General features: G+C 41.4%; 8 protein-coding genes across 14 annotated transcripts; 4 read left to right on the top strand and 4 right to left on the bottom strand.

The window, feature by feature from the left end:
* Positions 1-14217: 14217 nt before the first annotated feature.
* LOC311255531 (uncharacterized protein) lies at positions 14218-17156 on the top strand. The gene is made up of 2 exons (XM_084350101.1): positions 14218-14400; positions 15636-17156. Exons 1-2 carry the CDS (start codon positions 14244-14246, stop codon positions 16565-16567), a joined length of 1089 nt encoding a protein of 362 aa, XP_084206227.1. The 5' UTR covers positions 14218-14243; the 3' UTR covers positions 16568-17156.
* A 672-nt stretch (positions 17157-17828) lies between these two features.
* dna2 (DNA replication helicase/nuclease 2) lies at positions 17829-29137 on the top strand. Its single transcript, XM_084363411.1, has 25 exons — positions 17829-18201; positions 18648-18704; positions 19176-20046; positions 20375-20483; positions 20715-20864; positions 21316-21499; positions 21704-21852; positions 22055-22177; positions 22423-22666; positions 22769-22883; positions 23089-23245; positions 23444-23635; positions 23779-24021; positions 24151-24264; positions 24411-24520; positions 24761-24870; positions 25047-25175; positions 25515-25607; positions 25816-26009; positions 26104-26193; positions 26406-26619; positions 26885-26974; positions 27145-27330; positions 27427-27573; positions 27700-29137. Exons 1-25 carry the CDS (start codon positions 18172-18174, stop codon positions 27751-27753), a joined length of 4155 nt encoding a protein of 1384 aa, XP_084219537.1. The 5' UTR covers positions 17829-18171; the 3' UTR covers positions 27754-29137.
* Positions 29138-29290: 153 nt separating this feature from the next.
* LOC311262093 (phenazine biosynthesis-like domain-containing protein 1) lies at positions 29291-33447 on the bottom strand. The gene is made up of 10 exons (XM_084361267.1): positions 33329-33447; positions 32987-33086; positions 31372-31470; positions 31082-31191; positions 30723-30752; positions 30513-30601; positions 30229-30320; positions 29891-29974; positions 29580-29642; positions 29291-29459 (listed from the first exon to the last, which is right to left on the bottom strand). The coding sequence occupies exons 1-10, from the start codon at positions 33410-33412 to the stop codon at positions 29347-29349; spliced, it is 864 nt and encodes a 287-aa protein (XP_084217393.1). The 5' UTR covers positions 33413-33447; the 3' UTR covers positions 29291-29346.
* A 583-nt stretch (positions 33448-34030) lies between these two features.
* On the top strand, positions 34031-43091 carry hnrnph3 (heterogeneous nuclear ribonucleoprotein H3 (2H9)). Of its 3 annotated transcripts, none has more exons than XM_084361236.1 (11): positions 34031-34113; positions 35178-35270; positions 35549-35704; positions 36068-36211; positions 37600-37738; positions 38581-38780; positions 39632-39727; positions 40079-40194; positions 41239-41374; positions 41833-41889; positions 42062-43091. In XM_084361236.1, exons 2-11 carry the CDS (start codon positions 35183-35185, stop codon positions 42145-42147), a joined length of 1218 nt encoding a protein of 405 aa, XP_084217362.1. In that variant the 5' UTR covers positions 34031-34113; positions 35178-35182; the 3' UTR covers positions 42148-43091. The 3 variants fall into 3 exon arrangements, with proteins under 3 accessions (XP_084217362.1, XP_084217363.1, XP_084217364.1); XM_084361237.1 differs by having other exon boundaries at positions 34049-34113; positions 35174-35270; XM_084361238.1 differs by lacking the exon at positions 34031-34113 and adding an exon at positions 34153-34461 and having other exon boundaries at positions 35174-35270.
* Positions 43092-43298: 207 nt separating this feature from the next.
* Positions 43299-67870, bottom strand: rufy2 (RUN and FYVE domain containing 2). 4 transcript variants are annotated; one of them, XM_084348845.1, is made up of 20 exons: positions 67681-67870; positions 64362-64677; positions 58269-58442; positions 57951-58068; positions 57022-57123; positions 56680-56803; positions 55433-55497; positions 55265-55330; positions 54322-54391; positions 53999-54100; positions 53645-53761; positions 53437-53529; positions 52583-52657; positions 52378-52475; positions 47015-47134; positions 46525-46654; positions 46327-46421; positions 46193-46241; positions 45903-45983; positions 43299-45810 (listed from the first exon to the last, which is right to left on the bottom strand). In XM_084348845.1, the coding sequence occupies exons 2-20, from the start codon at positions 64435-64437 to the stop codon at positions 45667-45669; spliced, it is 1899 nt and encodes a 632-aa protein (XP_084204971.1). In that variant the 5' UTR covers positions 64438-64677; positions 67681-67870; the 3' UTR covers positions 43299-45666. The 4 variants fall into 4 exon arrangements, with proteins under 4 accessions (XP_084204971.1, XP_084204972.1, XP_084204970.1 ...); XM_084348846.1 differs by lacking the exon at positions 67681-67870 and adding an exon at positions 67118-67233; XM_084348844.1 differs by lacking the exons at positions 64362-64677; positions 67681-67870 and adding an exon at positions 60382-61177.
* Positions 67871-68765: 895 nt separating this feature from the next.
* Positions 68766-71752, bottom strand: LOC311270977 (uncharacterized protein). Its single transcript, XM_084376273.1, has 2 exons — positions 71329-71752; positions 68766-69992 (listed from the first exon to the last, which is right to left on the bottom strand). Exons 1-2 carry the CDS (start codon positions 71668-71670, stop codon positions 69672-69674), a joined length of 663 nt encoding a protein of 220 aa, XP_084232399.1. The 5' UTR covers positions 71671-71752; the 3' UTR covers positions 68766-69671.
* An 18495-nt stretch (positions 71753-90247) lies between these two features.
* fam120b (family with sequence similarity 120 member B) lies at positions 90248-108722 on the bottom strand. Its single transcript, XM_084361532.1, has 15 exons — positions 108658-108722; positions 108136-108273; positions 107441-107631; positions 107101-107234; positions 106768-106890; positions 106386-106577; positions 105977-106247; positions 105704-105887; positions 105211-105312; positions 104797-104969; positions 102730-102822; positions 98041-98247; positions 96975-97122; positions 92745-93021; positions 90248-92626 (listed from the first exon to the last, which is right to left on the bottom strand). The coding sequence occupies exons 2-15, from the start codon at positions 108269-108271 to the stop codon at positions 92596-92598; spliced, it is 2262 nt and encodes a 753-aa protein (XP_084217658.1). The 5' UTR covers positions 108272-108273; positions 108658-108722; the 3' UTR covers positions 90248-92595.
* A 10586-nt stretch (positions 108723-119308) lies between these two features.
* Positions 119309-127455, top strand: dldh (dihydrolipoamide dehydrogenase; the record flags this gene model as incomplete). Of its 2 annotated transcripts, XM_084356469.1 has the most annotated exons (12): positions 119309-119756; positions 119914-120237; positions 120920-120980; positions 121697-121954; positions 123308-123368; positions 123494-123624; positions 123730-123899; positions 123994-124210; positions 124317-124490; positions 124582-125311; positions 125444-125723; positions 125836-127455. In XM_084356469.1, exons 1-12 carry the CDS (start codon positions 119703-119705, stop codon positions 125839-125841), a joined length of 2466 nt encoding a protein of 821 aa, XP_084212595.1. In that variant the 5' UTR covers positions 119309-119702. The 2 variants fall into 2 exon arrangements, with proteins under 2 accessions (XP_084212595.1, XP_084212594.1); XM_084356468.1 differs by lacking the exon at positions 125836-127455 and having other exon boundaries at positions 125444-125732.
* Positions 127456-143832: the final 16377 nt, after the last annotated feature.

Genomic DNA, 143832 nt, shown 5'->3' on the forward strand with positions numbered 1-143832 from the left:
AATCCTACAGTGAAATGTACTCACTCATGTTATTCACTTAACAGGGCCTCCATATCACACTGACACTGATCCAACAGCATCAATGTGTATTTGTGTGCTGGCTTGTCACGGCCAGTTTGCAAGATTTCACACCCACTGTTTACTGACTACAAATTACATTTTTATCTGTAGTCTGTTGGTTTTATCTTGGGCACCTTCCTGAGTCAAAGGTGTGTGTTTCTTTCTTTTGAAACTGGAGGGTAGTTTAAATAGTCCCAGATGCAGCTAGAGCTTGTGTTGTGTTATAAATCCAGAGATTAGTGGCTGATTTCATTTGCTTAGACCTTATCTCAAATTGAATAAGTGATGAATGAGTGAAAAGTATCGAAAGCAGAAAAAAGAACATTAAACAGACTAATCTTACGTTAGAGAAGATTTAAACTCTTACAGAAAAGATAGTAGAGAGGGAGAGAGTGTGTGTGTGTGTGTGTGTGTGTGTGTGTGTGTGTGTGTGTGTGTGTGTGTGTGTGTGTGCGCGCGCGCGCGTGCGTGCGTGCGTGCGTGCGTGTGTGTGCGCGTGTGTGTGTGCGTGCGTGTGTGTGTGTGTGTCTGGAGAGGAGATTGCTGGTCTTACCAATGGTCCATTGATGCAGCTGCTGCAGTGTTATTAATCATCACTGTCAAACTTTAACCCAACGTACAGAAACCAGATCTACATGGTTTCTGCTCTTCCGACAGTTGGACCCACCAATCTGGCAAACACACACACACACACACACACACACACAGACACACACACACACACACAACGCTGTCTCCTCCCGCCCATTTAACCTCTACTAATGAACTACTACTATGAAGTTAATGGTCCTGGCACAATTTAATGTGGCAATTCCAATAAGCTCAATTCAAATCAAAGCCAGTGGACACATCAAATCAAGAATTAGCTCAGTAGTTATCAATACACATGGTGAAATGGGCCAAAAGCACATAGCTCAAAACATTTCAATAACTGCATCATGATGTGAAGCAGAAAAATCGTGACTGCAAAAGTTTTGGTAAAATGTTTGAAATGAGCTTTGAGTCAAGAAACAGATTATCTTTTTTTTTTTCTCTAATCATTATCATTTGATGTAATTATACAAACTATTGACTCATTCACAATGTTGACAGTTTATTGCTTATAAAGTAAACAAAGCAAAATCTATGAAAATTCTGCCATATATATCAATATGACTCAAACAAAACTGGGGCAAAACACAAAATAATGTAACACATCTTTACTTGCAAGCACTTTAAAATCACCATAATTAATAATGGTATATGTATAGTTAATTAAACTGAAGTTAATAGTTATTTCACTGTTAGCATTCAATGAAATGCTTTATAAAACAATTTTCAAGGTTCACACACAACAGCTGCAACTTTATAATGGCTGTCCAAATAATGTTTATAGATTAACTACACAGTATTTAATAACCATTTACAAAGAATTGTAAACATTAATTGTAACTTTACAATAAACAACTGCTTAAATGGTTCATAAAGTGTTTCACTGTTAAAGCAACATTATGTAACTTTCTAATAACAGCTTCAAATTCGATTGATGGCACAGTGTCTTGTAATAGAGTGACATACAACATACAAGTTTTCAACACATAACATTGTTATGACGTAATGAGTAATGAGGTAATGTTTTGCATGATGTAGATCACAAACCAAAAAAGTGCAACTGCTCCCTGAAAACACGACATGACCGCACGTTCACTCCCCTCAAATCTAAATCAGACTTTGTCCAAAGAGACATTTGGCTGCCTCCCTGCCAACAACACTCACCGCCTCTTGAATCTGAAGTGCATCTTAATTCCATTAAACTGTTTTAAGAAACGTAACGTAGGTAATGGGTTGTTTGCTATTAGCTTTTGCTTAATAAGTTCAATCAGAGGGCTAATGAGGACATAAAAGAACAATTGGCGGTAATTTAGCTGACAGGAAAGGCTTTTTTTTTTACATACAGTATATCCAAGGACACATTTTTAAATATTAAGACACTGCACCAGTTTTCTGCACTCTAACTATAATATTTATTTTGTTTTGAATCAGTGGTCATGGATCATTTGGCTAATTAACATTTAGTCTGCACAGATTCCACTCTCCTTTTCCCTCATTTCTCCTGCACACACACTATCTCACCCACACACACTGACTGTGTCACTGAGTCCAATAATGTATGGGAGTGGCGGTCATTTATTAGTCTGGCAAATAGCCTGGTGTCTGGTCTGGAGCTGACATTTAGCCCTGTTCGTGTGGAAAGCAGCAGGGACACAGAAGTAGAGTCAAATGGCTTTTCAGAGACTTACACAGTTGAGCTATAATTGGTTCGTGATGCGATTTAAGCAGATGTGAATAATATCAGTCAGCTACATGACATGCATGTATACATACCACATCAGAAACACGTAAAGTGGACTGCACATACTCCTCTCACATTTATTCTTCAGAGCAGACCAAGCAGACACAATGTTTTGAATGAATCACCGCAGCGACAACCAATATTATGTGAGACTCATTTATTAGTCTGGTAATCAGTCTGATCTGATACTGGCATTTAACACTGATGAAAACACTCAATAAACTAACAACAGGAATAGATTGAGTCTGAAATTTAGATTCTCACAGACATGAAATTGAGATCTAATCAAGGGTGTAATCATGCAGATGGCATGAAACTAATTATATTTTGGATATTGTTCTGACATAGTAATAGCTGCTTTTACTTATGAGGGTAAATATGTGGTCAATCTTTAATGTCTGTGCACCATCTCTCCGTTTCTATGTACGCACAGTAATTGAAATGGTCGCGCAGTAAAGGGGAACTGAAAATTAGCTGTTTATACGTCTGGATTCAGGCGATTTTCTGGTGAGTCTCCAAATGAAAATGTGTTTTTTTGGAATGAAACTGGGCCCCAGGTGACAGGGTGTATTTATTCTGTTTGAGTTTCAAGTCGTAAAAGATCATGAGCCGATGAGCTCTGAAATTAAAAGGTCAGATTGTCGAAGGTGGTGATGGACTGGAATCTAGAAGAACAAACGGACATCGATTATATGTAACCCAGATCGTTAATTTCCTTTTCTGTGTCAAATAGGGCGCCATTAAAGGTATGTACGGTCGATCGGATAAACTGCATGGATAAAGCAGTCGTTCTCTTCAAGGTGGCCTGTCGGTTAATCACTTTATCAATAAACTACGGTGGCTCTGAAGTACAATACAGAGCATTCCATCAAATAAAAACAGAAGACATCGACTTTGTGAGGTCCAAGTGTAAGGCGCTATATAAGTACAGTCCATTTACCATTACTTACTAACTTACTTACAGGCTAAAGTAGGTATGGTCGTTATTTAGCTGGTGCCAATGTTATGATTTTTTTCCCTGCAGATTGTTGTATAAAGCACCTTTAACATGTTGACAGGTATAATGCTTACCATATTTATCATCTTAGTTGAGCATGCTATCAGTTGCATCCAATGAGCACAGTTTCAGGAATTGTTCATAAATCAAAGTGTTCGATGAATTAAACTTGATGATGATGGCCAGAGGAAATGTTTGAGGATCACCAAAGTCTTTACAATTTACATAAAGGAGACGTGAGTACCAAATTCACTCAAAGCCAGATGGTGGCAATTAAACAAAAGTCGGAGGATCACCAAAGCCATAGCCAATAGCTTTTTCCTCTGGGTACCATCAATGTCTGTACAGGATGTACACTGTGATATAACTCTGGATTGAAAAAGTGTAATAGGACATTAGATACTTTTAATCGACTATGAATGTTTGGGGGGTCTTGAACATGCAGTTTTAGCTTCTTCCCCACCAGCAGAGCTCCTGTTGTCAAATGTTCTACAAGGAAAGAGGAAGTTTAGGAAGTCAGAAGGGTGATGGGTAACAGTGCAGATTAAAAGATCTTGGCAGGTTTGATCTATAAATAAAAGATGTGAAATTTAAAATGATAGTGTGAGGTCCTGCTTCTGCACTTATTGCCAATGACAACAATATTTAAAACACAGAAATATACAAAATAATATAGGGAAACATTGTGTTGCCACGACTGCAAAGGCAAAATTGTTATATGTAAGGTCACAGTAAACCATTACTCAGAGATGCCGTGACAACCGCTTTCATCCAATACATTTGCAAATTTTCCAGTTGAGCGAGCCTCTCCCTGTGCTCCAGGAGCTATCAAACGCAGTGTTTTGTTATTGACAAATTAAACACACTGAAATAAAAAACGAGAACGTGCTCTGAAATCACAAACACCGTTGCACAGTTTGTTATACGAATTCCTGCTGCATATTGCCGTGTAGCCTTCAATGTGTCATGTGGCTGTATGTCATTAGGTGTCAGGTAACTCAAGTGTTATGGGTTTCATGTGTGACTCTTGGGCTCTCGAAGCTGATTTAATAGGTGGAATTATTACTGGATTGCACGGTGTAGATTTCCTTTAAAATGTTATCACTGAATTGTAATCACACAACAGTTTTATGAATCGGGTCCCATTTTCAGCTTCACATTGCTCGATGCAGTAACTGTGAAACAGTGCAATGATTAATGGGTCTGATGCATGGCAAAGATCATAAAGATCGTGTTACACAGCAGCAGTTCAAGCATTACATTACAGGAACATGTTTGGAGATAATGGTGGTGAAGCAGTAACGCAGGCTTGTGACCTCAGAGTTGCCGAGTTAAAAGGCTTGAAGACTTTGATGGATGAACAGACAAACACAATTCCCTCCTTTAATAACTTTGCAGCCTTTAAATGCCGCCTTCCACCTGCTCCCACCGACCTGCTCAGTGGCCAAGAATCCAAGGTTGTGGTTGTACTGCATGAATGTGACGAGGTAGGTCAGGGTCATTCATTATAACAATATAAATACAGTTTTAGATGAAAAGAGCCATGAAATATCAAGCTTTTTAGAAAAACATGGGCTTGAGAGAGAGGAGACATGCAGCAAAAAGGACGAGGGCCACAATAAAACCAAGGCCACAGCTAGGTACTCAGCCTTCGTACATGAGGCACAAACCCTACTAAGTGAGCTATTAAAGCAATTAAATATACGGTATATATATAAAAAATCACTAGTTATAAGCTGAGTGCACAACATGGCCTCCCACCAGCCTGACTTCTTGCTCCAAGAGATGGAAACAGCACAGTTAAAGGGTAACTCCGCCTCCACTTAACGTGTGAAAGGTGACCTTTGATGTCTGCAGATAACTCATATATATATACTGTATGTGTTACCTTTCTACTGTTGTGTCATGTTGCAAACTGCAACTCTTACTTTGGTATGTTTCATCTTTTAATGTCTTCAAATTCGTTTGCTTCTCTGAAATTTAAGGACATCCTCTGATACTTCAGGTTTATAAATCTAGGATGGTAGCAAAAACAAGGTGATTTATCTTTGACCTTTGGTAATTTGAAGTCTTCAAGCTCTCCCCACAACAGAGGAAAATCACAGTAAGAGCTATTAGGAGACCAATTGAGTGAAACGTCTTACAGCCTCCTCTGAGTGGTTTTGTTACATGTCACAATCAGCAACGCTGCACTGAAAGAAAAGCTGTTTTTCGACTCATAAACTGTCATTCAAGCAGCTCCAGAAACCATTGTGCGAGTGAAGGCAGTGTGTTGTTGTGCTGTACGTGTGCACTGTTTGTCCTGTGTGTGCATGTGTGTGTCAGTGTGTGCGTGTAATTTGAAACTATGCGTTGACATTCTAATGAGCTCATTAATTATAATTAATTCCTACCACCTGCCCTGCATCCCAGCGTCCCTCTGTCACATGGTTGGGTAGGTGTCAGTGTGTAGGAGGGCCCCCTCACGCTGCTCTGCACTGAGCCTGTTTTCACTCCACTTTATGGCTGATTAAACTTAAATCTGCATATATTAGGTGTTTTCACCTGTGTTTAAGCGTGTTTAATGGAATTTGTTCTTATCTTGAGGTGGTGTGAGGGTCATCTCCCAGTTCCTCATATAATTAGATTTCATACGCCAGAGATTTCATTTACACTTCTCCCGCACTACAGGCCTCCTTCACTGAAGACATTTTGACATGTCACAGTAGGAAAAGCACCGAGGTAAATAATAAAATCAATGACAACTGAATTCCATTATGCATGCTGGCTCACTGTCACAGCTTACAAGGACACTACATCATTAATGTTATTACTTAGACCTGTGCTTTTCTTACAATGACAAGTCATAATGTCTGCTGTGAAAAAGGCCTATTACTATATATTTTTCAATTAGCAACACACATTTCTTAAAAAAATGAGGTCACACTTTCAAAACTCTTCACACAGTCAGCACAGCAGAAGTCAGTGTGGACTAAACTGTGGATTTATGACCACCAGCCACATGACAAGTTGTCCCTGCAGGAAATTGTGTCTTATCTGTGCATTTATATGGTATCAGAATAATCGGGAAAACTTTTTTTTTTGGTAAATTATGGTACACGAGTTGCAGAGTTAACATCATATGGTGCTGAAACATGGCCTACAAACGTAAACAATGGGTTGATAGTAAGAAACTTTTATCAAATTTTGTGTTGTTTTGTTTTCGCTCTGAGCGATAAAATGCAAATCAACTTCTATTCAGCGTCCATGTTGCTGCCACATCCTGACTTGTGCACACGAACGCACCAAAGTCGAAAAGAACAAAGAAGTGGGACCATTCGAGGAGCCCATGAATGCAGCATCCGATACATACATGCACGTGATGTCAAGGACAAAAACAGAGGACAGGGTTGAGTAGCATTGTTGTATTTCTGTATCTGTGCTATACAATTATGAACGGTGAATATGTTTGGATTTGAAAACAAAGCCTATTCTGATTCATTTGTGTGACGTGGCCTGTAAGACCGGCCTTCTCAACCATTATCTAGTAGTGCATTCTCTCATATCTGACCTGTAAAGCTAGGAATTTAAATGTGTTGAAACAATGCACCTTTTTATTTTTTTCTCCACTTTGTTAGTTTGCACAGTCGAAACAACTGACACACTGAAGCCGGCAGTTTCAAAAAGTCAAGCTTTGATTAAATAAAGTCCAGAATAATAAAAGACTGGCAATAAAAATCTGGCAACAAAACAGTAATAAACTAAACAAACCAGGGAGACAGGAGGAGCACCAGTAGCAACGCAGGTAAAACACGAAACAGGACTGAGGCACAGACACAGGAAATACAAACAAATCGACAAAGAGTGATGGAAAACACAGACATAAATAATAAAGAAGGACTATTTAACTAATGAAACACAGGTAAACAGGAAGAAGGTCAGGGCGCCATGAAAGGTGTGAAAGGTGTATTATTTATCACTGGTCGGAGTTAATGAAATTACAACGCAATTGCATTATGTGAATTGAACAGTTGAATTCCTTTAATGCTTTTTAGCATATACACTGCGAATAATTATACCAATCTATATGGTGAGCTTTGGATTGGTTGAAAAGACAAGAGAAGTAGAACAAAAGACGACAGAAAAACACAGGAAATAGGAAGGTAAGACCACGAGAATGTCAAAGAGAAAAGAAGAATGGAAAAGGAAATTAGAGGACGGGAATATAAGAGATTGAAAATTCAATGAAAGAGGAGAATAGATTAGTGAGGAAAGAAGGAGGAGGAGGGTTAACATGGCTAATGTTTCATAATGTGTCGACGTAGTGATGCCCATGAAATTGGTCTGACCTTTTTTCTCCAACCAGATTACTGCTTCCTGGATGGCATTTGTGTAATGAGGTTTTGTTGCTTTGGCTCTAACCACAGAGGAGAGTTGTGATTGTTCCCTATAGTTACACTGTTAAATACAGCAATGCTTCCACACATATACTGTACATATCTACAGATAGACAGAGACATATATATACAGAAATATCTGCTCCTGCATGCATGTACACACACATAAAATCCCTTTTGAATTGTTTCTTGTGAATGTATGTGTTTTGTTGGTCATAAATCAAGACTGAAACCAGGCAGGACTGGCTTTAAATTTCAAAGGTGTATCTGTCATGTGATTGGAGGGGTTGACCGGGTCAATACAAAAGCTATGAATACACTTTACTGGACTTAAATGTATATATACTCTATTCTCATGAGTTTGTGATACATCAATAAAAAGAAAGTGCGGAATAATTTACAGAAAGAGAGAAACATGGGATTATGTCTAAATATCCATATCCAGTCATGTGTATTTACACCCAGACTTTCATTAAACATTTAATACAGTTTAAACCTCTCTTGACAAAACACACACGTGTTGTTGAGAGCCAATTTTTACACCGTGTGACCATCATACATGACAATGAAACTACATGACGAGCTTCTCACTGAGGCTCTACCTTATTTGGGTTCAATACCCTTTCTTGCAAGTCAATGTTAGCAACGTGTACCCTAAAAAAATATGTATTCTACCAAAATGTACCTAAAATAATCCGTACTAAGAATATCCAGAGTATACTGCTTTTGTGCCTGGCTGAGGACAGCAATCTGCCTCCTCCATTTCATATGCAGTCACCAGCTGCCTCTTTTCACCTGCCAGCAAGGAGCTTTACCAGCAGGGTGTAAAATGTGCTCATACTAAACCTCAATATGTGCCATTACCAAGAAAGCACTTCTTCCTCAGCCACAACTGATTCCTCCTCTCCTGGAGGTAATCGTATACAGGAGCTTCTATCAGTCATTCTGATTCAGCTGAATCCTCCCGGTCTCAGGTGAATTTTGTGCAAGTGTGGCCATCATTTTTTTCCACTTGGTTCTACAGATCATCTAAAGTGCAGTGGCTCAGTTCACCATGGCTGCCTATTAAATAAGATGGATGAGTTTTCATGGGAAAAGGAGCTCTGCCCACTATCGCTTTGGATCAGTTCGGTGTTGTCTTTACACTCCCAACGAATGGAGACCTGTCACATCCAGCACATAACACACCAGCTGTCTACTGTTATTCAAATTTAAGATCAAAGCACAAACTAAAAAGACAAGATTGAAAAAGTAAAACTGGTGCTGCACAAGCATCAGCCACCACAGTACAACATCATGTTTAAACAAACCTGTTGTCTCACTACTGACGTGTTCTGAAGTATTTCATTCAATCACAAATATCGTAAGTGTACATACATGGTGTTTACAGTAAAATCGTGTATCGACCTTTCTGGCTTTGTTAACAGAGAGAGTTCTGATTGTTCCGATTTTCTCCGCTGGCATCACAATCCAGTTGCCAGAATAAATGCTGGCAGTCTACATTTCTGCAAACCATGAAGGGGTTGAAACTTTACATTTCTTAATGTTGCAACTTTATGCAACTTATGCTCTGGTTGGTTCAGGCCCAAGGTTAGGGTTAGGAAAACATCATGGTTTGACTTAAAATATCCGTTTTGGTCGCTACAAACACAGCTGGGGATGTGGCAACTTCTCATCAACGTTATCTTGGATCTCCTTTGAAATATCCAGTGTTTATTCGCAGTCTCAAACTGTGGTCACTCGTCTCCTGTAACTCTACCAGTGAAAGTCAGATCATAAACATGTACTGTGAATGTTACGTGACACGTTTTGTGAAAATGTCAACATGAATGTATCTGAGGTTTGCAGAAACGTTCGCCTTTTACCCTGGCGAGCGGGCATCAAGGTAGCAAATGGTGATGCTGAGAACTTCATATAAAAATAAATGGGCAAGAATTAATGGAACAACAGTCTTCTTTTGTTGGTGGGTGTAACATCTGTTGGGAGCCATCTCGCATTTACTTGGTGATATTAGGGCAACATAGCACTGGTGAGAAGACAGATGGGATGTAATCAGCTGAAAGCACAGCCTTACACTCCCCTTCTGTGGCTCCTTTACTTTGTTCACTCTCTTCTTTTAATCTCCACCTCTCTCTCAAATTCTTGATAAAGCTACAAACGCATGAGGCTACTTTCCAGATTAAAAGGCGGACATGCACCAAAGTGTGCTCCCCAGGAGTTTATGTTGCTTTTTCATTACTTAATTGATATTACATACAGAAAAACTGAATCAGATGTTCAGAGATGTGAAGGGCAGCAGGACCCTGCAGGCAAATATCATGATTGCTGGTATTAAAGGGAGTGCTGCTAATCCTCTGATAAACTTCTGCACTGTTTGTTTGGAAACTATTCATCTGTTGTGATTTTAGTTACTTAAAAACAATATTTCAGGGTTTGACCAAAAAAATCTTGACTCTGAGTCCAATGTCTAGCTTTGTTCTTGTTGTTGTTTGTTAGACTATTATTTATAAGGTCAAAACTGAACATTTTCTGCCAGTGTTTGGACTGAATTCATGTGAGTTGTACATCAGTGAAATTAAGAAAGATAGCCTGACCTATATCTGTATTTTATCTATCATTTTTGGGAGTTTAGTTCACATGGAGATGAATGAAATGTTCAGAAAGAGAAATAACATTTTTGTTTCCCTTGTAATCTGAATATTATGTTTAAAGTGTTGCCCTGTGGAGTTAAAGATGTGCCCATGAAAATGCAGTCTTTGATAAACTACAAGGGCTTAATGAGCTGCACATGACTGTGCGTATTAAAGAGCTCCATCATTAATATGAAGAAAGAGATCGAAAGGTCATTTAATCGGCTATTCAAATGTATACTGCTAATGAGTCTACCAAAGAGCAATTACCTCTATGTCTATTTCTCTCTTCCAAATGTGTGTCTCTCTTCTTTCTTTCTCTAAATTTGGCTGTGACCTTTGTGAGAAGGGCTGGTGATGCAGTAAAACATCTAGGGCCTGTCACAAAGACAAAATGAAACCGTGCAAAGACGGGAAATGACTGAGTGAATGGATGAGCATTGTGCTTGGATCAGAATGTGTTAATATGCCGTAAACGCCAGAGTTTACTGAACATGATGGCTGTAACACTGTAATAACAGCATCGGAGAGGTTCACAGCCAGCTTGTGGTATGGACTCAACCCTAATGCGAGATGACAGTTTCATCAGCAGAGACATGACAGCTCTGCAGCAAATTCATGTTGATGTATGTCAAATGCACAACAAGTGTCACCTAAAAGTCACACTACATTTGTGCTAGAGTTTTTCCAATTTCTTACCCGGCTAAAACGGCTTTTTTCTTATCCCAGAAATCTATTGACCGCTCTGAAACAGTAGCCTCGGCGGTAGTGTAACATTAGCCTGAGCTAGCAAATATAAAATCCTACCAGTAAAACAGCAAAGAGTACAGTATGCATGGCAAAAACATTTAAAAAATAACACGCAAAAGATCACAATAAGTTCACCGAGGGAAAGCGGGAAAACTGTACTGACTGATTGACACTAAGAGAAAGTTCTGGGGCATTTATTCCCCCTGTGTATTTGTTCATGTTTCGCAAAGGGTTTTGCATCGTATATATATATATATAGCCTGTCCCATTGTGGTTCGCCTCAGTCAGAGAGGATACAGCTGTATCAAGTCATGATTATTTTTATTGTCACATTATATTCTCTCTTTGTATTACACTGAAATATCTCAAAAGCATGATTGTTTCCAGTGTGTGCTGTGAACCGTGAAAAAGAAACAGACAATGAGCATTTCTTAATTGGATCATTTGAGAAAGACAGAACAATCCGATCGTTAGTGTTTGCATGATATCCATGTTTGCACCATTATCTTATGCCACTGTTGTCAACAAGTCACTCTCTGATGCCAGCTGAGGCATCTCATCAGAGAACAGATACACATCTGCAGCTGAGATTAAAGCTGGTTAAGTATTATATCGTACAGTACACACTATATACACTATTATTATTACAGGAAGTGACGACAGATGTGATATCAATCGAACGTTTTGCTGTCTCATTGACACGTGATCAGGTTTAATGTTTCCCAGCTGTAAGATGCTCCTACGTTGTCTCTGTGCATGGCATCATGGGACAAAAGTGTCCATCGAGAGCCCACCCAAACATCAGAGCTAAACAGCGCTCAGTTTTGTGATAGTGTAATAACTATATTACAGCTTTTTGGCAAACATCAAACATAGCTGTCTGAAAGAAAATGACTATGGTTGAATCACATTTCAGGAGTGTGTCAGCTGCTATCAGAGTAGAATAATTGAGGGAGCTGAATATGAATTGAAAATTGAACTGAACTAAAAGGATCTAATAGACCGGGTCTAGAATCATAATTTCATGAGTGCAGAGAGATGAAGATTAAACATTTGAAATGAAAACCTTTATGCACTATATGTTCGACTGTGTTTTATAATTGCAGACGCCGTGCAAACTGCTATATTTCATATATGAAAGACTTCCATCAGATCTACTTTACTTATACTATTCATTGTATATGATTATTATATGTCTCTAGTTACATATATTAGCGAATTAACGAGAATGCAACATTGAAGTACCTCTTTCAGTTTAAGTCTTTCTTTCTGAGACCTCTTTTGCAAGCGTTTACATTACACCAGTTCACAGCTGGGTCTAAACACACAGGACACCGTCACACGTCGACACATACCACAATTATTCACAAGAATGCCACCTGTGAGCAAATCCACTTTACTTTAAAAGCTGTGTTTATCTCATCATGTAGCCCTTTTTACATTTGAATAACAGCTGAAGACACAGACCAGATGTGAAACTCTATACTGCTGTGGAGAAAAAAAACATTTTGATTTCAGCTGGATTTTACGAATAAATGTGGGGTCTGTGCAGAATGAGCAGTGTGGATGAGTCTGTCACGTTGGCATGTAAAGTTTACGTGACGGCTGACCTGATCTCTGTTCTGTGTGTGTGTGTGTGTGTGTGTGTGTGTGTGTGTGTGTGTGTGTGTGTGTGTGGGCCCCTCACTGGTATGTTATTGTCTGACCATACTGACACATTGGTCTTTAATCCTCACGTCTAAACTAACAATACCATGAATGGTACTTCTGGTATTTTTCAAAAGCCTGACAGGGTTTACAAAGGAACAAGTTTTAAAAAATGTTCTTTTACATACATTTGAAATAATGGAAATCATTTTTATTATTGAATGACAATTTTTTCGTGGTTAAAAAGCAAATACATCAGTATAACTTGTTGCATATTTTAGGTTAGAGAACAATCATCAAAACTGCATGAGAATGAAGCTAAATGATACAGAATAAGTTGATGACTCGGGCTGTTTGGATCAGATTTGAGAGCAGCATTTGCTTTGTTAAGACTGGTTGATCACCAAACCAAATGAAAGTGATGCAATCATTAATATCATAGAGACAGTCAAAAAACTCTAAACTTTTCTTCTATGTTGTGTGAGTCTCGCTCATAGACAGTTGGTTTCACCAGGATATCTGCTGTCATCTCCTGGTCAGCAGCTGCAACTGCAAACTGCACATCTGCTTTATTCTAACCAAGACAGTCAGGTCGACAGGAAGGTAGAGGTGAGTAGAGGCCATTTAACAAATATCTCTTTTTTTTCCCCCTGTTCCAGTCTTTTAAAATGTCTACATGAAGCCGAGACTGCAAAGTGATAAACCACATAACCTGCTATAAACGGGCAAAACCAGTTACAGATGTTATATCAGATAACGTTCATGCCTCTGCTCTTGCCGTTTTGTTTCATGGCCAGTGGGTGGCAGCAAAGCTCCATCATGCAGAGAGACTGGCTCCATTGTGTGCCTCAGTTTCTGTTGGCAGCCTGGGTTGCCATGTCTGATTAGTATAAGGGACTTTGACTCTGTATATAGTGCTCTTTGATATTCCTTAGGCATGGTTATCGCACTTTTGTTTTCTTTAGGCTACATCATCTGTGTCTGCTTAACAAAGCACAAAGTCATCAAAGATAAATAATAATAATAACAATAATAATAATAATAATGTGTACTCCACTGACTGTTTCTTTCCTCCTGCATAAAGCACAGAAACTGGCCCGTTCTATCAACTATAAATTAAGGGATTTGAATAGTTGTCAAATTAAAAACACTCATGTTGTATTTATTATGTGCCCTAAAACATACACATTGTTAATTAAGAATCTATCAAATAAAATAAATACATCTTGTCCCAGCTTTAACATATAAATAGATATAAAATCTTGATTCATGTATGTGCTGTTTCAAATCTGTTTTAGTCTTTCTCGCTGACACATAAATAACCATGTTGAGAAAATGATTTTGAAGTTGAGATTGCTGGTTTCTCTCGCGATATCTGGCAACCCAGCGAGCAGCCAGTCTGCTGTCAGCCCGTCAGGAAACACACCGGAGGTCCTCTGTCAGCCGCGGAAATGTTCAAAACAGACAAACTAAAAGCTTTGGTTAATGAGAGGCTGTCAGCAGCTGCCGAGGAAATATTCAGCCTCTTTGAACAAACTATTAAAGAATATGCGGTGTTTCGTTCAAAGCAGGAGGTCGACCGACAGCGGAGGGAGGCCGGGTGGAGAGGTAACATTAACTTTCACCTCAGGGCAGCTCTGAAGATGAGGGTCCGCTGCACTCCTCATGTAATCAGCGTTTATTAGGACGAGCTGGAGTCTGCAGTAGTCCGGGGGCCACTCCCTAAATACACACAGGAGACAGCAAGTAGCGCCATTTTGCATCCCTACAGGGAGGAGGGGGATGCAAAATGGCTGTCTCTTGCACACAGCGGTCGTCAGGGATACTTTCTAACTGCTGGATGAACTGCACGGACCGTAGGCAACATGATATCTCGTGATACAGCGGTCCTGAAAGGTGAAGTTAGCTGTAGGGTGGGTATTGGACAGGACCAGCGGTGTCTCTCAGTTTCACCCGGTGTTGGCAGCAGGAGGACGGTTAGTTTGCCTCCCTGCTGGAGGCTGACCTAGAGACCATCAATAAATTACCCTGTTGTTTGTTTGATTTACACAAAAACAATCTTTTTTTTATGCTGACTTGATGATATTAGTGAAAATTATGATTTCAAATAATAATACTAAACTGATTTCATGTAACACACTTATTTTGATTGCTAATGTGTTAGGTATTTATTTGGCAACAATATTTTTTATAAGACAGTGCCTTTTTTTTCAATAGCTTCCATGTCATGTGACCCAGTGATTTCAAACTAATGCCGAATTGTATTACTAACGGGGACAAATAAGACACACTTGTTTTCATTACATTTTACTACTTCCTCTATTTTATATGAATATTTATTATGAAAATTCAGCTTTTTTTTCATTAGATTCCATGTCATGAGACCCAGTGACTCCAAACCAATGCCGAATTGTATCACTACACAGGTCACATAAGACACACTTGTTTTTATTACATTTTACTGCTTCTTCTATTTTATATGAATATTTTGAATAACTCTCCTGACAATAAACAAAAATACCCCATATTGTGCTTCTCAAAACTGTAAAAACATGTTCAGTTTGCTACAACCCCTTTGCTATGTTGGTGTTTCCTATGTGGCCTTTGAAGTGATAATAGTGTAGTGATAATAAAAAAAAATAAGAGTGATAAAAATATAGATAATATAAAATAGCTGTCAGTTGTAAACCTTTAACAAGAGCATCCATGTTGGCCTGGCTTACTTAATGTAGTGGTGGCCAATAACCAGATGCAAATTTACAGTTTGTTATTTTACCCTATATTGATTTTGAAGTCCATCAAACTAAAGCCTTTTTTTTCTTCTCATGTGTGTTACTGTCCAGCCCCCCTGCAGCTCAGTGTTCAGGAAGACGACGCTCCCCCTGAGCAGGATCAGAGTGAGAAGAAGACCGACCTGTGTGATGATGACCAGGAGCACCTGCAGATTAAAGAGGAACAGGAGGAGGAGCTGTGGACCTCTCAGACAGCTGAACAGCAGGAGGAGGCTGATACCAAGGACTCTATGTTCAATATAATTTATGTGCAAAGAAGTGAGGAAGATGGAAGTCAGCTCCCTCATCCAAACCAAGAAGGTGAAAGCTTGCCCAGCTGCTCATCTGAACAGTTGAAATCAGAGCCTCAAAAAGAAGATGCATCAGAGCCGACCAGTGACTGTCAGATGAGTGAAGTCAGTGACGATGAATGGAGAGACAGTGGAGGATTTCAGAAACCACAGCAAGCTGGTGAGACAGCGGACAGGCCGTACACCTGCAGCGTCTGCAACAAGAACTTCAGGATTAAATCCATCCTGACTCGCCACATGAAGACGCACACAGGAGAGAAACCTTACAGCTGCAGTGTTTGTGGAAAAAGCTTCATCCAGCGCTCCTATCTGCAGACTCACATGAACTCTCACTCCGGGCAGAAGCCGTACACGTGTAGCTTCTGTGGCAGAGGGTTCACGCAGGTTGGAAACATGAACGCGCACATTCGAATCCACACGGGAGAGAAACCTCACAGCTGTAGCGACTGTGGAAAAAGCTTTAGAGAGAAGGCAGATCTCATCAAGCACACAATCATTCACACCGGCGAGAAGCCCTACGTTTGCTCTGTATGTAATATGAAATTCAGCGCTCAGTCCAATCTGACGCGCCACATGAAGACTCATTCAGGGGAGCGGCCGTATAGCTGCACTGCTTGCGGGAAAAGATTCATTCGGCGCTCCCATTTAATCATGCATACAAAGACTCATGCAGGAGAGAACCTCGAGACCTGAGAAATTATTATATTTGCTTCATGGCATTTATTTGATCATTTCACTGTAGATTTAAGTACTCAACAAGTTGTTACACTGTGTGTTTCTCCAAGTGATAAAAATGTGTGTAGATTGCAATCATCAGATGTAATTTCTGTCTAACTTTTTAAACATGCTGTAAAGAAATGAAATGAGGAGGCATTTTTACCTCCTACAAAGTCATCATCATCATCAGTTTGTCAGTGATGCCTGTTATGGAAAAACTGAGTTTAGTATTAGTTGAATGTAAATAAATCAAACTCCATTCATATAATTGTGCCTTAAGCTTTATGCTGGAGAACTACTGTGATGAACCATGCTGCATTCACATACAAGGACATGTTTTCTTTGTCTTGTAGCGACTTTAATGTGACGCATCTTTCTCTACTTGCTTCAGCTCAGTAGATGAAACTAGCTCAGTAGTTTCTTATCATTCACCCCTTTTTTCTCTGACCCTGGAAACTACTGTGTGATTAAAAACATGAAGAGTATATAATGTGCTGAAAATGTTGACTCATTCCTTTTGCAAAGGTGAACCCACATGCATATGTTTTTGAGAATAAAGTTTAGTTTCATTTTTCACCTTGTTGTTGGGTAAAGAAATTGCCATAACAATGCCCTGTCCAGCATTCATGGATGGTGTATGAAGAATCGAAAGACAATAGGCTTAAGTTTTCTGCATGATTTTTGTTCGTCATGTCAGACGCTGAGAAAAGCGTTGTAGATTTCTTGAGAGAGGGAGTCACCACCTAGAGATGCAGAAGTGGGCACCTCAAAACTAAGAACCCCTGTCCGAGGTTCATGTGACAATATGAAATAAAAGTCCCCTAAAATAAATAAATGTAGCATTATGGAATAAAAGTCCACTAAAATAAATAAAAGTTGGAAAAAAATGTGGGAAAATGATTTTTTTTTTAAATAAAAACCTGAACTGAATTGACTCATTTATATATTTACATTTATTTAAAATGTATTGCCGCATTTATATATTTTGTAAATGTACTTTATAGGCACATTTATTTCATATGAATATTTATTATATAGGCATTTGTTTATTAACACGTACATATTGAGACACTACTATAAGGTCAAAACTTATTATAAAATATACAGAACTTTTTTTTAAAGTTCGTTTTATTTTGCAATGTATTTGAATTTCTTTATTAAGCATTACTGATGCGCGGAGCGTTCACTTAGTTTTGTCCCTGCTGGGGCTCCGTACAAAACAAAAACTTAGCGGAAGTGCGGTGATGTCATTTCCGTTGCGCGAAACTGAAAACTTTGGCGCCGCAGAGCATCAGGAAGATGGCTCCAAACATTGAATTAGCACCGTAGTTTTCACGGAGAACTTACAGTAGATACCTCTGCAGGTTGTGGAGATGCGCAGTCGTTCAAAATGAAGCAGAATAAGCTCGGTTCGGGTAGCTGATTAGCTTTCCTTCCGTTGTCAACGTCGTCGTTCCGTTAGCTAAAAAGAAAAGGCTAAAATAAACAACTCTTTCACCTCCAGTGGACGAGCTGGCTGTGGGGAACAGGGAGCAAAGGGACTTAAATTCACACCAGTCTGTGGTTCAATCAGAGTCACCATGAACAGGACCAAACTGAAGAAGCCCAAGGTGAGTTCAGAAGGTTTAGCTAGCTCTGAAAGTAACGAACCAGCCTCTGATGAGACCGTTAATTGTGTCACCTGTCAGTGTTTATCATGCAGCCTGTAATTAACTCAGCTGTGTGTCTGTCTGCTTTGATTGATTCCTCCACTGCCGTCGACATCTTTAGTTTCTTGGCCAACAGAGCAGGATTTCAGAAGCAGAAAGACACGTAATTCATACATTTCTGTAAAATTAACACCACGTTTCACACAACTGAGGGTTCAAAGAGATGTAAACATATCATCTACATTTTGGTCAGGTGTTGTCTGAATGAACACGAACAATGATTTCTTAGAATTAATAACTGACAAATGTTTGAAGTGCCCTTTGTACAGTCTGACCTGACAAATGAGTAACATGCTCTCTGACACCACTGAAGTGCTTTTTAATGTTTGCTTTGCTGTTTCTGTCAGGCACCAGGAGGGCAGAAGAACATCTCCTCCTTCTTTTCCTCTCAAAACCACAAGCAGGTAAATTATTATGGATTATATTTGCTTTCGGTTAGTCGTTTCTCTCTTCACAGCTTTGCTTTTTGTCTTTTTTCACTCATTACTACCTCGTCTTCACTCGAAATTCAATATTGATATGATTGCTTAGGTGCATATTAGTGTTGGCACGATGCTGGAATTTCTATGTTCGATAGAGTACCATGAAAATGTAAGTTTCGATACCGTGGGGAGGAATTGAAACAATATGAACGTTAGATTTTTAGTTAAAGATAAATCTTAATGCAAGGATATAGCATGACAGCCAGATACAACTTTTTTTCAGCTAATAGCAAAGAAGAGCAGAGTAACTGTAGTAAACATTAACTTGTTAAACAGCTCCTGAAGTTGCTTTTGCCAAGGATGTTATTGTTTAACTCATTTAATGTTTTGTCTTCTGTTATTTCCTTCCTTATGTGTTAAATTTCACATTTGACCCACATGTGTTGCTTCTAGGACTCATCTTCCACAAAATTATCTGTCACTGGCGCAGTACTCCCAAAGACTGAACCTCAGGTCAAATATGGCGAAACCTCAACATTCAAACCACATTCCCCCTTAAAGAGGAGTATCCTCGGGGACCTTGATAACTTCCTGCCCTCGTCGCCGGATCTTCTCCTCGCTGTGCCCGAGACCCCCAAGAGTCAAATCAGGCATGCTTCGTCTCCTTCCTCCAGCCTGGAGAAGCTCAACCAGCTCTCCCCCATCTGCCGTAGCCCCCGATCCAAAGGGCAGAGTGTGCGGAGAGGTATGATCAAAGATGGAGGAAAAACCAAGAGGGAAGAAGGATGTTCTGGCTCCATAAAAAGACTCATCAGCCCTCCTCAAGAGTCGCACAATGCCAAGAAACAAAGAACTATCAGTTCACCGACACGAAGAATAGCACTCAGCCCCACGAGTGTCAACCTGAAAGTGACGAGACCTATGATTGGCCCACTGAAGACACCTCATTTCTCCAGTCACCAGCCAGAGGGTCACAGCAAAGGTACTAAAGTTGTCTCTAATGACAACAAAAACAAAACGACGTCACTGAAGTCTGTTTGGAAGAGAGACGTGGAAGAGAGAGATACAAATGAGAAAGATTCTGGTTTTACTGTGATAACAGAGCAGAAGGCAAATGAGGTTAAAGCCAGTGGAAACCCACACACTCGCCCAGATAACACTCTAACTGCGCACATGCACAAACCTGTTGCACAAACTACCACACCTGCAATGCAGACAAGTGCAGAGATGGACCTTAACGAGAGAGCAGCTACAAGAACAACAGTGACATCATCAAATGGAGACGGAGACAATGTGACATCATCAGATCACGGGCAAGCTGGAGGTACACTGATACATTTTGATTATAGCCAACTTAATGTTTTATAACAAAAGTATTTCCCTCGAACAAAGACAAGATTTCAGCCATTGAGTAATATTAGTCAAAGAAATGGTCAGTTTACCTTTTTGTATAGCCTGATAAATGCACCTGAACGTCCTCTAACACATGTAATATTTGAATTTTCAGATTAGTTTTTACGTATGTAAATGAGTCGTCTATGTTCTTCAATTTGCACGCTCATTTGCCTTGAATTGCCCCTCAAGGGACGAATTAACAATGGAAGTTATTCACATCCCTATACTTGTTACTTTTTCACACACAAAAACTACAGGAATGACGTCAGCGTGTCCTGCGGAGGAGGGGCTGGATGAGAGCTGGTTTACGGACCAGATGGATCACGACGGAGGTCTTGTCACAGAGGAGAAACCCAAAAAACCTCGGTGAGAAATGCGTGAACACTCTGACTTGGACAATGTTGGTGGAGTTAGATTTGGTTAGGTGACCAATAAATTAGCTCATGTCAGTAAAAGAGGGAGCAAATGAAGAAGAAGTGAGAGTACATGACACATTGGGAGAATACGTAGGTGGGTTTTTTAAAAAAGTTTTTAAAAATGATACTTGGCAGATGATTGAAAAAACATATCTGATATAAGTCCTCTCTGTCCCAACAGGAAGGTGCCAGATAATGTAATCCTTTCTGGAGGCAGAAACAACCGCTACTGGGTGTTAGACGTGGAGGAGAGGCCTGGACACAAAACTCTGACGCTCACATGCTCCAAGTCTCTACATCCAACTGAGACGTGTCTGCTGAAGGATGGATGGTAATGCTGTGTGTTCGGATCGGCTGCTGTTCATTTCCTCATTTTCACTATAACCTTACATCACATTTTCCCCTTCAGTACCCAGCTGCAGCACGGATTTGTGAATGTAACACTGACTTTTTGACTTCAGGAGGGCTGCAACTAACGATTATTTTAATTTTTGACTAATCTATTGATTATTTACTCGGTTAATTTTTCTGATAAGCAACACCCAACATCAACTACTAAAATAGTTTGTCGTTTCCTTCTCTTAATAATAAAACATTTTACTTGAAGGCTTAGGTGTTAATTAGCCACACAAAATCCAGTATTTTAAATTAAGGTTTTTTATCACAGCGTTAGGAGAAGCACATTATGAATGAGCTGCCGTCCATTTTTTGGTGTGTCTTTGCTTCAGGTCCCCATTATGCATGTGTGTGCCTCTCTAAAACAGTCTTCCTTTCCTTTGTAGGGAGATGACGCCTGTTCGTCGAGGTGATGTGGTGCATCTGGAGGGCCACTCTGAAGGTGCATCCTGGGTAGTGGACAGGGAGCATGGCTTTCTGGTTTTACTACCCGACAGCCTCATCTCTGGTACCAGCATCTCGAGCTCCATCCGCTGCATGAGGCGTGCAGTACTGGGAGATATGTTTAAGGTAAAAGGCTTCACTAATACCATTATTATCACTACCTGTCCTTTTATGTTTGTCGCTTTCATTGATCTTTTAGGCCATAGTTTGATGTTGGCGCCTTCAGTTACATTATATTATGCAGCTTTCATCTTATTTGAAATACACATACTTCAATAACACAGTGCTACTTTCTTTATCTTCTTATTCGTTCTGTTTGCTGTGATGCAGAGTTTTGACGGTGGCTCCAAGCAAATGCTGAACGGCACCATGGTCCATGAAGTCTTCCAGAGGGCTGCTACAGCTAAAGACTTTTCTTTGGCGACGCTGTCTAAGCTGGCTGACCAGGCCCTGCACAGTCCTCAGTACCTGGGGGACATGTAAGTGGTTAGATTATACTCTGCTGGTTGCTGCAGACCTTATCCTTTCTGTAATGATTGAATTCACGGTTGTTCAGAACAGAGCAAATGAATCAAATCATAAAGAAACAGCCGGGAAGTGCTGAACAGTTTTTCACTTGATATTTGTGTGCGTATTGTTTGTCTTGGTCATTATGTTTGTGTTTTGTTCATGTGTCTCTAGGTACAGTTTGGGTGTAACCCAGGAAGAGATGAAGCAGGAACTACATGATTATCTGCCCTCGCTGGAACATTGGGCAAAAGAATACCTGAACTCCCCAACACCGAAAGCCATCAGCCTCAAAATGTACATTCACACACACACACACACACACACACACACACACACAGAGCGCTATGGATTTTTTAACAAAACTTTATTAGCTCTGCAGGAGTCTACCTGATTGATTTGTGCCTATTTATCAGTGTAATCAATGTCACAAGTGTCAAAAGTAATACTTGTGATACTGAGGATGTTCCTACAAAGTTTAATCAGTGTAAAATGTTATTGTTATTGATTATATGTTATCTGCGTCTGTCTCCACGACTCAGCCCTAACAGCAGAGCTCCGAGCAGGTGTCAGGACTCGGCAACTGTTGTCACGGTTACAGAGCTGGCAGACATAGAAGAGAACGTGTGGTCACCGAGATTTGGTCTGAAAGGGAAAATCGATGTGACGGCGCGTATTCGAATCCAAAGACCACGAAACGGAAGTCACAGAACCTCGGAGGAGAAAACCGTCCCCCTGGAGCTGAAAACTGGAAAGGAGTCGAACTCTATAGAGCATCGCAGTCAGGTAGGTGGACCACAGGATGGTCAACTAGGTAGATTATCGGCACATTTAGTCACACAGCTATGGTTTCAAGATGTCTGTATACATGTGATTTTCTGTGTATAGGTGATTCTTTACACTCTGATGAGCCTGGAGAGATACAACCCAGAAGCTGGCTTGTTGCTTTACCTCAAGACTGGCAACTTGCACCCTGTAGTGGCCAGCCACATGGACCGCAGAGGTACAGTTTACCTACAACAACTGTGATTAATCATATAAAAATAATGCTTTTTTTTAATCATAAGATTTAAATGGGTTTATAAAGAACTTGGTGATCCCACTGTACTTGCATTGTGCAGTGAAACGTTAGAAGAAGAGTCTTCCAGGCCTTCCACAGCAGCCTCACCTCCATCACCTTTTTTTGCTAACCTCTATGTTTATCTCAGAGCTGCTGAAGCTGAGGAACACCCTGGTTCATCACATTCACAACTGTGTGGAGAAAGAGGCAGAGCGGAGCCGTTTGTCTCGACTTCCTGACATCCTGACCGACAGACAAACGTGCCAGTATTGTCCTCAGAGAAGAAACTGTGCTTTATATGAAAGGTAAACTTTTAGAACTAATTTTGCAGCCATGGAAATCTTGAGCATTAGTATTTTTCAACAATTGTAACAGCAAGAATATCCAAGTTTATACAAATTTATACAATTTAGACCATTCACTACTTTACTAGTTAATGGTTGTTGTGTCTATCTTGTCCTCTTGTCTTACTACTTCCTGCTTATTGTCCCTTTTTCCTCCAGGGCTGTGGATGGCAGCGCTGAGAATGTCTCCGAGGATGTTGTGCGTGACTTCCTGCAGCAGGAAACGGGTCACCTGCTCCCGCCACACCTGAGCTATTTTTCCCATTGGCTGCTGCTCTGCTTCCTTGAGGCGTCCACCATGGAGGCCAAGAATGGTCGAAAGCGTGTGTGGCTTCAGACGGCAGAGGAGAGGTACGACGTGTAAACACCCCACTTCACTTCACTGAATGTTCCATTGAGAGCCACTATGAAACAATCAATGAAGTCAGATCCATAATGGGATATAAAAACTGTATGAAACACTTAGCTGACTGAACTCTGACCTGTGTTCCTAGTGAGAAGAATGGCAGCTGTGTGGGGAATGTGCAGCTCAGTGGCCCAGTGATGGTGCAGTCTGAAGGGGTTTTCCTCCATCGTTTCCAGCGAAACAGTGCAGTGCCACAGAAGGGTTTGGCCACCAGCGGTTTGGCCAGCAGGGATCGCATCGTTGTTAGTGACCAGGAAGGTCGTCTGGTTGGTTTGGCAACCGGTTACCTGTGTGAGGTCAGCAGGACATCGATCAGCTGCACTCTGGACAGGTGAGAAGGAGCTTATGTACACGTGCTGTCTGAAGCGTTTTAACCAAAGGACAACTGAAGGACAGCTGCTGCTCAGCTGAAGTCACTAACCTGATTTACAGCTGTTTTGTTGTTTTATGTGTTTTACAGAGACCTGTCCAAGTTCAGTGGTGTGCTGTTTCGATTGGACGGTGATGAAGGTGTGGTGGGCCTCAGCACCCACCTCACCAATCTCTCCAGACTGATGGAGAACCATCAGGGCAGGTAGGTGCAGGGAATTATTATTCTATGTGACAGTTTAAACAATACCCTCACTACCCTTTCTCTGTTTGTGAAATAACACATCTAACTTTTTCCTTGAAATCTTGGGTGTTAAATGTGTTAATTAATAAAAATGTCTGTCCGTGCAGTGATCGTCTGAGGGAGCTGGTTGTTGACCTTCGTCCGCCAGAGTTTATTTTTAACCTCAGTTCTGTTCTGCCAAGAGAGGCCAAGGACACAGTGGCCAACATCCTCAAAGGTGACAAAGCCGCTCCGCTCTGGTCTTCTTGTTTACTTTCTGTTGTCCTCTTTTATTGATTTAAGCATGAAACCTGTTGTTGTTGTTGTTGTTGCTCATTTGTGACACCATTCCCCGCAGTAATAGAAAGGAGAACTATTTGAATATAGAGAACCCTTCACAACTTTTTTTTTCCTACATGGAGACCTCATCACAGAATTCCTGTTTGGTCAGTTCAAGCATGTGTGTCGGTGTGTGCAGGTCTCAACAAACCCCAGAAGCAGGCCATGAAGAAGGTGTTGTTATCTAAAGACTACACACTGATTGTTGGCATGCCGGGCACAGGCAAAACTACAACCATCTGCACCCTGGTAAACTCCTCACCATCATCTATAAACATTATCTGAACCGTAAATCGACATCCTCTACTCCACATAGAAACCAGAGCTCTAACCCTCTCCTTCACCTTCCTCTTATTTCCCCCATATGGCACCCTCTACCTCTTCTCTCCTTTTCGTCTTTGTCTCTACCTCACTTTTTCTTCCAGGTTCGCATCCTTCATGCTTGTGGGTTCAGTGTGTTGCTGACCAGCTATACCCACTCTGCTGTTGACAACATCCTGCTGAAGCTGAAGCGTTTCCGGGTCGGGTTTCTGCGTCTCGGGCAGGGACAGAAGGTCTGTAGTCTGTTAGTCAATGTGGAAAAACACAGTAAAGTCATTAAGTCTTTACTACCCAATTTTCTTCCATGAAAAAAAAATATAAATTGTCTTTTTGTAGATGTATCGGTATTCACTATTGGATATGATTAAAGTTATCCAGTATTGTCAATACAGTATTGTCAAACGATGAACATTTGGGGAATGGAATAATCTGTGTTTGTGAATTACTGAAAGGAACAGTTCACCAAAAAATGAACATTTTTAAAAACCCAAAAGTCTAGACGTTTTGTTTTAACCCATTACAGTGTCCCCCGTCTGACATGCTCTGAGTTCTGTCATGTTTTCTCCCTCCAGGTTCATCCAGACATCCTGCCTTACACAGAGGAAAGCATGAGGAAGAAGGGAGTTCAAACGCTGTCAGAGCTGGAACAACTTTACAATAAGGAGGTTAGATTGACTAATATTAAAATCCCAACAACTTCCAACTTTGGGTTATAGACAACTGGCATTGGTTTTTTTTTTGGGGGGGGGTGAGAATATGTAACATCTGTTCTCAATATTTTCCTGCTTCTATTCATTTCACTTGTAGATATTGAAACTAAAGTAAATGAGAAAACGTCTTACCATTTAATATCGATCCTCTGTCTCTGTCTAGCTGGTAGTGGCAACCACCTGTATGGGCATCAAGCATCCCATTTTCACACGTCGCCGGTTCAATTTCTGCATCGTGGACGAAGCTTCACAGATCAGCCAGCCTATCTGTATGGGACCACTGTTCTATGCCAATAAATTTGTCCTGGTTGGAGATCACCAACAACTGCCACCAATAGTACAAAACCAGGAAGCTAGGTAAAGCACAAAATGGCTTCAACAACACTTATTATAGCTAATCATCTTCATGAGAGTAAAACAGTTTTTAATGTCTTTCTCTTTTTTTCTCCAGGTCACTTGGAATGGACGAAAGTCTATTTAAGAGATTGGAGCTCCACAGTGAAGCAGTGGTCCAACTCAATGTACAGTACAGGATGAATAGGTAAACCTAGTCAGATCAAGATCTTTGGTCACAAGGCGAAGGTGCTCAAACTGTTTTTGTCCACAGGGGCCGCCAAAACTAACACAAATTGAAAGTTCCTTGTAGCAGCTTTAAGAGAACATTGACAACTCCATAACAGCGTGGTGAAAGTCATTTGGACATTCAAAAGGTTTCTCACTCCATAACAAATTGTGTGTGCTGTGTGTTTTCAGGCAGATAATGTCTCTCAGTAACTCCCTGATGTACGAGGGCCGGCTGGAGTGCGGATCAGAGAGGACGGCCACAGCCCTGCTCAGCCTGCCCTTTCTGACTTCTGTGCAGTCGGAGCTCAGTTCCTACTCCAAGACTGAACCGCAGCACGACTTGGCTTGGATACAGGCCACATTGTTGCCTAGCAACCCTGTTTGCTTCCTTGATTGCTCAATGGTTGGTATAATATATATAGTGCACTTGAAGCAGTAGTGTTTGAACTGTGCTGAGGTAGAAAAGATGTTGGTGTTTGACTGGAAAATGAAAATGTATGAAGTTAGCTTTAACCATTAAGCTTCTGAGGTAAACAAGCAATACTTAAGCATGAGTAAATTTTCTGCAGTGTTCAGATTAGTTCTGTTACATTAGCCAAACAGTTAAATACCAATGTTTTGCGCTTTAAAAGGTTTTACATGTTGTTTCTCTCCACTGCTTCCTTTAGGTGCCAGCACTGGAGTCTGTGGAGCAGGGAGGAGTAAGCAATCACACCGAGGCTGCCCTCATTCACAAGCTGCTCTCACTGCTGATAAAGGTACATCAGTAACCCTATTTATAATCAAGCATTTATGGCACGAAAGCACTTGATTTGAAATGTCCTGACTATTGAAGTGTTTTTAATATGGTGAAAAATGTGTTAAAATAGAGGAATAATCAATGTTTCTTATTTTTTGTAGTAACCCCTTCTTACTCTTCTTCATTCAGGCTGGGTGTAAGCCCAGTGATATAGGCGTTATCGCCCCCTACAGACAGCAGTTAAAGAGCATCTCTGCTCTGCTGCAGTCCTCTGCGTTCACCGGTGTGGAGGTGAATACAGTGGATAGATACCAGGGACGGGACAAAAGTCTCATCATTCTTTCTTTCGTCAGGAGCACTGCAGAGGAAGGAAACGTAAGTGTTTCTCTTCCCCATCTCATATTTTCAAACTCTTCTTTCCCCTCTCTCTGTTTACCAATCTCTGATTCTCTGCTGCTTCTCCATTCATAGTTAGGAGAGCTGTTGAAGGATTGGCGTCGCCTGAATGTGGCCATTACCAGGGCTAAACACAAGCTGCTGATGGTGGGCTCAGCCACGACGCTCCGACGCTACGCACCTGTGGAGAAACTACTCAACCATCTCCAGCAAGAGAACATGATATCCTTTAAATGCATGTTAACACTTGGTGCTACCACTAAACATTTCTTCTTTGCAGTACAAATTCTGACACTCTTTAATGGTAGCACTGTGAGCAAAGTTTTTTTTCCTGAACCCTAACTTTACATTATCCAGCTCCCACCAGCTGCCCACAAGGCCTTACCAAGCATTCCCCTGTGATAGAAAGCTGGAGACATGGAGGCGTTTGAGGGCAGCTGTCATCGTGTCAACAGGACAGACACTGTCTGCTGATCTACAGAGCACTGGATGATAAGTCCAGTCCATCTTTGGAAAAACTAATTCTGCTAAAAGTATCCCAGACAGTGACCGTCACTGTCAGCTAATCTTACAGCTCCACATGCAAATATTTTGTCCTTCCTAAAAAGCGTTTGGTCGAGTGTAAGTGTAAGTGGAGATGCAGATTACACAAATCAACACATTAGGACTGACACTAAAGATCCGTACCACTATGGTTAAACATTGAAAGTTTTATGATAGAATAATTTTACTGTCTTCATTATGCAAAGCGCTTAGAAAAAGAGGTGACTTTGTACTATTAAAATTTGAATATTGAAACGTATGCAACGGTCCACATCTTTTCCTGTTGCCACAATGTTTTTAGGTAAAAAGTTTCTAACAATTCATGATGACAAATGAAGCAAAACCTCATCAACTTAATCTCCAGACTGAACCTCAACAACATTTGTAAACCACAGCTGCAGATGTTGATCCATTTAAAATGCTTCTCACTCAAATGTATCAATAGTTGACGTCTATGCTGTGAAACAAGGTACTGAGAGACTGAACATATAAAAGCTAGACGATGGTCTTACCGTTAAAATGTGTGGAACTGACACTGATAGATTATGGTACTGAGCTCACTATTCATCAACCGATATTTCTGATCAAATACCTCATTACACTGGAACAACATTTAACTAAGCCTTTACACACAACAGAATCATTAGTAATGTGAATGTAGGGAGTTATTTATCATTCATGTCACTCAGCTGCAACAGTCAGATAAGCTCTGTAATTCAGTCAACTGAATTGCAGTCTTAAAGATGGAAAAATTACAGGACTTGATTTTAATCTGTGAATAGACGATACTGGCCTACAACAGTGAAGAAGCTGAGACAACAAACTGGTATTTGAATAATTTGTTTCTCTTTTAAAAATGTTGAGTTTTTGATTAAATTCCTTTGTGTACAGAAGAGCTGATGTAAATCTGTACGGAAACAGACTTTTAACAGAAAACTACCAGATAAAACTGTAGGAAATTGCAGGAAACCACATCTTAGAAAGAAATGTATTCTGCTCAGACCGTTTTACCAATGCAATCTGAAACTACTGAACTGTGATGATTTAACTGCTGTTTATCTCGCTGTGATCTGAGCATGTCAGATAACATCCAAGCCACCAGGCTGCTAACTGTGATTCTACTTTTAATCTGTTTTACTTTAAAACACAACCTGAGTTTTTGTTTTGTAATTTGTTTGGTTTTTACATATTTAAAATTGTGATTTTTGCTTTTGTGTTATATGAATAAATATTACAAACACTATCAAAGTGTGAGATGATCTTTCCATCCCGCAGTGTGTGAGCATGCTAAGAGATGTTTCAGTATTAGATCGACCAGTCTGGACAAAAGTCTGCTTTGTTTTTTTTTATTTAAAAACCAGCAAAAGAAACATTTTATAATCAAATAGTACAAATCCTGCATATGCTCTCTGTTCTCTACACCATGACTGTCCCAGTGTCCCTGTCCTGTGGCTACAGTGTGATTCTTCCCTGCAGTACAGTGACGGTCTGTCCAGCCATGTTGATTCTTCCATCATCTCTCACTTCTAGTTTCAGCTCCCCTCCTCGCTTGGAGCACTGGTAGGCTGCAGAAACAAACACAGATGATTATATGAGTCGGTATGGCTCAGGTACTAATGGACTACCAACTGGCATCATGTCAAGACATTTATCAAATCATATTTGTAAGTAGTTGCATGAATTACCAAGCAGTTTCTTCTTTCCTAATTTCTTAGACCAGTAGCTACCCAGCACAGTGTGGGCAGAACCTGCAAGGACAGAAAAGACAAGAGTTTTACATTTCACAGGACACCTTGAACATCTATCAACTTTTAACTATTACTCGATGTCTGACACTGGGGTTGTTCTTGTATTTTCACCAGTACCTGTTGCGTCTATGCAAATGTGTCAAATTTATCAGAAAGTACTGTACACAACTTTGCAATTCGAGCCATTTGCAGGTTGATGGAAACACAAACTGTAACCCGACAAACATGTTGTGTAGTAGTAGCATTACCAGTGACAGGATCCTCAGGGATGCCATTCCATGGAGCAAAGTATCTAGAGTAGAAGTCATATCCTGGCTGGCAGCCTGGAGATCCTTTTGGTAGATATGAAAGGACATTTTGAAAGGCTTTTAGTTTTCATAGCTTCATTTACAACTAGAGTGGCACTAAGTAGAGAGCATACCTCCACCAGACACCAAAGTACACCTGATTTTTTTCATCAATATCTGTGCTTTACTCCCTGAGAAATTAACTAAAATGGGGAAAGTGGAAGAAAAATTCCTGGATCCAGCCCTTTATTCACATCCAACCCAAAAGTGAAATGGGTCAGTTTTTCAGCTCTTGTTACCTTTCATGGTGAGGATGAGTCCCTTGACTCTTCCGCTCCTCTCAATGTTCAGAAGAGCAGCAGGGTCGACCTTCAGACTGGTTAGCACCGACCTGGAGAAAAGACGGACACATGCAGGACTTCATCAGAGTCACAAACAAACGTGTGAAGACACAAGTAAGAGATTCGAAGATGACACAGAGACATAGAGATCAGTGGTTATACATTTTCTGTTTTACGGGGATATAATTAAGTAAACGGCTCATTCATAGGAATAGTTGAATAGTGTGTGTGTGCCTTCTTACCTGTCACAGCTGTCTGCCAGTCGAACCAGCAGTTTCTTAGTGCTGGAGCTTAGATAAACATCCTGGACCGGGTGGTTTCCAACTGCAGCCTGTGTCACACAAAACCCAAGAATGTAATCACAATCACACACTATACATACAGTACAGAGGGGTTCAAAACACACACTCACTGTCAGAGAACGTGTCTGCTGTAAAACCTGTCTTACTGACCTTGATGATGTCTCTGAACTCATTGGGATCCTGAGAAAAGGGGTTTCGGAAAAACAAAAAGCTGTTAGAGTTATAATATTTTGTAGTTTTTTGAAATACTTTACAAAGTTACTGAAAAACTTCCTTTTGGAAGGTCTTGCATCTTGCAGTGCTAACGCTAACTCTCAATAGACTATGACAGAAAAAGGGTTTTGTTTTCATACCTTACAGCCCTGCTGAGCCACAATGTATCCTTCACTTCTTGACATAAATACACATTTAGAGACAAATAATTGAAACTATAATAGCAGTACATGTGGGCCAGGATTGCCTGGTGCTGTGACACTATCCTGATGTGTTTATCTGACCACATACTGTACCTGCTCGGTGGGCGGGTTGAGGGGAAGGTCCATGACGTACTCTTCCCCCTGCTGGGTGACAGTCAGATCTCCACTCCGTGTCTCAAACACCAGAACGGGATTCACGTTCTCTAACAAACATAACATATACACATAGAAGATAATGCTCACAGACTAGCTGATGAACTAGGTTGACTGTGTTTGCATGTTACTGATTAATGTTGATGTACTGATTAACAATTCATTGTCCTGTCTTGTATTGAGCTGCAGTTTACATGGAGGAGGTTTTGTATGTTTGCTTTGTGTCTTACTCATATGCTGGATGAGCACTGCTGCAGAGGCCAGAGTGGCATGACCACACAGATTCACTTCATTGGTTGGTGTAAACCATCGAAGACAGAACCTTGATCCTGGTAATCACATCATATCGTCAGAAAACACACAGAAATCAATCAAAAAAATGTTTGCGTCACAATTACCCAAATTTTTCTCTATAATGTTTATATGTATCCATCATTTCTTTCATGAGTCTAATGCCGATGCAAGAGTTACATTGACTTAAGGCTATAAAATACTCATTCTAATTCAGGGAGGATGTTTATACAAAAAGACTAATGTCATTACTTTCATAACTAGAATGGCGCTCAGTGGAGAGCATACCTCCGCCAAGGCCCAACAGTCCCCTTTTGATCCAGTATCAAATTAAACATATTTAAATCTGCTAGATCTGTATTTTTATTTGGATCTGCATGAAATTATAATCACTCATAGATAACAGCCACCTAAAAACACCAGATTTCCATGCATTATTCCATGCAAAATTAACAAAAAGGTCAAAAAATGGCATATCATAAAAATCCTGGATCTGTCTCTTAATCTGGATCTACACAAAAATGTAATGGGGTCTGTTCTGGGCTGAGAGCCATCCTTCATTCAAGTTAAGTTAACTTTTCTTTAACAGGGTTATTAGCAGGATTATTGCATGTAAACTGCTGAATAGCCTGTGACTGTACTCTGCTCGAGGTACATATACAGTATTATGCTGTGTGGTTATGTGTATGGTGACGTGTTTGCATTCTTAAGCTGTGTGAAAATGACAGTGACATTCCTCTCTGCGGTATAAACACTGTGGGACTGCACTCTGCATTTTGAACTGTGACAGCCCAATGCTTTGTTTTCCCCATTCCCAACAATGAGAGTCTTATGTGTGTGTTTGTTACCTGTCAGACTGCTGAGGACAGGTATTTCTGTTTTCTGTTCATGCACACACGAGAACACATAGAGGCGCCCTGCCCTCATTTCACTGCACAGAGGGTCGCAGCAGTCTTTCTTTTATGTCTCTGACAATGTCTGACTTCTACCTTTGCTCTCTGTAGCCACTTTACTGGCTGCAATGATGAACATGTGTTATATGTGTTATATTTAGATAATCTGTTTGTTTCTCATCAGTGCACCTGGATTTTCCAAACAGATCTGACAGTGAAGCGATGAGTGAAGGTTGTTCAGATACAACCTTAACTTCGCTCTGGAGGTAAAACTGCTTTTGTTTTGTTTTTTCATAATTCCTGTATCTGCTTTGCTTTATGTTCTGTACTCAAAGCTACACATTATGTGAAGTTATGCTCATGTAGCATATTTTATGTTGTATTATTCATGAATATTGCTAAATGTTTGCAAATAACCATGAAATAAACGTTTGGAAATCTCTGCCTAGTAAAATCACTGGATGTAGTGATGTTATGGTTTGTCATGTAATATAATAATTTCTTTATTCTTACGTCTCTATAGTTCGGAAGATCCAATGAATTGCTTTGAACAGTTTTATCCCCACTCAACAGCCTCAATACCAACACATAAGGTTGTATACAGATTGTATGGCTATGATCAGTAATAATTGATGCAGTGGTGTACAGTATATGTTCTGACCTGTGGTAAAATCATCAGAGGGGTTGATCCTGGTGATGAAAGCTGTCTCTGACAGGTTCATCTCTGTTGCTATCATCTGATACAAGTCATCAGTCAGCTCCTGTAGAAACATCAAACATGCACAGAACACAAATATACTGTGCAGTGATATTTGATCTATTGTACATTTATATATATATAAAAAATAAGTGTGATCATTGAACAAACAACATAATTTAGAAGCAGCAAGTCAAAGTGCCTTTATCTGTCTCAGTGTTACATTTTGTAAAGCATTGCTGCATGTGATCACAGGACAGTCCTCATTATGTCATGACTACTGTAACCTTTAATATCCTTACTCACATGCATCAGTGGACAAATTGCCGCTGGATTTCCCTTGAAAGGTAAATTGGTGAAGGCATCTAGCGTGAACACTGGAATCTCCATTATAGTGAGGTTAAAAGTGAGAATGTCTCCAGAGAGGACTGTGGTGACAGACGTCCCGCTGCTGTCGGTGGACTTTGCATCCTGTCTGTTTGGTTTGATCAGGCGCCCCTTAAGCGCCACCTTCTCATTGTCAGGGTTTTTCAATCTACTGTATGTAGTCAAGTGTTCATTTTGAGGTCGGATATTGGATATGTAGATAATAAACCAGCGGGACCAATGCACACTGTCTCATTTATGCCTTACATATCAAAAGAATCAGCATGTTTTATTCCAGTGCACCTTGACCTGTATGATTCAAAGCGCTCAGCCAGTCTCCAATAAATACGACGGACATACAAAGAATGTTTTGAATCAATAACACGGTTAATTAACACATATCAATACATGTCATCATATTCAGGGCGTTCCTTGGACATAAAGTCAAGCAACTGTACAATACTGTTAAATAAAAATACTTCTCATTTCATTAAAATGAACGTGTTTGCACTCTTCTTCTCATACCCCCTCGTGTTCTTACAGTTTTAATCATTACTATTATTGTTAATTAAAAGTATTACTGTCGTTATTAAAAAGCTAGAGGGCACAAACGTCATCTTCTTTTGATGTGTTCCAAGTCTCGCGATAACATACCTGAGTGGGTTTGCTGGCAGTGACACCTGAGGCTCGGGACAGGAGTAGGAGACCGGGGACAAGAGGCGACTGTAAGATAATTTCATCGTTTTCAGACATTTGTCACCGTCGTCTCTCTTATATCTGTCTGGGGACATGTTTTGATACCCACTGACAGCATCCGACCGCCGGGAATTGAACTAGTTTGCCTTGTACGTTTGACCGCTGTCAGTGTCCTACAGTTAGCCTTAGCTGTTAGCCGGCTAACTGCTAACGTTACCGAGCCAGCATTAGCAAGTCGGTCTGACAGCAGAGACGCGTTAGCTTCATTAGCTAGCACAGTTTCCAGGCTGATAAATATTTTCCCGTGGCGAACTTCAGAGGAGTAACTTTGCCACAGAACAACATACGTGTCGTTGGGATTTGTTTGGATAATCTGAGTGAGTTGAGATTAACTGCTGTTACGTTAGCTAACGTTAGCAAACCTCTTGGTTTTACGATACTTTGACACACAGCTGGAAGGAGGAAGTGACAGACGTTAGTTTATTTATCTGCTGTGACAGCTGTGGTAACTTGCATTGTAGTGTTACATTATTTAACAACTCCTACTGGAGTTTTGTTATTGTATACTAATTATAGTTACGCGTTCAATGGCTGGCAATTGTTTTTTTTTCTTCAGACTACAAAAATGTTATTTATAACGTCAATATAAGCTTCCTGCAGAACCTGTGCTGTGCAATATATTGTTACACGGATGATATCTGTGCATGTGTTTAATAGGTGAATGCTTCTGCCCTGTTTATAATTATCAATGGACAAATAGTTGACAAAGAAAATATTATTTATTATCATTAATAGTCAATGCACACTCAAGCTACATAAAAGAATGACACAGAAAAATTATGAGAGCAGTAAGTAACCTAATGCAGGACTATTAAGACATTTTCAACCAAGTAGTTAAGTTGATATAAAAGGTGTTTGCAAAACTAATGCCTAGAATATTTTTGTCCATAATTGGATGAGGTGTGCTATGAGGTCCAGAGATACTGGAAGCACAGCTGTTTGATGATGACTGTGTGACGGGCTTTGGACAAGTTCCTGTATCATTTACACAATAATTGAATGTGTTGCTGGTGTGTTTTGCTCTCTGAGGCAGTGAGGATGTCTTTGAATGAAGAGGGTTATGTGGTTCGGATCAGAGGACTGCCCTGGTCCTGCACGCAGGAGGAGGTTGCCAGTTTTTTCTCTGGTGAGAATACACATGTATTTTTACAGCTTGAGGCATTAACAATGATAGTAAGGGTAAGACTGAAAATCTCGTACATACTATGATTTTTCACCTTTACATCGTGTTTGTGTAAGCACAAAGCATCTGTCACACCTGAATATTATTTATTTTTAATGTGGAAGTCAAACAGTATATTAAAATCTAAATAAGTTAGTGACCGTATGCAAGTCTTCTGTCCTCCCAGTGTTTCTGAGTGTCATCCTTTTAAGGAAAACCCGATCGATCTTACTTGTTTACAGACTGTGACATCGTTGGGAAAGTGAACGGAGTGTGTTTCACCTACTCTAAAGAAGGCCGTCCCAGTGGAGAGGCGTTCATTGAGCTCAAAACAGCCGAGGATTTCAAGAATGCCCTTGCCAAGGACCGTAAATACATGGGTCACCGATACATAGAGGGTAAGCAATACAAACAATTATACCAGCTGATGAATCAGTGAATGTGTAACCTGTGCTGACTTTCTCTTTGAATAATTGCTACATTATATGACATTACTAATACAAACAGTCAAAGTGCAACTTGCTCTGTTGCTGCCATGTCATCAGTTTACTTTGGAGATGTTCCCTGTGTGTTTGCGATGCATGTCAAAGATTGTTTCATGGCTCAGCTATGTTGATTTCACTGTACAAATAGACTTTTCCCAGTTTGTGTGTATGTTATAACTTTAAACCAAACTCTTCTGAAGAATTCATATTTTTCTGAATGAAATTGTCCTGTCAGACCTTGACATGTGTGTCCATCTTTCTGTGTGTTTGAATCAGTGTTCAAGTCAAACCGTAGTGAAATGGACTGGGTGCTGAAACGTAGCGGTCCTGCTGACTATGACAGCTGTAGTGGCTGCATGCTGAGACTTAGAGGCCTTCCCTTTGGCTGCAGCAAGGAGGAGATTGTCCAGTTCTTCTCAGGTACATGAACATTTTAACATTTGTCTAACTACCTAAATTGTACTGAGATTATACCATTTACATTTGAATCATTGGACAGTTTTTACAGACTGCTTTACTGTTCACCAAGTTTTGTAGTTTTTTTCACTTTCGACACAACAGTGTAAATGTATGTGGAAAAAGTAATATAGAGCCTTTTATGTCTCCAGAGGACGCTGCATGTAATTTGACAAATTACCTCCAGTGATGTCATTCAGTGGCCAAGTTGCATTGTGGGTAACATAGGCAAAAGGTTATGAAAGGAGAAAGAAAACGTGGGGGGAAAAAAAGGTGATATCTCTGGTGCTGCTGTATCGGTTTTGATCATTTGTTTTCAAACTGTCCATTATGAGTCAAACAGTGTTACGGGAGTGCAATGCTGGACCAATGGACTGCTTTTTAAAACCTGGCCTACCTTACCCACAATGCAACTATACAACTGTTTCACATATGCAGTTGTACTCTACAGGACCTGTAAACGCTCTTTAATGTGTAACATTAGTGGAGTTACCCTTTACGAAATAACGCGATATTTGGAAATGTAACTTTGATTGTATCATGAAGTGCTGTCCTACTGCCAACTGCACTTTGAACAGTGCTCCCCACTTTGCTGATTAACACAACAACATAAGCATAGAATAATATTTGTCACACACACTGTCATTTACGTTTTGGATTTTTCTCCTATTATAAAGTGGTTTTAATTTGACTCAGTAAACATGTGTTTGTGTCGTGGCCCAAAGGCCAAATGTATGTTTGTTCTTGTAGTATAGTTGTACTGTGTTTACCAAGTTGTCCTCGTTATGAATTGTTAGTTGGCTTCTTACCACGTTAGTGTTATATTAACACATTATTTAACATGCTTATACTAAATGACCTTTATATCATGCCTACTAAAGGTAGTTAAACAATAGGATGGCCTGGGCTGCTTTGACTGAGGGAAGAAAGTCTCATGACACTGATCTGGGGTCAGTGCTGTGATTCTGCTTATAGGCAGCCTTTATCTAAGATAATCAGCTTTTAATAATAACTATTCACCAGTGTCACGCAATACTAAAAAATCAGAATTTGGCCTGTGACCTAAATCTGGTTGTGTATCAGAGCAAAATTTATTTTGTCTTTATCGACTTTCATTTTGTGGCTGCTGACTCCAGGCCAGTATGTGTTTAGTTCTGCCACTGGGCACCTTATAAGTGCAAATTCAGTCCTCTGAGATGCCCCCTTTTTAAATACTGCAGCTGATGTTTCTTCGCTGTCATGATATATTTTAACCTGAACGCTCCAGTGATGCAGTGGGTGTTGTTCTATCTATTCTATATATCTATCAGTCTACCTACCGACCTATGTATTTATGTGTGCTTGGGTTGAAGGGTTGAGAATCGTGCCAAATGGGATTACTCTGCCAGTGGACTACCAGGGGAGGAGCACAGGGGAAGCCTTCGTGCAGTTTGCTTCAAAGGAGATAGCAGAAAAGGCTCTGGGGAAACACAAGGAAAGAATAGGGCACAGGTGGGACAGACGGGAAGGGGACGGGTTGGACTGGGTTGGGCTTCTATTGCAGTATTTAATGGGTGGTCATTTTAGAGTAATTGTGGGATTAACGACTTGGGTTCTGTTATGCTTTAATGCTAAGCATGGGATGGTGTGCTAGAGTAACTGGTAAAATGATTAAGTGGGTAAATTAATTGGGTGGGTCATGTAATCATTGTTAAAATGCTAATGGGAAGGGGTTTAAGGGGTTTAAGGGGTTTATGCCATGTTGAATAATGGGATGAAAGATCATGTATTTAATCTATAAATTATAGATGGTGTGAGCATTTTATGCCATTTTGTTGTTGGTTATCTTACATCTAAGATCTGGGAGCTCTATTTAATTGTGTGAGAGCGTCATACGGCACTTCTTTTTTATATCCTTTAATACATGTATCTCATAGATAATTTACTGAGGAAGAGGGGAATAAGTGTAGAAGTGTAGTAGAAGGCAGTAAAGGCAGCTCCATCATAAAAGCATCAAACTTCTTTCTGCAGATCTAAATCACTTAAAATTATCAATGCAACACCTAAAGATTTGTTTTCACTGTAAGTAACAAGAGGTGAGGTTGGCATAGAAGTTCTTCACTACAGCCCTAAGCCCAGCTAATGATGAGATATTGTTGAGGTTCAGTCATTCAGACACTCAGCTTCAGGTTAAAACTACTATTTTTTAAAACCACTATTTAGAAGATTTGTGTTTTGTGTGTTTATCTCCTCTCTCTGTAAATCATATCTATGTATGAAGCCCAAGTTAAGCCATTTCTACACCTTAACCCTCTCCTCTGCCCCCCGCACCCCATGGGCCTCTTTTATTGCAGGTATATAGAGATTTTTAAGAGCAGTCGTAATGAGATCAGAGCCTACTATGAGCTGCCCAGGCGGGGGATGGGAGGCCAGAGACCAGGGCCCTATGATAGACCCATGATGGGGGGCCAAAGAGGAGGGTTCTTTGCGCCCGGGCCTGGCCGTGGTGGGGCTCTGATGGACACCATGAGGAGTGGAGGGGGCTATGGAGGAGGTAAGCACAGTTGTGTAAAGTAGAAGTTAACCACCTTATTCCTCACCCCCATGATACCTTGCGCGAATTAAAGGTGTGACTTCCGTAGTGTCCTGTTACTTAACCAGATGCAGTGTTTTCCATGATAACAGGCCGCTAATCCTCTTTTTTTTTGTAGAGCGAATATTACAGAGTATCATTCATTCACAAAGATCTAGGTTAGCGACTATATCAAATGAATGCTACACCATTATTGTTATTGCCTAACACACTTAGCTAATGCTTTTAAAGCATTGAGAGTGCAGCTGGTGCATCAGCTATTAGGGTACTTTGTTACTTACGCTAGTTCTGCTGAGCATCAGAGGTATCACCCATAATCATTTCCCCAGGATACTCCTGGATAGGCACAAGATCAAACAAATGAAGACGAGATGAAAATGTCTGCCTTTGGCCACTTTTAAACAGAAGGCTGAATCTTTTGGGGAAAATCAACATGATCAACGTGGTCTCTAATGAATTATTAACTTTGTCATTTGGTTGAGTCTACCTCAAATTTATATTTACTTACGAGGGAATGGATGTAGTTGTTAATAGGGATGTTTCTAAGTTCTAGTTGGTTAGTTTCTGCTTTATTGCCAAATTGTCATGCTGCTTCATTTTCACAAACATAAGAATAGCTTAAACTATTTGAAATAACATCATACAGTTAATCAACAAAAACAGTCAAATCAATACAATACATTCAGATGCATGAAGATATGAGAAGGGTTAACTAATGTGCTTACTGGCCAACATCAAGTTCAGTTATTTCCTTTTCATGTGTGATCACAGTTTGAATTCTCCTTTCTGGCTCTGTGTTGGTGTGTGTCCAGGTTACGGTGGCTTTGACAGCTACAATGGTTTCAACAACTACTGTTTTGGCAACGGCATGTTTGATGAGCGAGTGAGAGGAGAGAGGGGAGGAAGAGGTAAAGTCCAAAATTCAGTCACCCTGCAACAGTTAAACATCCCTGCTGAAAACGCAAACGTTTTCTATTTAAGTTGTTACTCTTCACATTAAATAGAATAAGGATAGGGCTTTGTAAGGTACATTTTGACTGTTTTGGCTTGTAGTCTCCAAAATGAATCCAAGACCTCTCACAGTAGGTTGCATATAGATTTCACATAATCACACATCTAGAGTATGTTTTATTCTTATCCTTTGTGTCATTCTCATTAACAAAGTATAAAGATGGTATGTATTAGGTTACTTCTCTTGACAGTACTGAAGGTTGTGTTTGATAACCTGTGTGTGTGTCTGTATGTGTGTTTCGGCGCAGGGATGGGAAGCCACGGTTACAGTGGTCAAAGTGATGGTTGCTCTGGCTTCCACAGCGGCCATTTTGTCCATATGAGGGGTTTACCTTTCCGTGCCACAGAGGGAGACATTGCTAAAGTAAGAACACACACTGCCTTTATTTCTCTTGGAGATTAAAGAACATTAAAGCTCAATGCAGGATATCTGTAGGTGCTGAAAAGTTTTTAAAAGCACTGAATTCAGTTTTCTGGTATTAATAAGTCTTGGGATTGTTATGCCTCCACGCTGGCGATAGCCGTGGCCAGAGGTTGCCGTGGCCTAAAAAAACATGTTAATTATAACCAAATCTTACACAAATATCTAAGAGGCTATCCAAAAGGTCAAAGGTCAACTTCACTGTATATCTGTATATATAATATTCTACAAACAAATATTCTGGCCACTATTCAACGGCATAGCTCAGGAACAGCACCTTGACTGGTGTGCAGAGCCATACAAATTAATCAAAATAATTATATAATTTATTTATCATGGGCTGTCGAAAATGCACTTAAAAATGTAAAAATGTCATTATTTCGACAGTGGCAGGAGACTGTAGAATTTCAGTCAACACCAACAGACCTGCAGCAAACACTGCTGCTAGAAAGCTCATCAACTTGTGATGGACAAGTGTTTATTTTGGCAAAAACTTAATTGTAATTAATAATTTTGATTGGTTAATCCATTCATCTGTTTTTTGGTCCTTATCAGGGTCCAGGTAGCGTTCATTTAATTAATGATATATACTGCGGGGACTCGCAGACTCAAGTATCAAGTAAAAAAGAAACCATGGCATTCATACATCAGCAGCAGTTTGGGAGCGTGTCCATAATAAAGTGCTTTAAGTGCGAGGTGACTGACCTACTGAGGGGGAGGGTTGGGTGTAAATGTGAGAAACTGTTGCTCATACACACGTCGTTGTTTCACAGGGTTTACATCCACACTATTTACACACGATCGCACTGCCATATCGCTAGGAGAGGCCGCCGCAGACGTCGGTCGCGCCGCCATGTTCTAACCCAGTTAGCTTCTGCATTTGTAAACACTGAATGTTGATAGTCATGAAAAAAACATACAGATTGACATGATCTGTCTATGTTTCTGCCTGTTCACATGTATACATGTTTTTCTTTCTTCCTGTAGTTCTTCTCTCCCTTGAATCCTCTGAGGGTCCACATTGACGTGGCTATTAACGGCAAGTCGACTGGAGAAGCAGATGTGGAGTTTCGCACCCATGAAGACGCTGTGGCAGCCATGTCCAAAGACAAGAACCACATGCGTACGTCCTCTCATTGTCCTCGTGACGATTCTTGTGACATCACTTTGTCACGCTACGCTATGTTATGATACAAAAGTACTTGTTGACTAACAGAGTGGATCAGTTTTATCTACAGAAGCAGAGTAATAGAACAAACTCAACAATACGCTACCAGTGTTTTGGCCGGTTGACTCTGAGTGGGGCAGGTTTTAATGTCCGAATTCATTTCTAAAGACCATTAAGAGAACATAATCCTGGTATTAAAAACAAATTAAACCTTTTAAGAAGCCCCTGAAGCTTTGAAATGCCCTTTTTAAAAAGCAAATCAGAATGCTAACTAAAAAGAATATTTCATGACGTTTGAGATATTTGAGATTACACTTTAACTAGTTGGAAACAACCAGGTGGATTTATTTTAAACAGCAGAAGAATTCCAGGTTCTTCAAAATGAATGATGGACTGATGTTTTTTCTCCACAGAGCATCGCTATATTGAGCTGTTCCTTAACTCAACAGCCAGTGGAGCAGCTGAAATGAGTGAGTTTTCATTCTGATTCGTGGGAAAGTGTCATGACTCATTTCGTTTTGGCAAATTTCATAATTTGGATCGATGTTTGCACAGATTACTGTGTTACAGACCTAGGCTCTAAATAAAAGTTGGGTGTTGTTAGCTCTTTTTACACTGACCTACCTTTTCAAACCTTTCCAGGTCGTAGCGGTGGTGGCGGTGGTTACTACAGTAACTCAGGAGGGGGCGGAGGCTCACGGAGCAGCGGGCTACGTGGTGCATACTGAGGATGTCGTGCCACTCTTCCAATCCATCCTGACGTTTGTCTCGCGACTCCGTAGGCCACATTTACCCGATTAATGTTTCTGAGCAGGAGAGCTGATCTGAATCCTCTCATTGGTTGTTAAAGAACCGTTCTTTATATTGAGTCTGTTCAGATACTACAACAGACCAGACATGACCTTAACAAGCACTATGATCACACCATTCCTTAAAAGCATATGAAGAACAAAACAACCTGTTATTACCAAAATGATGTTTGTTGGTGCTGAACGTGGTTGATAGGTCTTTTTGGAGATTTCTTGTAATATAGTTTTGGATGGTTCACGTGAAAAGTACATTTTCTTTGGAAACCTGATTAGAGTCAAACACCTATTCTTTTACCAGAGTTTTAAATTGCATTGGGATACATTTTATTTAGTCATTTGTCACATCTCACAGTTGGTAGGAGATGTCGGTGCAGATGCAGCATTGAAACAGAATTTTATAGGGCACAGATTAAAAACTGTGGGATTTGATACGCGACAAAAGAATCAGATAGATCGGCACTGCACTGACGGAGCATTGTCACTTTGATTATAACTCTGCTCAAAACATTACCAGCAGCTCTCTTGGTAAGAAATTCATATTTTTATATTAATGGTTTTTACGATCTTTGTTTATTCAAGTTTAAGAAACATTATTTTCAGCAGAATATTTGACCATCATTTAAAACGCAAATTCTCACTGGATTTCACATGAGCTTTCCTGCTTTGAAAAATGTGATAAATGTGAGCCAGTGTGTTTTTTTTATGAATGTTTTCACAGTTCATTACAGAAATTTAAAACTAAGTTGAATATTATATTCCACTCTCAAAGAGTGGAAGTAAAAATAAAGCCTCTATATTTGAGCTGTAAGATAGCTTATGCAGCTGTTGTACATTTTGCCTAATAAATTTTATATTTAATTCTCTTTCTGTCTCCCTGACTCTGACATCACTTTCCAAGACAGATATTTGGGTCATGTTTGTGAATACATCTGATTTTAAGGTTGGCTTATTAGGTCGTTAACCAAAAAACGATTTCAGCTGGACACAGGAAAAAGACTCAACAGTGCAACAACAGTAAACATTAACAGGAAATTTCAATTACCTACATTAAAACGACAGTAAACATGAAGGATTCTGCCTGTAACTTTTAATCAGAAACTGCTACACAGTCAAGGCAACATATTGTTGGCAACAGAGTTAATATTAAACTGGCAGGATTTAGTAAGCTAAAGGGCCACAGTGATAATCAACATTATGTATATACACAACAAACGGTGGTATCAACGCTGTACAAGTCCCATTGAAAGCTGGGAGGTTTATAAGAGCGACACTGTACAAAAACGTCTCAGGCCTGGGTGCAATTCAGACACGGTGCTTAATGATGATGATATGAGAAATTGGTGAGTTTTTAAATATTGGAATTGAGAAAAAGACTTCAACAACCTGAACTGAACCCAGGCCTGTCTCTTCATGGGAATGAATACTTCCAGTTCTTAAACATCTGAGGTTGTAAACATTGTATTTAAGTACAAAACCAGAATGTGCAGTGGAACTTGTATCATAACCCGTCACTGAATAAGCAGAACATTAGTCATCAGCATTAGTTTGACAACACCTCTCAATCGAAAATGACTTAGAGTTTCAAAATTTCCCTCCTAAGGAATGGAGCAGCAGTAAAATGTGGTTCTTCTTTAACGTCTCCATCGTTAAGGTTTACAACTAACTTCTAGTGAAAGCTCAAACAAGTTCCCTGGACTCCTGAAAGTAAAAATTATTGTGCATAAAACACAAAATCAGATATAAATACTCCCAAATTAAACTACAGAATTGGCATGTGTTCAGACATACTTTGGGGCTATGTTGTAAGTATGTAACACTCAAGTCTGTTCTTAACCACTAGCTAGTCAGTGAAGTGGTCCTGTTGTCAGCTACCCGTCAGTGGTTCATCAACAAAAGAGACACAGATTGACATCAGTCACTAGAAATGACAGCATCTGTTACTCTCCTTGGTCCTTTAAGCAGCATCCACTGCATTAGTGTCTCCAACAAACAGTGAAATGTGCCTTTAATCTAGAATGCTATCTTGGCTAGTGTTGCTACTTGAGACATCTTAAATCAGATCTTTCTACGGAAGTCCACTCTGTAGAAATAAAGGGCTCATTTTGGCAACATGAGAAGCACAAGTAGGTACTGTATAATGTGTTCACAGAGGCACAAATGGCACCAACACTGAAAAATAAAAAACTGATTTTCAGTTCCTGAAAGCCACAGACCCATGGGGAACTAGTCTAGTCATAGTGTCAGCACAGCAAAATCTGCTCGGGAGCAGTGAACATTCCTGGAATTAGTTTGCAGAAAACACTCTTCGTCTCATTGCATATCAAACACTCTGAGAAGGATCTGAGCAGTGCGGTTCTCTCAATTTGTACCGATCCCTCTGTCTGAACAGATGACGGCTGATTGCTTCTGTGAAACGATTAAAACTGAAAATGAGACCAGGTTGACTTTGTGGCACATTCTTCTCAACAGCCAACTGGACAGAAAAACATCCAGTTTATTTTTAGTTTAGTATGTAGAAAAAATTGGATTTAACCTGGTGGGTTGACTTGATCTATTGTGCCTGTGTAAATGCCGCCTTATAGACGCAAACAACAGTAACAAGGCCACCATACTGTATGTATAAATGATATAATCTCCTCTGTTTGACTGTGTACACTTTGAGGCATAATACATACATTATAATGATGCAATACTTCATAAGAATGTAGATTTGCTTAAACAAAAACATCTGCATTTAGCTGCAGCAGTGCTCATCTCCGTGCAGTTTCACTTTCACTTCACTGTGGAGTTGTTCCTACTTTCAAAACCAAACCCTAACCCATTTACTGGAACCTGACCTGGTGATGAGCGCCACTGTGTGCAGGAAACACAGCAGCAGATATGTTTACACCTGTTGTGCCTTTTAGAGACCATCTGGTGCTCTCAGCCTGGTTAGTGCAACACTTTGATTGAACCAAAGGGAACTTGAAAGACTGTGCATGCATGACTTCTTCATTTAAAGGTCACTGAGATCTAAATGTACTGTAAATAAATGATGTGTATAACTTGTATATTTAGGATAGATAATTCAACTTTCCAGTTTGATTGTTTATGATATTAAAGCAGGCCAAGGATTTTTACTATGTCACCAAGTAAGACATTATGGCCCATGTTATAGTGGACTGATTGCCTTTTCCTCTGCAAAGCATTTGCAAAAAAAAGGAGTGGTGTCAAACGAATGACGCAGACGTCCCTCATTTTGTCTGTGAGGGACTTAAACTGTAAATTAAGACAATTCAAAAAATGTTCATACGTGTGTCCCATTTCTAGCAGCAAACACTGTTGAGATAAGTTTGGAGATGGAGATGTTTGGAGATCTTACAGAGGACCGGAGGGTGGGGATTTACGAGTCTGAGCTCAGATTGCTTGAAGCGGTCGTGGCAGCAGCGTGGGGCTCCTTCACGTCGGATTGGAGGAGCATCGTTGGAGGAGGAGGGCGTGGCAGGTGTCACAGACTCTGACTGGTTTCGGTGAGGCGGGCAGAGGGAGCTCATTGTCAGAGCAGCTGTTACAAAAAATCTCTCCGCAGTTCCTACAGTGGTGCTGGACCGAGAGGGAGAAAGAAACCGTTAGAACCACATTAATGTTGTTCTGTTGGGATTTTATTTTTTTTTATTTCTCATTCGACGACTGACCTTCCTTCTTGAGATGGAGAACTCCTTCTCACACAGCTTGCAGTGGCTGGCGTCCTTGTCCTTCAACCAAACCTGACCCCCCTGAAACACAGTAAATCTGTTTCACCCTAACTTCACATTATAGACATTACACAACAACACAACATAACATTAACATGTCACTAATCCAAAATCAGCTACAGATGCAGGGCTCACGCAACAATATACTGTATTTTGTTCCTCTGAATCTCCATCTTAGCGATACAGTGTGGAGATGCTATGTTTATCTCTGTAATTCACTATTACTCTACCTGAAGAGCTTTGTTGGCTTCTTTGATGTCCTCAATCTTCATTTTGGATCTGATGACAAAAACAATAAGACTGTATTTGGTAAAAGAAATAATATCAACCACAACACGTCTTAGTGCAGACATTTTACACATACTCGCTTAGTTTGGAGCCTAGTTCCTCCAGAGCCTGTTCTTGGTCCTCACAGATGGTCTTCAGCTGAATGTTTTCATCCTGCAGACGATGGAACTCCTGGAAAAAATAAAAATCATATTAGATCATATTCTGCAAATACTGAAACATACTGTACAATATCACACACACATGGTGCATTTCTTTCTCTCCGTCCTTTTACCTTTTTTAGTCCGTTAATCTGCAGGGCCTCTGTGCTGAGCTGAGACACTGTATCCCTCTCTCTGTCTAGATCGTTTTGTAATGTCTGCCTCCACTCCCTCTCTATCTTCAGGTCCGTCTCCAGCTGCTGGCTACAGGAGCACCACGAATGTGTACACACCACACCAACAACACGAGTAAAGATGACAAACGGACAAAGACAGGGACAGACTTAGTAACACATCAACACACTATTAGAGCACACTGGTTTGTATACTTTTTAAAGTCACCATCAACATGAAATATGTAAGGGTAGAGTCTGGTGTATGCTGAGACACATGTGCACTGCTTTACTGTTTTAAAATTGATTTACTGGTTCCATTTCCATGAACTATAACTATAAATATTAATTCAAGGTAGAACCTCAACAGCTGGTTTACTACGCCACACAGTGTATGATGTTAACACTACTGTATATTGTGTTTATGTATGTGTGTGCATGTTCTGCTTACAGTTGTCTCTCTCTGTGTTCGATCTGCCGCTGCAGGCTGTCGGCCTTGTTGGCAAAGTCCAGCTTGAAGCGTCTGGTTCCCTCCTCGGCCGAGGTGCGGTGCCTCTCTGCCTCCTGTAATCTGTACCATTATAACCAGGGACAAACTCAGGACCATGGAGAGAAAAAACTGGGGGCATGGAGGGAGAGGGAGAAAAGACCTGGGGATGATGGGGGGTTGGGGGGATGTAGGGTAAGGAGGGAGGTTAGGGACTGAGGTTTCTGGGTGGGAACATGAAGGACGGAAGGCTGAGGATAAATGAAGAAGGTCGGGGTGAAGGATGGCGTTGTAATTTGTACTGTTACAACACCAGAGGGCAGAAGTGAAAAGAGTGCAGTGTGGGTTCAAAACAAAACAGTAAGGAGTACAGATGGGTGATGAGTCAGAATAAGGATGGATGCATGATGAAATAATGAGGGAAAGCCGCCTCAAAGCAACTGAATGGAGAAGAAAAAAAGAAGTTTGCTAACTTAATGCAATCATCTTGGTGCACTCAGACAAAGTGCAGCATCGCCATGGAGTCTTTTTCAGTTTTATCTTACATGCATTGTGCAGGGAGGAAACTTGTATAGCATTTTTTCAGGATATGAGGACTTTAATAACGTTTATTGACCATCTCAGAGGAGGGGCATCAGACCACACCCTGACTTACAGCAACAGTCGACTTACAGCATTGTCACTCCTTAAGATCACATCATAAATGTTCCAGAGTCCATCGCGACGTGGCCAAAAACTCAAACCACAGCCGACACTTTCAAAACATCTAACTTTATTGATCACGGTGGTAAAAGACAGTAGTTGTGAGTTTTCAACAGCTGTACTGAGTGATTATTCTTCTACAAATTGAGGAGTTACAGTACTATGAACATGGAGTTAGAATAGGTAGAAGGATTACTTCCTGATCTATCACAAAAGTCAATAAATATGCCAAGACGAGACACAACAACACATTTACGTTATCTTGGCAGAAGCTCCGGAGGTTTACAGCGGTATAACTACGATTATTGACACTTGGCTCAGTTCAGTCTGTTCTACAGGAGCAAATCAGATGAATTGAGATAAAGCTGCTGGTTGCACTGAGCTGTCTGGACTCAACCTTACAATTTTTTAGTTTAGGTGAATCTTCAGGAGGATGAAGAGCAAGAGGGAGACGGGCTGTGTCCAAAATCACTACCTTTTTACTGTTGAGTGTACTATATCTACCCTCTATCGAATTTATTTGGGTGCTCGGATTCTGAGTGGATAAAGGTACACTCGTGTCCAAAATCTCCACTCACTGCTCACTAGAGTAAACTACTGAGTGTGCGGTGAGTCAGTTGGGGACAAGGGACTGATTTCAGACACAGCGAGGGTCATCACAGCCAGTCAGAAGCAGGTCAGCAGGTGCAGCACATGCAGAGCAAACTGGTAACAAATTAAAGCTAACTCCTGTCTGACTGCAAACATCTGTAGTGATCGCCGCTGACTGACTGTGATGAAACGCAGACAGCTGTAGGAATCAGTTCGTCTAGGGTGTGTGATAGCATTCACGTTTCTGATCGTGCTTTAGACCTGAGCAGTGTCAGCTGCATTAAGGTAAAAACACAGCCAAGCAGAGAATCACAAGTTACACAACAGCCTCTACATGAATGCACTGAGAGACTGTATGAAAATTACTGACTGAGCTTTAACTCTGCAGAGTGTGTCATTTGTCACTGTCCGTAGGCAAGTCCAACCTTTTTCTTATTCTGCATTTTAACAGGAAGCAGATCTTAAGTAAACTGTCAGTGACTGGTTTTGGTTCACCCAAAAATGAAAATGCAGTCATTATCTTCTCACCCCCATGCTGATGGAAAGTCTGGTGAAGTTTCAAAGTCCACAAGACATTTCTGGAGCTTCACAGTAAAACAGCATTACAGCATTCTCCTAAACAACTGAAGTAGATGGGGACTTGATTTAAAACATTTAAAAACAGTGGGAAAAAACATTAAATGACATACAGCTCATCTGTGGTAATCCAAGTCTCCAGAAGCCCAGAGATCCCAAATTGATTTGAATAGATTTTATCTACACCCCAAGCTTGGCCAAACATCAAGGGTGTAAATAACATATTTTTAAATCAATTTAGGATCTCAGCGCTTCCTGAGAATTGAATTACTCCAGATGAGCTGTATGGAGCCATTTTGTTTTTTTTCTAGTAACAGTTCACATCCACTTCAGTTGTTTAGAAGAATGCTGCAACTCTGTTTTGCTGTGAAGCTCCAGAAATGTCTTCTGGACTACAAAACTTCCCCAGACTTTCCATCAGCATGACAGTGAGTAGAAAATGACTGAATTAGCATTTTTGGGTGAACTGTTTCTGTAAGGTTTAAATTTGAGTACACAGTTCACATTCTTTTGCACCTTTAATTATTTTGTATAATGAGTTGGACTAATCAAATATTACCGGATAGTGCGGGGCAGGTGTTGCAATTTGTCTCTTAAATATCAATAATGCTGGAAAGGGCTTTTAAAAAAAGTGAAACTGGTTGTTTAACTCCACCCTCTCTAGGTCAATAATTTTCACACAGTCCCTAAATGCTACAGTGACTGTTAACTGTTAACTTGTGGCTCTGTTTGTTGCCATATAAAACCTCTCAGTGATACGAGCGGGAAAGCCCCGCTATACTCTACTCATTCTAACTCAATGTGAACAATAACGACTATCTTACTGTCAGGGTTACTGCATATAAACTGACTACTGGAGACAGGAGCATTATTCCTAGTAGCATATGTATGTTTGTGTTTGTGTGAGTGAATAGATAATGTAGTGTATGATTAATTCAGAATGTTTCTTCAGTATCTATTAAAGTATAACTGATAATATTCAGATAGTTCACTGACCAGCTGAACCAGAAGATTCAGAGGAAACATTTCTTAATTTAGAACAAACCCAGCAAAGTTGTCTACAAAGGATTAAACTACAGATCATGAAACATGTTGCAGTGGTCTTTATGAATCCCAGCACTCTGCTGATGAGGATCATGTTTCAGTAACTAAAGCACCAAACCAGGCAGTCCAGTTTCGCCTGACCCTGTGGCTGCTCTCTGCGCTGTAAAAACCATCTGAATATTGTGTGCAAAAAAACAGGAATGTTCCTTTAAGTTAAGTCAATTTTTTTCATTCTGTCAAAAGCAATCATGTGTCAGCATGTGTGTGTGTACGTGCATGTCTGTCCTCAGAAGGAGATGTCCTTGACAAGCTTGTACTGGTGCTCTGTGTCTGTGCTTGCACACTTAACAAATGACATAGCAAGTGTTCTGGTCTGATTTAGCAGATCCTTATCACTGCACGCAGGAGCAGGGATAAAATCAGGAGGGCAAAAATGACACGTGGAGGTTTCGAGGGAGCAAAATGGACAGATGAATGGATGATTGGATGGTGTAAAAGATACAAACAGAAGGGAGGAAAGAAGGAGGAAAGAAAGGAAGGAAGGAAGAAAGGATGTCAATACATCAGTATTCTAAGTGGGCCCGGTCACACTGAACACTTTAAGTGACTTTAAACATCACAAGCACAGCAGTAAGTATAAATAAAAGGCAGTAAACACAGAAATCTGATTTCAGGCTGCCAGGGTTACACTGCCATCAGATTTCTTCAGTCTGGATATATTTCCCTCCAAGCGAATGAGTAATGAGAAGAGGTGTGGAGGAGAAGCAGGCAAAGGTAATGTGGACAGATAGATGAGACAACTAGAGCAGACAAAAACCGGCATTTCAGGTGAAGTGGGCACAGTGCTAAGCGATCAACACGAGAGATAAAACCCTGGAAAACAAGCTTTATGTAAACTGACAGTAGTCTGAGGAGAGATATTTCTAATTAGCTGGCAAATGATTTGGTTTTTAAATCAGTGGCTCTGATCAGAACTTTTAATTCTTCATTACCTTTCTCAGCTGATAACAAAAATAAACTCTGACTGGAAATAACAAGTGTAAGCAGGGTCTGTGTCCTACCAGCCTACAAAAACCACCTTTAGACCACCTTTAGAGCAGCAAAAAACATTCACAACCAATCACAAAGAGGATGGAACAGATTTAAACCAATGGGAGAGGGGAGGGGAGGGATGGACCGTGTTGACTGGTGAACGATGGGGTGAGGAGGCATCATAAGGAATCAATGAACCAGCAGGTCTCATAATGACTGATGGAGAAACGGAGCAATATACACCGACTGTGGTGCAGTAGTGAACAACAGAACTTAGCATGCATGAAAATATCAGTCATGTCATTTTTTAGATATGATAAACTGAGGATTGCAGGGTTTCCCAAAGAAATTATTTAGAAAAATCCTGATGAATCTCATCTTGTCATTCATTTAACAAACAGGTGAAGGCCTAAATAACAGCATTCAGTAGATACAGTATGGCATTGGCTGTGTGATATTTCGAAGTTTACTGTTTCAGTTCACTGATGTCATTTAAATAAGGACAATAAGTTTACTGTTAAACTGTAAAATATCCTGCCTCCATTACATATTTTTGTCACAAGTGATTACTGCAAAAAACGTGTGTATACCAGCTGATATACTGATATCAGAATTTTTTACTGCACATCGGTTGGACGCAACTTTGGACGATGTTTTTCAACATGTAGAACATTTTTAGTGTATCTTTTTGCCATTTTATGAATAAATTGTGGCCGTCCTCCACTGAATTCATACCAGATTAAAAGGAATTAATAGACTTTTATAAAAAATTAAATCTAAGAATCTCTTAAAGAAGAGAGAAGAAGAAGCCATTTCACACAACAAAGGACATGTATTTGATGACGTCAGTGACTGAGTTATTAATCCCATCACACATTGCAATATCAGGGAAAAACCCTAATCAAATCACTTCCGTTATAAGGTTTTATACTGTGGAACATTTTGTGTTTGTGGGACACGCAGAAATGTAAAAAGCTATTTCCTCAGGGAAACCCTGCAACAGCGATGAGGAAGAAGACTCAAATCATGCGTTCTCCAGTTCTCTTCAAAACATTCTCAAACTAAAACTTGCAGAACTCTTAATAAATGTGCACTTTTAAGTCATTATTAAAAATGACAAAAAATGGCACATTTTTCACAGCTAAAAATTAGTTTATTATGAGATTTTTATATCATATTCATTCAATGTTACAGTTGAAGCTCTTAACCTTACTTTGCTTGAAGAGGATTATGTTTGTTTTGGCAAATCAAAGAACAACTGCAGTTCAAAAGTTTTGCCAGAACAGCAGAGATGATTGAAGAAAGAACTGAGACACACGGGACAAAGTGATTTTCCTGTCGTGGTTAGCGTGTGCTGTGTCTTCACAGGCAGTGTATCTTACCTTTGCTCCAGCTGCTTCATGGTGGCAGTGATCTGATTGGTCTTCTCCTCCAGACGACTGATCATGTTGTTTTTCTTCTTCATCTCGTCATCAGACGACTGACAAATAAGAATTACCGGCTGTTGTTAGTAGTGATAATTACAGTGTATGTGCTGTATGTGAGAAGAGAACAAGAGCAACCAGGTCAGGATGTGTGTGTTTGTACCTGCATCTTCTGGTACATTTCTACATTGATGGCTTTGACTTCATCCAGCTGATGTCTCAGTCCGATCAGTGTGTCCTGTTGATAACAAACAAACACACTGTCATGTGACTGTTTCTAGTTTGTTAATTAAGTCATTTTAAGGACTTTTTTTAATTTTTGTATCTACTCATCCACTCTATCCATCTACTGGAGGTCTGTACATGATCTGACTCACTGATTATTAGTGGCCAAGGAGTTTTCTTTGCAATATAATATACTGTATACGCATGAATATGACTGAGAGCTACCTGCAAGCGAGCTGAAATGTATTTAGGACAATGTGTATGTTGCATTGCATGATACAAATACTGCCATGTCACATGCCCTGTGGTCCTGTGCACTAATGATGCTGACATTACTCTCCAGCCTGACAGCTGATGTTGTCGGTGATGATATCAGCAGCCTCCTTACAATGATGCAAAAATACTGCTGGCATGGCAGCTGCTGTATGTCACAGCTTGGCTACAAATGTCAGCTGGTGCTGTTTATGTAGCAGAGTTCACATATTGGTGGTGGAAGAGAGACGGGTACGGGAGCTGGCGAGGTATTACTGCTCTCTGTGTGTAGTTATTGGCCCCCCTTAGGGTTTGTTATCATGTGCTCCCTCGCTGTGATGACACTATGTCTGAAGAGCAACCACATCACTGTAACTGTTACTGAATATGTCTCCGTAAAAGTAAACTGATTGGGTCTTTTTTCATCAATTTCCATTTCTCTCTGTGCATTGTTGAATCTTCATGTTTTTCATTTCAGCCTTACAAATCTTTTATAAATAAATCAGTGGCTAATAAGACAGGGTGAAAATGTGTACTGACCTGTTTTTCATGAATATCTTTCTCCAGAAGTTTCATGGCCAGCTCCATTTCCTGTTTCATCGACACCTGGACTACCAGCTCATTCTCCACATCCTAAAAATAAAACCACAAGCATGTAAAGGAAGTTGTAGGTCACCAATTCAGATGCAATGATCCATCTTTTATTAATTCCAATCGCACGTACGCACGCACGCAGTCCCAGTCTGACCTGTCTGAGCTGACACTCCTCCTTCAGTTGTCTCCGAGCCTCATTGTACATCTCATCCAAACCCTGACGCGACTGTTTGTACGTGTCTCTCTCCACTGACACGTCGCCCTGGGTTACCTAGATTAATCCCACCAACAGGAAGAAGATGTCAGCCATATCATGCTTCAGTTACATCTGTTTTTAGTCAGGGCAAGTAATAACTGCTGGAATATTAGGGGCTGGATCTTCACTTTTAGCTGCAATGAAAACTTAAACCAAAAGATTGAATATTAAGACAGGTACTGATGTTTCTTTGGGTTTTCAGACAGCGATACATTTTTGTAATTTTGTGCTCGTGTGACTGTGACTGTGTACCTCCAATTGTTGTTGTGCCTTCATCAGAATGAGGCTGTTCTCACTCCTCAGCTGCTGATTTTCTTCCTGCAGTTTGATGATGTTGTTCTTGGCAATGGCTAACTGCACACACAAAAACAGAATAATTAAGTTGTTCGCCACAGCTTGACAATAATAACACTGACTCCGAGACTTCATCTAAACACATTTGTCTCAATTATAATGTCAGATTTTATTATTGCTTTAAATGTAAGAGACATTTGCTTTTCAATCAAACAGACAAATCATGTTATAATTCTTAAGTGCTAAATCCAATACACAGGTATTTTATGCGTGGGTCTCACCTCCTCTATGAGTTTAGAGTTGGACTTCTCTAGATTGTCCACTCTGCCCTGAAGACCATGAACCGTGGAGCTAAATATACAAACGGAAACAGAAACAGAAATCATATTCAGCTTTATTTTTAGTAGTAGGGTCACAATTCACAGCTGCAGTGTTAAAATGTGTATCTTTGACAGACGTATACCACATCTTGTTTAGACACTGTTCAGTGGAGAACATCTGTGACTTGTAAGAACTGTTATTATGTTTATTCACATGTATAAAAAGCTGAACTGTCTCAACACAGACTGACAGACCCCAATCTGACTTTAAACAGCAGTCGTGCAATGGTTAGCTTAGCTTATGTTCATAGACAGCTCATCAAGGTTAGTAACTGACAATGTAATTTAATGTCATATAACACATTAGAGGTTTGTATACATAAAAGCCTTCCTTATTTATGAACAAGCTGGTTTTAGCTCCATCGCAGCTGCAAATTCTAAAGAAAGATTCACTGCACTTCACTCACATGAGATATCAGGTTTTTGAGATGAAAAACTGAAAGAGGAAATGTGACTGTCTGTGACTTTATTGAGTCTGTATGTGGGAACAGATGGGACAGAGTTGCACTTCTGAAACGAGCAGATTGCATCAAACTTAAACTGAACGTTCTTTTTATTTTAACATGCAATGAGGCATCTGGCCTTCTGCCTTTGAGTCAAAACAACAAAACACCAATTAAACATCAGAAAAACAACAGATGTAAAGCAAAATGTGAAGCAGAAATAAAGTGGAATGAATGCTTCTCTCAATCAGCAACTGATTAGATGCGACTAACACAACATTTTAAAAGCATGACTTCCATTATTTGAAATTTCCTTGAGTTTTGTACCCCCATCATCTCCATGATCTTTGGGGAAAACCCTGCAGACAGGTCTGTTTCCAATAAATAAACAAATGTCTTACTTGAGTTGTCGGTTCAGTTCCTCTACATAGTTCTTCTGATCCAAGATGGATGCTATCTGGCTATTCCTGTTACCATGGAAACATGAAACAGAGGACTGCGTTAGATTTATGGGGGGCTAAAATACCAAGTGTATTAAATGAGGCAGAGGGACAACAGAAAGATCATACCTCTCTTCACTCCTGTAATCATCAATGTCATTCTTCAAGTACATGGAGAAGTCGATCACCCCGACCTAAAAAAAACACACAAAAAAGATTAAATGGGTAATGCTCGACTTGAAGAAGCTACAAACCACCAGAATATTTCCAAGAATTAGGGATCCTTATACTTATGTAGTTGCTTGGTTACACCTACTTTGTTAAAGTCATACAAACATGACGCTTACTGTGAAAGTGAGTGTATACAATTAATATCAAATGCTGTGTGTGTGCATTTCCTAATTGCACTTACTTGTCTGTTAATCATACACATGCAGAAATACTACCACAGTCCACCATGGAGATAAAGTTTTAAAGAGATATTATACAGTACATCATTTTTAAAGAAGAGCAGAGCTTTTATTTTGATATTCAAATTCAACTTAATAAAATAATTATTAAATAATAATATAAAATATTAAATAATATTAAATAATTATTACATATTCTAGTACCATCACTGTAAACTAAAAATATTTGGGGTTTTGGCCTCTGGGTAAGAACAAAACATGACAATTGATTTCACTGTGAGATCTGGGAAGTGTAGGGTATTTTTTCTCTATTTTGTGCATTTTATATCGTAAAGAAAGATCAAAACAACAAAATCATCATTTAATCATTAGCCCTAAAAACGTAGTAACCAAAAAATCCCGGACTATTCATCCTAAAACACTACATGAGAGATCCTAAAAGTTTTGTCCCCTTGTTTTTCTTTCTTTTATTTTATAATCCTTTCATCTGGGATGGAATGAGACCATATTTACATTCCATGCCACTCCATGTAAAAATCTGTATGCGGTAATCTGTGTAATAGCTCGCCTTGTGATCAGAGAACGACTACTTTTAATCAAACACAATTCCATCACGGTAAAACTATTTCAGTCACACTCAGTCAGGTGTGAACACAGTCTGTACAGAGTGTTTGCATTAGCGAGAAAATGTGTTTGCAGCCAGGACAAAGTCTCCACCGATGGAGTAGAAACGTGACACCACGGTGACTGCTCTCTATCTGCCTGATGCAAAGATAACGAAACAGACCATTCTTATCTGCATTTCTGCTTCCCCAAACAACAGTCACTGTCATAGAAGTTGGTTCATGTCAGTCAATGAACTACTAGGCACAGGAAGTGGAGATAACACGTCAACATTTTAGTGTTGGGTGTAAATGTGTTTTCTTTTTGTCTATGGGTCAATAACTGTCTCAGAGCAGTGGTTACCTGTGAGTCCAGGTCCTCGCCTTTAACACACAGGTTAGCATCGATGACGTTCAGGCCCACCAGCAGGCCCACTATCACCGCACCCTCTTCCTCCAGCATCAGAGCTGAATTCTCGTAGAAATCACTGAGGAGGAAGACACAACAGACTCACAAACACTGAAGGAAGCTCCAGTAAAAGGAAAAAAATTGTGCTTTTATTTGAAAGTTTTAGCTCTGTAGTGATGATACTGTGGATGCGTTAGTATCAAAATATTTTCAGGCTCTTTGGAGTACTATGAAATGTACCTATTTCTATTTATCTATCGTCTTTGTGTGGGTCTCCACGTGTGCATGTGTGTATACCTGAGCAGGTCTTTTCTAGTGATGAGGAGTCGTAAGTAGTCGGCCAGCCGTTTCTGCATGAGAGCCAGACGCAACCAGGCTCTGGCCCTGCCTAATGGAGTCCTGGAAAACACACACACACCAAAAAAAACACACAACACAGGTGATTAGATTAAATTTTAAAGGGATTTTAAGTGGGTTTTAAGGGTCGATGGCTCGTCTGGGCATCTTTAAACTTGATCTTTGTTTTGTTTTATTGTTAAGATCTAGTTATATTCTTCTTTGACTTCAATCCAACTCGATAACCATGTTTCATTTTGCCTCTGTGTCATTCTTAATGCACAACACACTGCCCTTGCACTGTCCTGTCTCTAACCCTTGGTTTCTGTACTTTGGTGTTGCAAAAACGCTGCTCTGCTACACATCCGTTGGTCTGACTCAGCACCACCAAAGGAAACTGGCTCTGTTCTTCATCTAAAACAGCACATCTGTTCCCTATTTTGCTGCATCAGACAAGACCTGAATATTACTCACTTACTTGATTCCTCTGCTATGTAGTGACTGATAACTGAATAACAAAGTAAAGCATGACATGGAAATCATGTGCATGAATGAGAGTGAGTAGAAGCCACTAGAGGAGACTACTTGAATATTACTGTAGGTTTTTGGAGGTAATACTTTAGCACCCACATGGGGCACTTTCATCACTCATGCTGTTAACTCAAACTGCTTGACACATCTTTGGAAAATCTGTCTACACTGGCTCTAACAGTTGGAGAGAGGAGGTGAGGCAGCAGCAGGAGGGAAGGAAGTGAAAGTAAATCACACTCCCTCTCACTTTCCCTGGCTCAGGTCACAGTCTCATGTACCTGCTGCATGTGAGTGTGTATGTGGTTGTGTTGTGGCTCATGTTCCTCCAATATGTGTAGTTGTGTGTGAGGACTCCTTACTTAAGTCCAGGCAGGTCTCGTACAGAGGCTGAGATCTCTGCTGCTTCCGGACACAGTTTCTCCACCAGCTCCAGAGGACCCCACAGAGACTTGTTAAAGCCCAGAAAGGACTTCTTCACTAGAGAGAGAAGAGACACAGAGGAAGAGAGACTTAAACACACTGGCATATGAAAATCTAGGAATGACATCTTTTATGAGGGAAGCATCACACAAACACAATCGTGCAGCTTAGACGTCTAATTTTAGCAATCTGGGATATAGCCGCACCGGCACGACACCCACACCTGACACCACTTGAAACGTCTCTCTGCATCTTACCTCTGAGGCCATGTTTGAGACAGTGCTCCATTACAACAAAGAACTGCTGGAGAGGTGGGTAGTCTGAGTCCAGCGTTCGTCCAAAGCTCAGAGCCGACTCGATCAGGCCTTTGATGCTCAGCTTGGCCATGTTGAGCAGGTTGGCTCGCTCCATGGTCATGGGGTCCCGCAGGGCTGCAGGACGAAAGACACACACAAACACTTGACTTAGTGATGTGTAATACATCCTTTATCTTAAGAATGCTGTGTTAAGTATACTCTGGGTACTCTGACAGGGGCAGCATAAGAAAATACAACAACTCTGATGCATTATTCGTTTATTTACACACATAATACAGATATCAATTAAAGCATTTTTCTTTATCTTACAACTGCTCAGGACTTTGTTTAATAAATAATCTACCTAATTCAACTTGTAAGTTTTTATCTGAGGGATAAACCACAGAGTCAGACAGGTTACAACTGGTCATTTTCAGAGAAAGCTGCAACAATTAATCGCTTAGGTCTCAACTATCAAATCAATCACCAACTATTTTTATACTCGATTAATCGTTTTGAGTTATTGTTTTAAAAAGGAAATTAATTAATTTGCATTTATGTATTTCAGTGCAGTCACACAACCTCAACACAACACCCCAACAAGGGGAAATTTATCAATTTCAATGATAAATCTCTGTACTTAGTATTAACATTCTCCCACACCTAGAAATTATTAATTAGTTTAGAAATAATTATTGAGATCATTCAAACATTACAGAAATCTGTATGATTTGCAGCTGTTAACATATTAAGATAAAATTGTGTTATAGTGGCAAATCCAGTGTGCCAGTACTGCAGCTATTACTGCCTTATAACAGACAAAAAAGAAAAGAAATAGTAATTTAAGTTTCCATGTTTAGAAAAACTACTATTGAACCACAGAGGTCTGGTTTCACATGTATTACATGTGGACCTCTGGGTTAACGTGTAGCCAAACACCAGAACAGGACAGAAACATGCAGAGATGTTGCCTAGCATTGTTAAAGAGCTTTAATGACGTTGGCAGGTTGGCCCACAGGCAGAGACAAATCAACAGATGATTTCTTGGGAGTAGCATAAATGTTGGGTGCCCTTGGGTAGTAAGACTTGTGGATACTGAGGAAAAAACAGTAACCCTTTGACTGCCTGTGTCACCATGCGACTACAACTGCAGTACTTGAAATGCTGAGGATATTGACAAGGTGATGGTGAGTTTTAATGCAGTTATGAGAAATTTAAATTGTCCTTTAAATGTTGTTCTAGTAAATGAATTCCCTGTGTTGTCATTAAAAGAAAATAAAACAATCTGGGGTGTGAACTATCAGGAAACACTGAATGCCTGGAACAACTGTCAGCAGCTTGTGATGATTCAGTTTTTACATAATTCAAACCAAGCCTGTGAGGGATGCTGGCTGAAGAGCTCAAAATGACAAAGATGACTGACAGAAAACTGAACAGCAACTGTTATGATAACTCATGATTAATATGATTCACTTGTCCAGGAAAAATGCCAAACCTTTGCTGGTCCCGGCTTATTAAACATGAGCGTTTGTTACTTTCCTAAGGAATCTATTTGGGTGACAACACCAAATCAACAGCGTACAAAACACAGTGCAAACCCCAAGGAATACAGACAGAGCATTATTTCCATTTGCAGGTAGGTGCAGCAGGTGATGCTTCTGGGAGTTAAGTAGTGTGGCAGTATAAAACAACAGCAGCACAGCTAACATTAACTGAAGAGGATGTGCCATCATAGCAGCCTGGATCTATGAAAAATCAATTGCCCACACACAGACAGGGTGGTGAGGTAATATTAGCTGTGAAAGAGAGAGGAGGGGATGCTAGGTTTGTCACACTAGTGCATCTACACACATCAGCTGAAACTATTAACTATTGTGCTCCGATTAACAGCTGAAAGATTGATTGTCCCTGAACATCTCACATGGGGGATTCGCCTGTGCTGGTGGACTGATGCTCGGTCACATTTCCTCATGAGTGCCTGGAGCAATCAGTTACTGGGTGTCATAAGACCTGTTATTATTAACCAGAGACCACACACACTCACACTTCCTATCCGCTCATGATCATACTCTACCTTGCACGGCCCAGTCCCCGGGCAGAGACGTCCTGTGCTCCGACACTTTGGGCAGAACATGAATGCTCCCTGAAATGGTCTCTGATGCTTTCCTGGCCAAAGCGAAGATAGGAGCCTGCCATCGTCCGTCTCCTCCACCACCACCACCACCACCACCTCCTCCTCCTCCTCCTCTCACTGTGCTGATACTGTTAGCTTTATCCACAGCACCAGATTTCTCCTCCTGCAGCCTCAAAATCCCAAACACCTGAGCTTTCTCCTTGCTGCTGTCCGCTTCAGACAGACCCAGTTCGTGGTCTGCGGGCGATGCCATGTTCACGTACCTCTGAAATCGGTTTAGCTAACTACAACTGGTGCGGCTCGGTGGCAAAACAGCCAGATTCATACGGTTTGCTAGCCGTTAGCGAGGTGTTAGCTTGATGGACAATTCACCGGGCGACCATTATGACAACCGCGGCATGGAAAATACCTGTGATCCCACCGGCCGAGGCTGTGACAGCTCCGGCTAAAGTCAACAGTCAACCGTCGTAACGTCCCCGGGCTGAAACGTAGGCGTCGGGCTACATGGTGAGCGCTAGCAGCGGTGGCTATGCTTCACGATAGAAGTGTTTTTTCCGCACATTTCGGAGGTTGTAGAGATTTGTTTACACCCAGCACACCTAACCGATAGTTGGCTCCAGACGCTCCCGCTGCACCCTCCGGAGGGGCGGTGTCAAAAGGCTCACAAGACACACAAAAGGAGGCACTACGTAATGATTTTAGTGGCCGCTGTGTTGTGGACGTGCCGCCCCCTGCTGCCGGAAGTGAGAACTGCAACACTGCCTGCAGGTAGAGGGTGTGTGTGTGTGTGTGTGTGTGTGTGTGTGTGTGTGTGTGTGTGACAGAGAGGCCTGGAGACAAGAGAGCCCAGACAGCTATTTTCAGATATGTGGCTAGAAAAAGTCTGAAGCCACAGATGTCCTTAATATTCTGCAGAAGTGAATGGACTTAAAGGTGCAGTATGTAGTTTTGGGGAAGACATTTTCATCAAAAAAGAAAAATCTTCATTGACTGATGAACTAAATGGTTAAACGCTCTTCGTTTTCATGACTGAATACACTGCATAAACAAACTGACCATCAAGGACAACTCAATTTCCTTTCGTGTTGCTTTGTTTATATGTGGCGGACCCTGCCACCTTTCTAGCCTCAGACAGCGTTCTGAGGAACTTATTTCCTCTGAGAACAGCTTGTTTATTGAGTCGTGGAAAAAATAAACATTTCTGAGTTTGTATTGTTACCTAATTAATATTATAAATATTAAAATGATGAATTTGAATTTCTTCTCCAAAACTACATAGTGACCCTTTAAGTACTTCAACTTTATGTGACTTTATTTTTCCATTTCACAGCAATTCAGTGGGAAATGTAGCCAAGCGACTTTTTACTCCGCTGCATAATTTTGACAGTTGTGGTTAGTAATTATATAAAAAATTTGATTTCACATATAAAACATATGAAGTGCTGATTAAATGTGATGGATTATTTCAGACTAAACTACCAAATGGTGTTTAAAATAGTTCAAATATAAAGCCTTCATACATCAGTAATAACAATACAATAATATAACTGCGTAACAGCTCAAGAGCATCATGCAAAATGTGGATCATCCAACGTATAGGGAGCTGAAGAGCTCTTTTAGTGACAGGCTTGTGGTCTTTTGAGAGATTCAGGAGGTCTTTTGTGCTGGCTGCAGTGAAGTTTTTTAACTAACATTGTTCCTGGCTGTCACTGTTAATTGATGTGATGACGATATGTTGTTGAAGTACTGTGGAATGTTGTTAACCATGAATATGTTGAGTTATTGATGTTCACACTATTTATTATTTATGGTGCTGTGCTCTCCTCTTATTTTGTACGGCCTTGAAATGGGCTTTATTGGCAGATATGGAATATAATGATCATAGTTATGGTTAATAACCATCATAATTATATTTTCATTAGTGTATAATTTCCTGAGACTAAGAATGAGAATGAACATTACCTTAAAATTTGCTCTTCATATCTACAGAGAGTGCAGGTTCTCTACCAGAGGGTCCACTCTGTTGCACCGCCATGTTTCTACAGTAGTCCAGAACAGACAAACTGAAAACTGGCTCTGGAGATGGGCTTCAGCATTCATAGGAGAGGGAGTTCAGGTGGTTGCAATCTGATAACCTCACAGCTAGATGGCACTAAATCCTACACATCGGACCTTTAAGTAAATTTAGCAAATATTTTTTCCATAATTTTAGGCCTACTTAAAGTGGAGACAGATAATTTGTGTCTCACTTCCTAGAGGTGTTATTGTTGCCCTGGCTGTCACAAAGACATCTGGATCGCTTTCCTTTTTCATCATGGTAGCAACCACTAACAACACAGTGCAAAATGTGTTTATTTTTTCATTTAGTCTTTATGGAGACATGAAAGCTGATTGAAATGGTGCCCGCTGGCAGACAAAATTATATAGTGAAAGCGAGGTTTATAGGGAACCATCTAAATGTTGATGGTGTCATTATTCTATAGTCATTACATTGTTTAATCAACATTTACTTCATAATGATATGTCAAAGCAAAAAACTTGTCTATTGGCAGTTTAAGTAAGATTCTCAATTTCATTTTGAGGGGTTTCATGACAGTTTACATTCTAATGATTCTAGATAAAAACACTTATTACATATGTTGACTTTTTTAAGGTTAAGTCTCGTAATTTTAGGCAAAATATCTTTCATTTCACGATAATTACATACCTGGTTGTATAGAGATGGCTTTGAAACAGGATTTTGGCATGTACAATTTACAAAAAATATATAATTAAGCAGTCAAACGAATGAACAAAGTTTAAGGATTTCTTTAAGTACATTTTATTTTAATTTTTTTAAATGCCTGTCCATAATTTCTTTGGTGGGTGGGGATCTGCTGGCGAAATTTTGACTCAGTATTTCCAAAGTCCTGTCTTTGGCCCTAGTTTGAATTTAGTATGATGAACCCACAGAGGAAATTTCTTAAAATAGCAGTGCATGAAAGTATTTAGTCAAATAAAAGCCATAACAGCGGAAACATTAACACCCACCCGCTCCAGTAAAGCAGGGGAGGAAGTATCTAATGTGAGTGAGTTGGCTTTGGTTAGCCTGATTAAGTTTTAAAGTTAAACAAGCATGCTGCAAGTAATTTATGGCTGAAACTAATGATCAGTTTCCCTGCTGATTATTTCATACATTAGTGACATCTTTAAATTCATTATTTTGTCTGATGGTCAGTGTAAAAAAATATACAAAAATATTAATTTTGCTGTCATAGAGGAGTAAGAAAACCACCAAATATTCACATTTGTTAAAGCTGAAACCAGTGAATTTGTTACATTTTTCTGAAAAATAACTTAATCCATGATTCAAATTGTTGTGGGATACTATCAGAGCATCAAGAGCTGTCATTTTCTCACCAAGTTTTAGCAACACATGAATTATTCACAACCTTTAATGTTGTCATAGATTAGATAAAAGTCCACCTCACTGTCTTAATGATTGGTTACATGTTTAGATGTGACCAGTAATTATCAGAGTTATCGTCCTTTAATTTTAGGTGCTATTAATTAACTCTGAGATTAGTCCCAAGAAAAAAACATAAATTACTGTATATCTATTAGGGTTAGAGTCAGAGTGTCTTGCAACAGACAATAGTGAACCGCAGACAGGAGACATGCTTTGGCGGTTTATGCACTTACATGGTGACTCACACTTGACTCATGGAAAGGTATTATCTGTTGTGAAGTCAGTTGGCTTTGTAGCTGATGGTTTTCCTAATGATTAGCCAACTTGTTTTAGTCACTCTTACAGAACTTAATTAGTTTGAATGCAGTGACATGGATCCACAGACTGATATCAGACTGTTGTTTGTAGGTAACACAAGCATTGTGTGAGGCCAGGTCAGAGTCATTCATTCAAACAGCACCTGCCAACCTACCTTGGCTGTACGCTAGCCGCTCCATACTCTCACTGTGAGTGATGCCCCAGCGGTGGAGACTCTGAGGGGAGTACATGGTGAGTGGGACCCTCCTCTGCCCACTGCCTTGTTGCAAAGAGGATAAATCAAGCAGATCCCTGAGTCTTTAAGTGGCCCACTATGGTCTGGTTATTCTGATTCCCTTGAACCAGATGGCCCTCCCTCCTGAACTGCTGTGGACTGTTTTGGCCTGTTCTCATATGGCGTGTTCCCGTTTGGTCAGGTTTGGTCACAGTCTCAGGGTGTGGTGGGCTTCTGCTGAAGTGAGCAGGACAGCCTGGGAGAAAACAGACAGTAGAGACAGACTGAATAAGATCTTAGGAGCAGGGAGTTTAGACAAGTGTAAAAACAAATTTGATCTTGTTGTCTGTGGTACAGGTTGTCTTAAGTAAAGGTTAGTGTTGGGGATGATGATGCTAAGAAGCTTTCCAATCACCACTGCGGTTGAAGCTATTGATTTTCTTCACCATAGATTAATCTCCTAATCATTTCCAACTTAATGGATTAGTCGTTTGGTTCCCAAAATGACAAAAAGAAATAGTGAAAAAGGTCCATCCCAGTCTCTCGAGTCAGAGAGGAGGTCCTCAGATATCCTGTTGTCAACCCAAAACCCCAAATTATCCAGTTCAGTGTAAAAGGGAGAAAAGCAGGGAATCTCCACATCCAGAACAGATCCAAAACAAAAAACAAAAAACAGCTCCTTCTTCTACATAAAAAAATCACTTTGACATTGAATGGATTATCATACTGGGTAGCACTTATCCCTCTGTCAATCAATCAGTCGACCAATCGTTGCAGCTCTAATTGCCACTAATCTGCCATGGTCAGCATGCCAATCTGACATCATCATCCCAGTCAAGCCCATAGGTCATACTTCCTTCAGCTCAGGTCCCATTCACAGTCATTGAGAAGAAAAAACAACTAACCTTTTTGTATGTCTAACCTGGTTCCAGTAGAATAATGAATGAAATAGATACAAACAGCTGATTATCAACTACGTCATTGTCTCACAATGTACTTGAGTTAAAGTTTATTCCCCGTCACATTACGTCTTTGCCTCCCATTCCTCTCATACGCTACAGGATGAGACCTTTCACTGCCATAAATAATATATGCCAAAAGGTTCTTCTCTCAGATATCATACTAAAATCTAATACATCTTGACTGAGTCATCACCAGGGTTTTGCATCTTGTTTTACCAAAAAGAAGTTTTACCTTTTCTCTGAGTAGCAGCTTATGAGGAACGCATCCAGTGGGCCTCCACCTCACTATAGTATGGACGTAAAAGCCTTCGACCACACCAACTGAAGAATGTCAGATCCATTATATCACACAGTGATAGAAACTGTAGGCGCATGGAAGCTACAGTAAACTGCATTACAAGGACCACTTCTGTTGTTCTGCTTCTCCTTGCCATACTCTCTCTCTCTCTCTCTCTCTAATAGCTCAGTGCTGACCAGAGATCATATGACCGGTTTCTTGCAGATCCGTACCCTCCTTAGCTGTTTGTATACTGCCTGAGTTAATTCTCTGAATGGCTGCTTCTCAGTCTGGTCAGCAGAATATTCATAATTGCAGCTGCCTGAACATTGATGCCCATTTCTTATTTTTTCTTTTTCTTTCAGTGTTGTCTGTTTACTGCGCATGTAACTGTATCTGTATGTCATTATATCCCCTGATTTTTACTTATTGTCTGACTTCTTGTTTTTATTGCTGCCTGTTTGCCCTCCTATCACGATTACAAGAGTCATGTTAGCATCTTCGTCTTTTGGTCTTTCCAGGCCGTCCTCATCAGAAAAATAATCATTGAGGACGACAGTTAAGCAGCTTAATAACATGGTGTTAGTTTGTAATGTTTTGTCATTGCCGTGAGATTATTCATAACATCATGGTGATGCACACTGGTTGGAGGGGCCCCCTGGGAATTTTTGCCTAGGGCTGCTTATTACGACCTATTTTTACGTATCTTGTTAGGCGATGACCTCTAGTGGCCATAGTAATGATTACAGAAGCAAAGGAGGAAGTCAGGCGAGGCAGTATAAGGAGCAAAAAAGCCTGTATAGGAGGTTGGTGATGGACAGTTGGGTTAAACATGCACTTTCACGCAATGGACTTTCACCAAGGATACTGTTTGTGTCCAGCGTGTAAGTTATTTTAACTTATTAATATAGTAAAGTGACAAATAGTTATTTTAACCCTAAACCTAACAAGGCCGTTTTCTTGCCTAAACCAAACCAACGCCTGTCACTGTTACGCTGCAATAGTCATGTTGTTTTGGGCACAGTGATATAAGTTGTTTTGGGAGTCACCTTGTTTAGGTATGAGCATGTGTTGCCTTCTGCAGGTTTGTTTGGCTGTGCTTTTGTGAGGTTGTCCGTACATTTTCTGCTTGCTTGTCTAACTACCTTTAACACTATATCACAGTTCAGCAACAACGACAGCATCTATGCATCAGCATTACGGCTTGAATGTATTTTACTTTAAGGTGCAATAAGCAATTTTGGAGAATTTAATAAAGATGCTTTGGGTTGGTGGAGTTGGCCAGCCACCAACCCAAAATGTTTGTATTTGGAGACCTAGGAATGAGAGTCAACAGTTAACTATCTTTCATACTGCACCTATAATGTTATTGATTCAATATTTTCACCCTAGTGTAAGAGAAAAACACATACCCATGTCAGTATCTGACTCATGCAACAGTTCATTCTGATACTCACGTCCAAACTACTTTTTTCCTCCATTTATCTCAGCATCATTTTCCCATCTCTCTCCTCCAGCCCTCCACCCACCGTCCTCCTCCACTCTGTCCGTCTCATCGCTTCCTTCACGTCCGAACCACACCTAAACAAACACAACACTAACCACCACTTCCAGGGTGGTATGTTTGCACCATATGACTAGTTCATCATTGCAGGCACACGCCCTTCCGTATGACAGACAGCCGGAGCAACCAATCAATAGTCTTCAGTGAAACCTCTTCCTACCAATAGGGGTGTGATGCTGTTTCACTGTAGTAGCCAGCCTTTCATTCTGCAGCAGCGCTGGAAGTGGGGTGCTGCTATGCTCACAGACTGTGATACACGTTTTCATCCATTTGACAAGCAGGAAACAAAAAACAGTGCTGTGCTACAACAGCAGAGGAGGTGAGGAGTACAATTTATAAAGCAGAAGACAAAAATTTAAGTATAATCAGAACCTGTACTGTACTAAGTGTACGTATGTGAGGGCTGTAACAATACCAACATGTAAAGAATGTTATCATGTAAATATTGTCTCTCACCTCAAGCAGTAGAAAGAAGAGAGTCAATCCCTGTTTCTGCAGCTTGTCAGCAGTCCGTAGTCCAGTCCAAACAAAGGGATAAGTCTATGTTCTGGTCTAGTATCTGAGGAAATGACTCGGTGGAAGCTTTAACAGTTGTGAAGCAGTAAGCCGGTACATGCTCTGGAGACATCACCGACAGAAACCACAACCATCACCCCACACAGCGCCCAATGACAAGAGAGCAGGAAGCCTGGGAGAGGGGGAGGGGTTAGGGGGTAACACAGCAAAGAGAGAGGAGAGGGAGGGAGGAGGCTCGTAGGGGGATAAATACAGTGAGGGGAGAGGAGAGGGGAGAGATGCTGGGTGAGGGGAGCAGAGTGTTGACAAAATACAAGCAGCAGGAAGACAGTTAGAGGGGCACTGACTTATATTCATACACCCCACCCACATATTAGCATAACACACTGTTCACATGAATGGAATACATGAAGACGTGAATGAAAACATACACGTTAGTGAACAGTGCTTTCTGCGATGGAGGAGGGTCGAGCCTGTCGTTACCAACCAATCCCTGACTGGGGATTGAACAGAGAGGGAGGTCCTTCTCAAGACCAGAGATTGGTGTGTGTGTGTGTGTGTGTGTGTGTGTGTGTGTGTGTGTGTGTGGAAGTGAATGACTTTGCAGCTAAGACAATGAAATCGTATCACTGCAGCTAGAAAGTACTATCATTGAAATACAAGATAAAGCTGCTCATACTTTCCTATAAACCAACAAGGCAAAAGGATGAGCAGGGAAAAGACACAAGAGGTTCCTGTACACTTGTGTGGATGATAAAAACAAACACTGAATGGCAAAGTCAGCATTTTTTATGATGAAATATGTACAATCATATATGTATAAGTGTGTAGTTTTGTGTGTCTGTAAATAGTTGGTAATAATTTATGAGAATTTTGTACATAGGTCGATCATTTGTGTAAATCTGTATCACAGACTGTGCCCTTAATATAAAACACTGACGTATTTTAGCAGCAGCTACCCTCAGATTTGAATATAGAGCACCTTTTTGAAAACTAAAGCGTTGCAAAAATAACAAGAAGCAAAATTCAGGAGCAAAAAATATTTATTTGTAAAAAAATATATGGTAGAAATAACTCCTTTCAGAAAGATAAAGGAGATATATTTATGTACAATCAGTGAGTTCTTTCTAATCTACAAAAATCATTTGAAATGAAGCAGGCGGCGTTGACAGGCAGAATAATTATTCCCCATAAAGTGTCCAATTTTTAACAAAGTTAAAGAAAACAACTATTTATTTTTGCTGTTTTTTCAAATGATGTCTGAACTGAATTGATGTGCGTTGTTACTTAGTCATCAATGTTTATCTGGCAACACTACAACACAATGAGCAGTGATAAACAAGGTGTTAAGGAGTTTTGATTTTAAGGTGTAATTGTGGCATTTAAGCATTCTGTATGCAAAAATTTTTACAGAACTTTTCAACAGAAAAGTTAATAAACCAATGGCTCAAACACATTTTCTTATTTTTCATTATGCAGAGTTAAACGTCACACATGTTTTGTCAAACCTAGCCCCAATTACATAAAGGTGTGTGGACACAATATCAAACACATCTTTTAACATGATGCATTTTTATACAAATCACTAAAACACACAGCCTCAAAAGTGAGTAGAATGAACATGATGAAGTTTAAAAGGAAGGAGTTATTATGGCACTGTTGTTTTTGATTGCATTAGTGTATTTCACTGCACACGTGTAACTAACAACTCTAAAAAAAAAGGTGGCTCCCTCTCCTACATTCAAAATTAAAGACACTTCTCTGTTTTCAAACCAACAGACAAAGGTCTTTATACATAGATGACTCTCTTCATATTGAAATTTTTTACTAGCGGTGGTTATCCCAAAATAAATATTAAGAAGTTATAATGACTAAAAAAATATATTTACATGTTGAGTGCTTAAAGAATTTATTGCCTTCTGATGAGCCCTTTAGTCCTCAAACTCTGCAGCATAAAGCACTTGCTGGAATTTCATCCGCACCTCCATCCTCTTTTTGATGGTGAGCCTCTTCAGTGAGGGCAGAAGGCTGAGCAGAAACAGTTCATCTTCATCTCTGAGGCTGGTGAGGGCATCTGAAGGACCTATCTCACTGTCTGTGGTGGTTTGCCTTTTACGTTTAAGAGGGACTCCTATCTCCTGATGGCTGTTTGGAGAGGACTCCACAAGAGCAAAGCTTGTACTAACGACAGGCAGGGGAAGCTTCTCGTCTTTATCACGCTCTTTCTCCAGGTCGTCACCACTTCCAGCTCCCTGTGTGGCGTGAAAGGAGGATATAGTATTAGTGGTTTATACAGACAATAACACTTCTAAAACAAGCTTCAATATATATGCCGATTTCAGGAAGCTGGAGCGTATACATTTTGCATTTATAAATTGTCCAGCTTAGTACCTATGGTATTACAACATAATGTAATGTAATAATGGCTTTTTAAGATCCTCTCTTGCTAAAGAATATTTTCCTTCGCCTTTAAAAAAGGGGTGTATATTGCAGGAATACTCTACTGTCACCTCCAAGAGAATTAGATGTCGACATATCAAGTTCTCTTTACCACCCAAGTGCACTTTAAAGGCTCCCCCACATTTCACAACACATTTGAAAGAGTCGTCTCTTTATTTAGATTCTTTAAAATTGATTAGATCTAAGAATGCCTTATATCTTTATGAATGCTTGCCAGATATATCATGTTACTTGACCCCAGACAGAAGCTGAAATAGACTTTCTTTTGTCCTTTTATTTAGTTTTTGTATTTATTTGTACTATTGTCTTGTCAATTTTACATCTTGATTTTTTTTGCTCAGTCTTAAGTTGTATTTTTTCTTGGAATGTATTATGCTTGTGAATTTTTATTTAATATTATTGTGAAATAAAGTAAAACAAAATTAAAAGGTATTACAACTGTGTAGTGTATGGTGGGTAAGGTGTTCGTATCAAAAATGTATGTTTGCATTGTGTATTTATGTTTTAAAGGTGTACTATGCAGTTTGGGGGAAGACATTTTAATGCCAAAACAAATTAAATTAATAATTAGGTAAGCAAACTCTTTTTGTAGTCATGACTGAATAAAGTGAATAAACAATGTGACCTAAAAGGAAAACACAAATTCATACTGTTTTACTTCAAACAGTGTTCTAGGTACCTGATATTCCTTGAGTTTTTATTATCAAGTCATTATTATTGTAAATATAAGAAGTCTGAAAATGTCTTCTCCAAAACTACATAGTCAAGAATAACTGACTAGGTTGTCACGTTTTGCTGTGCTTTTATTTTGAAAACTAACCCGGATATCAGGCAGGTGTCCACGATGTAGCTAGTGGTGTTTTTATTCGCTTAGCATGTACTTCGCTTTGATACATTCTTGCTTTACCGTTAGGGATATGCAGCTAATAATATATTTTTGGCTATAGCTATACTGACAGACAATATAACTTTATACAGATAAATTACCGAGTGAGTACAGTTAGCATATTGTTAGCAGTGGCTATACTTCTACATGTGGAGTTGTAAGTAATTAGCTACACGCTAGCTACGTGACCAAGCTAGTATTTTTATGTACTGTCAGCGAGGGACGGGCAGGCTGACACACACCTCGTCGGTCTCCCCCATGCCAGTTCCTGGTCTGGGTTTGACATAGGCGCTGAGCCAGGCCAGCTGGTTGTACAGCACCGGGATGGGCCTCTCCACCGGGTTCTCGTCGTCCGTCAGCAGACTGAAGTTTCTCTTGGCCATTCGCTTCTTCGCTTTACAGAACTTGTCGCGTAGATTTTTCCATTTCAGCTTCAGCTCCTCCTCCGACTTCCCCATGTTTTCTGCGATCTCTTTCCACGACAAGTGCCCCTTCATGTTGTCTTTGTAGTCCCGCCGTGACTGGTCGTACAGATTCGGGTGTTGACGTATCAGGTCCGCCAGCTTCTTCTCGACAGTGTTCATGTTGTTGTCTGTTTCTTTATTTCATCGCGAAGTCCTTTCGGCGGCGGCCACCGACCGACGTTTCGTCTTCCTCGCCGGGTAACGGTCGGCAGAAGGAAGTGCGAAGCGCCATTAATTCAAAATAAAAGTTCTGTCATTGACGCCTTCATTACTGTAGGAAATATGACATTAAAAAAAAGTGGATTCTCCATATATCACATTTTCTTTCATTAAATTATAATTCATAGTACTTCCATATATTCATATAGTTTATATTTGTATTACATCTTTTAAATATTTTCAGTATTGTTTGTTGTTTTGCACCTACAGACCACAGCAAATTCCTCGTACGTGTGAACTTACTTGGCAATAAAAGTGATTCTGATTGTGATATAGTATAATTAAAGCACAACAGGAAACAAAATGATGTAAATATTATGTCCAGCAGTAATTACTGTACAGCCCCCCAAAAAAGAGCATACAACTGAAAATGCAATCTTACAAATCAAATGCAAAAACAGCTTGAAAGTGTGTCTGTTAAGCATTTTTGCTCATGCTATTAACAATTAATTAATTTGATAGTTGTTGGTCAGCCTTGTTGCATCTTGTTCTGCATAACATGATTTAATGCCTCATATCTATGTGTGAAAATGTTTAAGTCAAGATGAACCTACTAACAAAAAAACAACCTGTGATCCTTAGCACTTTGACTTTTATTCAACAGTGTACTGTGCTTCCTGCCTGCTGACACTAGATGGAGTATTTTTCTCATTTCTTTTCACCTCAACTTATCTGTGAGGGCTGAACAGTTGTGGCAGTTCAATAAAACATGAACCTTTGGTTCTGGGGTAGCTTTAAGGACACACAATACTGTCCTAGACATAAAAATAATTTTAGTGTGCTTCTCCTTTGAGGACACAGTTAAGGGACTAGAAATGATGTGTGTGGCTGAGTGTGCTGGGTTGTCATTGTCCATAATGTTTTGCAATTATAGTATTTTCTTCTTTATTTTCCTCCCTATGTATGTCTTTTGGGTTTAAAAATACTTTTTATCTATGCTACTGAAATATAGTAGTGGTAAAGACACACCAGAAGTGCTGGTTATGGTACAAACTTCATAATTAACATAATTGCTATCAGGTGGTGGATGGCTTTTTAAGTGCATGTTTTGTGAACATAAAGAAAATATCCTGGAAAAATCCAATTGTTTGCCAAACATCATAATAAATCTTTAAGAGTGTGGTATACAGCTTTATGGTGAGTGTCCCTCTATGAAGCATATGAATGGAATTGATTTGACGCCATTACTTGCTTTGTGTAGACAGATATTGTGTTAAAATAACCACAATTATTTTTAAAAATAAATTTAAAAAGTATTAACACTTAATTTACTAATCCGTAGTCTTTATTTTTGCAGGTTTGGATCTTTTGGCTTGGGATAACATCTGATTATCAAAGGCCAGAATTTAAATGAAGGCTAATTTGCATAGTTTTTAAATGGTAACTATGTGGAGACTCCAGACAGGTGAGATGAATACTTACAGCCCTGCATCAAATTTCATTTACATGTGAAGGCCAAGTTGCTGAGTTGCAAATCAAACGTCGTCTCTGCTGGAGGCAGTCTAAGTGTCACCTGGAGGAATCCTGATGTGGGACAGTACAGATTACAGGGACGGCACAATGGATAACACTAATTAGGAGGACGTCAGTTATTATCACAGAGATGTCACAAGTGATGGCACACCCAGTTACAGGGACAATTACAGCACAACTGACTAGACTACTTACATAGGGTCTACAAGAGGTGGCACCCGGTTATTACAGGGATCCAGAAAGTCAAGTCACCTTCATTTAAACTGGAAAACACAAATTAAACAGACAGCAGAAGTGATGGTTAGCAGTTTTGACTGATAACTGTGGAGAGATGTCATTCTTGTTGACAGAGCAACAACTTGAGACAAACAGTCGCAGCCATTGTTTAAACATGTGCAGAGGGGCTGCAGGTCAAATATGTATCAAGAGTCATTGAGATTTTTTCATACTTTATGAGTCGAAAGCTCTCTGACTTTTGAGAATTTAAAATGGGGCGATGGTATTAAAAGGTTAACAAAATCTCTTGTAAAAGTTTGGGAAAATACAGGGATGGATATTTTAACCTTCTCCAAAAAGAGAGGAAACCTTGTATAACAAATCTGATTGAGAAATCTTTCCAGTTCAGTCTGTATAAACCCTCAGATATGAAATTAAAAAACACATACAGAGGGAGAAGTTATCCCTACTCAAACAAAACACAATGTGATCTAGACTTTTGGCATATTAGGCACAGAACCCACAAACATTTTCAGCAGACCAGCGTCTTCCTCCCGCAGAGATGGTGGCAGACTGCCTGTCAGCAGACAGTAGGGAACCACAAGAGAGCAGCGGAGCCTTTATCTTCCTTCGTGAGCTGCAGCAACAAGCTCTCTTGAGAGCTCATAAGAAAAGCCATTTGGCAGCGTCACCAGATGAGAGCTGCGTGACCTCCGTTTGTCAGGTGAATAGAAACAAATTGTATACAGAGTTTGAGAAAATATACAGCTGTCCAGTCTGTTAAAAATAGTTCAGCACACAAGCCCACTTACACAGGATGATCCATTTTTAAACATTGTTGTTTTAGCAGATTCAAAGTATGCAAACCTCATATAAAAGACACGCTGTATCCTCATGTCATAGGATAGTTGAGGTTGTTTGGTATGTTAAACAGAAAAAACATAGCGTTTGTCTTTGAGATAATACAGGATACAGCTTGCAGGCAGGCTGGTGCAACTTTGCCTAGAGGGAGCCACAGAGGCTCAACCAGATAGTCTGGCACACCAAAGCAATGATCAGAAATCATCCGCAGTCATCTGTACTTTCACCTTATTTGTATTCGGATATCGTTACATGTTCATCTACAATGTGTCAGCTGTTTTCCACATCCCATCTGAGAGTCATTAAGTTTATACAGAGGATTGCCAATGACAGACAATAGCAGAGAGACAATTTTATTCGTCTGCCAAGCACAACCAAAGTATGAACCACAGTCTGCCATTGATGTAACTGAACAGTTTGCCCTACAGCATTAGGAGTTGTTGTGTCTCGGCCACTTTCAATGCCTGGCAGCCCAGGAATTTGAGCCACTGACCCTCCGGTCCTGAGGTCACTACTGCAACCATTTGGCTGCTGTCATCTACAAATGTCTTCATTCTGTGGTCATGTTTGTCCTTTGGAAACAACTCAACTCAAACAAAAGTTGCAAATGAGGTTACACTAACAAAGTATGAATATGAATTTAGTGCGTGTTTAGTAGTCTGCCATAAATTAGACAGATAGAAATGCTTTTTGGTCGTTAATGCTGCCGTGTTCGTCTGTCTGCCGTGACATCCTCCCTTAAGAGGGTGACTCAACATCTCAAATCGTCTCCACACACACATCCTCTGCAGTGTGAGTGGCATATTTATCTTCAGAGGAAAGGAGGAGGGAGAACAGAGGAAGATATACGACCTAAAAACAGACACCAGTCAGGTAGTCCAAGATAAATCTGTGAGTGTGTCTGTGGATGTTAGTATTCGAGACGAGGCCCTGAGCCAGCGAGCCAGATAATGTAGATCAGTGAAAGTAATAGAGCAAAAATCAGTTTAATAGACTGAGTTGAGATGTTTGGAAGACCTAAAAGATGATCCCAGAACAAGAGCTGCGCTCTCAGTTGCCAAGTTGAAATGCACTAATTTTATCATTCTTGTCTAGACCTGATAATCTGTAGACCTTAATATCTGGTGAGAAGTAAAGATATTTTCCAACCCGAGTCATCCTGTGCTATCTGTGTGTGTGTGTGTTGTTGCAGATCAGCTCTTTCCCAGACCAGTGATAAGTGTCACCTCAGTGGGGGCTTTAACACCTGGGCTGGTGTAAAGGCGGGGGGACAGGGGGACGGGGACGTGAGAAGTCTGGGGTTCACACCTCATTGACGGTAGGAGATGATCCTGTAACTAACCTCCTAATACACACACACACACACACACACACACACAGAAATCCATTGTGCACATTGAAGGAACATACCAAGTTTCAGCCCATTTATGTACACTAGTTCCCAGTGGTTGCTGCTTTTGAGATAGACGATACATTACAGAAAAAAATAATAATAGTAATTTTATTTAACCTTGATTGTATTTACGTAGAAATTTCAGCTGTGAGCTGGGTTTGATTTTAAAAAGCATTCACAGTCGCTCCCTAATGTGAAGTCTTCTGAGTGCCAAAAAGCACCGCACAAGCTAAAGATGTCAACAAATCAAAGCTGCAGGACAAACAAAAACAAAGACTGATCACGGTTTATAATGTTAATAAATATTATGTTATGTGAAATCGAGCATTTCCCACATTTTAATGGTTTGTATTTGATAATAAACTCATCTGTCTTGTTTGTCAGAGTGTCCTTGAATGCACCCAAAGACAACAGCCCTGCGTTACCATGCCATGATCATGTAAACTTAACAAATACATAAATAAACGTAATAAACAAAGGAAAATAATAGTTACTGCGTGAACTGAAACTATTTGGGAACTAATGACTGCCAAGAGGAAACTTGTGGTATGCTTTAAAAGATGCTTTGAAATTACATGAGATTCATAGCTACTGTCATGACAGACATTATTCTGTCAAACTGGATCCTTGCTTTGGAAACGTGACTTTTTTCTCATGAACATGTGTCGTAAGATAAGTGCAGCTTTTTCAGTGGAGCAGTTTCATGTCACATTGTTTCACTGCTGCTCTCACATTAGATGTATGACGGGGCTCCATACTGCCAATGTGTCCTGTAAACTCTTTCTCACACACACACACACACACACACACACACACACACACACACACACACACACACACACACACACACATCCTGTTCCTTTTAACAGACACATGCTAAAGAGCTACTAGGACTCATTTGTACTATTTAAGGCTTCTGTGAGAGCTCTTTCTTTCTTTCTTTCTTGTGGCTCGCTCAGTATCTCATCGTTTAGGTGTGCGAGGACAGAGTCCCGTGTTCTCTCTTCCATCAACTTTTTATCTCTTCATCTATTTCACACACTGTTAATCATGCAATTAATCTTGCACAGTTAATCATTATCTGGATCAAGGGGAGATACAGGCTATGCTACCCTGAGGCGGATACTTCTGTAAAATGCTGTTCATATGTGAATGTGACTCGCATCCACACTGGTATCTTCAGGTTGTGTTTGAAATGTTTGCCATCCTCACCGAACGATAAGAAAAAACTGATGGATATTTTCATAAATGTTCTCCTCGTTCCAACAGACAGCAAAAGACTCGCTGCACCACAGCCAGCATCTGTCAATGAACAGGTCAGAAACAGCCCCAACACATTTCTGTGGCTCCACTTCTGTCCAATTTGAGAGTTTGAGGCAATAGAAAGCTGGAGCGCCGAGAGTGTGTGTGTGTGTGTGTCTCTGTGTATGTGTGTGTGTTGTCAGTCCCATGTTAAAGGGAAGTGTCTGTGCTAATCAAAGAGCAGGATGAGGTGACATGTACCTGCTGAAGAGCTATCAGCATTTTTACTGGGCTGTTTCCCCCAACCACACAGAGACAGTGTGTGTGTGTGTGTGTGTGTGTGTGTTGGCCAAAAGCATCAGGCGCCTCACCATTCCAAATTTCCAAGTATATCATCAGGATGCAAAATTACCACTGTCGCCATTGTCACTATGGTCTTCGCAGCTGGATCTCTGCCTGGGTGCAAATGGAGGACATTTTTTTGCAGATCATTGTCCCTTACCGCATTCGCCTGCCCACCAATATCTACTATGTCTCCCGCTAATCTAAATCATAACCCTGCAGTTACTGTGAATATGGAAACACTTTAAATGCCACTATGGAATTCAAGCAATTCCAGTCCTCTCTCGCTGTAACAACAAGCCTGTTTTCCCTGAATGACAATGGCTTGGGGGTGTGACATGGGAGAAGTATTACAGCATTATACAGCATCAACAGTTTACCTCTTTCTCACATTGTCCATGGAAATCAAACTCCCCAAAACTCACCTTTTCAGATATTTTCAGATTCTTGATTTTGGGGGGAAAACTTCCTCCTTGCTTCATCCAAAAACTCTCATCGATTATATATTGGAGATCGATGTGCTCAACAAAGGGGATGTTTCTCATCCGTATGACCTGATCACAAACTTCACGCCATCTCCACATCTGTAAGACAGCACCGAGAGACTGACTGTGATTTTCCGGATGATAAGTGGGGTGAAGTTTTAGACAGAATGCATTCCTCCTCCATCAGCGACCGTCACAGCCAACATCCAACATGAGCTTGTTCTCGGAGTATAATGGCCTGAGGTCAGGCTGTCTAAAGTTAAAACTGATGTTGATCCACTATGCGATAGATGCAAGCAGGCTCCAGCTAGGTTTAGAAAAGGAAGAAGAATATGTGAAACAAAAGAAGCGATATCTCTGGTTCTGCTATATCGATTTTGATCATTTGCTTTCAAACTGGCCATAATGAGTCCGACAGTGTTGAACAGTACTAGACCAGTGGACTGCTTTTAAAAACCTGGCGCCTATATTACCCACAATGCAACTTAGCCACTGAGTGACATCACTGGAAGCAATTTATCAGATTACATGCAGCTTCCTCTGTAGCCACAAAAGGCGTTCACGTATGCCGTAGTACTCCCCAAAACCTGTAAACACACTTTAATGTTTAAATCGGTGGCGTTACTCTTTAAGGGTGTTGTGGTACTGCTCACATTGAAGTATGCAGTCTGCAGTCTAATTTGATAACTCGTCAACACAAAATGTTGTCTTCTAAATTCCCCAAAATGTGCCCATGTGTCCAGTTGGAAAAGGATGACCTGGCAACAAATCTTTTCACTGTGATCAAAGAGTTTCCAGTCGGGCATTTACAGCCACGTCTGTGATTTACAGAGAGGAAGACGCCACCGTGGTGTGACAGACTTTTAAAGGCCAGTTAAACTGCGGCTTTTCCATTTTTCCTCTCTGACAATAATGCATTTTAAATCACGCACCATATGTGTCACTGAGTACATTGTTCACAATCCAGCTAGCTTGAATTGCTGCCATGTGGACAGACTGGCAACAGAAATTAGACAGTACTGTAGTCAGATAATAGGTTTCTTCTGAAACAATCTACAGAAACATTTTCTTTGAAAAAACAAAATGCACATACACACAAAAAACATCTGTCTCAGCTTATTCTCTATAAATTCTGTGTGTAAATGGTATGGATGGTATTTTGTGTTGTCCTTTATTCACAGATTCATAGACCGACTTGTGTATTAAAAGCACTTAACGTCTTTTACTGAGTCGCTCCTGTTGCACAGAAAACCACCTGTTGCTCACAGTATGGCACAAACAGGATGGAAGCTGGTAATTTGCTGTACGTGTCATAGTCACGAATGTTGTATGTCGAAGTTAAAAAGGAGTCATCACCAGCACATAGTCCTTTGTCCCCTGTTGAAGGAGACCACTGCAGACGAGCTGCAGATCAAAGCGTATTCCCGAAGTAATCATCCCACAGGAGGACGAGTGGCCCTGCATTGAGCTCTGGGATTTCCCTGTTATCCTGACCTTTGACCATGACCCCCTATCCCCACCTCCCAAACCTGCCTGCTAGTTAACCTGGTCGTCATGCGTGTGACCCATCAGCACTTCAGAGGAAGTCCCCACACAAAGTCATCTGCGGAGGGTTAAACCGTTACACACAGAGCGAGAGGGAGACAGAGAGAGATGTGAATGAGAGTGAAGGAAAGGAAGAAAGAGAAGCAGCGAGTCAAAGTGTCATGATTCATGCATTAACACAGGAATGCCATTGAGAAGTGGAACAGGCACAGTAGTTTCCAGCAGCAGGGGGGACACCACGGGCATGCAACTGATGATCTAGTTAAAGGGAGAATCCAGAGCAAAACAAAATCCATGTGTGCTTTTGTTCCTCTGATCTTGTAGGGCTGAGAAAAATATAAATTAATGATGTGACCATATTGCAGTACATTGACGACACTACTAATACCAAAAGATCTAAAAGGTTCAACAAAGGAGATGTTTCTCATCTCTATGACCTGATCACAAACTTCACATCATCTCCACATCTGTAAGACAGCACCGAGAGACTGACTGTGATTTTCCGGATGATAAGTGGGGTGAAGTTTTAGACAGAATGCATTCCTCCTCCATCAGCGACCGTCACAGCCAACATCCAACATGAGCTTGTTCTCCGAATATAATGGCCTGAGGTCAGGCTGTCTAAAGTTAAAACTGATGTTGATCCACTATGCGATAGATGCACGCGGGCTCCAGCTAGGTTTAGAAAAAGAAGAAGAATATGTGGAACAAAAGAGGCGATATCTCTGGTTCTGCTATATCGATTTTGATCATTTGGTTTTAAACTGGCCATAATGAGTCTGACAGTGTTGAACAGTACTAGACCAGTGGACTGCTTTTTAAAACCTGGCACCTATATTACCCACAATGCAACTTAGCCACTGAGTGACATCACTGGAGGCAATTTATCAGATTACATGCAGCTTCCTCTTTCACGTATGCCGTAGTACTCCCCAAAACCAGTAAACACACTTTAATGTTTAAATCTGTGGTGTTACTCTTTAAGTGTGTTGTAGTACTGCTCACACTGAAGTATTCAGTCTGCAGTCTAATTTGATAACCCTTCAACACATAATGTTGTCTGAAGAAAACCTAAAAGCTTTCATTCCAAATTCAGTTCAAACTTTGGAAACAAGAAATCACAAAATATCCAGAGAACAAAGACTGTGGTTTCCATATTTCATGATTAAAAGAGAAGTAAATATGAACAGCGTCAAGGAAGCCTTTGTAAGCCTCACACATGCCACTAATACGATACCCGTAACACTTATGTGCTCTCACTTATTGTGGATTACAATTGTGGGAGCAAAAAACCCACAGATGTCTGCGAAGATGACTGTCTTACAGTGAGAGACGATACAATGTGTTTTATTTTTTTATCATCAGGATGAACAGAAAATAGCTGCAGATGGAAGCAGTCACTGTGTCAACACACGCCGCACGCACACTGTGGCTCACTGTTTTTTCAGAAAAACAAAGTAAACACAATTTGAACTGCTGTGAAGTGTGTGTAAAGAATCAGACTGCACGGTGTGTGTGTGCAGGGTTTGAATGTTAAAACACGTGTGTTTAAGACCTCGTGGGTTTCTGTGGATGTCCAACCAATAATATCCTAACAGACAGGTACACATAGACAAACATTCCTTTCTTGACCCGGTGGAGAATAAATTATCTCAACCTCTTTGCTCTCAGCAGAACGAAAGACTTATATTTATAGTTGTAGTGAGGAAGGACAGATGTCTCTGCACAGTTGTTAGGACTGTACAACTGCACTGAATCCCACAAAACCCCACAGAGATCAACTTAATAAAGACAGAGGAGAAACATGTCGAACAAAGGGGAGGAAACTAAAGAAAAGAGAGAAAGTGGCGAGGCCGATCTCAGGAAAGAGCAAACAAAACAAAGGAAGACCTCAAGATGAAAAGAGAGAAATAAACAACACAGTCAGAAAGTGGTCTGAGGCTACGAGAGTCTGCAGCGAAAACGCTCGCGATGTCACACAACCAGATGTGCTACGCAGCTATAGCTCGCATGCTTTCATACAGAACGCACAGAGACGTCTCGGTGAACCATAACTAGTTGATGATACTGTGGTCAGTAATGCTGTGTTTGCTGAATATTTTCTATGATTCAATTGTTGTTGCACAATTCTCTACCCCCCAGATTCACAGAGATATATGGTCTTCATCATCATCATCATCGTCATCATCTGTCAACCAAGATAACTTCACAACTGCTCGAGACAGAGCCGAGAACAGGAATCTGGAAGAAAACAGAATCAAAATGAATCTGCACCGCGTATAGAAACACTTCTAGATATTAAAATATGTAAGATATATAATTAATACCTATAATTTAATAAGAATCCCTTACTGTGTGTGTTTGCCACTAAGTACAGTAGTTCAAAGATGAATGAGGATGTGGGTCTGTGAACTGTGATGGATCTTTACACCACACAGTTTGAGTGATAAACTTTCTGTTTCCTTGTACGCACATCTGACTCCTCTTCCTCCTGTTTCCTGTCCTGTCAGACTTCTTTGCAGATGTCAGCTATTCCCCAGTTTTAACGATTAACTTGCTAATCCAGCTCCCTGTTGCAGTAAAATGAAATGGACAAAGCATGGCTGGCCAAGCATCAGGTCATGACGGGATGTTGCGCCCACATCTTTGTAAAGCCCTGTCTCCACCACTGGAGACCACTAGCTTTCGTCAAGCCAACCGTGTTCTGGGCCAACAGAGAGCGGGACTACAGCAGGACGAGGAGAGTCCTGCTGTAGGATTTTATTTTCTAAAAGTAGCTGGCAATGATACGGGGCTGCTGATGGATGTGTGGGTAGTGGTTCAATTGAAAAAGAATAGCTCGGAGCAGCTCAATTAAAATAAACAGTAAATCAACATGAATGAAGTAATGCATTTTTTGGAACAGTGCACTCGGTTGAAATTCAAAATTGTGAATTGTAAACGAGCAAGTTGATTTTAATCTGCGTGGACTGAACTTTGAACTAGTTCCTGAGTTGTGTGAACATGCACAATGCTGCAATCAAGCTGATTTCTCATATAAACTGTGGGCAACGTCGCTTTTTCACACATGTAGCATATAACAGGAGACTCTCCACGTCAGACGCGTTCTCACCTACTAGAAAAATACTCTGTTTGGTAGAGCGAGCAGGAGGAGGACGACTTATCATTAATGATGACTGTTTCTGCATTGACATCGATATTATATGACTGATCTATAATGCATTAGCTAATTATCAATCAACCATTTAAAAAGCCTATCATTTCAGTTTTTTTGGGTTATTTGGGTGAACTCACCCTGTAATGCTTAACCGTCAACTCAGCCACATGTTCTGTTATTTATCCACCTACTGATTTAAGGGTGATTGCACAGGACATTTGTACAAGTGAACCCTGCTTCCCACACACACACACACACACACACACACACACACACACACACACACACACACACACATACACACACACACACATACAGTCACATACCCACAAACAGGCACACAGCTGTCAAGCAGACGGACTAAAATTCACAGACATTGAACATGTCTTAAGAATCAGAAAGTCTCTTGTCTTGTGGGATGAGAAATACACAACTAGTCAACATTAACACTAATAACAAAAGCATTACTTATGGGAAATGTGACTGTATATCTGAAGTTCGTCTGATAGTGGAGACAGTGGTGAGAGACCAACAAAATGGGAAAGAATTTAGGTGGTTGACATTGAGCCAAGATCATAATTTGGGCTCAAACTCAAAACACCACAACATGGAATGAGTCTCTGCCTCTCTCAGCCAAACAACCAGGAGGCTTCACTCAGACCCACACTGTTGTAATGGAGGGGATCCCTCAGTGTTTTTTTTAAAAAACAGATTACATATTATGTCTTCGGTCTTAACACACACAGTTATTTGGTTATTTGGGTGAACTCACCCTTTAATACATGTTTGAAGTTAGTCTATAACTTTTAATAAGACTCATCTGAACTTCATACTATCCCAGCATGATCACAAACATGATTATGTTGACATACAGAGCTGATGTATGTATCATCCATATATCCGTTTGTGGACTTGCTCTCCGGATCTGGGTCGCAGTGGCAGCAAGCCATGCAAGGTAGCCCATCTGTCCTTCTCTTTAGCCACACTCTGCAGCTCTTTGTAAAGGATGCAGAGGAGTTCCCAGGCCAGATGGGATATGTAATCCCTCAAACGTGTTCTGGGTCAGCCTGTCCTTCCACACGCACAGAATACCTTCACATGAAGGCATCCTGCTCAGATGCCTGAACCACTGACTCTTTGACACGAAGAAACAGTGATTGTACTCTGAGCTACATCCAAATGTCCAGATGTCCGGCCTCTCACCCTGCCTTTGAGTCCGGCCCTTTAGAACAACTAGAAACAAAACTTCAGTTCAGAAGACAATGCCTCTTAAGAATGAGTTCTGATCAAGTATACCCCAGCGCTCAGACACAACCGGGACTGTGCTTTTGCCATCAAGGCTTTGGAGCAATCTACCCGAGGAGATGAGGCTCACCCGATCAGTATCTTCTTAAAAATCACGTCTTTGAACTTATTCAAATAGACTTGCTTTTATGTGAAATAGCTTCTTCTTTTTTTTATCCGTTTTATCTGTTTTTAATTCTGGGACCCAGAGTAGAGGCACATCCATGTGTTTCTAATGGGGATCTTTAAATAAACACACCACATTCTTCGTACGTGATGCTGTCTTTTTTAACATCTTTTCTGTTATTGCCTGTATTCCTTTTGTTTGTATTTGATTAGTTTTATGTGATGTTACCCGTTTTACTGTTTATATTCCTTTGATTTGTATTCATTCAGATGTGTTGAGCATGTTGTGCTAATTGCTTTCTTGTTTTAACTTCTCCTTATTCTGGGCTTGTTTCCATTGTCTGTCAAAGCAGTTTGTAAACTGTGTTTTATGACGTGCTATATAAATCAATATAATTATTGTTTTGCATGAATTGAATAATTACAAAGACCAACTTGTGGAATAAAAGAGTGATGGACTTCATCATTCCTTCTAGTTCATGTAAAAGAGCTGGGCCTCAGTTTTAATGCTATGTTCTTTTAGCACATAGCATAGCACAGTTGATTTAAATGAATTTTGACAGTTGCAATGGGTTCACCTTCTGGAAAACTATCCACATATCATACCTAACAGATTATTTGGGATCAGATTGCGCTAGTCTTCAAAACTTTGTGGGTGTTGGTGGGAAGATTTCCTTTATCCTGTGTTGTTTTTGAGGTTTTGTGGCCTGCGGGCAAACAAGCCACAGCAGCCCGCTGTATTCAGCAGGTTCACAACAAAACACATCTCTCGTTTTTACCTCTGAAGCTCACTGCAGAAAATTATCACATTTCTGTGTCATTACAGCGATTTACGGTTTACGCATGTTATGCACCCATGGACTCGTTTTGCCATGTTACTATTTGCCACTTCACCTGCTTGTGACGCCCCTCCCTCCTCCTCACATTCCTCGAGATGGTAGAGATAGTGAGAGGATGGAAAACACATTACAAAAACACACACAAACATACATATACAAAAGAACTGGGGGTCCCCGGAGAGGTATCTCAGAAGAGATGGGCTGACATATGGCCAGCAGCCCACTACACTGGGTGGAGAAGGGTGTGTGTGTGCGTGTGTGTGTGTAGTGGGTAGGTGGGGCCAGAGTGTGTTTGTGTGTGTGTGAGGGTGGGGCTGCTGAATGGTCTGAGGGTGCAGATGAATAGACCAGTGGTTAGAGACAGTTGAAACTCAGTATTCATTTTCACTGTTGCCCTGCTGCCGTTTGTGTGTGTGTGTGTGTGTGTGTGTGTGTGTGTGTGTGTGTGTGTGTGTGTCTGTGTGTTTAAGCACAGGATATGCATGTCTGTTTCTGTGAATTCAAAATTTAATCACGTAAATATTTTCAATTTCCAACATCTTTTATGTTGCTCTAAACTTTTTTTCTCATTTTTGATTTTTCATGTGATTAAAGTGAAGTCTTTGATAATTGCGCTTTTCAATCATTGGAATGAATTTCTCCACATGACCACAGCAAAACAAAAACCCAATGAAGAAAAAAACGCCCTAACAACGGACATGAAAATCTGACAACAGATTTTAGCACAAACAAAAACATCTTTTTCTTCAAACCTTAATAACCGCTAATATGTTTCCATTTTTTTCAGGCAATTTAATTGTACACTGTTTGCATCCTGGTTTGTAAATGACCTGGCTGGGTTAGACTGTCTCCTCAAGACAACAGCTACAGTATAAAGACAAAAAAAAAAAAAAAATCAAATAAATGGGGTAACGTAGGAGCAGGTCGTCTTCGAGGGTCAGCCTCATTGCATCAACATGTGGGAATTCCTCCACTCTGCCAGTCAATTCCTAAACATGAACACATACAAACACACACACACACACACACACACACACACACACATACACACACAGAGCCAGGGGTTGTTTGACGGGCTATTTGACTGAATGGCCTATTGCCATGGTTACAGCAGCACTCCATCAGTCCATTCAAGGAACAGATGGCCGATGTGCAACAGGAGGCATATGTTTCAATGAACACACACACACACACACACACACACACGTATTCACACACATAAACACACACCCACGGCACTCTGTCACACACACACACACACACACACACACACACATGCATGGATGCGCCCCCGCTCAGAGGGAGGGTATTGAACAACCAGCAGCATATGTTCCACTAGTCAGAGAGCATTCATTCAAGGACAGACAGAGAGAGGAGAGGAGGAGGAGGTGGGAGGAGGAGGAGGAGGAGAGAGCGATGGAGATAGGCGAAAAGGCAAAAGAGCGAGGGAGGGATGGGTGGAGGTGAGCAGAGATAAAGGAGCTGATTGGAAGAGAAGAAGGGAGGGAGGGTCAGAGGGATCCGACCCACCTCTGGAGCCAAACACACTGGCCGAGTGTGCTGATGTTGACATGGTGGTGGGGAGAAAGGCCACACCCCCTTCTGTTGCTGTAGAGTGAAAAGCCCCTAACGACGGGCTCGGGTATGATTTATGAATTTGAACTAATAAACACTTGGTGAATGAATATTTACCTGGGTTTGATTTGAGTCTTTCTTTCAAGGAAATTCCTGTTTTTCTTAAAATTATTCATTTAGTTTTTTCCAAACAAAGTCTTAAGGATATTATTAGGTTACTGCTTATTTTATCATACATTGTTGTTATCAGATTCAAGGAAGTCAGTGCAACCGGCTGCCAATCATCAAGAAAAAGTTTTCCAAAATGTTACACTATGTGTTTAGTACAGTACACTTGTACTTCGTCTATATATTTGAGTATATTTTAATTTTATTAATTAATAATTCAACTCTTACCTCACACTGCTACTTTTTGTATTGTATTGTTTGCACATTGTCCATTATGCTGCTGTGCCAAATTGAATTAAGAAAGCAAATGGAATAATGAAGAAGGAGGATTATCTCCAAATTCTTCAGGAAAACCTAAAATCATCAGCCAGAAGAGTAAAGGAACGGCTAAATCAGGCTAGATTTGAGGTTTTGGAAAGGCCTTCCCAAAGTCCTGACTTGAACCCCATCGAGAACATGTGGACTGTGCTGAAGAAACAAGTCTGTGCCAGGAAGCCAACAAATTTAGCTGAACTTCACCGATTCTGTCAAGAGGAGTGGTTAAAAATTCAGCCAGAGGCCCACCAGAAGCTTGTGGATGGCTCATCAAAAGCACCTAATTAAGGTGAAAATGGCCAAGAAACATCTAACCAAATATTAGAAGTACTGTTTGTATATTTTTGACACAGCAGATGTGCTCCACTCATTCCATCACAGAGAAATGAGAGCTGTAGAAATCATTGGAAGTGAAGACTGCCATGATGTGCATGTTCAACCTACGTTGAAAGTTACTGGTCACTGTAGTCATCCCTCTTTCCTTTACCGTTATCCAAATCGAGGTAATCTCCTCCAAAGTCGCAATGTTTTGAGTATTAAATTCTCTTTTTTGGTTTCAACAGACGGAGGTTTACTTCCATGATAGTTGTGTGTATTTTCGGTGCGGTGACAAAGTGTCAGTGTAGCACTAGTAGAAGAAGTCGCTTCTCGGACAGGATGAAAAAAATGAATGACTACTGCAAATAAAAACATTTTCAACGTACATAAGACATGAATATCATATTAAAATAGAATACAATCCTCTGACAGGATGACTTCAGTCACTGTCAAAGTGGTGAGTAAGTAGAATGGCATCTGAAGGAAAATGAGATCAAAACATTATTTTAATCGTTTCGTTTTTTTCTGTTGAATGTTAAAGTTTCAGTTGTGATTACAAACAAACAAAGAACAAAGTGTCTGACAGTTAATCCTTCATGATCAGCTGCAGACATGGTTGGTGTTTTAGTAAAGGAGGCGAGAGATCAAACACATTTTAGATTATGGTGGTAAAGCTGAAGTCAGTCCGTTTGTTCGATTTTCTCTCTTTTCCCATCACAATCTTCCTTTTTTTAATCACCTCCTCTCTTTTTCTCTGTCCAAGTCCACTAACTACTACATTAAGCAGGAGTCTAGAGTGCGCTGGGACCAGTTACTCACACACACACACAAACAGAGAGAGAGAGAGAGAGAGAGAGAGAGAGAGAGAGAGAGAGAGAGAGAGAGAGAGAGAGAGCAGTTTGGGAGTTGTTCGCTCTGTGTTTTGGCCTCAGCTAAAGAAAGGAGTTTATATTTATAGACCCCGCTGTAAATACAGCAGGGTTATATTTGGTCACTATGGCTCGTCGTATTTTTGGACGCCTGTGTCAGTTCGGTGCGTGCCTCTGTAAAATCGACTAAAACAACTACAAAATAACAGCGCCGTTTCTGTCGCCAGGATTCTTTCTGTGTTTGTATACAGACACACACACACACACACACACACACACACACACACACACACACACACACACACACACATAAATAAAGCGGTTCATTTACAAAAAGATCCTCTGAGAATGATTTGCGAGTAAATGCATTTCTAAATGTGTTTAATGAGTCTTCCTCTGCGATCCTGAAGCTCACACACTGTGTACGAAGGTGAAAACACCAATTGGGAGGTTTGTACATAACAACACTTTAATCTGAAGGTACTTGTTAACTCACTAGAACACATGTTATTCAACATATAATAATAACAATTACCTTATATAACAGCTTGTTTGGTGGCACTTTGCTCATGTGTTAACCAGCAGTGTTGTGGTGGAGCTAAATCTGTGTCTCCTCTCACATTTTCTCCCAAAAGGTTGTAATTGGACGCTGCTCAGAATCTGAACAAACAAGGGAGCATCATCTGCCTCGTACATCACTTACTGACAACCCTCCTCCTCCCCGAGAGTCAACAGCCCTTCTAGTTTCTCTGCGAGGCTGGACTCAGGCTTAGTGGGGCTTTCAGCTAAATGTTAAGGTCAGCATGCAGTGCCAAGACGCGGATGCTGAGCAGGCATGATGTTTACCATCAGTGTCAGCACGGTCACATGTGCTAATTAGTACAAAACACGAAGTACAACAGACGCTGATAGGGACGTCCTTTTTGCACGTATTTGCTCATAAAGCAAAGTATTGGACAAATAACATTTTTGGCCAGATGACTGATTTTTTTCCACATGTGCACACCAGAAGACAAGAGCACATATTGCAGGGCATGAGCCACAGGATGGAGCACTGACTGGTAGCTGGAGAGGAGCCAGGTCAACACCTGGGCACTGCCGAAGTGCCCTTAAGCAAAGCAGCGAACCCCTTACTGCTCGGGGTGCACCGCAATGTGTCTAACAGTCCTGTTTGTGCATGTCAGCAGTTCGTTGAAGCGGGTTTGTGGTCATGATGGGATCCACTCAGGTGCCACCCTCTGTGGAACCACTGGACACCACAAGGGCTTAAATCAAATCCCATCGGTCCAGCTGGGTCACACAAACGGGTGCCAAGTTTGGTGAATTTGTCAAGACGAAAGCCTCATAAAGTTTAGATAAGACTGAAAGATTGTGCTGAATGACTGCCACCGGAGAGGAAAGAGGCCTGAGCCAATCCCTGGGAGGAGGCCTCCAGAAGGGGTTTGACTGTTTGTCTCCCTGTTGCAGGAGGGACCACGCCCAGACCTCCACCGCACACACACACAGGCACACACGCAGGAAGCTGATCTGACAGGCGGCCAACAGGGTTTCCTGTGGTTGAGGCAAGACTACCGACTCAAATTGCTTGTGTTATTAACTCTTCAGTCTTACCCTTTTCCTCTCCTCTAAATCCACCTCCTCTCTTCTCTCCACTCTCATCCTGTTCTCTGTTGTTTTCTCTATTCTTAGCCTTCCACCTCCCCGTCGTCCCACTCCTCTGATGTGTTTCCCTCGTCTTCTTTGTTTCCCTCATCTCAGTGTTTACTTATCCTCTCTCCTTTACACTCCTTCATTTCCGTCTTCCATTTTGTTTTTTTCCCCTCTTCCTCCCTTTTTAACCTTCCATCTCTCGCTTCCTCTTCACCACAGAAAACATCCCTCCTCCTGTTATTGTTATTATGTAGAAGGGGCAACTTGACCAAAGTCATGGATGTGTGTTGCGTGCCCCACCCTTGTCGCCCCTCCTCACATACACACCCACACCCACTCCGCTCACCACAGCTACTAACCCAAAACACACTCACGCTGCTCTGTCGTTTCTTCTAAGGATCTACCGCCTCTGGATTGAGAGCAAAGTCAGGGAGTGGACGCTTTGGTCACAACTCCTTACAAATGTTTTACATGTGATACTAATAATCGCTCAGATGCCGGAAAGTGGACCTGGATGTAGATGCTTTTGCAGTGAGCCAACATGGCTGTCACAGGGTGCAAGTTTCTGTCTTTAGTTTCCATCAGACTCAGAGACAAGTGTTTGAAATGATTCATGTAAAATTAGGTTTATTTGCAAAGCTGTACAAAGCTCCTGCAACCTTTATGTGAAATAGACATGGTTGAAATATACAGCACACACAAGATTATGATATTCAATGACATTAAAATGTATGTACATAATGATCAAACTAGCAACAGACACTGGTAATCTAGTCAGGCTGACAGCCAGCCACCAGTCTCCATTATGGACGAAATAAATCAATAAACTCGTGTTTTGTCCTGTTATTGGCAATTGCGACCCAGGAAAATGGAAACAATTCCTGTTGTCTTTGCAACAGTGGCGCCAACAATAATAGCACTTGGAAACGCTAGAGGGGCAGAAGTTGTCTGTTTCCCCTTTAAATATCTAATAAGCCTCAACGCTCAACTTCAACTTCTCTGTTGGTGCTGCCACTGGAATGAAAACAAAACCCCTCTGCCCTGCATAATGCTGGAAGTTTCATGTTCGGCAGCGACTAAAGAGGGAGAATCAAACACAAAAGATCACCTTGATGTATTAAAACTATTCTATTTATTACACACTAAATAACATTTTGGTCTGTACGAAATTTAAGAATTATAAATTTAAAAAAAGATTGTGACACAACAAAAGTCTGTCGATGTGCTGAGGCGCATCTGTAATATTTACCTCCGCCAAGGAGGTTATGTTTTCACCCGTGTGTGTGTTGGTTGGTAGGTTGTCAGCAGGATTACACAAAAACTACTGAACAGATTTCCATGAAACCTGGATGGAGGATAGACTCCATGAACTTTTGGTGCTGATCCAGATAAAGGGACGGATCCTGTAATTTTTTCACTGTCTTTTTGTTTTCATTAATTTCTCAGGGAATAACACATGGATCAGGATTAAAAAAAAACTGGTATATTTAAGTGGCTGGTATCTATGAATCAGTACAGTTAAAGTATGAAGATAAATGGGACTGTTGGCTACCGAGTGCCATCTAGTTCTTACTAAAGTCTCCAAGATCTGCACTCCTTCAGCATTGTTGACGCTCACTTGTTTTAGGATTGAACCTTCCCCACTGATAGGCATGTATCTCCAGTCTGTAGCTTCAGCTTGTATACGTTTGTATCACTGTGTCATGAGTTGACTACAAGGAACAAGCTAATGGACTCTCACCTCAGCCGTCATGATTTTCTACGATTTCTTCCCTTATTTGTTTCCACCGATAAGAAGTTCACTCACATTTCATTTCTGCTCTGCTGATAGGCAAAGACACACACACACACACACACACACACACACACACACACACACACAGGAATGACAGCACTTAGGCTGTGGAACTTTCTCTGCATCCTTTTCCTCTCTGGTGGGTTTTACGACGTTCACGTTGCTACAGGAAGACAGTCAGCATGACTGTACAGACTATACATTCCTCATCAGCACACTTACATGAGTGGTTGTTCACCTACATAAAAAAGGATGTGCCAACATTCAGAGTTTTTGAGTTAACCAACAAGAACTAAGGCTGGGGTATTGTGAAATTTACATATCAATCCACATTATTGGAGTTATGTGAGATGTTATATTTTCTTGTCCTGTGCCATTTCAACCACAGGAATTAAACATCACATTAAATTAAAAATATTTGCAACCAGAGGCCTCTATGAGTAGAGTTAGCGTTGTCAAGGATAGCTCAGTATCAAGACAATTTATTTGTAAGCAGTAAAAAATTTTAAAAAAAGAAACCTCTGTCTTTATTAGTTTGAACTCATGTTCAAAAGCAGAAACTCATGTTGCTTCACTTTGTCACAAAAGGCTCTTGGTATCAGTTTATAGAAGTGTGTAAATCTCTCGTACTGATGCCCGACTCTTTCAGCTGAAATTCGATACCAGCATTACAGTTTCTCCAGTCCTTTAAAAGGATTATGCCACTGGATACACTCGGCTTTTAAGATCTTTGCTCTTTTTATTGTCACAGATAAGAGGTAAAAGCAAGCTTGAGGATTAAGCATTAATCCACCTCTCAGTGCATGATTGAAGAGGCTCACTTCTATTTGTCTTGTGAGTGCTCACACACATTCTCCATTTTTTACAGTAAGACAGGTAAGTTGCCCTGAGACGAAGGAGAGGCTTTAAAATGCTGAATTTCAAAGAATGAAAAAAAAACCCAACAACTTTAGGTTAAACTGGCAAATTAAATAATGCTTTCCTAATCTTTTCACTCTGCCTCCTCTTGATCCCCATTTCTCTACTCACAGCATCCTTTAGACAAACATTCCTGACAGTTAATTCACTAATCAGTTTGTTCAGAGAAATTTGATTCCTTCGCTCCTTTCATCATGTCTTTCCCATCCTCTTAACTCTTCAAATCCTCCCCTCTAATCCTCCTCTTCTCTCCTCTTACGTCCCTGGTGCAGGAGGCTGCGACCATCTGAGAGGAGAGAGGAGAAAGGAGAGAGGAGAGGAGAGAGGAGAGGAGACACATTATACAACAGTTAAACAGAAAAAACAGAGACAGAGAAGACATTTTAGTTTCATACTGGTGTTACCTCGGAGCCAGCCGGTATCTCCCTCTGTTGCGATTCGATCGACCTCTGGACTGTTTTGGAGGACGGCTCACGTTCGGGGGCTCTCCATCGTAGAAGTTAGGATACGAGTGAAGATGAAAATGTTGGCCTCCTCCTCTGTGTCCTCCTCCCTCCCACGGTCTTTCTCTGTCTTCATATTCACTTCGGTCTCCTCTCGCCTCCCCTCTTCCCCACCATCCTCCTCCATGTTGATGGCCTTGTGTCATCTCTCCTCTTTCCCTCCAGCTCTCATCACCACCTGAAAGTGATAAATTCAATATTTAAATGGACAGGATAACCTATTTTCTAACAATGAGCCATAAGACCCACATGAACATGATATTTTGTGCCTTAGTTGAAACAATTTTGGTTATTTCACATACGAGAGTTAGATTACAATCAGTCCAAACTGGCCACTGGAAATCAAGTCTGACTGAACAGCACCAAGATGAAGCAGATATCTGAGGTTTGGGGATTTAAAACTATTTTCTCCACTCAGCACTTACTTTAATTGTTGCTTATTTAGTCATAAAAATTCACAAAAACAGAGAAGCACTTCAACCAAAATATTTGGTGCTTTAAACAGCAAAAGGCAGCATACAGGAATTACGAACACGATTCTGCCATATCATCCCATTTTAAGTTATATAAGACAAACCTGTTAGCAAACAGTTTCCTTTTTACACGTCAAGCAGTAACACAGCAACATTAGCAGCTCATATGAAGTCAGGTTTCTCCTTTCAACTCTGTTTGTGGTCAGTCTATTTAACACCTAATGCTCCACTATGTTCACCAGCTGAGGCATTTATTTTGAGCATTTAAGGACTCAATGATTGCTCAGTAAGAGAGCGTAACGATTAATAAATAAGTTGTCAACTATTACATTAATCTCTGACTAATTGGTTTTGGTTGAAGACGTCATCTTGGGCTTTGGGAATATCTGATCCATTTTTTTCCTGCCATTTTATAGACCAAACTCCTAACTGAACCTTAACATCCTTGAAATAATCAACAGATTTATCGACAATGAAACAATTGTTTGTTCATCACCAGTTAAATGCCCAACTCTCTACAAAAAGTACCAGCAATTGTTTCTCTCTCTCTCTCTTACACACACACACACACACACACACACACACACACACACACACACACACACACACACACACACACACACACACACACACACACACACACACACACACACACACACACACACACACACACACACACACACACAGCGCATGCCTTTAAAGCCTGTCCGCAATTATTTCAAGGCTACCCACAGAACAGCAATAAACAATGAAAAATCCTATATCACAGCAGACTTACACACTCATCAAGTCCGACAAACGCTGCCAGTTCGAGCAGAATTATTCAAAAAAACGAGAAAAGTTTCGTGAAGCTGAATTCTCACAGACCTCCACGCCAACTGTCATCTGACAAATAAAGAAAACCTCAACTAAGATAAAACATATTTCTATGCATGGTAGTACATAACCTTTGCTCTTCTATTTGTTACAAAATGAATTAAAGGAAAAAGCTAAATGTTTCCCAAATGCTTGTGACTTCACTTTGACAGATGTGGCTGATTTTATGCCAATTACAAAGTGCTTGAAACTTTAGACCTCACCAACTGGGAGCTGCTCCCTGCTCGACCAATGCAGGCTGCCGTTCTCCCATCAATCCACTCACTGAGTGCGAAAGTGCAGGAAAATAAGCACATGAAAGCATGCCATGCATAAGTGAATGTGTCAGTCGGGCCGCAAGCACCAAAACGTTTTAAAGCTCTATTGCTGTTGTCAGCATGTCTTTTTGAGACAAATTCAACAGATCGAGAGTCTGAATTAAACCAAATGAGGGAGACAAATAAGATCAGAGTTAGACAAGCTAAAATATGTTCTTCCTATGTCAGAGGAGAGTAGAGGTACACCGCTAGAGTAAAATGTACTCCACAACGAATCTAAGATGAGGTTGTTTTCATTGACTTTTTGTCTTTTTGAGGAGACGTGGGAGAGCAGCTAAACTGGATTCACTGTTGGAGTGTAATTGCAAGGGCAGGCGGGCAGAGGAGATATTTGCTGAGGAGACTAAACATCAGGCCTGATTCCAAACAAAAACCAAACCGGGCCCTCAACGATACCACATAGCGCCACCACTACTCTCACGCACACACATACTCTCTGTCTCTCTCTCTCACTCTCTCTCTCTCACACACACACACACACACTCCATATCCCCCAAGTTCTGTAGTAATGATTGGTGTCTGCGTCTGGCAGAAATGAAACACTGAGGTATAAAGACTGTATAGCCTTCCATCTATAAAACCAGAAACATCCTCATGAGACCCACAAGGGTTGACTTGGGCAAAAAGCAGACAGTTCGGCGCAATTCGGAGACTCCTCTAACATGGCACAGAGAGAAAACGCTCCCAAAAGGTTTATAAGTCACAGGGTTGAGTAGAAACTACGGGTTCACATTTCATAAGCTGCTGCTGAGTCGTTTTCTGAGACTGACCGCTGAGCAGGACGGAGTCTGTGAACTACAGATGAGTCTTGTATCAACGGGGCACACAAGAGTGACGCGCATCAAATACAGAGAGGTCACATTAACACTTATGAAAGTGTGTAAGAGGCCAAATATGTTTGAAAATAGTCAGGAGATTGTGAAGGCTCGGCATGCAGCTACCAGAGAGAGGATAACTGTGAGAAATAAGAACAAGAAACAGAGAGAGAGAGAGAAGAAAAGGAGAAAGGAAAATAAATATGGAGGGGGGCGACTGTGGGGAAGGGGAGCAAAACGAGGGGAGAGACAGAAGAAAGAAGTCTGTAATCAGTTCGTCTTGTTGTGTGTCTTAAAATAGAGCTCTCTCAGCCTATAAACAGAAACCTACTATTACTAGTGCACTGACAAAGCAAGCGATCCAGGCGTGCACGTGTGCGTGCGTGTGTGTCCCTGCACGCGCGTGAAGGCCGCAGCACACATGGAGCTCGTTACAGCACGGCCCTCTGGGTAATGTGGTACTTCGAGGGGCACCAGAGAACTACAACCACAGATCAACTGTCAGATTAAAATGCTGCTTCTTTGTTCGGCTCCAGGGGAGATTTCATCAGTTTTTCATACGAGCTTCGGTGTTTTTCTATCGCTCTGATCACTGCAGGCCCGTTCAGTTTTCGGTACTCTAGACAGTGATTGGAAAAAAAGACTAAAAAAACATGAATTCTGGACTATTGGAGCCTTAAAAATAATACAGACATGATAAAATCACTTGTATGTTTGTCTTTGGCATTTTTTGTCTATTCATTGGCAGGTTTACAGTATAAATGCAGACAGGAAACATGTCAACAAAGCTCCCTGGGCAGATCTGCACTAAGGACTTTGTGGTTACGCGCTATGCTTCTTAACCACCAGGCCACCAGGGCACCCTAGAAACACCATAACATTTCTTAATTCAGGTCAAAACGTTTTTCTCTCTCTGACCTTTGTTTAAACCAGATCAAACCTCCAGATCAAAAACTTTTTCCAGGCCAAAATGGCAGCATAATTATGTTAAATGGAACGACAGAGAAACAACATCCACAGGCAGAGGGAAGAGTAAGAAAGGACAAAACATAAATCACTGTTTAAACACACAGCATCTCAACAAATATAGAGCTTTTAATCAAAACTAACTGGCTCATTTCAGTACTTAAAATAGCTCTGATTTAGTGTTTAAAATAAATAAAGTTTCATTTGAAACTGTAGGTAAATTTAGCTTATTTAAAAGACACATATAGGACACTTTTATCACACAACAAGGTTTCCATTAACTTTGTAACAGAGTCGTTTTTAAATGTTTTAGATAGACTGTCTGTTCATTTTCAGTCATGGTGCTCCAACCAATTTGATGTTTCTGCTGCGCTTATTTTTTGCACCCTGTCGCTTTCCAAATCTACTAAACAGCGACACATAACCACAGGTCAGACTAACTGCTACTTTTGAGTGGCCCAACTTTTATATAAGGTCTCCAACCTGGTGTTAGTGAAGACTGTTGTTACAAATGAGATGTGTATGCACTGAAAAGACACAATTTGTACAAGTTGTATGTCAACTGGTACGTGATGCAGGGCTTTTCTAAATATAAGCTATTATAAACAAACATTGTGATTGGTTGTATATAGCAACATCAGGTGGCTGAAGCTGCAGGTGGGTAGTGTTTGTCCAAAGTCTCACCTGTGTGTCTTCCTCTGAATCCTGCTCCTGGTGCGGTTTTATGACTTTGTTCTGGCGCCATGGGTCTGGACTGCAGGACTCTGCCTCGCTTCCTGCAGGTTTCTATAAGTTTCTCTCTCAGGCAGAGAAACTGGGACAAACAGGACGACTGGAGATAGACAATAATACAATTTGAATTACACATAAACGTTAGACATGATTAAAGGAACAGTTGAACCATGAATGAAAATTCAGTCATTTCTCACCCCCATGCTGATGGATCGTTGGTAAAGTGGTAGAGTTTCAAAGTCCAAAAAATATTTCTGGAGCTTCACAAGAAAACAGCGTTTGCAGCATTCTCCAAAACAACTGAAGAAGAAAGCGACTTTATACTTTACATTTCTATTAACAGGCCAAAATGGTAACTGAAAACACAGCTCGCCCAATGTGATCCATGTATCCAGAAGCCCCAAGATCCCAAACTGATTTAAAAATATGTTACGTACAGCCTTTTCTAAGCCAAAATCTTCTCACTAGCTGATAAGCTTAAATTGTTAGCATGCACCCCATCTAATCGACTGTGTCAAGTGTGTAAATAACATCTTTTCCCGGGACTTCCAGAGACTTAGATTAGACCAAATTAACTGTAAGGAGCCATTTCGTTTCTTTCGGTTGTTTTTATATGTTATACGTTAAAAGGACCTCGTCTACTTCAGCTGTTTAGGAGAATGCTGCAACGCTGTTTTGCTGCGAAGCTCCAAAAATGTTTTGTTGACTAAAAAAACTTCACCCGGCCTTCCAGCGGCATGGGAGTGAGTAGAAAATGACTGAATGTTTATTTTAGGGTGAACTTATCCAAAGCACGTATCTCAAAAGCATGCCGTTTTTATGTGGTAAGAAAATAATACAGATCAAATCATACAAGTACTACAACTACAGTACTTGTAAGATTTGATCTGTATTATTTTCTTACCACATAAAAGTTGTAACAGAAAACAACTTTGTCCCTTTTTTTCTTCCTCAAAATCCTGTCACACACACACATACACACACAAATTCCCCTTTTTGTTTGTCTGTCTCCACTCACATCGCCTTCCAGCAACACAGTTTTATCCACGCCGCTATGTGCCAGCAGGTACTTTGAGTGGAACAGCCGTCCATCGAAGCTGTGCCAAGGCATCAGGGCAGCGCTGGGCAGCGGGCAGCCGCTGGCACAGTTAGCACCCAGCAGGTGGCTCAGTCCTCGGACGTAGAGGGATCCCAGCTGCACCGCACGACTGGCGAGGAAAGGCAGCTGACACCAGAGGAAGGAAAACGTTTGGTTTTACATTTGGTTAGTAGTACATTTTAAACCACACTGCCATGAATGAAGCAACAGCATCTCTCTCTCTGAGCTGCCATCAGGTCATACTCGACTTCACCACATGTGGCAATAAATTCCTTTAGCTAGAAGTTTATGCAAAGCAAACAAAGGTCATCAGCCCCCCACAGTGGCTGACCACACAGCAGATCACTGCACCACACATGGAGAAAGACCTGTTTCATCTAGTAAGATAATTAATAAACAATTAATTCTCTTTTTTTTTCCTTTCTCATCAGTATGTCCTTATCATTGTACTATATACATGTCGTTTTGGTTCATTCACCTCAGACACATTACCCTATTTATCACGACATTCACATTAATAAAGCCAGTAAAGCTTAACTTAATCGAGAAGTGGAGGTCGAGGCATCCATAACGATGTTGATAACATGTTCTTGTACAGTATCATTATTTAAACAGTCCTGTTGTAAAGAGACATCTGTTTCTTCAATATTCTTAGTGACACCATCCACAACACATTTCTTTCACTTTTGCTCACAGCTGCTAAAATAATTAGTGTTTCCCAACCCCAATTTGCGCAACCTTATCTGCTCGATCCTGACACATAAACCACACAATTACATTCCACTCAGACCACCCACTTCTCTGTCACTATCCATTTGTATTTGTTTGTATGTAAAGGTGATTGGGTGTGGTGGTAACTATATTTGACAGTAAAAAATAAGGCAATATGTAACAGATTTTTCTGAGCAATTAGACTTTTTTAGGATGAACTGATGCACAACAAATTGTTGCAACGTATGAGGCATTGAGATGAGAGGGGGAAAGGTGAGGGTGAAAAAACGTTTAGGTTAAATATTTATCTGAATGTAAATTTGAGTGAGTGTTGTAGGAAAAAAGTGAGTCAGCAAATCATAAATATACAATTAAACCCACAATTTGATAAACGACTCTGTAAAGTAGGGCTGGGCAATATATCAACCCGATATAGATATAATATATTGTTATTGCGATATGAGATTTTAAATTGTCTTAGATTGTGTGTGTGTGTGTGTGTGTGTGTGTGTGTGTGTGTGTGTGTGTGTGTGTGTGTGTGTGTGAGTTAATATTTTGTAAAATTAACAATAGTCATCCCTACTTGTCGCTAACTGATTGAGGTATTTGGTAAAAAATATTGTGATATTTGAGTCTGTCGCCCACTACAAGAATTTATGAAGTGCTTATGATGGGATTTTAGAATATATAGATATATATTGTGTACCGCACAAATGGCAGACAGCGGTCCAGTCACAGACCAAGTGATGGTTCTATCCGGACCAATGATTTATTTCTGATAAATGAATGAGAAAATGCAAAACTCGCCACGGAACATTGTTTCTTGTTTTTTCTCCTGGCGGTCGCAGCTAGAAACTGTAGACACAGCTATTCCAGTTAATACAGCGATCGTTTACCAGAACAGAGATGTGGGAATTTGGATGGAGGAAAAGTTGACACAGAAAATAGAACTTTTAAAAATGAATGGACGGATCAATATATGTTCATTCTTCAGGCAGACACTACTAGACCGTTGTGTCTCATAAGTTGTGAAACCATGGCGTTGATCAAAAGCGGGAATGTTAAGCAGCACAACAAGACCAAACATGGATCCCTTGAGGAAATATATCTAAAGACGTGGTGAGAGCACGCAAAATAACAGAGCTGAGAGCTGAGAGGTGTTGATTTTATTTGAGGACATAGGGGTTGGCTATTGGATGCAATTTAGACATTATGAGCTTCAGACCTTTGGGTAACTAGGCAATGAATTTTTATTGAAGACCCCTGGTGTACCGGGATAAAGCCTAAAATTATCCCAATATTATTTTCAGGGCATCTCGCCCAGCCCCTACAGAATGATAACATCTAATCTCTAAATAACTGACCATAAAAGTCAGCAGCATTGAGTTCGAAGAAAGAAACTGGAGGACAATAAAGGAAAAGAAGATGCTTATAAAGAGGCACAGAGCAAGCTAATGGTAATGACAGCAGGCAGATATTCTCCGTGTGTGTGTGTGTGCTTTCAGCTCGCACCTGTCTGCTCTGGCAGATAGCACTGATAACAGTGATTAGGTGTACACACACACACACACACACACACACACACACGCACACACACAGCCCTGCCTGCCACCTGCTTCCAGTCAAACACAGCTTCACCTTCTGAAAACAATGAACCACTGGACAGAAACACAAAAGCCCGAAGGCGCACACAAACACAGAGACACAAAGAGGGAGAGTAAGAAAAGAGATAAAGAGCAACGTGAAGAGAGACGGAAAAAAAGAAAGTGGTCGAGAGCAAAAAGTAGAAGAACATGAGAACACACAAAGTGAGAGGGACAAAGACAGAAACGTGTGTGTGTGTCCAGCGGGGCGGAGTGTGCTTGGTGTAAATAGCTCCATGTGGTGAGCGTCAGCCAGGACAGACAGGCGGCTGTCGCCAGCACACTCTCTCTGTCACACACACACACACACACACGCCACAATCACAGTCCCATGGGGAGGAATGTTGCAACGAAACCAACACATCCCAAAACCGACCCACAACCCCTTTCCCCTAAATACACACACACACACACACACACACACACACACACACACACACACACACACACACACACACACACACACAGTCTGACTCATTTTTTTATTCAGCTGAACACACATACTAATCTATTTTTTATCTAAAAAAGATCTTTTATGGGGTGGGGGGGATGGAGAAATAAAGAGCATGGTTTTCACTTTCAGCTTATTTCTCTCACAAACACACACACACACACACACACACACGCAATCAAATATCAAAAACTGTGTGAATACCCACATCTGGGTGTAAATGTAAGTATACTCAAGGGGTGTGTGTGTGTGTGTGTGTGCGCAGTTAACCCATACACTAGTAACTCAGTTAACCTCCCTCCTGCAGCTCTGAACCTCTCCCAGACAGCATATTCAAATCAACGCCCATCCCTAATTATTGTGTAGAAAACAGGCGAGCAGCAAAAATACAAATTACTAGACACAAGTATGGTAATTAAGCAGTAAAAATAAATGGGGCTACAACAAGGCAGCAAACAGCACGGCCATTTTCCCAGAGAATGGAAAAGCACAGCTGACTCTCCGATTCTCGTATCTGTGAGATCAACCGAGCTCACTGAAGACTGTGAGAAGTCTGATCGTTGCTGCTTTCAGTGACACTTACGATCACAACTATTGAGTGTTGTCACTATCGATCAATCCGTGAATTACTGTTTATCATTCAATCAACCCTGTATTAAAATTGTGTTTAAAAAACGTTACAAACTCAGCAGCAGTGTTGTAGTCAAGACCACCTCAACCGAGACCAAGTCAAAGCCAAACCCAGAGTTTATCGAGACCGAGACAAGACCAAGAGCAGTTCCAGCCGCACAATGCACGATACACAATAAAATGTGAAACATGCAAATCATAGGCACTCCTAAAATTGATCTGGTCTGGTCTTGGAGTAAATTCCAAAGGCCGCTTTGTCTGAGACCAGGAAGGACCTCGTAAGAATGCGGTCGGTTACGAGAAGAAGACCAAGACCTTTAAACAGTGGTCTTGAGACCAAGACCAATCTCGAGTACTACAACACTACTCAGCAGTTTAAAACCAAAAGATATTCAATTCAGGGTGATGAACACAGAAAAAAGAAGAAAATCCTCACATGTAAGAAAGAAGAAAACACATTCGCAGCATTTGTGTTTGACCAACAACTCAGTTGATTGTTGATCTGATCTATATTCTCCATCGCTGGGCAAGTTTTAAGTTCTGCAAACATCTGCAGGCAGTTTTATTTTATCTGTATTTCCGTACAGTCATCATTTAACATACTGGGATGTAACAAGATGATCAAAGTGAAGCTTTTTCTAAAATCTGTGACTCATGTTTGGCTTTCCCCTAATAAAGAAAATCTCGACTTTGATTTCCCATTATTTGATCATCAGCAATAACAAGTTCACAAGCTATCGCAGAGAACTAACTTGACCTACTTCGGCTGTGACAGCAAGAACATAATAAACCGTCAGCTCTCATGTTGTGTCTGCAAAAATATGTGCGTTCATAATTTTTTTATGTATTCTCGAAAAACTTGGAAATGTCTCCAAAATCACCATTCGCAACTGCAAAACAACTGCAGTTTAAACATTTGTCTGTTTTTCTGGAGACTCAATCAGCACTTGTATTTGTGTTTTCTCCCCGTTTGTGTCCTCACTTTCTATTACTGGAAACACTGTCTGAGCTGTGTTTGCCACAGGAGGACCTTGTTTACTGTAAACTACGGGGGACATTGTGTTCTTGCAGCAGGAAACTCAAAAACTTTCTGGACTTTTTGAGTGAAAGTTAGAAAACAGATCTGTTCCTTTAAAAAAAAGTGTGTCGTTTGAATTTGTACTTGTAACTAACCTCGATCCGTCGAAGCTCCTGAGGGGATTTTAGTCTCAGACACACAGCCTGACTCAGGTAAGCATCCAAGTCCTCGTCAGACAAAGTTTGCACCTGAAAACACACACACACACACACACACACACACACACACACACACACATACACACAACACACACACACACCAATACAGAGGTAAATATATGGTTAACCAGTTCAATCACATCTCAATGTGTCTTTCTGCGCTGTGGGTCAGTTTGTTTTGTCTGCTCTCTGTGCAACAATTCAACAGAAAGAGAAACAATGCTGGATGCAGAAACGAGGCTGCCCAGTTGTGTGTACAAAACAAACAAACGAACCCCGAAGCTATTTAAATAGACGACTGACGAGGGAATGTGAATGCAGCAGTGATCAGACAACAACAGCTACTGTTGTCTGCTCAACTTTGATTGTCCGCTCATCTAACGGTCCATCTAACAAGCTGCTCTTCTGTCTGTCTGTTGGTCCTTCATTCATTTAAATGACTGGCCCCAAGTGTCCGTCTGTCTGTTTACCCAAACCTTTGGAGGGCTGCCTGCTGATCTTTGTTTCTTTATGAGTACAACTCTGGTCATATTATGTTCTAGCATGCTAGGTTATCTGGTTTGGTAAAACTTCACTGATGGTATGTTTAACAATTAACCAGTTAGATACCAGTTAAAGCGTGTTGGGTTATCAATTACAAAAAATCCCTAGTCTGTGCCAGATTTTGACAAGGAAGAAGAATATGTAATAAAATCATATATCTGGCTCTGGTGCATCCATCTTGATGCTTTTTACCTGTCCAAAACTGTGCAAGGTCAGTCAGATTACATAAGCACATTTTAAAAACTCAAGACTTGACTTGAGATTAATTTCTTTGAAGTTATAACTTTGTTAAGGAGACATTAAAGGGTGAGACTTGTTTGTAACGGTTGATAAATCAATTTAAAGTACCATTTTTGTTTAGCTTCTGTGCCTTTATCAGGTGACGTGAGCCTGTGATCTCTGTTGTGTTAAAGCTCAATCAGATGACGTCAATGCAGAATGTACAAACCAAAAACACAAATCCCTGCGCTCTCTCGCTGACAACAAGGCATTACAAAGATTACAAACAGTACAAAAGTTTATAGTGTAAAATTTACAACCAAAATAAGGACACGATTGTAGTGAGGTGAATTAAGACATGTCTCTTAAGATATTCAAAGCCCCTGGATGGTTATCAGAGCACTTGTTGACGTCAGAGCGGCAGTTACAAAGACCAGTGTCTTTGGCTAAACTGGGCACTCAGTGGGTGACAGTGACTACCATTAAGCCACGACAAAACAACACAGAACACACCGTCAACAAGGGATGTTTGACTTCAAATCACAAGTTGACAAAAGAGCGAAATAATTGTTGTATATGTTATCGATCTAAATCCCAAATCAAAAGCTGACTTGTGTGTTTAATTGTTTCCAAATACATTTGGTCTTTATTTTCTGTTTACATAAATCACCAGGTGTAGCTTTACTACCCTGCCACTGGCATTATCTTGTCTGAAATGCCTAAATACAAACTGATTCCCTTTGTGTTCGACTGTTTCATTTAACAGCTTAACTTATCCATCAAAGGCAAAGCAAAATATGCAGCCCAACCGATGAAAGCCAAAACAGTCATATCATTTACAGTAGAGACGCTGGAACACCCAACATGACTCAAGAGAAGGCTGCAGTGGACTCAATGCTAGTATAAAATCAGAGAAAGTCACTTATATGTATTTACAATTAAAATAAAACATTTTTTTGTTTGTCATTGATCACAAACATATAAATACTGGCTGAAACATGTACATGATTTATGAGATATGAGAGTTAATAGCTCATGAATCAAATAATTAGACTGCACAGAACAAATCTTTGATTGGGGTCTTTGGTGTAACTATCTTAGAGAATTATACATGGTTAGACATGGTGTTTACACATTTTCCTGTGGTTAATAACCTCTAATTTCTTTCTCCTTCTTTCTCTCTACTGTGTTGTCATTTACTCCTGGAAACTACCTAAAAAAGCAACTAAAAGTTGACATTACCTGTAGGACTATGTAAGTGATCAGGCAGAGAGCAGCCAGCAGAGAGTCTTCAACAGCTCCATGCAACTCGGACAACTCCTGGCAGTCAAAAATTGATAAGAAGCACGTCAGGCGAAGAGCAGAAACTTCAGGACCAGTGCCGAACCATAACAAGTCTAGACTGGGCTGATCACCTACACATTCAGAGAGAGAGAAAATATTGTGCAACTTTGCGTTGGATGCAAAAACACTGCATGTTATGTGACAAATGTCTTTAATGACCACACCCAGAGGCAACTTTTCAACTTTCAGTCATTATGATGACCAATTCTGACCTTGCATCAGCTGGTTTAATTACACTGAAATCAGAATTTGTCTTAAACCGAGCAAAAGAAAACAGAGACCAGTATAAGAAGAAACTAGAGGGTACAGTACATGGGAGGCTGACTGGGAGAGGGTGGACCATGTCAGGTTCCCGCAGAGGGTTTCCAGGATAGACAAACCATTCTCTGATGGCTGGAAGGTCGACACTGTTGCCTGAAAACACACAAATAAGTCAAGGTTAGACTTGGGTTGAAACACACTGCTGTCTTGAGAAGACAAAAAAGCATTCATATCTTTATTTTTTAACTACATGAAAGCCTGTATTTCTTCTGTGCTGTGTTTACAGCATGTGTATGTCTATCCATATACAGTCAGCATAGTATGCTATGACCTCCGCTCTACAAGTTGTGTTCAAGTGCATCTTTTTTTTGCTTTTTGATGTGAGGCGACAACCAGTCAGCCCAAGACCAATCGCCACTAGATGTTTGGTGTCAGTTTATTGTGTCTGGGCCCTTTGATGTCTGGTGTTTCCAGAGGGCATGAGTATCTGTGCATGTGTGTTTATGATGTCAATATGAATTATCCAGTAAGTTGGTTGTCCTACCATCATGCCCGTGGAGCAGCAGCAGCCCATAGATGAGTTGTCTGCAGGGTTTGTAGACGAGGGCCTGGGGCAGCAATTCAGTGTCCTCCTCATCCTCCAGAGTGTTGCTACATTCAGTGACTCCCTCCCACACAACGCAGTAAACCATGAAACCCTCCACTGCTACATGCTTCTCTCTACAGGCCTGTGGAAACCACAAAGTAAAGCATAATAAGCCAACGCGTCATTTGGTATTTTAAAAACAATAGATACAGAATGAAGTACAGACCATACCTTTAATATTTCTGGACTAACATGTTTCTCAAAGGCCGGGGCAGAGGGAGGTGAAGAGATATCACCTTGTTGAGGAGCTTCCTGTCCAGGCAGTAAGTAGGAACAAATACCCGTCTTCAGGAGCTCTCTGTGAGGAGCTGACAGATTCAAAGACTGAGGGATGAGCCCAGTCTCCTGCTCCTCTCTGCCCCACAAGGAGCTCACAAGGTGGGATACAGCTAGCACCACCTGCTCCTGAGGAGCTCCATAGTGGGAAGCAGGATTGTTTAACCTGGGAAAAAAATAACATATTTAGTAATCTATTTTATTTATGTTTTTATAACAAAACATAGTCAGTAACAAACATAACATCTATTTGTCAAGGATTACAATGAGAAATTATAACACCTCAAAGTAAAACTTCAGACACCTGTATGTTGCCATGGCGTCATTCCTGATGTGCTGCATCTTCTCCTTTGACACCACATCATTACCTAGGAGACAGGCCAGCAGAGGCAGCTGGGTAACAGCCAATCCAATGGTACGGCAGAGCCTCTGTCGGTCGTACAGGACAGTGGTGAGGCTGTCTGTCCGCAGCTTTGCCACAGACAAGTAGGGTGCACTTTAAAAGAAAAAACTACATGCTAAGAACAGACACTTTATTCACACTTTCCATGACTTATCAAAAACATGAAGTCATCAAATTCACCATCTTAACTGTTAACAGTGGTGCAAGTCATTCTGAGGCAATAAAAAAATATTTTTAGAAATCAAACACAGTCTAAAAGTACAACATGATGATTTGAATAAACCTGTCGTATATGATGAAGTCTGAGTCCTGTCCCAGAATGCCCATACTGCCGTGCTGACGAGCATAGCTGGCAATCTCAAAGTCTGCCTCCTGTACTGAGCTAAACACTTCCAGACCCAATGACCTGTAAGCAACAATAAATTCTACAATAAGAACAACAGAGACAATAATTTGACATAAACAGTAATAAGAGCCATCATCACGTCAGATAAAACTCCATTAAATAAAGCTTAGTCTTTTAAATACATTAAATACATACATAATAAACATATCTCACTGTATATGTTATGTACAAGAGGGCTACTGCATCTTAAGCTGTCTTGTAAATGCTGACCTCAGAGCAAAGCTTGTGAACGTTGCCAGACCAGAAGGAAGACAGAAGAGCTCTCTGCCAGGCTGCTCTCCGTGTGTCTTCATGTGACGAAATATTTTAGAAATCTCCCCGTTTACTCTGCGTCTCCTTTTCACCTGTAGATGAAGAGGATGATGTGTACAGGAGGTGCACTGTGCAAACTTACTATAGCAGTTGAGTTAACTGATATATTCGCATCTACACTATTGTACAGAAAATAATCTGTCAATAAACTCTGTCACTAAAGTCTTTCGACAGCAATTTCAATTTGTTTAATAAAAGAAAATATTCAAACACCACAGGTTCCAGTTTCTTTCCTCACCCACTCCTCTCTCTTCTGCTCCTTCACCACCCCATCAAAGATGAAGACCAGTCTGATGCCTGCTGAGGTGAAGGCCTCCACCCAGCTCTTCAGCACATCCATGTACTCTCTCCACTGCCCTCCACACACCCAGTCCTTACATGAGTACCAGTGGCGCAGGCAGGCCATACCATCCACAACGAGAGTGGGCCCTAAATGAGGGGGACGATACAAATATAATAGAAATGTTTTTCTAGTCTTTTGTTTTGCAAAGTTTCCAATCATTCCAACATTCCCATGTAAACGTCTTGTACAACAATTTTAAAAAGTTGAATGTTTTGAGCTCCAAATGGCATTTTTATCTCCTCTGGAAATTCAAACACAGTTACATCAACCAGACAAGACACATGCATGTGTGTTTTGTTCTACATATCTCAAAACATCTGTTTTGCAACAATAATCTTAGTAATAATGTAAGTATGTTTGTTTTTTTTAGTTATCTGTGTTTAGCCATTTCCTGAAATTGATGTCTTTTAGGGTGTTCATAGAAGATACCATAGAAATAAAGTTCAGTCACTTATTTATTAATATCCAAATATCCTCCCCTGACAAAATATAGCAAAGTAGACACAAACATGGACTTCATCCGTGTTAGGATATGGTCACTGCTGATTCCCCACACTGTCATATTGCTTGCACACTGAGATGAACTCAACTGGTGGTGTTAGCTGAGGATGTGCAGTCTTGTTGGCTTCTGGCAACATGTTGCCTGGCCATTTCTCTCAGGTTCACGGTCACACAGGCTTCTGGACAGCAGCGCTCCATAAAGGACTGAAGACCTTTCACACCCATTTCTACAGAGAAGAAACAGAAATACAGAGTGAGAGTGACTTCACTGCAACATAGCAAGATGCTGATGCTAAAGTTTAAACGCTGTTTTAAACGCAGTTTTTAACGCTTTAAATTCATGTGTTGGTAACATCTAATATTGTAAGTATCTAATGAGTGAGACTGCTTCGCTTTCACGACAAACACAACGTGACAGCTTGTCATGTTAGTCAATTCAATGCTCACTGAGAATAGACCTGAATGCTAACAGTTAGCTTAGCTTCTCACCACTAAACTCATCTCTCCGAGGCTGCAGGGGTTCCTGTCCATAAAAATATAATCCCTCTAAACAAATACATGTCCGTTAATACTTTAACTATTTAGTTTTGCGTCACACAGCAAACACTTACTTCAAAATCTCGGTGTATGTGAGCAGCATGTATCCGTGCTGTGTTTACAAGGTGCAAATTCAAATTACTTCCTGTCTACGCGTGACGTCATCACGTTGCAAAACAAAGCGCACGTGCTCGGCGCCGGGAGTCCACCAGGACTACAATGCTGTAAGTTATCTGTGTGATTAATCTAAATATAAAAGACAATGGAGCCCAGAAAAGTCAAATTTATCCTCAAACACGAACTAAACAGCTGATTGAGATAATTGTGCTGACTCTGTAATTAACAAATAAACATCTTAACGTGGCCTGAATGAGAATGGACCATTGAGGGTTTTTGTGGGCTCAGTCCTCCCATCATAACTCCCCAGGCTGGGATCAGAGACGGGGCTAATTGCTCTCCAGGCTCTCCTGGAGAATGGGGGCTCTTTTCAGAAGTCACAAGCTATTAGGTTTACCTTCTCCTCACAAAGCACCCCCGTCCCTTCCACTCCATTGTCTGCATGCAGCAGGAATAAAGAAAGGGACATATGCTGGATGTCAGTCCAGCTGTCAGCATCTGTCGTTCCTCAGCCAGATGCTCTGTGGACGGGGAGGACAATCCACCCCTCCCAGTCAACTGATCCTCGAGTAGGGAGGAGTTGTGTTGTAAATCTGCCCCCCTGTGAGTGCACTGGAGAGTTATGACCACTGGACTCGTGAAGACCACATGGACAGAACACAAAAACACTGTGACCCCAGTTTTGTTTTTAAGTCTGTAGGTTAAGATCACCTCAACGTTGAGAATGCTTTTTGGGTAACGAAACTGTAAACCTGTGCAGATGTTAAATCAACAGCTGTTTGGGTTTAGATTCATATTGATAGCCTGATAGTCAGACGGACTCGCTGTTTTTATTTGCTATGAAAACAACAACACACAATACAGTACAAACCACAACGTCAACATAACACAAAGAAGTTTAGTCACACAAAACACAACAGCTGATAAAAGCTTTATAACAGATACAAGCACAGGTTGTTGATCGAGGATGAAGAGCACTGATAACAGCTGTCCTACATGTCATGTCATGTCATGTCATGTTCTGGTCATGTAACTCATTCAGAAACTTTTGGACCGCAATATTTGATGCTTTTTTTGCTTCTGATAGCCATCCACAAGCTTCTGGCAGGTCTCTGGCTGAATTTTTAACCACTCCTCTTGACAGAATCGGTGAAGTTCAACTAAATTTGTTGGCTTCCTGGCACAGACTTGTTTCGTCAGCACAGTCCACATGTTCTCGATGGGGTTCAAGTCAGGACTTTGGGAAGGCCAGAACCTCAAATCTAGCCTGATTTAGCCGTTCCTTCACCACTTCTGATGTGTGTTTGAGATCATTACCCAGTTGGAACACCCAACTGCACCCAAGACTCAATCTTCTGGCTGATGGTTTTAGGTTTTCCAGAAGAATTTGGAGATAATCCTCCTTCTTCATTATTCCATTTACTTTCTTTAGAGCACCAGATCCACTGGCAGCAAAACAGCCCCACAGCATGATACCACCACCACCATGCTTGACAGTAGGTCTGGTGTTCCTGGGGTTAAAGGCTTCTCTCCTCCAAACATACTGCTGCTCATTGTGGCCAAACAACTCAGTTTTTGTTTCATCTGACCACAGAGTTTTCCTCCAGAAGCCTTTTTCTTTGTCCGTGTGATCAGCAGCAAACTTCAGTCGAGCTTTAAGGTGCCACATCTGGAGCGAGGGTTTCTTACTTGCACGGCAGCCTCTCAGCCCATGTTGATGTAAAACACACTTGACTGTGGACACATGGTTTTTGGTTGACTCTTGGATGACCATCCTGAGCAATTTTCTCACAGCAGCAGGTGATAGTTTGTGTTTTCTTTCTGATCGCGGCAGGGACACAACTGTGCCATGCACTTTATACCTACAAACAGTTGTTTGTACAGTTGATCCTGAGACCTGTAACTGCTTTGAAATGGCTCCAAGTGACTTTCATGACTTGTTCAAATCAATAATGCGCTCTGTCAGATCAATGCTGAGCTCCTTAGACTTCCCCATTGTAGTGTTTGTGGTTGAGTTTAGTGGGTGTGTCAAACAAGCCCTATTAAAATGGGCCCAGAAAAGTCATCAGCTGTCATCAATCATCATCACTCAGAAGACGTTAAGAGGCCGTACTACAAAGAACATTTGATTCACACAACTTTCTATAATCACCAAAACTGATTGTTCAAGTAACTGTACGTATATTTTTGAGCCAGCAGGTTTGGTCTCAATTTCAGAAGACACATAATAAATTCAGATTTGAAGCCAATTTCATTAATGTTTTTTGTGACAAGGTAGTATGTGTTCCAGTAACTCCATCGAGGAAAAATGAGAGCTGTAGAAATCATTGGAAGTGAAGACTGCCATGATGAGCATTTTCTTTACAAGGGTATAAAAACTGTTGACCGCGACTGTACATCTGCAAGAAAACATTAGATCCTGATCCACAGCAGTATTTAGTGTACAAACATGGCATCACTTCCTACCAGTCAAACGCTATCACATCTATCTCTTGCACAATGATTAATTCTTATTATATGGAAGGTTACCATCTGTTATAAAGTAGATTACCTGCCCTTTATTGATTATATGGAGAAACTTCCTTCCTTCCCAGCAGTCTGAGGTCACATGTTGGTACTTAGATTTGATGCTAATCTCTTCTCTCTTTTCTTGAGTGAAAATAACTTTCATACATCATCTGTACTTTGTTGGTTTCTTCATTTTCCTTCTTTGTTCATCATTGCTTCTGATGAAAATGCTACAGTGCTATTGTGCCTTGTTGTGTGGAGAAATTAATGAAGACAAAAAAAGGAATTATGAGCAATAAGCTCTCAAGGAACTGAAGTAATGAAGACCAGGTTTGAACGTGTCCTGTGATTGTTCCAGAGTGACCTATCAGTAGATTGAGTACGTGCTAATTTGTTTTTTATCTCTCTAATTGGGCATCATAATCTTCTTATCAATTTTTAATGTTGTTAATAATTGTTTAATCGGGATAGGAAGTGCACAAAAGGTCACCCAGCACTGAGATGGTTGGACAGATGAAGGGGGTGCTGAGAAGAACTGAACTGGTGCACACAGCCAGAAGGCCTGACGATAACCATATACGGCTGTATGTTAAAATGAAAATGTGCTCTTATTATTCAACTGCTGAATACCCACAGGTATAAACACACACTAATCTTCAGGATAGAGTTGACAAATTATTCTAGCCATTTGAGCCAACTGCTAACATTTCGGCCTTCATCAGAGCATGTAGAAAAAAGTCAAGTCATGTCATTCATATACAGGAGTTGGCAGGTGATTAACTTAAAAGTCTCATGTTAATAAACTTCCTAAGGTCCCATACACACCTCAACTCTGCCCTGTATCACATTTAAGAGATTAAAGATGAACTATTAAAGATTAACTAGTGCATTTTATTATCATGTTATTAAGTTGATACAGTATGAATCCCATCAAGCTCACACACTGTCCACGCTCAAAGGTTTTGGATCCTGATATGAGTTATAGATGTATAGTTTTTATTGTCCCAGCGCAAAGTGTGTTTTATATATATGTATATATATTCATGTTCCGATAACACAAAAGACCAGAAGTGGAAAGGGGTTTATATAATCCTGCATCCCATTTTCAGCAGCCAGTGTTTGGGTCTGCTGCCTATTCACGTTGGATCTTTTCAGCTTCCTCCTCCTCCTACGCTGACTCTTCCTACTCCTCTTCGATCTCCTCCCCCTCTGTTGCCTCCCCCCCCCGCCTCCTCCCTGCTCCTGACCAAAGCTTGACTCAGGAGAAACAGAGGCAGATGTTCCAGGAGCACACGACTGCCCTCGGCCCTACCCCCCAACACCTCCCATTTGTACTGGATCAGCAGTTAACCCCCGGAAAGAATTGACCATACAGGCACGCACACACACATACAAAGAACACCGCTGCACAAATCTGTACTGGCTCAACAGTTGTCCAACTGAATGAACAACACACACACACACACACACACACACACACCAAGTGCTGTCCAAATCCCCTCAGTGTCCCTGATAGTAGCCACCCTGGGGTCAGGCCTGGTGTCAGCGTCCTAGGGCCCAGGGTCTCTCTGGGCAGCTGGCCTGGCTAATCCTGCTGCTGGAGGCCACTGGTTCTCAAACTAAAGGCCACGGACCCCCGGGGGGCCACAGGGCAGGGATCTCAGGGAGCAGGGAGTGAGTGATTTGTCCAAAAAAGCAGGGTTTTTTGATAGTTTGATGGCTTGTTTTAAGTTAATTAAACATTAAATGTAATTCAATTGATTTAATTCGGTGAACTAAGACTAACTGTGACCACAACGTCATGTGGGAATTTAAAAGCTGTGTCATCATCGTCCCAAATATAATTCATCATCAAAAACAGATTCTTGGTGACAAACATGTTTTGTAACCAAGTTCAAAACATCCTAAAACTATTTAAGTGCTAATCAAAAACACCAAATATTTTATGTTTTATTGACAGGGGAACATTAAATTTTTTTCTGTTTAATTAAATGTCGTAGCCTTAAAACGAAAGCAATGAATTTTAATGTTTCACTTTATATCAGGGCTGCAACTACAGAATATTTTCATTTCATCTTGTTTTCCCCATGAATCAATGTTGAATGGCAAAAACAATTGTTGAAAAAAGATGCATCATAATTTCCTCAAGCTCCAGCTGACATCTTCAAATTGCTTGTTTTGTCCAACCATTAATCTGGAATGAGATACAGAAATCCTGACAGCAAGTGTTGTGCAGCTGTAGCAAATATAAGTTTGCTATGCAAAACTAATATCACAAAAGACACAGAAAAACTGCAATCTGAGACGGCGCTACTTAGTTATGTTTGGCAATTTTGCTCGCAAAATGTCTTCAATATTTAATCAGTTATCAAAATATTTGTTAAGTGATTCATTGATTGCTTTACTCCATAGAAAGACACATTTTCAAAGCGTTGGAACAAGCAGATGTGTGAAATATACAGAATATGTCTCAAAGTGGAAAAATGTTACTACAGAATCTTAAAACAAACTTCATGACCACTAAAATGACTCCCTCTTTCATAAATAGGATGATCAGAGCCCAGACAGACAATCATAATCAAATACATGCACTGTAACACAGGTGTACAATAAGTTTATGTCACACATTGAGGCTAACAGGTGGTGTAAGTTGTTACATTCCTGACTGGGACGGTCAGTAGGCGGCCTCAGGTCTTTGTGTCTCAGATGGGAGGGGACACGTGAGTCTCGAGTTTCTGACATCACAGTGTTGTTGTTGCTGGGGGACTCTGATCCATCAAACCAACGGCCCAGCCACACGTCTCTCCCTTTATCATTATAATCAGCACTGAGGAGATCCTCTCTGCATCAGCACCTGTTGATCTATCTATTTATCTATCTATCTATAGACAGTGCATCTCGACACAGTGTGATGGAACAAAGTCATAATGAATGCACTGAATCAGACTAATGAAATGACTCAGCAGCACATGAATCTGGGTCGCTATCAAAGATGTGGACTCAGCTCGACTCAAGTTACTGTTTTGATGACTTGCATGTTACTCGATAGAAAATAAATGACTTGAAACTCGACTATTCGACAGGATGACTCAAATGATTTGTCTGTGTTAATTTTATGTATTCAGTTTAGTTTTTTGTAGTCTGTCAGTATTTCACTCTAAAGAAGTGATGGGGAGGGAATATTACGGCGGCCCTGAAGGTCCAAACACAACGACATTTCACAAAAACACAATCGTGTTTCAGCAAATGCTATTGCGTTTTGATATTCAGGGCCACCATAAATATAATATTTTTTGATTGTGAAGAAATTAATAAAGCTTTAATAAAGTTTTTAGTTTGATTATATATATTTCACTGAATGTGAATCAATAAATTCAACACACTGTTCACACTGTTACTTGACTTGGGACTTGACTTGCTCTAACTAAGGACTTGCCTAAGAAGGAATTGAGACTTGGACTAAATGATTGTAGTCACGTCTGGTATCTATTTAGCTGTTCATAACCTCTTTCAGCCTGGGCCCAAATAGAAATATCTCAGTCAACACCCCAACTAATTAAAACCAATATTCATGTTGCTCACAGAAGGAGTTACCTTCGATCTGGCTTGAATTGAACGATCCGGGGTCCCTGTGAACTCTGATTTCCGTAACTGACCAGACCAAAGGCTGCCATGTTATGTGCAACGGTGTGTGTGTGTGGGTAGCTGGTGTGATGGCAATACTGTGGAGGTTCCCACGAAGGCCATCCATCCAAGTCTTGGCACGCACGCACACACACACAGGCCATATGGCCACCCCATACCCCTTGCATGCCTCCACTGTGATTTGGCCCTGGGACCCATCAAGCAACTAGTCGCTTCACCTACTGTGGCACTTGGCTTGTAAAACAGAGGATGGAGAGAGAAGTAAAGGAGGAAAGAAGAGAGGAACAGGTTGATACAAGCGAAGGGAAAGAAGAAGAGGAGAAATGAAGAGGCTTGTAGAGAGATAGAGATGAGGGAAGCCATTTGGTTAGTTGGTTGGTGTTGTGGTGTTTGGTGAGCAGATGGCCAGGGCTCGAGGAGGGGCGTGTCTTGTCCTCGCGACCCTTCACAAATCACACGGTTTCTCCCCCGAGGGGCTCGCGACTCGCCGTTCAATAAGAATCAATGGGAATTACTCCGCGAGAGAAAGGGATGAATGGGCGGCGGGGCGCGAGACCTCTTCCTTTGTTGTCCTCCCTGCGTGTCACAGAGCTCCTGCTCTCTCACACACACACATACACACACACGAACAGGGAGCCGCGCGCGCACACACACGCACGCAGTTACACGTGCACGGACAGACAATAGGAAAGCACTTCAGTTAAACAATCGACCTCCAGTTAAACAATTTTTTAACCTCACACGCGCGCCTTCACGCGCGCACACACACACACACACACACAGGCCTCGGGTTCAGATGGGCGCAGTTCCTCCTCTCTGCTGTTTCCTTAAGACACAATTAGAGAAGCTCCTGGCATAAATTATGTTTTAGGGGAAAATGTCGTCTTGAGCGAGGCAGGAGGGGGGGGTCACTCTCTCCATCACACCATGCCTTTCAGTCACGCTTTGCTGGCGTAATCGGAAAATGTGTGCCACGTCATGGTGATGAATGACGGATAGTATATTGGCCTAATACAGAGAGGGAGAGAAAGACCTCTGAAAGTCGGGATGAGTGTAAATAAAAGGCTTCAAGAGAGGGATTTTACGCCACGCCACATAGGAGCATTGTATGGCATTGAGAAGGGGGCTGAAATCAACTGGTTAAATGAAATGAGCAGCTCGGAGCAGCGTCCTATAGCTAAACACACATACGGGTATCTGGGAAGACGGTGGCAGGCAGGGATAATAGTGTTAAAGCTTTAAGGTTAAAGGCCCCTCAATCAGCCTGGAGGGGTGTAAAGAGCACATCATGGACACGCAACCACATTAGACATAGGCTTTTCATTTATCTATACGTCGACCCGGAGGGAATTACAGCCAAGCAGGGTCATCATACTTATGCAATGAGGGGACACCAGCTCCACACAGTGCGCGTTGATAGGCTGAACGCTGTCCACAGGGATGAAGTTAGGTTGTGGTGTGTGTGAATGAAAGCCTTGTTTGGGGACAGCAGCAGACCCCAAAACACTCTGAGCAGAGGGAGCAGCTTCAATTAGAGCTGTTAATTAAGACCCCCACTTGTGTTGTGTGTGTGTGTGTGTGTGTGTGTGTGTGTGTGTGTGTGCGCGCGCGCTCATATGTGTAAACATTAGAAGTGGTGTTGTTGTGCTCATTAAAATCATAACCTCATAAGGCAGAACTCTTACCATTTCTGAAAATGTGCGTAAAATTATCCTAAAACACATATCCCAGTCTACCGCAAAGTAAATTCAGAGCTGTTGTTGAACCATTTGGAGTACAGGGATGGTTTTGGCCTCTTCTGAAAGGTTATAGTTCCCCAAAACACACTGAAATATTTATGAATTGCTCACCTGAATTTTTCAATGCAAACATATGTCTGCAGATGACCTATGACTGCCCCTATTAGCTGGAAAATACCATGGGTCCACATTGAGAGTGTCACAAAATCACAACATTCAAAATGACAGTGATAAAAAGTGATAAAAAATCAAATATTGATATCTTCAGTCTTTTCTCCACCTCCCTACACTCATACTTTGAGGGTTATTTATTTGCCAAAAAGAGAAGATATCAGTAAACAAAATTGAAGATTTCAAATATCATTATCATGAATTGGTTAGGCCACGATATTCATGCAGTTAAGACCTGATACAGTGACAACTCACAGTTTGAACACACTGAAATATTTCAATAAACCTGCAAATGACCTAAAACTGCCACTTTTAGCTGGAAAACACAATGGATCCACATTAGGGGTGTAGCTATATCACAATATTCACGATAACCGCAGTATTAAAACCTGAAATATTGATATCTTAATAATACAGCAAATGTTATGTTATGTTACAGACTCTCTCTCTGCCTCCATACAGTTGTATTTCAGGGTAATGTATTTGTTTAAAAAGTGACAAAACACAAAGTAAGCATAGTTAAAGACTTTGTAAAGATATGGCAATAATATCATTATCATGAACCGGGTTGGCCACGATAATCAGTGTGAAAATCTGGTATTGTGACAGCCCATTATTTGAACACACTGAAATATATTTAATCCAAAAATAAGCCTGCAGATGACCTACAACTGCCCCTATTAGCTGGGAAACAGATTAGGTCCACATCACATAGCCTTACATGGTCCAAGTTCAGATTTAATAACAATGACCCTGGAAAAACGAACATTAACACACGCTTTTCTGGGGGAATATCCAGGTGTCTGTCAAAAGAAAAGCCATTTTGACAACCTCAAAATACCCCAGGAGCATCAATGACTCAGTGGAGGAATCACAAAACAGTTGAATTTAAAAGAAAGCTGGACAATAACTGTGGTTCACCAACATCTCCAGTTATTTCACAGCCAGAGATAAGCTCATAATAACATCCTGCCAACAAGTGCGAATTCTTTCCCCACATTTTTCTGCGGATGCACACAGATATGCAAATTAGACAGTGGGTCGGTCCACCATGTGTGGAGTCAGTGTTGTGTTCCCATACTGACCTACAGAGAGAGAGAGAGAGAGAGAGACTGTCAGGGACTCAACAGTGTCCACGTAGCTGCACTTGTAGTCTATAATTGTTTTGTGATTGTGTGCAGGGAATGTGATATATTATCGAGCATATTGTAAGATTACTGTTTATGTACTGTGCCATGCTCTCTCTCTCTCTCTCTCTCTCTGGTGCTGTATTATTGTGGGAGAGCAGGTGCTGCCGGCCCAATTACCATACAGCTGAAAGCACAAAAAACTTTACTCCCTCTATGCCTCCCCTCCTCCTCCTCCTCCTACTCCCCCTCCTCCCCCCTCCTACTCCTGCTCACAAAGTCCCTTAATGACAGCCACGCGAGTGACACACCACCAAGTCCTTTTTTACTGCCTCTACCAAAGAGCAAGCAAGGGAAATACAGAGGCATGCAGTGGAGAAAAAAAAAAGGTTTAGGTGTGTTGGCCTGCGGCCAGCGTGTGAGTGTTTTGGTGCGTCTTTACGCACGAGGTTTAGACTTTCTTTGAGCACATAAAGTCGATCTTTACCCATTTAAAGTGATTCAGACTGGAGTTTAAGAGTAAATATAAATATCTGACAATCAATGAGAAGTTGGGAATTGATCACCATGAACATATAGAGCCGGATTTGTGGGATTTAGGCGCATTATTCTCGGCATTAAATGTTGTTAGGTTAAGTCGATTTTATTACTGTTCTCAACCACTGATTAGTAGATCAGCATTTATAGTAATCACACGTTATGTAACATGACATAATACATAATTATATGATGAGTGCGCGTAAACCTTGGAGAGCACATAAAGCCAGGAATTAAAGATAAGGTAATCGGGACAGATCGACTTGTTTTGGGGGTGTGAACATGTGAAAACCACGACAGGGGTAACACCATAGGAATGCGGCGGAGCAGATGGTCGTTGTAACGCAGTTGGGACGGCTGGCTGCCGGCTGGCCATGCGGGGGAACAGGCCAGCCAAGGCTTTAGCATATCCCCAAATATGAGAAGCCACCGTCGGACTGGCTGCTGCGCGTATAAATCACTCTGCTGTCGCGATGTGGAGGATTTCGTGCAGCGGTTTTAAAAAAAAAAAAAAAATTGTCGGAATGTAAATGGGCCCCGTGTGTTGTGTAGTGGAGGAGGGAGGCATCAGGGGAAGCAAGGAGTTGTTGCACATTTAACAGCTCACTAGCCATTTGGTCTGTCCCTTTGAGAGAAAGAGAGGAGGAGGACGAGGGGGGTTACAAAAGTTGTGCGCACCCCCTCCTCTCCTCCTCCCCCCCCTCTTCTTTCTTTGTGATGGCACCGGGGCGGACTTGTGGTGGTGGTGGAGGGAGGGGAAGAAGAGGAGCAGAGGGGCTCATTTGCATCTTATTACCCCTCGCCTGCTGGCCCGGTATAAAACCCTGTGCAGGGCAGGAGACCCATCAGACATACGCACTGTTAAACCGAGAGCGGCAGAGAGAGACGGAGACTTTAGGATCAGCATATCATTATAAATCAAGTGGGAAAATAAACAAGAGAGCTGCCTCTGTCTCCTGCAACGACTGACTGGAATTAACTCTTATATTTCCATCGGGGGATTTCATTAACGCTTCTCCAAGAGGATCCTTCTGCTGAGGATTATTTTAACAACATTTTCTTTTCCTTTTTTGTTTTTCTTTCTTTCTGCCTCGTATGGGAAAGTAGAGGAGGCAGACGAAAGGAAAAGTTCCACTTCACCTTCTCTCCTGCGCGTCAACGCTTCACCTTGACTGTGACATAACGGAGAGCTTTTAAAACTTTCTCCATGATTGTTTGAGCCGGGCTACACGGACCTGTGGAGCTTTCACTGCTTGTTGAAGGGCTGTCAACACAATGGGACGCCTGTGTCTGCTCCTGGTTGTCACCCTCTCTCTACTCACCTGCCAGGTAGGTCCGAGAACAAGCGGGCTACTTCAGTTACTGAAGGATGATGCGTTTGGGCACTTTTTGCGCATGTAAAAAGTTTTTAAAGCACCTAACAGATGCTGTAGTTACCTGTCCCAAACACACTGTACTGATCAGGCTTTGTATGTGTGTGTTATAGGTTTTGTGCTCCGGAGTGTTTGAGCTGAAGCTGCAGGAATTCCTCAACAAGAAAGGCGTACCGGGGAACGCGAACTGCTGCCCGGGAGGCGCCGCTCATCCGCAGGGCCAGCAGCAGCAGCCGCCGCAGCAGCAACAGTGCGAGTGCAAGACTTTCTTTCGGGTTTGTCTGAAGCACTACCAGGCCAACGTCTCCCCCGAGCCTCCCTGCACCTACGGCGGGACCGTGACTCCCGTCCTCGGCTCCAACTCTTTCCAGGTGCCGGAGACCAACGCGGACAGCTTCACCAACCCGATCCGCTTCAACTTCGGCTTCACATGGCCGGTGAGTGTCTGTGGGGGAATGCATGGGCGAATATTATTGTTATAGAGGGCATCAAAAGTTTTTTATGTTTATTTTTATTTTAATTCATAGTTTTGTTGTTGTATTTGTGTCATGTGGCCACGAAAAGCCACGGGCAGACTGTGAAGTCATCGCAGTCTTATTCCATTGGGACATATTAGCTTTGAAGAGTGCAAAACGCAACAGATGCTCCCAAACTCAACACTTGTGAGGGTCTTTGTCAGCAGTGTGTGAGAGGGGCTATTGTAGTGTTTCTGTGCTCTTTGGTAGGATAAAACGGGGAGGGGAGGAGGGCGTGTGTGTGTGTGTGTGTGTGTGTGTGTGTGTGTGTGTGTGTGGAGGGGAGGGGGGGGCTGCTGTTTTCACCAAACGCTCCTCTCCTCTCCTCTCCCCCGACCTGGCGTGGTGGGAAATTTAACATCCTCTGAGTTGGCACATCATTGGCAGCGCAGCGTGAAATTCCGCCTCGTTTGGTTTTACGGCGGTGTCAGAGTGTGATAGTAGCAGGGGTGTGAAAAGGGAGCAGGTAGGCCCCTAATCAACACGGGAATTAGGCTGTGAAGTTTATTGGGAGGCCTCCTAATAGCCCTCTGCTGCTCTGCGGAGGGAGGGAGGCCTCCAGGCCGAGCAGCTGTTGACTCTCTCTCTGTCTGTCTCTCCTCAGGGGACGTTTTCACTGATCATTGAGGCTCTGCACACAGACTCCCTGGACGACCTGACAACAGGTGGGTGGCAGCCACAGAGGGCAGCACTGTAACTCAAAGACAGGCCAGGAGGCTAACAGTGGCTTTGTTTTCTCTCAGTAGCATGTTTTTCACTTAGTGCTAAACGGGACAAGACAGGTTGATGAGTGTTTTAAATTCAAGAGCAAAATAAAGTAATGTGGCCTTTAATGTCATCATATTAAATGCAAATGTCAGTGTTGCATAAACATCCAGAGAAACCTGCATATTTGCTGATAAATAACTTGATTTAAAGACAAGAGAAACATCTCTGCAGGTGCAGGTGTAGGAAAAGGCCACCAACAGCTTATCTTTATGTCCCGCTCTTATCATTGCACTGATGGTGACTAACTGACCCCACCATGAGTGTGTGTGTCTCAGTTGGTGGTGGTGGAGATAATAGATAAAAGGTGGCAGACACCAGGTGTAACCTGTGCTCTGTTTCTGAAAGGAGTGAGGAGACACTTCACACCTGAAAACTTGTTATTCATGCAGCAGAATCCTTTCTGTCTCTTATTTCTGGCACTAAACCAGAAAAACAACACACAAATTTTAGTCGAAAATACTCGTTTGTCGTTCTACAGAAGGACAAACAAAAAAGTCATAGTTATAAAGAGAAAACAAAGATCTAAAATCTAGTAAACAAATCAGATAAAACTATTAAGACGACTCTCATCATGCTGTTCACTGACAATAACAACACTCATTGACGTTTCCAGACAACCCGGAGCGTCTGATCAGCAGGGTCACCACCCAGCGTCACCTCACCGTCGGAGAAGAGTGGTCCAAGGACATGCAGACGTCCGGCAGAACCGAGCTGCGTTACTCCTACCGCTTCCTGTGTGACGAGCACTACTACGGCGACGGCTGCTCGGTCTTCTGCCGGCCCCGAGACGATGCTTTTGGCCACTTCACCTGCGGCGAGCGCGGGGAGATCATATGCAACTCTGGCTGGAAGGGACAGTACTGCACTGAACGTGAGTGTTTTATCATTTATCATTCAGGCTGTGTGGAGCAACATGAGGACAAGTCCTGAAAAGGGTCAAAGACAGAGGTTCATTTTGGTTAATATTTGATTACACTGACAGCTGCTTGAGGGAGAGAGGAGCAGCACAGCCATTAGAAGAAGTAGTGGTGTTAACATGGCTCAAGCAATCACAGTCAGCTTAAAAACACATTATTTAACTGTCCGAACCAAGGAGCTATAAACTGACACTGATGAAAAGTTTATAAATTACTTTTCAAAGTGAATCACTTGCCTATCTTTATTGTTTAGGGACTGTTTCCACCTCCTAATGCGGGGCCCGTGTGCAACAGGCGTCAGTTAGTTATCCCATAGCACCAGAGGCCTCCATTCTAATGAGCCGCAGTGGCTCCTCAGTAATTCACACGCCGCGTGCCTTCCATTAGACCACTGGGGCCTCATCGCCCCAAACCTCCTCCCCGATTGGCCAAGTGGGGGTCCTGTATTGTTGCGGCTCGGGCTGGTGATTGGCCGAGCGGGGTTGTGTATTGTTGTGGAGGGGGCAGCTGCTCGGTGAGCGGAGACAATGGAGCAGCTGTCTGGTGGTTAGCTCCACACAGACCAGCTGGCCCTGGGGGGAGGAGGAGGGGAGTGAGGAGAGACGGGAGGAGCGGAGGAGGGAAAAGGAGAGGAGAGGAGAGGAGAGGAGAGGAAGAAGAGAGGAGGAGAAGAGAAGGGGATAGAAGAGGAAGGGAGGAGAGGAGGATCAAAAGTAGGAGGGAAGAGGGGGGAGAGGAGGAGAGGGGCCAAGGGTGAGAAAAGGGACTTCTGACCCACAGTCAAGGGGAGAAAGGAGGCTTTGTGTGGGATGCTTTTGTGTTGGAGAGCAACCATGTTAAAGGAGAGGGCTTGTTGGCTGGCTCCCCCAGTTTGGTGACCAAAAGCTGCCGTATCTCACTGTGGGCTGAAAGGTAACTTTTCAGCAGCTTCTGCAGCATCGACACATTTCAGACGGTGGTCAGGAACGACCCGCTGACCTCTGATCAGCCTCACGATTCGAACGTTTTCCACCAATCCATCAAACATGAGTCAGAGGCCTCTCATTCTCTCTCTGACAGAAAAGGGAGAATGAAAGAGACTGTAGACAGACAGACAGACAGCTGGGCAGGTAAACAAATTGGAAAAACAGGCAGGCCAGCAGACGGGCTGAAAGACAGGCAAACAGATAAGAAGGTTGGGGCGCCGACCAGACAGGCAGTGGTTTGAAAAGAGCCTCTGTGAATGGGAGACTGATGGAGGGCAAACACATGTTTCCAGCACTGGATTTCCCATGATTAACCGGTCACTGTTTGTTTCCTCCCTGCAGCGATCTGTCTCCCTGGCTGTGATGAAGAACACGGCTTCTGTGATAAACCCGGAGAGTGCAAGTAAGTCAGAAAAAACCATGAGAATTCATTAAAGGAGATAAATGTAACTTGTTTATACAGCAAAGCATTTTCTGATCATCTCTGTTTTTCTTATGAACAGTATTTAATGAATGTTTTGTCCCCAGGTGTCGTGTGGGCTTCAGTGGGCGTTACTGTGACGACTGTATCCGTTACCCGGGCTGCCTCCATGGCACCTGCCAACAGCCCTGGCAATGTAACTGCCAGGAGGGATGGGGCGGGCTCTTCTGCAACCAGGGTGAGTTTACGCAGAGATTTACTACTCTGTCGGGTCAATCGGTCCTCTTTGTTTCACATTTAAACAGCATTGTTTCTAAATATGTTTTCTCACGATTGTCTCCAGATCTGAACTACTGCACACACCATAAGCCCTGTCTTAATGGAGCCACCTGTACCAACACCGGCCAGGGCAGCTACACTTGCTCCTGTCTGCCTGGATACACAGGCGCCAGCTGTGAGACCCAAGTCAACGAATGCTCTGGGAATCCCTGTCGCAACGGAGGCAGCTGCACTGTGAGTATCAGTCAAGCAAAGTGACAAATAGAAACAAGAATATTCATGTCAACAACAGCCTGTGTAATCACTGTTTACATTTTTTCCACAATAGGACAACGACAACGGCTATAAGTGCACCTGCCCGCCTGGTTTTTATGGCAACAACTGTGAGTTAAGCGCCAACACCTGTGCAGATGGGCCTTGCTTCAATGGCGGGCGTTGTGCTGACAACCCCGAAGGCGGCTACTTCTGTCAGTGCCCGATGGGATACGCTGGTTTCAACTGCGAGAAGAAAATCGACCACTGCTCCTCCAATCCCTGCCTAAACGGTACGTTGTGCCTTGTGTTTATAAGTTCACCTACACCTGCAGTTATACCTCGACCTATAATTAAAATATCTGGAGACTAAGCCTCTTCATCTCCATCCCTCTACAGGTGCAGAGTGTGTTGATCTGGTGAACTCCTACCTCTGTCAGTGTCCTGAGGGATTTTCAGGTCCTAACTGTGAGGACAGCAGCAGTGTCTCTGGATACTGTCTGTCCTTTCCTTGTGATAACGGTGGGACGTGTCAGGAGGGAGTGAACGGCTACACCTGTAACTGCCCCCCAGGTATGACAGCGCTCAACAGATGTATCTTGTGTTAACGTTAATTGTTTTTGTTAGTTTTGTTCAAGGCACTTAAACTGTCCTTCTTCCGCAGGATACACTGGTGAAAACTGCAGCTCCCCTGTCTCCCGCTGCCATCACAACCCCTGCCACAACGGAGCCACCTGCCACGAGCGGGGCGGTCGCTATGTGTGTGCCTGCGTGCCTGGCTACGGCGGTCACAACTGCCAGTTCCTCCTACCAGAGGCCCCCAAGCGTCAGCCGGTGGTGGAAGGACCAGATCGGCGATATTCTTCCCCAGACGCTGGGAATGTTGAAGACGAGGAGGATGACGACAGCGGATTCCCCTGGACGGCCGTGTGCGCCGGCGTCTTCCTCGTTCTTGTGATCCTGATCGGCTGCTCAGTGCTGGTGGTCTACATTCGGGTCAAACTGCAGGAGCGGCACAGTCACCACGGTGACAGTGTCCACAGTGACAGCCACGAGACCATGAACAACCTGACGACCACCAACAATTGTCTCCGCAGTGACAAGGAACTGGGCACTCTGATGACAACGTCAATTAAAAACACCAACAAAAAGGTAGATTACCATTCAGACCTCGGCGGGTCACTGGGTGGTCTGAGTGGAATCAGCGGCCTGAATGGATCAGAGAGGAACGGCTTTAAGACTCGCTACCCCAGTGTGGAGTACAACCTGGTCCATGAGATCCGGCCTGAGGAGCTGCCGCTGTGTAAGGAGGAGGAGCGGGATGGGCCACAGGTTAAATGTGAAATGCTGGATGAGTCGGACTCAGAGGAAGGATACAGGAAGAGACAAAACAGGTACATAGCTTACAAAACATAGTCTTACACTGGTGGAAACTTTAATTGTGCAGGTCTTGAATTGCAATGAAAACATGGGTTGTGTAAAGGACAGCAACTCTAAATCTGTTTGTGTTCTTCTTCTTCCAACAGTGATGCATCAGAAAAGAAACCAGTGGAAGACTCACCGAGCTGCAGCGAAGCAAAGTATCAGTCATCCTGTGATTTGAACTGTCACGCAGCAAGTGATCTCCAGTACCAGTCGACCAGTGACGTCAAATATCAGTCGACCAGTGACGTCAAATACCAATCGACCTGCGATGTTGAATACCAGAGTTCCAGTGACAGCAGGTACCAGTGTACCCCTGACACCAAATACCAGTCTGTCTACGTCATGTCGGACCAAAAAGATGAATGTATCATCGCTACAGAGGTGAGTTAACACAAATAGGATCATCCCTGTAAAATATATACAGAGCAACTGAAACATCTCCCAGCACACGTTGAAAACATTCAGAACTGACGTTTTTCTTTGCCTTTCACAGGTATGATACCAGTCCAAACCAGACCAGCTGGGACCAGTTTCCTCTGGCGGATGGCGGTCCACACACACCAGCCCTGAGCAGTAGAGCTCAGCTAGTCTCCAGGAGGTTTTACTCCTGCTGTTTGCTGCTGTTCCCTGGGATTTACCGGAGGACTTTGAGCCAAGGTGCTACTGAGCCAGAGCGGAGTCAGTACCGACTTGGCAAGGACTTAGTACTACAGTAGTACTACGGGTGAATGCTAGACGTTTTTGACCTTCGATGAATGGAGGTCTGACGCTGACTCAGTGCTGCGGATGAAGAAGACGGTGCTCGCACTGGTACAAACTTTGTACAGAAACAGTGCTGAATGAGTACTCATGCAGTCAAATGGTGACTGATGATTTACTGCTCGTACCAGGATGAACTCCTCTGGAATATTGACTTGGATGTTGACAAATGATATTGTAGTACCATGGAGTACTGATTGAATGAACAGTATAGTACCTTTGGAGTACTGAAAACTTTTGAAGTACTGTTGTAGTACTGTTATGTGCTGTGGTTTTACAATGCAGTGTAAAAGCTGTCGTGGATATTGGACAGTTCATGTTCTGGGCAGTGCTGCAGAGTAAACGATGAACAGTGGTAGTCCCTGTACTCCAGCTGCTGTCGTAGTCAATTTTTAAGAATGAATTTTAAAAAAAAATCTCAATGGGAGCTTTCTGGACAAAACAAAACAAAATTAACTGCAGCTGTACATCTGAAACTCTGCAGCACTGACAGAGATAGCATCGGCTGAGCTGGCTCTCAGCAGAAAATAGAGAACTGAAGACTCCAGTAGTGACTGCAGATCGATCCAACATGGATCCTGTTGGGCCATACTGGCCCCCTGACCCCTGAAGGTTGTGATACACAGGGCAATGTTTTGGGCAGGGCAACTTGGGAAACACAACAGTCAACATAAGAGACGGGAAGAAACAGAGAAACAAACCTGATTGAGGTTTAAGATCTACTTCAGAACTAGTTCTCCTCATGACCTAAAACTGTTGCTTAGGACTAAATTAACCTCTGATGATGCTGTTGTGTTTCCAAGTCAGCTGAGCTATAAATTACTAGTCTTAACTGCCAAGACCTCATTGCACTATGGAGGTGCGAGTGTGTGCGTGTCTGTATTTGTGTGTGTGCGTGCGTGCATGTGTGTGTGTGTGTGTACAGAAGAGGCCTGTGTGTGGTGTCAAGTGTATGCACTGCCCACTCCCGCTCCCCTCACTCCCAGTCTTCCACTATTAGCCAATTGAAGGACACCATCACCCTGCCGGCCCATTGGTTAGGATCAGTCGTTTTTATTTTACTTGTTATCTAAAGAAAGATGTATTCTTTTAATTTAATTATGTAATTATTTGTGTTCCATTCTGTTGTGATTCTTTTTGTTGTTGAAACCTTTTATAATTTAAGTTGGATTGTTTTTATTTGGCAGATAATGTATGTATGTAAGTATGTATGTATGCATGTATGTGTTAGGCACTTGAGACCCCTGTGACTGTGTTGTATTTAAGAGAAAAGTCGTGTATGTACAGAGCCTGTCATTTTTATTACTGGAAAACAGCGCAATATTTTTCCAAAATAAAAGAGGAATGAAATGTAGCACGACTGCTGTTGAGTGATTTTATATTTCAATGTGCTTTGTGTGCCCTTAAATGTACAACCAGGTGTTTTTAACAGGTTTTGATAGTGTCTCAATTTAATACTGATGCCTCCATATGATCATCCATAGGACTGTTTTTTTTGCTTATAGTTAGTATAGTTATTCTTTTTTTAAAGAATTTATTTGGCCTTTCATGGCTTTATTTGATAGGACAGCTTGAGAGATGACAGGAAGCGGAGATGTCATGCAGCAGAGGGCCGCAGGTTGGACTTGAACCCCGGGCCGCTGCAGCGAGTTCAAGGCCTCTGTACGTGGGACACACACTGTTGCTGGGTCGGATCAAGACTCTCTAGGTTTGATAAATCATGAAATTAAAACTGTGAACTGAAAGAAGTTTTTTTATCAACAAGAAATGCTCCTTGTCCTCTACAAAGAAACAGAAATAATAATGACAGATAACCAACTTCCTGCTGTGTGTTGTGTTACTGTGAGTGGCTTCACCTCACAGTAGTAGCTGTTATTTTGTATATTTAGTGTGCACCATTAATGATTTAGCTACATTTTGTGGATGGCAGAGAGAGCCGTGCATCACCACAAAAGATGGAAAAGCGACTCTCGCGTTCAGCCATTTCTACGTTTGCAGTTCCCTTAGAGGGCAATCTAGCAAATTCAAGCTGAGGGATTTGTTGTCACTAATTGATAGTGTGTTGGTATTTGCATGTGTGTGTGTGTGTGTGTGTGTGTGTGTGAGTGTGTATGCGTGTATGTCTGACACAGCAGAAGACTGTCTCCTTGTGGAACCACTAAATGAGACAAAGACACACCCCATAATCATAGAGCGCTTAGCTAGCCTCCTCTGAGGCCAGAGCCATCTCTTTGTGTGTGAGTATTTGTGTATGTGTGAGAGTATTTTTATGTGTGTGTGTGTGTGTGTGTGTGTGTGTGTGTGTGTGTAAGAGAGAGAGAGAAAGGTTGTGTGTGTGTGTGTGTGTGTGTGTGTGAGTTTGTGTTCACATGTGCATGGCTGTGTGTGTGTATTTATATTAGTCTGTGTTTCGGTGTGTTTGTGAATGAATGTTTTCGTCTAAGAGCCTCTGTACATGAGTATCAGTGTGTGTGTGTGTGTGTGTGTGTGTGTGTGTGTGTGTGTGTGTGAATGTGTGCATGCGTTTGTGTGTGTGTGTGTGTGTGTGTGTGTGTGTATGATCTTGTTTTAAGCAGAGGGGTATTTATAGCTGGAGAGAGAAACCACCAGTCTGGATTTAGTCCCGGTTGCCCCTGCCTGACTACTCTCTCTCTCTCTTTGTGTGTGTGTGTGTGTGTGTGTGTGTGTGTGTGTGTGTGTGTGTGTGTGTGTGTGTGAGTGTGTGCAAGCCATTTAGCGACCACTGGGAGTGCAGAAGCAGTCATCAAAGAAACTCATCTGGTTCTCAGTCTCATATAAACACACACGCGCGTGCACAGGACGATGAAATTGGATTTCAGATGATCAGACATTTACTTCAATTACAGAGGACACACTGTATTAAGTGTCGACATGGAACACACTGGCACACAATCGCACACAGACACACAAATACAGATGATGGCCTTGCTGACTAAAGCTAGACTCACTCAATGAGGGCAGAAAAGAAGAGAACATCTATTTATTTCTTCATATGTAAGTCAAGTGACCTCCTCGTCCCGACCGACTCTACAGGCCGACACACTGGAGCGCTGACCTGCCCGGTGGCTGTAGACACAGGGACGGTTGCCTTTTTCCAAAGACTGCAACTGTGACTGCTCAAAAAAGTATTTGCTTGTATTACACATGCGGCAGGCAGTTGTTAGCACATACCATGCTAAGCTTTTTAACTTAACTTTTTTTCAGGGCCACAATAGCTTTTCGCTGAGTTGGAAAATCACAGGAGACAGGCTTAAAGCTGGTCCTTTGTTGTTGTTAGGCTGTCCTCCGGCCCCGAACAGTCGCACACACTCACATCCTCCCTCTCTGCATCTCTCTGGTGTCAATAGTCAGACAAAGCCCTGGTCACTGGCTGCCATATGCTGCTCTGCTGCACATAAAGAACAGCACTCTTTGAACTTCTGAGGGGGAAATCGAAACTTCTTCATGGTGAAATGTCTGGACAAGTGTCGTGGTCAGCCACATGATGACATGACCTGTTTTTACTGTTCAGCCACTTTCCATCTTCTGCCAACAAATATCCTCTCTCCAAATATCCTTCTGCCAACAAATATCCGATGATGAACAGGCAAACAAACAGACACGAGGCGAACCAGCACAAGCTGCGAACACAAATTTGAGTGCGAGTCCGATAATATATTGTCTCTTTTAGTCTCCCCCTCTCTCTCTCCCCACACACACTCTCTCACACACACTTTTTATTCTGACAGGGAGTAGGCAGGACCGTAGCTAATCCAGAGAACAGGCTGTTTAAGTGTGTCTCTGCTATAATCTGATTAATCTGTCCATTCATACGCTACTCTCCTCCTCGCTTCTCTCCTCTCACAGATCTGCCTGAATGTGTGTGTGTGTGTGTGTGTGTGTGTGTGTGTGTGTGTGTGTGTGTGTGTGTGTGTGTGTGTGTAAGCATGCATGTCGATGTCCGTTGGTTCTGTGTGTGTGTGTGTGTGTGTGTGAGAGAGAGAGAGAGAGAGAGAGAGAGAGAGAGATTGCTGGAAAGAGGGGACAAGGGGGGAAGAAAAGAGCTCACACTTGGCCACTGACCCTTCTTTTGTCCACACACTGATCACCTTTCATACACACACACACACACACACACACATAGAAGGCAGTAGTTTGCTGTGAGCGGTTGAAACTGGAGAAACTGGGGCACCCTCATGGCATTCAATGTCGGATAGATAGATAGATAGATAGATAGATAGATAGATAGATAGATAGATAGATAGATAGATAGATAGATAGATGTACATGTGTTTCCCTTCTCCAATGCACCTGATTCAGAAGAATGGGTTGTTGATGATGAGCTCTCGAGTCGAGTGTGTTACAGCAGGGAAACATCTGAAACATGCAGGACAGGAGGACTGAAAAACACTGATCTAGTGTGTGACCTCCTCCAGCACCTCGAGCTTAACTGTTTTTGGACGTGCGCCCAGCTATAAACTTTTTGCCTAAAAATGACCTCCCACCGCCTCTCATATCACTATCAACCTCTTGATAGAGCGAGTCATGATTGGTTGAACTTGACTCGTGGACTCTTGTGAAGTCCTTGTGTCTCTAATGTTAAAAACGTTTTCATGATGCCTGTTTCTTGTGTATTCAACATTGTGTGTTTTATGTGTTTTTGTATCATTGCCTCCTACAGCTACACTCTTTTGATGCACCGTTATGACAGTTTTTTTCCATCGTATTTATCTCTTACAGTCCCCACTTTACATTGCCTAGTATAATTTATGTTGAAGACCATTTAAAAACTTTTTTTCACTTCATGTTCCCGACACTTTTCAACACAAGCTGATGCCCTTGCCCATGAAAAACACTGCAACCGTACGTGTATGCTCAGGACACAGTTGCGTAACAGTTTTTATAAATTCTTCATCGTCATACTGTGGAAACCTTGATCCTGCATCATCAACTTACAACACATAGATGTGCCCTTTTGTTTCTTACTGACTGATGTGTCTATTTGCTTTATTTGCTAGAGTTTAAGATTCAGATTCAAAAGCCACTCCACCACTGAATGCTTGAATGCAAGAAAGTTTCTTCTACACGTTTTATCCTCCTCATGTCTTCACCTCTTTGCCGATTTGCAGTTTCTGTCACAGCCAAGCGAACAGCATCATAACAGTGACTCAGTGACTTCACACCTCTCTCCACTCTGTCTTTTATTAGCATTTCAATTTGTCACCACGACAAATCCGCTCACACGGGGCATCACTGACTAGTGATTTTTTTAAATCTTGTGGGAAAACAGAGATTTCTCTCTCAGCCATCCTCCATTGTTGCGTTTGAACAAACGAAGTGACCAGTGCAGCCCGAGTCACACAATGACAGACAGCTTATTCAGCTACTTCATCTGTCGCTGCTCCCCAGGGACCAGGCTCTGATCTTTTCCCAGAGCTCCATCTCTCTCTTTCACTAACTCCTTCTCCCCCTCTTTCTTCCTCTTTCCCTGATTGACTCTGTTAATATCTTCACAACATGACTCTATTAAATTTCTTTCCCCTTCTCTGACATTATCGATCAAATACGCGCCATTTAAATTGTAGTTTTAGGGGTGCAGGTGGAAGTCAAAGTGATAAAAGCAAAGCACATTTCACAGCTCTCTTTGAGTCGATGTTAGAGCATTGTTTTTGTTTTTATTTTGTTTATTGTCGTTTCTCCCTGGGGGTTAGAGCGGTTGTAAAGACAGAGTCATTCCTTCAGAGACACCAGCTCCCATCAGCGCCTTCTGGTCATTACTGGTGCATCGTGGGAACAGCTTGGCGAGGACAATGATTGGCTAGAACAATGAGGCAACACAAAGGACACGCCCACTGCATGATGGGAAAGAGCAGTGGAGGAAGCAGATGTTGCCACAGAGGACACACAGGAGGGCAGAGAGAGAGAGAGAGAGAGAGAGAGAGAGAGAGAGCAGATGTCTCTCTACCTCTCTCTCTGTGATGAGCTGGATTTGTGTTCAGCTCTTTGAAGCAGGTAAGAAGAACCAACAGCTTTACCTTTTTTAAGCCCAGCAGGGTGCTTCTCTATTGTGGTTGAGTCTGTCTGTGGCGGCGCTGTGAGATAACCACAAGCTTCCTAAAGTTCTCCCCAAAATGTCCCCCCGTTCCTCGAAAAGCATGACTTTCAAATTAAAAGTCATTTCACGTATAAAACACGATAACAGTACTACAATACATCACATGCAGGATGCAAGAGTGACTGAATGGTTTAATGAGTATGGAAATGCCAGGAATCATTTGCTGTGGCCTTTACAGATGTCAAACTGCAGAAAAAACGTGTTACGTGAAGGAATTTATCTCCGAGGAAGAGTGGATGCTATGCATTTCCCATTTCCCATTCATCTGTGTGTATTCTGTGTACTTGACTGAATCTACAGTATATGATGTTAACAACAACTAAAACACACACCTTGGCCACAAAACATGAGTTTGTAAAGATGGGATGGAAGTTAAAGCAAGGGTTGGTAAATTATTTTGTATCTATCTATCTATCTATCTATCTATTATCTTGTTGAAATATCTCTTAACACCTCGGCAATTATCCGTAAATCAAATGCTCTGAAAAACAAAAAGAAAAAAATCCAGTATCTGTGGCTGTTGCAGGCCTCTAACAAGCCCGTCCAGTCGTTTCATTGGCCCGTGTGAAAAAATTTAACAGGCCCCCCGTCGGTCTACCTTCATACCTGACTGCCTATACGCACTGAACTGGTCTTCCACAAGGCACGGCCTATAAATTGCTTGAGCCATTAGTGGGCTAGTCACATAAGAATGGCAGAGAAAGTGCAGCTGAAACAACAAAAGCCATACTTGTTCTTTGTATTCATTATGATAATGTTAAGTGTGAGGTCTTACATGAGAGTGAGACACGAGGTAGTTGGACACGGTTAGCGATGACGACGATAACCCAGTTAGCACAAAGCACACATGCACAGCAGTGATCTGTAACTGCCAACCCGAGTCACCATTTCTGACTGAGGTATGTTCAGCTATTTTGCTCATGTATCTATGATTGTGGCATTTAACAGTTGTTTGAGAGCTTTTGAACATAGCTAACTAGCTGCTCACACACAACTTCCAGTGTGTCTTTTGGCCTTAAGCGAGAAGGTGGTATTTTTTAAGTTGGATATTTTTCATATTTTAACCTGGTTTCTACAATCTTACAAGCCCCAATTTTAATAAGGCTTCAAGTTTGATGAACCTTTGACATATTTGGCGTGCATAATGTTGTATTTTGTGAGCATGACCAGAGTAAAAGGATTATATATGGGAATGAGTCTCAAGATAACATAATATCTCAGCTTCTGACTTGGGAAACTCTGCTTCAACTGATAAAAGTTTAGGGTTCCTTGGCACCACATCTCAGGCACCAAAACATAAGTCGAACATGAAAGTGGCAGCTAAAGTAAAGATGTTGTTGCTCTCTATCCATGATGAAGACAGACAGCAAGCCATCAAATCAGGCTGTGGATTGGCCACAGGAAGAGGAATTGACACGTCGCCTTGATCGTCTCATTAGTTGGGCTACAGCAGTTCTGTCTCTTCCTGCCTCAGACAAAACTCAGTGATTTAAAGATAAACTTAAAATAATTTCAAATAACTTTTTACTTCCAAATATGAAGGTGATTTGGTTACTTCGCTGTCGGCAACAAGGTCTGCCGGTTTGCCTTTACGCTCACGTTTAAACAAGATAGTCAGTTCATGGGAATACACTCCCCTCTTCAATGTGGCCATTCATGGTGGCTAGACAAATTAGATAACAAATTCACACAATAGTACTTGCCAATTCATCCCATGAAGAGACAAAAAGGAGAACAGCTGATGGGAACAAGTCTCCTTGTGTTCACTGACGGTGCCACGAGGGAACAGTCATCATTTAAAGCAAAAAGCAATTGAGACATCACTATAGGTCGCCAGATTTCATAGACAAAAATTTGGATTGCCAGGTCTGATCCTCTGAGACGAGAGGTGTGGTCGAGATCTACTAAAGTGTGCTCTGGGATGTTTCTGTGACTGGGCGCTGTGTCTGTGTGTGTATGCTCTTTGTTTTCATGTGTGTGGTGTGTATGTGTGGGAATGGACCCTGGTCTGACTTGTTGATTAATGGCCAGTGTGTGTATGTGTGAAAACGCTCCCGGTCCTGTTTCCATGCTAATGAGTAGCGGCAGATGGGAGAGAGGAGGCTGGACCAACAATGAACAAACACACCAGCCGCCGTACAACTTAAAAAGGCCGACAGACCATCCTGTAGGCTGTATCCACGCACACAAACACTAAGAGACATTATGACTGTTTTACTTGTTGTTGGGAGCGTGTAAACACTGAATACAGTCAATTTATCCTGGATATGATCGCGGCATGAATTTCGAAGTGGACCGTCTCTAACAACATATTTACGGCCTTTTAAACATTTAATCAATATCCCGTACAAGTCTTGGTTTGGCTACAGTCTGTTCCACTTGATAAAAACATGCTCATTTTCCCATTTACAGGCAAGCAATTTAAAAAAACAATATAATCAAGTTAAATGCACAGTGTTGTTTGGATTTATGGGAACGTAGCAAAACATTCAAACACAATTTGTCTCACCACACTGCAGGGTCAACAGGGTCATAGTAGTGAGGGCAATAGTGCAACTATCCTTTTAAATTTTACATTATCAACCTTGTAAGTTAATTATTATTGGTGGCTGAATAAAGGACTTGACAGACAATTCACTTGTTTTACAACTGTGTAATATTGGTGTATAGATTCAACCTAGCTTACACACATTGCAGTAGTTTCTCTTGCTGATAGATAATTAGTAACATTCCCCTCCCTCCATCTTTCGTGAGGATGTGAGAGTAAGGTGAGCTCATAAAGTGGTGACTGAAAAGATATATCAAGTGGTTGTTTGCAGCAGGCAACGCTAAAAGGAGATTTTGCATCAAACATAAAGTGTAAAAACAAGTTGCACGGTAAAACATGACTGCAATGCTGTTTTATTCAGTTGCTGATTATAATAGGACACAGTAACAGCAGGGTGTCACGTGTACAGAGGCTGTATCCTCACCGCAGACCCTTTTACTGTCATATAAAGGCGCAAAAAGCCTAAAAATAAAAAGAATAGCAATGAAGGAATGCAGCAAAACCGCTAACTGCCTCTCACTATACTTTTTGCTGTAACTTTGTTTGGCTGTAGCAACTAGCTGCCGTTAGCAAGTAGCTCAGTTAGCCGTGGAGCTAGTGGCCATTTTAGCGGACACGAATCTCAGATCGAGGGGGACTCACCGTGGGCAACGGGGCTCAGCCGTCTCCCAGTTAACATGGCTAGTCACCAGACTGGGACCGGGCCAAGCCTCCGATCGATGGGGTCAGTTTGAAGACAGGGGCTCTGATCTGACTATCACACCGGGGACGAGAAGACGAGAAGACGACGAGAAGACAGGGCAGATGGGGACACGAGAGGCGCGCAGCGGGAGAAGGTGGAGAAAGAGTATTTCAGTAAGTTTTTTATTTGTTTTTGTAATGTTTGAATGAAGTGTGTCCTCTGTGGCAACAGTGTGAGTTGACGGTGTGTGTGTGTGTGTGTGTGTGTGTGTGTGTGTGTGTGTGTGTGTGTGTGTGTGTGTGCGTGCGCTGGGGACGAGTGTAGATTATGTATGTAATGACTTTGAGGTTGTGTGTGTCACTTCCAGCACCGTGTGGTGGTCCAGCCTACAAGATATAAACACTTCCCCCCTGTTAGGCCAGATAATGCTGCCACTGATTAGAAACAAGCGTGTGTGTGTGTGTGTGTGTGTGTGTGTGTGTGTGTTTGTGTGCTAACACCACAGGAAGCCATGCCTGTTTCCTGCAAACCTTTATTATTTTTCAAACTTTCTTCCCCATCGTCACTCATTCTCTTCCTTCATCGTCAGTTTTCCTCCTGCTCTCTGTGTATTTCTAATATTCTCTCGTCTTTCATACCAGACTATGACCCCAAAACTCTCCGCTATGAAAAGTCTCTCTGACCCACTTACCTGTGCAGCATCAGGTTGTGCCACAAGTGTAATCAAATGTTTGTTTATGCAGATCTAATTACCCCTTTTAAAGCCCCAGTCAGCTCTTTGTCACCTAAAAGAGTCTCAATATTAACCTACAGCAAAAGTTTAACACTTATTTTATGAATGACTGGCCTACGAGACATGTTTAAGTTACACGAGAGGACTGCTGACAAGGGAGCCCTCAGCCAAAACACACACTAACGAGCCAGAGTCAAAGGAAAACAAATCACACACACACACACACACACACACACAAACCAGTCTGTGCACACACATCATTAAATGCACGGACACATGTATTGTGTGTGCGTGTGTGTGTGTGTGTGTGTGTGTGTGTGTGTGTGATAGAGTGACTACTGAGGAATGCTCTTAGTGCTGTTGTATTAACTGCGAACAGGAAATGGATTTCCAGAGACAGGAAGTAACTTCGTGGAGAGAGGAAGTGTTTGCCAGCATCCGCCCTCTGTCTGCTTGATGGGGAAGGAAGGCGTGGGGGAGAGGGGGGATGAAATAGAGAGTTGTTTAAGGAAGACGAGAGTGAGCGATGGAGCGTGTCAGTATGTGTGAGGGAGAGCCAGATGATGTCTGACCTGTCGACGTTTTTCTGTAAGGCTGTGAACATTTTTTATTTACTTTATAGGCAGTCTGACAAGTGCAACATCCACTGTGTATGATTTATTCTACAATATGACCGTCCTCGGTGACTACAGGTGGATTAGCGCTCAGTTGGTTTACCTTTCGTACACCAAACCGTCAAACTGATGAGAAGGAGAAATCTGATCTGGGCCCATGATCTGTACTGATTATCTGGTCACGTGAAGGTTTACGGGCCCAGTCTTAAGCCTCCTGAACTGCTCACATACTGATCGGGGCCTCCCAGATAATATCAAAAATCCAACGCTGCACTTCCTCAGTAACAAACCTGCCAAGTGTAATTAGATCAGATGATCAGCTCAAATAAGCGAATAACACACATACAGACAGACTGAGATTCCTTGTTTTGTAGTTAGATAGAGTTAGTCAAGTCTATTTTGCATTTTTGTTTATACAGCCCAACATCACAAATCACAAATTCAGAATTTAATGAATGGGCGCAGGTGGGTTTCAAAATCCTCTGAAAAGCCTGAAACCAGAAGAATAGAAGCTGTTTTAGTGGAGGATTAATGCACTTTATTTTTAAACAAGATGTTTAACGGTCTGTTCAGGTGTCTACATTTTCTTTCTGCCACGTGATGAAGTTATTTTATCGTCTCTGAGTTACACGACTGTGAACTACAACACTGATGGAAAGATGTCTATGTCCGGGTCACCTCCTCGCTCTCACACTCTTAAAAACTCCCAAGAGAGAGATTGTTTGAGGTGAAAGGTCAGCAGTGTGTGTGTGTGTGTGTGTGTGTGTGTCTATGCGTGCCTGTCTTGGTAAGTAGCTGAGGAACTTGAGTTAGCAGTGGTCAGAGCGGGAGCAACATACCACACACACACACACACACACACACACACACACACACACACACACACAGTCCTGTGGAAAATTTCTGAAACTTTAACTGTAAACGGCGAACACACACACAGTCAACCAATCAGTCAGTAGACAGGAAAAAACTGAAAACAACCTCAAGTTCCTAAACTAAGCTCTGTCGAGGCATGTGGGGAAGAAAGGTTAATGTAACGTGTGTGTGTGTGTGTGTGTGTGTGTGTGTGTGTGTGTGTGTGTGGAGATGACACTCGAAGGACAGATGGTCTTTTGTGATTCCTGACACCTGCCAGCTGCTGCTCTGCTCCTCTTCACCTCTTTTCCAGCCTCCTCTCACCTCAGCATCACTTTCCTTTTCTCCTCTCCTCTCTGCTCTGCTCGTCACGCCTTTCTTTTCTTTCTGTCCTCCACTTTAGCTACTGTATTTAGAGCATCTGAGGGTCAGTGAGGGTTGAATATATTCAATAAAACAAAACATGTAACAGTGAAGAAAACATTCATCGACATTCAATACATCTACAGCCAGATGTTTCTTTCTTCATAGTCATTGAGACCAGATCCAAGCAGAGGGAGCAGCGTAAGTTCACAACAGACTACAGGAAAGTTAGTAAAAATAAGTCCTTGGATCAAAGGCAATAACTTTCCATGTTTTTTTTTGCATGATAGTTGTGTTGGTAGGATGGAAGCAGGCCACGAACAGCCTTGTAGATAAAAATATGCCACTGGTTGAGTCTCCAGTTGGACAAGGCAGACCATCCAACCCGAGCATACAAATGGTGAGTAAAGGCTTTAAAGTTAAAGTCACAGTGCTCAAAACTTCTTCTCGGTTAAAACACAAATAACATGAAGTTCAATTGACTTGTATGCCCAATATAACCGTGATGTATTTAGCTGCAGTTTAGTGGTGCAATAAATGAAAGAGTGGGTGAAATTGTGTGATCCAACTGTGCGGCGCAGCAGTGGTTATCTTGATTTTAACCAAAAGGTTTCGAGTTCAGACTCATCAACAGTCCCGTCTCAGTATCAACCCAACATGCTGTTGATCAAGGCATTTTTTTTAAACACTTGCAAACCAAAGGCCACAGCGTCTGAAAGTAGCGTCATTGTTCAGCATGCAGTGTGGGAACCGCATTTTGAGGCAGGTTGCAAAAAGCACTTAGCCAGTCCAAGAAACACACACTAATGTGGCTAAATCTGACATGTTAAAAACAGTTTTTATGTCCTCATTAAGCTGGTGTTTTCAACCTCCAAAAATAGACGTTTCTTTTTCATCAAAGTGGATGAACTAGAAAACGGTGGCCTGTTGCTGGATTGTGGCGGGGTAAAAGGGGTTTAAGAAAAATGCTGAGGTTTGATGGTCATGTGATCACAGGCGTTTAACCTGTTTTGAGAATCCTGACTCATTGGTGCTCGTCGGTATGTTTGTTCTGTAAACAACAAACAATGCCACCAAAACAGCAGAAAGCCACTTGGCTGACCATTGCGAAAAAACATTCCCAGTAAGAGAGATGGTGTTTGCTTGTAGGATTTCTGTACATATGTAAACTTTTTCAAAAAGTTCAGAAAACATAATGTGGACATACATCGTGGTCATGGTGATAGGTTAAAGCTGTGTCAGACATCGAAGTCATACCTGCACAGACTCAGTGATGCATTTTATGTTTCATGCAACAATAAGACTTATTTTGCTGCAGGCATCAAGCAATGACTGTCACAGTGGCATCGAGCAGAACTAAAACAAACTGGAAATAAATGAAACATATATGCGGGAAAAGACATCTGAACAACGATGACACTGACAAAATATCTTGGGGACACAAACAGCAAAATGCATCGACATTCTGACGTGAAAAAACTGATCAAAAAAGGCCAAAACAAAGCAGTGAAAAGGGGACATGTAAATCTTAGTATAGATAAAGATGTGCAGAATATGATTTTAGGGCACTTTACCAATGCTTCCTCTCATCTTCTTGCCACAAAAATTCTGCTGCAAGAGAATAAAGACACATCTGAAAGAAACAAATTCAGGCACAGTTTGGTGTGTGTAAGTGCTAGTGAAGTGAAGATTTAAGGCTTTATTGCCAAGAGAAAAAGTAAAACAATGTGTATTGTGAATAGGGTAAAAGTTCCCCAGTTTATATCTTACATAAAACATTTTTTTTTGTATTATGTTACATTTGAATATACAAATGAGGGTATCAAATTAAAAAGGACAGGAATCAGAACTAAAATTAACACCGATGTGTGGATTTTGGATGTTTTCTTTCCACTAGTCTTCAGCACAGAACATCAAAATTAACAAGTGCATGAAAAGATTATGTTTTTATAGTGTCTGTCCTTAAAATGTGCACCGCATTCAGATGGAAACATACATAATGAGTGTGAACGCCTCATATTAGCAATATAAGTAGTGTATTGTGTCTGTTATAGCTTCAATGGCAGCCCGTTAAAGGTGAAGGAGGTTTTCTTTCCTCCTTCATGACGTCACCGCGATCTACAGTCGGAGGACATGTTCGAAATGGGAAAAGAGGGTGCGCTACTGTGTGTTGCTTTCCCTGCTGGGTGACACATGGGTTCAAAAAAGTCAGAGTGAATTCCAGACTCGCTCTCACAGCCTGAGAAAACAATCCAGTCTGACTGTCACTCTCACCTCCTCTCTCCTCTCTGTCTCTGTGTGGGACAGTCAGTCAGCGAGGACAGCTGGCCGGCTGAGAGTGGATGTATATCTGCGTATGTGTAGGTATCTGGGTTTGTGTGTGTGTGTGTGTGTCTTTGTGTCTGTGTGATCCTAAGAGGTCGTAGGTCAATCTGTGGTTCACAGAGAGCCACGTTGTTCCCCTCCCAACAGGAAGGGAGGGCACTGTCCATATGCTGTCTTCACTCACACACACACACACACACATATAGGTTCACACGCTCACACGCCGTACAGATCGGTACAGTTACACATTCCAACAGGTACGCACACAAGCTCGCACAAACACACGCACACTCTCAGACACAGTACACACGTGGAGATACACTCATCCTCACACGTCAACACATTGATACACAAATACGCACCGTTTGACTGAGCTTTAAAGGGACCCTGGGGAGTTTTAGACCACCAGTACCACTTTGGAGCAATGTTTTCATGAGTGGGTCCAGATTCTGTTTGTTCCGTGTATGTGCATGTGCATGTGGGTGGTACTTCAAACTCCTGCTGCCAGGTGGTGGCAAAGGCATACAAAGCAATGTGCCCGCAAAGACAGAGAAAAATAATTCAACACATTTATTTGACCTCTAGGATAAACCCTGAAAAGGCCAGTGTCATCTTTTCTTGTCATGGACAAAGCTGCCAAAGTGAAAAATGGTGATATGAACGCCTCAATATGTTTCAAACCAACCCTGTTTGTTTGAAGTCATAGGCGGGTGAGGCTGAGGATAGGGAAGGCTAATATTTGACCAACTGTCATACTTGTTTTAAAGACCATAGATTAATATGTTTACAACTAAACTGTCATCACAAAACCTAATTCTTAATATTCTAGTAATTCATTAATCGGATCAAAATCAACAGGGTGGGTGTGTTGAAACAGCTGTTTAAAAACTTAAAGGCTACTAAAGATGGGTATTGTCTTTAATCTGTATTCATGTGTATTTCTCAGGATGTGTTTCGATGTATTCAAACACAGTGTTGATGATAATGGAGAGGAGGAGGGGACAGTCCTGAGGTTTCACCAGCTGAGTCAGAGCAAAGTGTCTGCTGCACTCTTCACCAGATGCTGGCCGTTACGTGAGGTTATGTCGTTGCCAAACTTAAAGAGGAAGAAGACATTTTCCTTTTGCTCTTGCATTTCAGTGCTGACGATGGTTCTTTATCAAAACAACTTGGAAATACGAGCGTGGTTTTCGCAGGTAAACAGCATCCACATGAAGTCTCAGTGCTAAAGCTGTTTAGGACAGCAGTGTGAAAGTTTGGGACTCGGGTGTAAAATGAAGACACTCTCTTCCTCGACCTTCTGTCTCTATTTTGTCTCCCCTCCCGTCAAACACTAACACTCTCCCTTTTTAAACACACTCACTCACACTTTCTTGGCTCTCTTTTTGTTGATTAGAAACTTCTTTTGGAAGTTTTCAGATTACTTTATTTTCTCTCTCCGCCAGCAGGATGTGTGCAGCCAGCAGACAGCTGCATACAGCTGTGTCCTCATAGCTTTTGACAACTTCTTTTACAAGCTTTAGAGGTTTTCCACACACACACTCTGAGGGTGTTGAGTTCAGCGGTACCTTCACACACAAACGAGGGGAAAAAACGATGTCAGCTGTGTTCACACACCTTGCTTCTAAACACACATTTGAAGAGGTTCAGAGCAGAAAATGACATGGTGCTAAGAGACTTTTGATTTGGAAAGACTATACAGGGGTTTTTTTAAACCACACTACAATGAAAGATAATGTTTTAACAAATTCTTCCTAATGCTTCTTATTCTGGAAAAAAAAAGCCTGATGTATTCAGCACAGACCATGTGGAAGCTGTCATTGTAGAAACACATCATAGACACCACTGACCAGGGCTTCTGGAGTGGATTGTTAAATCATCGCCAGAAGACAAATAAGAAATATAATAGCTGCAACTCATTGTCTGTACAACTCTGAATCCAGTGTTTTTGTCCACATTGGTCATTTCAAACAGCAAGAAAAAACTGTTTACAGTGAAGATTTTTAAGCAAATCTGAAAAATTGACATGTGATGCCTGATTCCTTCATCTGCACCAGTGTTTTTTGGCAGTTTTACTGCAATACGAACAAAACATTTGCTTCAAGTCACAAAATGCTGCAGCAGCCTGTAAGATCATCATTGTTACTGCTGGCACACACAAACATAAACAATGACAACAAGTTCTCACACCTCTCCATCTGGACCGAGCAGCTCTGTCACAACAGGCAGGTGGGACACACTCACGCACACCATTACAGGAATGCTAAAACAAATGTTTACTGTTTACCTTGGACCTTTTGTTATTGTTGTTATTGTTTATGTACTTTCCCTGGCAATTGTTGTGGTTGTAAATCAGCATCAAAGACATCAGCAACCACAGTTACAGGTTACGTCTCCAACTAGCTTAAGATTTTTAAAAGAATATCCTTAAATATATATCCTTTGTGAATTTCGTGCTGGTGGATGTATTTGTAAATGCTGGATATTGATACCAAAGACCTCTTTTCATTTGCCCATCTGAGTCTGGAATAGGGGCTGTCACAGCAGCATTTTCAACTCTACGCTCTCATATTAAATATTATCTCTCTAATAAATCATTTTGTGCAGCCTTACCCCCAGATGACCGCTATATAAGTGAATAATAACCCACCAGTCAAAAGTTTCTTAGCATCAAAAGCATCTCAAAATTATTATTCGGTCTGGAGATGTTGCTCTATAATTATTAATCCACTCTGCTACCCTGCAGTTTGTCCCTCACTGGTGGTATTAAAATACTTAATAAATGCTGTGATGTAGTGGAGTAATCACACCGCACAAGACAAATGGATCATTTTTTTTAAACACTAGCGCCCCCAAATGGTCTCATCCATGTACCTGTGAAAAACAGAGCAACACAGCACCATTTCCACCAATAATGAATAAAGCTAGAGATCTATGCAAAATAAAAATGACTGCATTAAGTAAGGATATGAAGTTGCTGCCTCCACTGTTTAAAACAGAAAAGGTCTCTACACAAATGCTTCTACATTTTAAAAGTGAAACCTTCATGGCTCAATAAAACAGCCAGCTTTGAATACTAAATGCACTTTTTATGTTTTACCAATTGAAGGTCCTGTTTGCTTAACATGTCACAATACTTTATTAATAAATGCATTCTCATACGACAGTCCTGCAATAAATGCTCATTTCATTAAAGTTTGTGGTACTGTTGAATCATACTGACTTATACAGAGAAGTGTTTCTATTATTTTGCCGACACCACTTGTTTGCTAAATAGAACAAATTACTCTCTGATACAAAGTTAAGCACCGCAAACTACAGCTTACAAAAGATCATACATACCAATGGTTTCAATAAAACATACATTATAACCATCATGGAGGATTTATACAGGGCTGTTGTATTATTTGTTTTAGCTACAGGTGTACCCAATAATCTGAGATCTCTGTTTGTTTCAGCTCAATAAGTTGAATCATGAAACAGGCTCTTGCTTCAA

Source organism: Pagrus pagrus (genome assembly GCF_965226575.1).
Source record: "Pagrus pagrus genome assembly, chromosome: 1".
Classification (NCBI taxonomy): domain Eukaryota; kingdom Metazoa; phylum Chordata; class Actinopteri; order Spariformes; family Sparidae; genus Pagrus; species Pagrus pagrus.

Excerpts from the sequence above, each read along its gene's own strand:
- LOC311255531 (XM_084350101.1), top strand. The coding sequence starts at position 14,244 with ATGTTCAAAACAGACAAACTAAAAGCTTTGGTTAATGAGAGGCTGTCA. Across the intron at positions 14,401-15,635 it reads GAGGGAGGCCGGGTGGAGAG|CCCCCCTGCAGCTCAGTGTT; the intron begins GTAACATTAACT and ends GTTACTGTCCAG.
- dna2 (XM_084363411.1), top strand. The coding sequence starts at position 18,172 with ATGAACAGGACCAAACTGAAGAAGCCCAAG. Across the intron at positions 18,705-19,175 it reads CCTCTCAAAACCACAAGCAG|GACTCATCTTCCACAAAATT; the intron begins GTAAATTATTAT and ends TGTTGCTTCTAG. Across the intron at positions 24,521-24,760 it reads AGTGGCCAACATCCTCAAAG|GTCTCAACAAACCCCAGAAG; the intron begins GTGACAAAGCCG and ends CGGTGTGTGCAG.
- LOC311262093 (XM_084361267.1), bottom strand. The coding sequence starts at position 33,412 with ATGGAGATTCCAGTGTTCACGCTAGATGCCTTCACCAATTTACCTTTC. Across the intron at positions 33,087-33,328 it reads CAATTTGTCCACTGATGCAT|GAGCTGACTGATGACTTGTA; the intron begins GTGAGTAAGGAT and ends ATGTTTCTACAG. Across the intron at positions 30,602-30,722 it reads AGTTCAGAGACATCATCAAG|GCTGCAGTTGGAAACCACCC; the intron begins GTCAGTAAGACA and ends TGTGTGACACAG.
- hnrnph3 (XM_084361236.1), top strand. The coding sequence starts at position 35,183 with ATGTCTTTGAATGAAGAGGGTTATGTGGTTCGGATCAGAGGACTGCCC. Across the intron at positions 35,271-35,548 it reads GGTTGCCAGTTTTTTCTCTG|ACTGTGACATCGTTGGGAAA; the intron begins GTGAGAATACAC and ends ACTTGTTTACAG. Across the intron at positions 41,375-41,832 it reads CAAAGACAAGAACCACATGC|AGCATCGCTATATTGAGCTG; the intron begins GTACGTCCTCTC and ends TTTTCTCCACAG.
- rufy2 (XM_084348844.1), bottom strand. The coding sequence starts at position 60,694 with ATGGCATCGCCCGCAGACCACGAACTGGGTCTGTCTGAAGCGGACAGC. Across the intron at positions 47,135-52,377 it reads ATGAAGCAGCTGGAGCAAAG|ATTACAGGAGGCAGAGAGGC; the intron begins GTAAGATACACT and ends ATAATGGTACAG. Across the intron at positions 46,242-46,326 it reads CTAGGCTCCAAACTAAGCGA|ATCCAAAATGAAGATTGAGG; the intron begins GTATGTGTAAAA and ends TTTTGTCATCAG.
- LOC311270977 (XM_084376273.1), bottom strand. The coding sequence starts at position 71,670 with ATGAACACTGTCGAGAAGAAGCTGGCGGACCTGATACGTCAACACCCG. Across the intron at positions 69,993-71,328 it reads GCATGGGGGAGACCGACGAG|GGAGCTGGAAGTGGTGACGA; the intron begins GTGTGTGTCAGC and ends CACGCCACACAG.
- fam120b (XM_084361532.1), bottom strand. The coding sequence starts at position 108,271 with ATGGGTGTGAAAGGTCTTCAGTCCTTTATGGAGCGCTGCTGTCCAGAA. Across the intron at positions 98,248-102,729 it reads AGGAGCTTCGACGGATCGAG|CTGCCTTTCCTCGCCAGTCG; the intron begins GTTAGTTACAAG and ends CTCTGGTGTCAG. Across the intron at positions 92,627-92,744 it reads AGATACCGGCTGGCTCCGAG|ATGGTCGCAGCCTCCTGCAC; the intron begins GTAACACCAGTA and ends CTCTCCTCTCAG.